Genomic DNA, 144,179 nt, shown 5'->3' with positions numbered 1-144,179 from the left:
AACTGAGAAAAGCCTGCTGTGGTTGCAATGCGTGAAGTCCACCAGACTCTAGGCAGTACTTGTCAGTTATGCAAGCTTTCTTAGATAAGTTTTTGTTGGTGAGGATTTGGGAGACTGCTTCAGAAGAACTGTACAAAATAGATCCGTAATCCTAACTATAAGCGAGCAGCCTTCTTTAGGAGAGCATGGGCTGAGGCACACTGGCTAGTATGTTTCATTACTTGGTCTATACATGATATAGAAGATTTTATGTGGTACAACTTGTGTGGATTAGTTGGAGTTTGATACTACAAAGGGTTGAGATATGGGCTTTTATTATACCCAGCTGGCTAGAAGGTATGTAGCAGGTCTGATGTAATGAAGGATGCTGTTAATGTGCCCAAGATTTCAAGATGATGAAGAAAAGGTAAGCAGGCCCTGCTGTCTCCAAACCAGAGCGGATGATGTAGCCAGAGTCGTAGCTCTGCAGATGAGATAGGACGCTCATAGACTACTAGGGATGAGTGAACAGTAGCTGTAATGGTTTGAAATCTGGGTTCAGCAGCAGCTATAAGAAATCCAGAGCTTAAGAAGTGAGGTTTGTTGATTGCCTCTAGCATAGACTGAGTCAGCAGGGGGGGGAACAAGGAGCTGTGCTCGTTAAACGTGAATTGAGTCAGCCTCTCGCTCCACATGCAGAAAACAAGTGAGAGGGAACAATACCTGACATCAGTCTAATGCTCTGCCAACCCCCCAAAGTAAGGCCATGCCATGCGTGGTCTTACATGCTAGCCTTATCTTGACCTATGCTTCCCAGTGGCAGCCGCACAGATGGTACGTAACCTCACTGACTGATTTCAGGGCCTTGCCATGTTTAGATACAACAGGCCAAGTTAAAGACACTGGAAACCTTCATTATGAATTACCTTTTGTTTTGTACTGTATATGACTGTCAGACCATTTGTCTCACTGGGACTTAATATTTGCGTGTGTTGATATCTAAAGTACTTCAGCAGTAAAGAACAAATCACCCTCTCCAGGAAATTATGCATACTACAACTTCACCATCCTTAGTGAGTCTGACATTAGTCAATTTGAGGCTAGCCTAGTAATATGATAGCCATGCATTATGTAATTATGGGAACTCTGGTTTCTGGAACAGACTGAGGTTCCCAAGCTCAGCCCCAGCAATACTAGGGTGGGTCATCCCTGTAATGAACTCAGGGTAGAGAACAGCCTGTGAGGCTGCAGTATCTACCACTCTTTCTGGGAGCCTTCACAGATGCAATATTGCACTGAGGTAAGTTTGAAAATGACTTCTCTTTAAGCACCACACACACAAAAATGCCATAAGGAATAGAGAAATGGTAAAACGTACAGAACTACAGCTATGCCAGGCACTCTGATGGAAACAAACTGACTCAACATGATTCCAGGTCACAGTGCATTTTACTACCAGTCTTGCAGGTGGCTATTACCTATTGTTGATTTAACCAGAGAGAATGTATTTGTATGATTCAAATGCACTTTCTATACCATCGTACAAAGAAACCAAAACTCTTTGCATAGGATAGAGGGAGAATGTCTTACAGAACTGAATATAGCTGAGGGGACAAAATTATTTCAGTGTTCAGAAGAAGAATGACTGAGGTATCATGGGATAGAATGTGAAAGAGGTTAGCCCTAGCGTAAGGCACTATGAAGGAATGGTGCCCACAGACACCCAGGCACAACTTAGTCCATGATGTAGAAAGTGTTGAGATAACATCATCAAAATCTCAACCTCAATGTGTCTTTCAAGACTGAAGGCATAGGTGCTGAAACGAGTAGCGTGGGTACCCCCTGGCTTGAAGTGCCTTCCATTATATACTTTACACGGTTTACAGTTTGGTTCAATGGCTCTCAGCACCCCCACTATAAAAATTATTCCAGCGTGCCTGACTGAAGGAGGAGGTTAAAGGACCCGCTCTGAGGTTTTATACCTGTTACTAAAGGCTCAGTCATGCAGTCTTTACTCAAGCAAAACTTCCATTCATTCCAATGGGAGTTTTGCCTGAATAAAGCACTGTGGGATTTAGCACCAAGCATCACATTAAATCAACCAAGAATCCCCATGTCAGGACACAGTCCTGTTTCCACTGAAGTCAATGGCAAACTCCAAATGCTTGCAATTACAGCTAAATCAGGGCATCTCCATAGGGTGTGAAATCCTTCCCCACATGAAGCCAATGGCAAAATCCTATTGACTCCAGTGGAGCCAGGATTTCACCTGCAATTCTTTTGAAAATAACGAATGCCCTCCATACTAATTTAACAATCTACAGATCTGTCATTCTGTCTTTTTACAATGACCTGGTTTCAACTTCATTTCCTCAGTAATTTACAGGGACAAATAGAGCAATACAAAGCTCACCGAAGTCATAAGAATAGTGTGAAATTAAAATGATCCAAATATGGCAAATTCTAGCCTGCCTTAAGTACCTTTGCCACCTATTTGCTTCAGTACAGTGGCTGAGGATATAGGCTTGGGAAGAATATTCCCCTAAACCTTCATTTCAAGAAGGCTTCTCCATAAAGCAGCCATTTTGAAGTAGACTGAATGGTTTGGAATCTAAGCCATGCAGTATTTTGTTTTGTTTTCCTGAATTCCAAAAGACAGCTATATTTTTCCATACAAGTAATCCAAAAGTTAGACAAGTGCTCTGATACACTGCAAAGCCTCATTTCCTAACATTTAGTTTGCCATTAAAGAATATATACATTTAAAATCACCTGGCTTTCCCAGCTTAGCTTACACTACCTTTTGCCTTTTACATTGCAGCAATATATGGCTTTAATTTAATGTTCATTTCCATAAGTAAATGAGAGATATTTCACATAAGAGATGTACAACTGTATCCAAAATTGTTGTATCAGACACTGTTGTATCAAATCTTTCAGAACCAACCCTCTTGCAATTGGAAGATCTCTTACAAACTTTGTTTTTATGGTGTATGAAGCAGCAATAGGATCCACTTGTTAGTTAATCATCTGATTAAACCAGGGACACCCAGAGTTGCCCAACTGAAGTCTATATTGGGGAATTAACAAAATCTTGATGGCCAGGGATCACATGTGCATACAAGAGACCAGATGTAGCCAGTCTCATCAGGAACACAAATGTATAGCCTACGGAGACATGAGTGGCTGTTTTGCAGTGATCTGTTTTGAACTGAGGGGAGGCTGCCTGACCCAGTTAGAGCGATGCATGATGAAATCCATGGTCTCTGGATCTCTATATTAAAATTGAGAATGGCCATGGACCATGTTGTGGAACTTGGCTTGCCATGCTTGGCCACACCTCTTATAAACATTCCAAGGGATACAACTTAGACCTGGTTTGTTTTTGAAAGTTAGGAGCCTGTGTCTGTGTGACCCCCAGCTCCACAGATGAACAGCAGTGCTTTAAAAGCTGGCCCTACCCCCAGAGCCCTAGTGGGCAGGGGGAAGCGCAAACTGGAGAAGCTGGCCTCCCCATCCCCACAGAGCTTGAGAGGTTGGTTAGAGAGCTGGCAGGAAATCCTGCCCTTACTCCCAGCTGTGAGCTCTCCTACACCTCAGATTACAATTGCACAGGCTGCTGAGGGAGACACCATGTGTAATGGGCAGCTGAAGCTGCAGGACTCAACAGATTGAGAGGCTGAGAGCTCTGGGCGAGGAGACAGGCTCAGGGCACAGTCTGAGCATGTAGCGCTTGTGTTGTGCTTCATGTTAGGATCAGCCAGAGGGATCCAGAGGGATGTTAGGATCACCCAAAGGGAAGAAACTCCTGCTTGGTGCCTGAGAGGCTGATGCTGGAGGGGTGGGCACGAGGGCAACTTGTTGCTGATAAGCTGAGCGTTTCTTACCGATAGCGGTGTTGGAGTTGTTTCTGGGTGAATTCCTGCCTCCTGTGCAAAGGGAGCAGGGGAGATCTCCCTGTGAGACAAGGGGTGGGAGTAGGGAACTAATGGAGCGCCCACCCAGCATCCAAATAGCATACTGGGAAATGAACGTCTTCTGCACTTGGGCACTGTATCTCCCATCCAGGGCATATCTTTCTTCTCCAATGTAATACGCTGATAACAATTGCAGAATGTACAGTTACTACAAGGGGAAGAGAGAGCTTCGGAAAATGCAGATTCCTGGGGCTCAGGGGTTTTCTGAGTACATTCAGCAGTGTGGGCTGTTATGCACTAGGAGAGCATTGGCACTCTCTTTACCTGTCAACTCCTACCAAAGTTACTCATACAGGGTTATTAACTGTGCCATATTCAAAAGCAAACCTTGACTGATGTTTCCAGTAAAGCAGCAGTGTTGTGAATGGGAACAGGGTCTTCAGGCATGAAAATCATTTAAAAGATCAGTTAGGTCAGGATTGTTCCCTGTTCTTCTACTTTGTCTTGTCTGGCTTTAAATGCACCAAGCCCAGGGTTTCCACCACTTCCCTCAGGAAGCTATTACAGAGGCTACCTGATGTCACCATTAGGGATAACTTAAACTTGATTCTGTGAAATAATAAAAGTAAACTGTTTAATTCAGGTGGACAGAAAATAGGTGAAGGACCCTAGTCTTATGACTGTACTGTATCTCAAATTTAACCTTTTATTTTTGCATTCAGATCATATGAGGCTAACAATGTCCCACCCCACAGCTGTCTCTTTCAGTAATTATTCCTTGGACATAGTTATAAGTCATCCGGCAGCAGTGAGAAGCATATAAAACCCCCCAAACAATTGCATTTCATTTGGCTAATGCTCAGAATTTGCCGTCACGTGTACTATTTTCTCTGCCTCTAACTCCCTTTAACTGTGCCAAAGTTCTTTGGCTATTAGTAATGGGATGTCCTCGAAACCTACTGAAAAATAATCACTCCAGCATGTTTCTGAGGTGAATAAAAAACACTTAACAGATGTTTACTGATGAGATGTTTACAATTAAATATCTCTTCTGCTTTGTCCAGCTGTTAAGACAACTAACTTTATCTGCCAGAAGCTCTCCAACTACACTGTTAAAAACCCTTAAAATTGCTCATATTTAAAGAGCAAAGTGCATGAGGCAGCTATATAGTTAAGGCTCCCAAGTGTTTCCATTCTAACCCCCCTTCAGACCCTCTCTTCATTCTATCACCATAATTTTCTGAAACTTGAATCTTTTCCAATGAAATTTTCCAGACCTAGTCTTTGTATAAAGGTGTGGGTGTGTGTTGGGGGAGAGAGAGACAAGGAGAGAAATTTGAATGAATATGGGTCGATTATTTTTGAGCCTGGAGAGACAAAGAAATACACTTTCCCTGTTACAGAAATAAAACCACACTTTCAGCTTTTTTTTTTTTAACATCTCTAGAGTCAAAGTATCCAAGATAAATAAATAAGAGTCCCTGTTGAGTGTTCCAGTGAGAACTGATATTGGTTTGGCTGTTATCACTCACTGAAAATTGTTTTGGGCATGTGCAGTAACTTTAATAATACAATGCCAAACTTTTAAGTTCCACAGCTATAGAAGACCACCATGAGTGTCCTTGGGTAACTATCATAGCTGTGAATGGGAGGTGCACACTGAATGAGGCAGCATCCCGGAGAAAGGGTATAGTTGGAACCATGACTATCTTGTAACGTGCATTGTGGGGCCTTACCTCTTTCACTTTGCTCTTTAAATATGAGCAATTTTAAAGGGTTTGGGAGGTTTTGTGGAGTGGAGCAGAGGGGGGGGCGTTGTATGGTGCAAAAGGAACGAGGCAGGAATCCTCTTGCCCATTGGGCATCTGGGGCCACATGCTCACACAAGTGGTCCTATTGACTTCTAACAGGACTACTTGTGACTTGATTACACATGTGTTTGCAGGTTGGGCTATTGATTGTAGTGTGAATAGCTAGATGGCTGGCAGAAGGCAATGTTAGGCTGGCTCTAGGCACTTCCAGCTTCCGTGGCTGCAGGAGGACCCTAGTTCCCAGGGTGCCTTCAGTGGTAGCAGGGATACAATTCCCTGATCTTTTAGCCATAGACGGCCTGGGCCTGCCATTGGGGGTGGGACTGGGTAGAGCAAGGGCAGCCGGCTTCAGCAGTGTTACTGACCATGCTCAGTACAATCCAAGCAGCAAATCTGGGGGCGGGGGGCACGTGACCCTGCATCCTCACCCCCGCACGCATCGCCTCTGCCATTAGCAGTTGAGTCTCTTTATCAGAGTCCACACAGGGCTCTAGGGCCAGGCCAGGTAATATGGCGACAAGAATTGGTCACCAACAGTCTCAGGCCAGTGAGACCCCTGTGGTGGAATTTCTTAAAGGGTTGGACATGAAGAGACAACCAAGCTATTAAACTAAAGGAGGCCCAACAGAAATGTTATCCTTGTGCCCTTCTATTGGACTGCCCTTTGGAGAACACAATTAAGGTGAAATGTGTGTGTTTCTGATCACCTTTTTCTAATTCCCACTATAATATGTGTACCTTTTCTCTTCCACAAGCCTTAGTAAAGCCTGAAGATTCCTCTTCTGTTTATTAGAAAGGAATATGTTTTATGGGAATCTACCAACTATTCAAGAATAGCATCTGAAGCACCTATGATTGCCTTCTCGCTCATGGGTCATCTGGCATGATAAAAAATAAAAGGGTTTGGTGAAGCAAGACACACTGATTGAGAAACAGATTGTGTAAGGTTGGTAGGCATGTGGGAGGGTGATGCTATTATAGGACACTATCTAGATATGGTACTTTTTAATTACATATACTGGTTTATAACTTTCTGTTTGTACAGTCACTATAGTGTTTTGTTTGGATTTTGGTGGTGGAGCAGTTTATAATAAATGCAAACCATGTTCCCAACCTCGTAGTTAAATGCCTGTACCGGACCAAGTTACTGTCATTATAGACAGCACTACGCCAGTTAGATAGCTCCAGTTTTACAGTACATTGTTACATCTATTTCTACCCTGCAGCTATGGTGCATGTGATGCTTTCCAAATTCTCTGTTCTAAGAATAGCAGGCATACCAGTTCAGTAGATGTAGACTTTCTTTACTAGAAATTGTAAGCGATTTTTATTGGACTGTAGCTTTACTAGAAAAAGTTTTTAGCTGAGTTTATTTTGTACTACACTATAATTGAACTATAAAAGAGACAACTGACTTATCAAGACAACCGAGAAAATCAAATGCTATTTTAACACATGCAAAAAGGATCTCAGATTTAACATTTATTATTATCTAGTGAAACAAATTTGCAAAAGCCCACAGCCCATTTGTTTGCTTAGATGCAGCAATACTAATCTAAAACATTTAACTTTTCCCCCACTTACACTGAGCCTCTTCTTAATACTTCTAGCAAGAACCAGAAAAATAACTACCTCTATGCAAACCAGTTACATGAGTAGCTCCCACTGTTCTGTGTTCATCATAACTTCATACATATTTGTATTTTCTTCTCAAATGTCTGCCCTTAGAATTAATCTTGCAGGATATTTTGGTACCAGTTACTGTATATGCAATTCTTTAAAAAATGAGGTAATTGAGATACAAACCAACTATCAAAAAAGAAAAAAATCTCAATCTCACTAATCACTTGCATGCTCTAAAAATATATACCTTTGAACATGAACTCTTAACATTTAAATGGCAAATTTAAGCAGTAAGGTGTCATGTATATGAGGAATCCTATTTATTATTAGATTCACTATTCGTCTAGACCAGTGGTTCCCAAACTTGTTCCGCCACTTGTGCTGGGAAAGCCCCTGACGGGCCACGCCGGTTTGTTTACCTCCACATCTGCAGGTTCGGCCGATCGCGGCTCCCAGTGGCCGCGGTTCACTGCTCCTAGCCAATGGGAGCTGCTGGAAGCGGCGGCCAGTACGTCCCTTGGCCCGTGCCGCTTCCAGCAGCTCCCATTGGCCTGGAGCAGCAAACCGCGGCCACTGGGAGCCGCGATCGGCCGAACCTGCGGACGCAGCAGGTAAACAAACCGGCGTGGCCCATCAGGGGCTTTCCCTGCACTAGTGGCAGAACAAGTTTGGGAACCACTGGTCTAGACCATCAATATCTTTCAAGTAAAGCTTTAGTAGCAGAAAAGCTCAGATTTTAAAAAAGCAGTTTGCAATCATATGTAAATTGGAACACACTTGAAAAAATCCACTCTTCTGTGGTGAATAGGAAACTTTTTCCTAGGAAAGTGAGATTAATTCTGCAGAATCTTAAATTTCATTAAGAAAAAAGCTGCTAGTCCTCATGGCTGCAAAGAAAACCTTCTAAATGTGAACCAAATGCAAACTGATGCAGTGAAGTCTTCCCCAGTCAGCAGACACACAGCTTCAGTGCTTCTGCTGCTGCTCAGAACTTTCCCAAGATAGAGCAGTGAAGATTGGGAGCTTAAATTCACAACTTTGCTAGACACTAAAAATCATGGTCTTAATAAAGACATTGGATTTATGGTTTATTACAACAATCTGTAACAAACTTATTCCCCTTTTTGTCCTACTACTACAGGGGTGTTAATGGGCCACTTCTCCTTGAATGGTCCCTGAGAATATATGCTAACTACTTATGCTAAACTATCTGTTAGATCTTTAATTTAGCTGTGACACTCCTAGTACCTTTCCTAGTCCTGAGGAAAGCCTCTGTGTGGCTGGAAAGCTTGTCTCTCTCACCAACAGAAGTTGGTCCAATAAAAGATATTACCTCCCCCGCCTTATCTCTTTACTGATGTTAGTCAGATTCGTTCAGCTGGTACTTAGGAAAGCTATGAGCAATGGCAGGGGAAGGCATTAGGGAGGAGCACTCAAAAATAGAGGCTGCGTAAAATTAGACAAGTATAGAACGCATTCTCACACCATAGCCAGGAAGCCTTGGTGTACAGGATAGACGGGAGGGAGAGACTATGCCTTCACCTTTCCAGCAGCCAGGGAAATTTGAAGCCCCCTTCAAAACCATCAGACTTCTACTGACTAGAAGCTGATATGAAAGATGGAGTGCCTTGAGTTTAGTTCTGGGACAAAAAGAAAAGGAGTACTTGTGGCACCTTAGAGACTAACCAATTTATTTGAGCATAAGCTTTCGGTTTTCATTTTTTTGTTTAAAACCTGGAAAATTTTGAATGAAACAAATTTTCTAGAGTGCATTGTAGTCTAAAAATAAATTTTGGATGGTATGGTTTCAACCAACCCTACCCATTACCTTTAAATAAAGCAACAGGTGGTAAATATCAAATAGAAACAGAAATGCAAATAAGATGCTGCTGCTACTTGGGGGAAATAGTCAGTTGTCTCAGTCCTGTAGAGTGGTAGAGAAGCTGTTAGTTTATTTGTATCGTTATTGGTGTGGCTTGGCATGCTCTCGCTTGATATCGTCACTCTCCTGGAAGCCCAGCAAAAATAGACTTAGGGAAGATGATCCCTTATGCAAGCAAAAAGGGCTTGAATCGTTTACCTGGGATTAAAACCAAGATGATGAAGTGGACCCAGAAAAGGAAGCCCCCATCCATCCTGACATAGGTGTCCCTCCTCCTCCTGTCAAGGGATGGTAGTGAACTCTAAGTTGCCAGACTTGATTTTCTACCTTTGTTGCAACTCCTTCCTCTTTAATAAGTTTTGATAAATTGGCTCTGTCCAACACAGATTGGACAGATCGGAACAAGGGCTCCAGCTGAAACTTTATACCTATTCTCCCCTTCAAAAAAGTTGTTCCGACCTTTCTTCGACTAGTGCTGGCCTGCTTATCTCTGACACACCCCTCTCACAAAAGTGAGGAGGGGAAAACTTCTTATTTCTCCAAGCATCTTTTAATGGCCTAAACAACAGTAGCACCACTTAACACTCGGCTGATTGCAGTAGTACTTCCACAGAGGGATACGGGAAGCTTTTTTTTTTTTTTTCTTTTAATGGGAAGGCATAAACAATGGTTTTTCCCTCCAGGATAGAAACACTCCTTTTTAGGGGAAGAGTCTATAATCCATCTGCTGAAAAACACCATGCAATCTAGCATAATCCTGGATTGGCATAGCAGGGATGTTTTGGTCAGTCTTTAGGTGCAGTAGCAGAGCTGCATGGCATATTATGCTTACTGCCTTGCTCACTAGAAACAGCATACGCAATCAGCTTAGTTGCAAAGGAAAGGGAAAGGTTTTCATCCAAGTAGGGCACATGGTTATTTTGTCTTGGACAGTTGGAGACAACCTTTCTGACTGGCTAGGAATCTGTAAACCACAAAATGCTCATGTTAAAAGAATCTGGTCCAAGTTTCTTCTTTTATGACTGTTTGATTTTCTTGCTTCCCTTTTTCAAACTTTATTGTAATCAACATTAATCAAGATAAATATTTACTTCAGTTCAAACATATCAGCTTTAATTGCTAACAGGGCTATAAACAATATTTATTATGGTACACAAGAAAACCTAAACAGGTGTTAACATTTAAGTACAGAATCCATAATTAGATGTTAGTCTTGTAACATCATTGAAAAGTCATCAAAACCCATTGAGAAAAATAACAGGTACATGTACAGCTAATGCACCCTTATTCTTTCTTAAGTTCTTTAAGTATTAAAATTAAGCAGTTACTATTTGGTTGGGGATTTTAAATATTCAGATCAGACTGCTTAATCAGCTGTGGGTGGTTGTTTCCTAACTGATACGTGTTATAACGGAGCACGGGGGTATCATAAATTTAGTTGTAAAAAACTAAATAAGCCCACAATTAATGAAAGAGCAGTTTCAAAGTAAATAAAATGAACAACTATATTAATTCAGTTCAAAATTAGGGCCTGATCCTGTGGCCTTTAGTCATGCAATGAGCCCTTTACCTAGCAGTAATCCCAGGTTTATATTGTGCAGAATTGGATCTTTATGGAGGAAGAGGTTGCCAAATACTTGCTAGCGAGGCAAGGGCCTTTTGTGCCAATTCTAGAAATCAATAAGTTAGTACAGTCTGCCCTACATATTCAGAGATTGAGCATCTTATATAACTAGTTACAAAATGATCCCATTTTTAGTTCTGATCCTTTCATATGGAATTGCAATCATTTACAATAAGGTGGAATAATTATGCTGATAATTATTCAAAAACTACAATGACCAGAAAAGTGGGCACTTTTCTTTTTTAGGCAGAAACCATGCAGCACTGAAGCAAGCATTCACTTTTCTTGCACTTAAGGTCACAAACTTATGTAAGTCAAAAATGTTGGGCCTGCCAAAAACATCATGCTGCACTCTCCCAAATAAAAGGACACTGTTATTCTTACAAGGAAAGGTTTGACAGGACAGGAAGTAGGCAGGGTCAGAGAAGTTTACTTAATACTGAAACTTATTTAACCATCTTGAAGCCAAAATACAATGGCAGTTTAAAACAAACAAACAATCTATCAAAAAAAGACAGATACAGAGTACCTGTAAACTATTGCAGGAGTTCCAGCCAATACAAAACCCGGAGAACCTTCCTAAAAACTCCCATAATTCTGCCATGTTACTGTATCTCATCTGCACTTTACTAAGTGAAGTATTTTTAAAATTTATGTTCAGAACTTACAGCAAAAGGCAGCCAAATTAGACAGCCCAATACAAAGGCTCAAAACTAGCTTCATTATAATGCAATCATTAAGTAAATTGCATTCCACTGGAAGTAGGGGGTTGGGGAAGGGAGAAGAGAGAGAATATGAAAGATAGGGAAAATGTTGCTGTAACAATTTTTCCATTTTTGTTTTGTTTTGTTGAAACACAGCAGGAGAGCAAAGCCACAGACTTCTCTACTGTTCTTGTATGCCAGGAGGGATTATGCAAACGCTGCAACCACCCAAATCTTATTTAAATTATAGTCATTGTTCCCTTTTTAAATGGTTATACTTTTGCCTGCTTTCACTCAAATATTGCTGCATCTTGCTTTCTGCCAAAACAGTCCCATTGGGAGTCATCCACTCTTAATTGTAGATGAACAACTTGAAAAATATCTCTTGCAAAAAAAGATGCAGGATGGAAAAGCAAACTTTAAGTGCCACCTAGTGGCTAATTTATTGAAAACATTTGAAAGGGCCAAAAATAATTCTGAGACATGAAGAGGAGGTCTGTGTAAGCTCTAAAGCTTGTCTCTCTCACGAACAGAAGTTGGTCCAATAAGAGATATTCTCTTCCCCACCTTGCCTCTCTAATATGCTGGATCCAACAAGACTACATTTTGCATACAAAAATAATTCTGATCATACCCCAGGGCAATGCATTTGTTATATCTATGCATGGGCTGTGGAAGCTGTGTTCAAATTCACAGCCAGGTTACAGGATTCAGTATGGTATGGAATAATCTGGAAGGCTTTGATTCAATGGTATCAATGATATTTAAGGAGTCCTTCTAAGATTTTTGGCCCCAAATGGAGATATTGAATGGTAGAACTCTCATAGCAATAACCTGTTCCTTCAGGAGTTTCACATCTTGTAAAAATGTTTATTGTTTCAAGCTGTCAGCTGCATTTCAATACAAACTAGAAAACAGTCTCCTGGGAGTAAAATCATAGGCATGGATTTGGAGCCAAGCATCTGAATTCGAAAGCCACCCTTCCCGTGCAGATTGATTAGGGTTTAGAATTGAGGTTCAGACTTCATCCAACTCTAGTTATAACAAGGCTATTTCTTAAACAGGACACCAGATCTTTGTGTCGTAATTTTCTTTCCTTTCTCTGAAGGATTCATTCACTGACCACGAGAAATCCGATCAATCTTTACTTTTCTCTCCATGAAGGCACCAGATCCCACTTATTCATGCTGAAGAGCCTTGGTGAAGGAGCCATCCCATCTTTGCCTGCTTTGTATTCATCCCTAGGTATCCACACCAAAGTCCTCTCTCTCCCCTCTGGGGATACAACACTACCTCTAAAGCAGTCTCAGTGGTTGATGTTTTAAATTAAATCAAGTTCAGACTAAACTTGCTGAAGGAAGATGAGGAAAATTTTTCATCCTGCATAAACATTTTGATTTAAGTGATTTTATTGTGAATTAAGCAAGCGAGCCTCCGATTTCTTCGTACCTTTCACCTTTGCTCCTCCCTCACCCCCACCTAGCAGGCCTTGCCTACTTAACAACTTGAACTTGGGCACTGAAAGCACTTAAAATTGAAGTAATGTATTTTCCTCATAGATCAGCCATCCTATAGCAGGTATGGCAGATTGCAAACAACCTGTCAACTACCCTAATCTGGAAAAACTACTAGCTAAGTGCAATTCACAGCTAATCAGAACAGACTTTAGCTTCTCCTGAACTGTGGTGGCCAAACACATGGAACTACACAAACTAGTTTCATAAACATGTACAGCTAGCTTATGTCACTACAGACCGAAAAACAGATTTCACCTGATGTAACAGCAACACAACAAGCAAGCACCACTGTGCTGTCCAGCCTCTTGTTCTTTTTTAAAAGCTAATTTGTACTTAATTTGAATGGTTTCAAAGGAAACATGTTGATGGCAGCATTTCTATAGACTGTTGTGATGCAAAAGCCATCCCCCATTAGTTTTGTTCAATCAGGGCAGTAAATGTATATATTATTAAAATGGGATTAAATTAAATCTGTACACTAACATTCTTAAAACACTTGCTCCCACACATCCCAGATTTTTAAACTGGCTTGTAAGAACCCTTTTCCTATGGCCTAGTTTCCATGTCCCTGCTCTGGTGGGAATAATACTTGCATAAATACAAACCGAATCTGGTTGGCAAGGGGAGGGAAATGAATCCAGCTGAACGTTGCATGGCCAGACTGGAAAGACTTGGAACAGCTACTACAAAAAGGCATTTTCCCTGATACTTGCAGGATTTCAATCAGAAATTCCAGTGGGAGCTAATGTTTCACCACTGACTAACTCTTGTCTGTATATTGTGTGCGTGTGTAGTTTTGGAGGCTCAGCTGGATGGCAAGTTACAATATGGCTCCATAGCAAGTCAGAAAGAGGAAACATGTAGATTACAATAAAAGGGCAGAACCTCTGCTTCAGTGTTTCTTAAATCTATGGGCCTCACTGTGCAGTTGTGGGAGAGGGGATGTGATAGTGCCAGCAAACCGTTCTCCCACATGGGAAGAGATTTACTTCAAAAGTAGTGACTATTTTTATTAACTTTTCCCATTCCATGAAGGGAGCCTGTAGGCCTTAATCTACAGTTAGTGAGCTTTCTACAGTAAATGTTAAGCCTAACGGCAAAATAATGAATGATAAAGAGTTTACTCCATGGTTCTTTGGATTACAGAAGTTAGGTGCTTATAAAAAGTAACCAGCTTCTTCACAAGAGAATAAAGATTTGCCATTCAAAACTATATTGAACCAGATACACAGCTCCAAAGCCATGAGGACGGGGAGAGAGGGGACTCTCAGTAAGTGACTCTAGTTGAAGAGTTCTCCTCAGCACTGTGGTTCGATTCACACAGGGAGTTCAGTTTGTCATGAACTAAAAGGTAGTGTAGTTTCCCTGTGAAGTGGGTGGACTTTTTCCCAGATCATTATTGGCATGAGTCCTGCAGCTTCACTTCAGCTACATACTGACTTTTCTGACTAGGTAGTGAAAAATGGACTATGGAATGAAACATTTCAAGTTTTTCTGATCCTCTGCCAAGGATTCGCAATGGTCCACATACGTAGGGAGTTGTTTTACAGTACATGCGTAACTAACCACTTCTATAAAATATCATAGTTATTGCATACACCCTTTCTTGTGAGATTACACTCTAAAGCTGTCTTTCTCCTGAGAGTGGGCTCACTAAACTCCTCCCTGCCCTTTAACATTTGTAATATTTTAGGTATTCCTTCATAAACAGGAAATGCTGTATGTATTGCGATCACTTATCTAAAAGTACAATAGCAATCATTTATATGTGTAAGTTCTATCCTAAAACAGAACCTAACTTCACAATCTTTGACAAGTGCAGCTGCTTTGGCAGGTCACAAAGGGCAAGATAACTGAGCTGTCTTGGACCTGACTTTCTAACCGTTGTAAAGAGCAGGACTAGCACTTAAAGATGGATTCAAAAGTTGGTCACTGACACATGCCCTCATCAAACTGTCTCAGACAGGAAATGGGCTGTTTCATGGTGAGCCAACTTCTGTAAGGCCTTCATGATCAAATACCTTAAGCATGTTTCAGAAAGAAAAAGCAGTCACTACAGCTAGATGTACATGAGCGGAAAAGTTCTCTATCCTGGCCAACCAAAGAAATCTGGTCACTTGGTATTTAGGTTCCAAATTCCAACAGACACTAGGACAACTACAAGATGCAAGAGACGAGTGGCATTAAAATACTGAGAAACTGGCATGGATAACAATGCCATATACGATATTGAGTAAGAGTCTGGATCTTCAGCATTATATGATTTAGGCCTAGAAGAGGGGAAAGGACTAAAAGCACTCAGGCCACAAAGCTTGAGACAGGAAGTCTGCATTAGTGCTTACTTGGATATAACTTAAGTTGCTTGGGGGGTGTGGAAAAAGCCATGGCCCTGAGGGATGTAAGTTACACTGATGTAAGCATAGGTATGACCTGCACTATGTCAGCAGGAGATGCTCCCCTGATGACATAGCTACCATTGCTCTGGGATGTGGAGTAATTCTGCAGAGCTCTCCTCCATCGACAGCGTGTGCATTAGCAGCGCTACAGCGGCACTGCTGTAATAATTCTAGTGTAGACCTGCCCTGTGGAGTGTGCATACACTCCTCCTAATCCTGTAGGCCTATATATCCCTTACCTTTGTCAGCAATGGGAAGTTGTAAAGTACAGACATCCTGAAATGAAAGTTTCCACAGATTTGCAACATTCACAAACTTTTTTCTTATTATTGATGTGCCATACAATACAGGCGACTGTAGGAAAATTAATCAATTCTTCCCCTGGGTAAGGGGGTGGTGGTTTTTTTTTGTTTGTTTGTTTTTAAATAAAGACTTCCCCACAACTCTTCTAGCCATTTTACAGAAAAGACTACTTCACATTCCTTCCTCCTTACCCCTTTTATAGTGCATGTTCCTTCACCTGTATGTTGACAGATCAGTTAAGTTATAGATTTCCTGCACTTTAAGAAATCAGGTTTGGGATATACTCCCAAACATTCTGCTAATTGGTGTAATGACCGTTACATAAAAGATTACTCTGGATGGACCATTCCAGTAATTATTCAGAGTCCCCTTTCTGTGAAGTATTTATTCACACATCACCCTGTATGAACTATTTTTGCTGACATGGCATGTCTGTTCTTTGCATGTACCAAAGCCACCTATAGGTGAAGGATTGTATTTACAGGTCATCTTTACAACATTTGAGGATCATATTTCTCCAACATAACTATCTTTTGAACATTATACTGAAGTCTCTCAGGCTTATTTACATGAAAGACTTGTGTTGAGACATTGAAAAGACGCTTAATTGTAGTTTGAGGTGGTCACATTTTTACCAGAAAGACAGAATGACATGACTGCAGAAGTACTGATTCATTGACAAGTTTTGTATTAAGCAATCTTTACACCATGCAGTATCAGGGCATAAGCTAAATTGTTAGTTTCTAAAAAGTGAGTTATGTTTTTCCTAATCTGCTGCAAGATAGCTTCACACACTTATCTGAAGATGTCAGAAAATCTAGCTGGCACAAAGGAGGTGTAATTAGTACCGTTAAACTTCCATATCAATTGAAACACTGGTTCAGAATCCTAGGAGTTAACAAAAAATACTTTGTCAAATCTCTTGTGCAGATTTCTCTGTACTGCAAGCCAGCATGCTGTTCAACATCACTTGCTATCAGTTTGGAAGTGGACAAGAGGGCAGAGATTTGTAGACGCTTGTACAATGCTTGAGTTATGAGTCCCTTACTTTCACAGATCCCAAAATCCCAACTCCCCTTTTGAAACTATTCTTTAAAGACTGTTTACAAAAAGAACCTTTTAATCAATAAAATCCAAATACAGTAAGAATTTATTACATCTAACATCTTTCTTCATTTCTGGCCAGTGGAACCGAAGCCACCTGTACCACGTTCAGTGTCATCCAGAACCTGAAAAGAGATGAATAAGGTTAGCTTTTTAAAGACTTATGCTTGTGTATATATACTCATTTGTTTCTTGCATGTTCTTCATCTTCCCCACAGAAAAATCAGTATATTTTCTTTTATGGAGAAGATCTTTACTGCACAAGCATAAATAAGCTTCAAGTTTTTAAACTAAAATTAAGTTCAGGAGTCAACAGAACACATGTTAAAATATATTTTTACAATATCTTACATGTTCAAAATATATGTCAGTCTGCCCCGTTTTCAATAGTTTAAAACTGTAAATTGCTCATCTCCAGGAAAACTGCATCCATCTTTTCTTCAGTTTTTCTTTAAATTGGTTGTTTCAGAGTGGGATTATCACCCCATTCCTTCTCTTGCATTGACATGGGTAAATTGCATGGGTTGTCATAAATTATAGAACTCTAAGCAGACATGCCTACAAATTGAAATTATTCCAGATTTCTAGTAAACACCAAAGTTTGTTTGTAATTCTTATATTTAAGAATCCCTGATTTTTCAACTCTTCACATCCCCTGCGTCCCCAACAGGCTTGTAAAGACTTACAATTAAAGTGTTAAACTGCAGACATTTTCCTTTTTAATTCAAACAGTAATAATTTACATGTTCTTACAGGCAGCAACAGAAGGAAATAACTTTTTGAAAAGCTCAATTGTTCTCTGAATTTTGACAGATTAAATACAGCTCTTCCTGTACACTCAGACGAATGCAAGTGTTTCATTCCAGTAACTTACTTGAACTTCCTCCAGCTCAGGATAGAAGATGCGTTCACAGATCAGCTGGGCAATTCTGTCCCCTTTTTTAACTTAAGAGAAGTTAATAGGTTATTTTTTAAAAAAGTAACAAGCCCAATACAACTTCAATCTCCATATTTAAGACTCCATAAAACATTATGGCATTCGCATTAAATTTTGAAATTTAAATTATGTAGGCATCTGTAGCAATTTGAGTTCAGGTTATACCTAGAAATTTGCACTTAAGCAAGACTAAAACTCACTCAACTTCCCACTAATTGCTAAATTTAGTTTAATAACTTCAGATAAGTTTTCCAGAAAAATATTTATTAACTTTTTGCACACGATGATTTAAGTGCTCCCTTTTTGAAATGCAACCCTGGTTTCCTCCCTTTTCTTTGAATATCTCTAGCTAGATAACAACAGTCCCCAGACTCAAAATATATTCTGATGAGCACAGGGAAAGTAGAATAGTAAAGCATTGGAGGGGTGGGCATCTTTGTGTTTGTGGGGAGGGAGAGGAGAAGGTAGCATAGCTGATGGTAAGCCATCCCTTTCCCCACACACTAATTCCCGCAGGCTCCAGGGGAGGTCTTCATCATTCCCAACTATTGGCCCAGTTGGATCCATCAGATTGGGACTCCTCTTCTGGTGAACCACGGGAAATTTTCCAGATGAAAAAATTGCCACTGGGCAGAGCTGGTCGCTCAGTCCTGGAGCTACAAGTCTTTCCATGCCACCTGTTATACTGGGAACATAAGACTTCATGGTTGCCTGTTGCAAGGCACGGATGAGGACTTAGTTGATTTTCCATGTGTTTACTGGTTGAAGAGGGAGGCATATGTTCTTAAACTTGGGTGAAGTATTCCTTAGGGAATACGCAAATATCAAGTTTAGGTTGCTGACTGCAATCTCAAATACAGATTTCTCTCCAATCTAATGCTTACCTTCAAAATCTTCCTTGCCGAAATTAAAAAGTACAACACCAACATTTCCTCTGTAATCTTCATCAATGACCCCAGCTGTAATAAAGGGAGTAATTAAAAACTGTATCTACAATTGCTGGAGAGATGTTAATATCAAGGAAGAAAGATATTCATGAAATAGTAAGTTAGATTTGTAGATACATTTAGCACATTAAGTGTATCCATCCATCCCCTTAAGAGATTAGATATTAAAATACTGGAATATCCAAATGCAAGTCTAATTTGCAATGATTATGAACTAAAAAGACCCCATTGCATTTTTCTAGAACGTTATTTCTAAAATTTAACATGCATATTTCAACAAGCATTTAATACCACTGTTAAGTGATATGATGGTTTCTTTTGTCTATCCCATATAAAAGATTGAACAAATTTAGCTGAGAAAGAGACTGCATCAAATTGGTTGTCTAGAACAATAGATTTCTTCTGGATTTAAAATGGACACTGTTGATGAGAAATATAGCCTGACTGCCATATATGAAGTTAAAAATATGATTGGCTATCTTATATTCTTAGCCTTACTGAAGTTCTTCTTTAAATACAGCTTCAGCTAATGCGGAGCATTTTCTGAATGGAAGCAATGTGGTAGGAGGGCTGAGAGAGAACATACAGTGCACACAAATAAGCTTTTAAATACTTACTAAAAATCATTAAGGCCCAGATATTTAAAGGTATTTAGGTGTTGCTGCACTCAACATAGCAGTACATAACTGATTTAAGAGCCTAAATCCCACCAACTGCCAATGGGATTTACGCTCCTAAATTAGTTAGGCACTGCCACACTGAGCCAGAGACTACTAAATTTTTAAGACATTTATTGTCAAAGTGTTTCTATTCAGCTAGAGGTACATTTTTTTTTCTGTCCCAGCATGTGAACTAGATATTGCTACTTATTACAAAGACTGAGAATGAAGCTTGCTAATTTAACATAATCAGAGTTAGTTTTACTTCCAAAAGTAATACACAAAATACTCTTTAGTGGTTCGACTTTGCGTACTGATGGATTACTACAGTCCTAGTATTTTTAAAAGCTCAGTCATCCTCTAAAGTTTTAAGTACAATGGACATTTAGACAGCCTGCTTAGATATATACGTACAAAAATCTAAATTTAGTGCCGCTCTTTGGTTAAAGTTTGTGTCGGAGATCCGTAGAAGAGAAGAATTCTGGCAATTTCAGATATTCTAATTAAAGCATTAACTCCCACACACTTAAATAAATTCCCTTCCCATGTAATGCCAGAGCCATGCTTGCAATTCTGGTTTAGGTCTAGAGCAGACTACTTGCTGCTAGTTTACCTTCTTAATCTGTCAGCAACAGACAATTCATACAGCTCTGCATACATGATCCTCATGCCTATTCTAGTAATAAAAAGTGGTACTCTTCTGTATTGTGCATACTGGAGACTAATTAACTCTGTGGTGAAGTTCATGTTATTTTAAGAGTCTAGTTATATAGACAAAACCACTGAGGTTTTTTTTTAAAAAAAGTCTTAATTGTGAATCTGTTTATTCTAAAATAAATACCACCAGCCTTTAACAGAAATTGGGTCAAAGTGGAAAAAAAAAGTGAAAATAAGATTAATAAACTAAAAATAAAATTACATTTAGTGACATTCACTTTTTGCTTTACAAAGAGAAGTTCAGAGGGTCATCAATATGTCTTAGTGCTCATAAACATAAACTAATTAAACTCAGGAATAATGAGTAGGGAGGAAATCAGTGCCACTGCATTAAATAAGATGGCTGGGACCATCAACTAGACCTCTTTCCCCATAGCCTCCTAACAGGGATAGTGGAACAAAGCCACAATAGTTAAGGGGCAGGTCCCCAGCTAATGTAAACTGACATAGCCCCATTGAGTTAAGATGCCCCTTTAACTGTTTGTAAAGTGAAATGCCAGAGTCGTCATTTTACTTTTTACAGTTACTTTACTGCAGGTTAAGTTTTAAATTTAGAGTTATTATAAATTCTTGTTGTTTTATTTAGTGCCAGACTCCAATTTTTGTTGAGGGGAACAGTGGAGTTATGCTGATTTACGTTAGTTGAGGAGGATCTGGCCTGAAGTCTTTCCTTTACCTTTTACTGACTGGGCCTTTGAAAGTAGGAAAGCTTCATAATGCTGCTTCAGTAACTCAGTCTCAGACTAGTACTGTAGCTTAGTCACTACAGCAAACTCTTTCAGCATGTCATAAAGTTGCCATCCAAATATTTTCCTTAAAGAACAGGCTCCTGCTTTTTGTGATCACCCCCTCAAATGTTGCCATGGAGATTTGGCATTGATGTGCCATCTCCATTTCACCACTTCCCTGAAACAAACAGCACACGTAACAGACAAAATAGCGTCCAAGTGCTGTTTCTTGCTGAGTTAACATTTAACAAACACAACACCTGGCTCCCTAGTACCCAAATTTAAAAACAGGTATCTTGTTCCCAGGCATCTTAGGGCCAAGTTCTATACTCCAATGTGCATGTGCAACTCCAGCTGAAGTTCATGGGAGTTAAATGCATATATTTTAAGGACTAAATACCGCCTTGAAGAGATGTTCCAAAAACACCAAATACCTCACCTTCTGTGTAGGTAAACTAGTAGAAACCCTTCCTGAAGATGACTAGACTTGCCTTTCGTCAAAAGGTGTTATGCACCATTTGACACAGTCATAATTCACCCCATTTACTGATTCATTAAGCCTTAACAGCAAGACCCAGATTATTATATCCACCTATATAGCCAGAATTCCCGGGTTACACAGAAGTGCTGCCTATCGGCATCATTTGCTCCCCTCTCTCAGACAACCAGAAACTTCTCCGCAGGATTGTTAGATAAGGGTGAAGCATTGAACCAGCCACTCTCCATGGCACAGTCTGTGTATTCTTATGTGATTTCTACACAGAAGTAGACTGCTTGCAACGGAATTAACTGCCACTAGGTCCCTTCAAGCAGCACCAGGGGACTCAGCCAGTGTCAGTATATGGAATCATGCTGACAGAGGAAACGGGTAGAAGATCCACCCTCTCTGGGGACACCATCACACCAATCCCCCGGGTCCTGTGAGTTTGGAGGTTTTACTCCCTGAACAGTCAGAGCTCTCTTCAAACTCCTACTAGAGAGGGATTTCCTGATTTTTTTTTTTTTTAAATAAATAGATCAGTTAACTTCGCTATTCAGTCCCTCTCTTGCCTTCTGCAGGTGGGGAAGAGAAAAATATCCTCCCCCTGAGTTAAAAGCTACATCTGATAAAAGCCAAGTTAAGAGAGGGAGTTCAGCCACAGAAATCTGTCAAAACCAGCCCTAGTAGTAAAAGAATAAGCAACTGAAATCATCATTACACTAGATAGAACTAGTTTAATGATTTAACAGCACCTCTTAGGGTTAAATTATGAACTAGACAGAGGTTATAATGATTCTGTAGCCTGATAGGATCTCTTTTTTAATAGCCTGAGTTTGATTCCTGGCTCTATGCAGTGTGTGTGAAAAGTTCTCCTTTTCAGGATGGAATAGAGAAAGATGACTTCTGCCCTGAAAGCATACATGCTATAGGCTGGATCTGCCCTGGGAACCTAAAGCTAAGATGTGATAAACAAAATGATTTTGGAATATGCTGCAGCCACTGCCACTAACCTAGTGCTGTGCAGAATGAAGTGGCAGAAATGCTGCCAAAGCCATGCTAATTTCAAGCTCCATTAGAAACAGAGTAGGGTAAGAGTTTGCCAAATAGAAAAAGGGTTGGTAAGGAAAGAATTTAAAGAGTATTCCAATAGAGAGGTTTGTTTTTTTAAAAAGTGCACCAGAGACTGACCTCCATTTGGTGTTCAAACTACATTGTCTGTATCACAAAATGTAAAGGTACTTGGGGCAGGAGTCTAAAACATCCTCTGTCTCTATAGGAAGAGGCACTCAATTTAAGTAATTGCTATGGATTAACAGGAGGTAGCAGGGCAGAAGCTTGGTCTGCTTAAGGTTCACGTAACAGACCTTTTGGGATTCTATTATTCAAAAACATCTAGCTAAAACAGTTATACACTCTCTTGAACACTAGGAGACTTTTCTGCATGATCTACTTTGGGTGGAAAGCATCTAAGTCATTACTGGAAAAATCATGCATTGGAACTGGCAGAGTGAAATACTGACTTCACGCAAAAGCCCTTACTCTGTCGAGACTCTGGCATGTCACTTGTTGGAAAACCATCCACGCCTACCAGATGTGTATTCTGAACAGAATCCTGCATGCTCAGTTTTTTCCCCGGCCCCTTATTTACAGCCTGGGACCTCTGACAATACATTTGTATTGAAATAAAACATTTCTCTGCTATATCAAGTGTGCTTATACAAGACACTGAGTTCCAAGAAAACATCAATGCCTGATTTTTCATAAGAGGCACCCTACCAACTGTAATGATTATTTTCATTTATGATGTCACTTTTTTCGAAATGCTGAACACAAAAGTTAAACATAAAAGATTACACAGTTAAGTACTCAATTCAGAAAATACCAAAGTTACTCTACCCCCACTTTTACCCGGTGTATATGCACTGATAGTTTGATTACATGATCACAATTATTTTCAGAACCTTAGATGCAAATATATATTATTCTACAATACACTAATACAGGAAAATATTTGGGTCACATCTTGTCCCTGTTTCTTTTGTTCCATCAGACAGGCATAAAGAGAAGAGAGCTGTCCTGGGGTCCATAGAGGATTCCCCAGAAGGAAAATCCCCTATGACAATAGGCTGGCATAGTGAATATATCAGGGGTAGAGCCAGACCTTAATATGTTCCAGTGATCCTCAGCTGGTTTACGGGGCCCATAAGCTGTTCTAAGTTATACTGGGAGTGGTTTCAGCTTTGGCTCCAGTATCAGGGGAGGGAAACAAATGGCTTAGATCCATCTTTCCCCACCTCCATGGGTCCTGTGCTGGCTGCAGCTCAGCTGCACTAAGGACCTGGATCTTCATATATCCAGGTCCTTGTGAGTGTGATGAAGAGCATGGTTGATGGGAAGGTGGTATAGCTGGAGCTTCCCTATAACCTACTTATTTTAGGTATCCTACCTACTACTATAAGGGAGCTTGTCTGCCAGGAATCTGTAACTACAACTGAGATATATTCAGAGGAAAGTATCACATATCCTCACTATTATTCAAAACCAGTCTGATTTCACTAGATCTATACAAAGGTTGAATAATGAGTGGAGTCTAAAATTTAAGTTACCGTTCTTTTTCCAAACCATTTTTTCCTAGAACAACAAAGTATAAAGTTAACCTTATCTTTCAAATTTGCCTCTGGGATTCCTTATCTCATTATTTCCCACCTAGTTTTGATTAATAAGATGTAAAACCATAGTATCTTTTACTATGTCAAAGCTAAGTCTTCATCTTAATTAGCCATTTTCTGACTGTGAAGAACTAGATATGGAAATAAAAATAAAATTTTCCTTTGCTTATACTGTTGATACTCAAATAATGATTTCTTATATCCATTTAAACTTATATGCCAACAACCTTTAAATATTAAACTTTTTGTAAGGGTGAAAATGGGCAAGGAAAAAGATGAATAGTCAAATGGAGGAAACTGGCTGTAAAAATGAGTTACTCTTGAGTTACGATAACATTTTGGTTGTTATAATTATTACTAAATAGCAGCTAAATAACATGTTTAAGACTATTTCCAAGGCATAATAAGAGGACATAGCAGTAAAAGGATGACTAACAGAAGCAAGAACATTCACAATTAAGTCTGAAATTCTGGGATGATGTTTATAGCTTTGTGTTAGAGTTCAGGGCAGAAAAATAAATAGGTAGGAAAGAATGAAACAATTGTTTTTGTCGTCTTGGATTAAAACTAATAAGGAATTCAAATCTAACAGAAAAACAAGTCGGTAGTTAGCGGAGTGCGCAAAGCAGCAAGCCCTTTTAGAAAATTTGAATCTTACTGAACAGGACAGAAAAATACAAGAGCAAGGGAAAAAAAATCATCCCTAGTACTTACCTACAGTTTACAGTAAACCCCAGAACCGCAAGAGATTATGAAAAGGTCTAAATTCAACCCTAATGTAAATGAGTTCATGCCAGAGCTGAATTTGGTCCCAATGCTTTATTTAAACTTCAGAGATACAGAGGAACATATGTTGTACTTAGTTCGATTATCATCATCATTTGGTTGATGAATGTTTGTTAGACAGGCATTTGGCCCATTAAGCACTGGCTACATCAAGCATTACTTCAGAGAGAATATCATTTGGTTACTATTTTCTGTATCTGAAAAAAAAATCAATATGCAGATTAGAAAAGAATTACGGCTTTACTGGAGCCCAAAAATGTGACCTAAACTTTCTTCTTACCAGTCCAAATCAATCTGAAAGAACGATAAGAAAATGAAAACCTTAAGCAAGACTCAGTCTAAAATAGTTTGGGAACTTAGAGCCTGGGATGAGTATATGATTGAAAATCTTAAATCACAGTTTCCATTTATTTTACTGAAGTCCTTAAAAGTAATGAAGCTGTCGTTGTCACTTTATAGTTTTAGTATCTAAATTTCACTTTGAGACATAGAATAAAGATTTATAGAGACTGTGAAAAGAACATAAACATCTTACCACCAACATCTATGAAGTGTTTTGCAGCTAATCCAGAACGTGGGGCTAGAAAATGAAAAACATTTTTCGAAGTTTAAGAAACCTTCTGAAAATGAATTTTAGTATGAAGTCTATGTACGATAAGTTGCTCAAAATCAGTAAGTCCCACCACCAAAAACACTGACCTAGCTCCTTCCAAAACCTACATGTAATCCTACAAAATGTACAGCAAGCGTCATTACATGACCGCAGTAAGTGACAATATCAACAGTTGCAGGCTATAATAAGATTGCAGATTAAGTGAATTGGGTGTATGATTAGAGTAGCTGAAAATGCATTGTTTTACCTTGAAACACCACTAAAAGAAAGGTTGTTCAGACTATGGCCATTTATATTACGCTTTGGCCCTTCTTCACATTATCGTTGAAACACCTGTTCCAGAGTAATCACCACAAAGAAGTCAGGTATAGTGGAATACACTCTAGTTACACAAAACAATACACCTAACTCACTTAAAACTGCAATTCTGGCATAGCCTGCAACCTATTAACAGATTTTAAATGACAGTTGCTAATGCAAGGTAATTGTTGCTAAGACTTTACTTCAAGCTGCTTTACTTTGGGGATTAAATGTTACCTTACCAGCTTTACCTATTTCCAAAAATTTTAAATTGGCTGAAGATGAGAGAAATGTACAATCTCCCTTTTTGGAGGATTTAGCAGTAAACAGTGTTGGAAACACTGTCATTTTCTTAATTTGGGATTCGTTGCTGATCCTCTTTCATTTCATTGAAAATTTGAACACACTACATTTAGAACCCAGGACAGGCTTCCCCCTTTACCACTTGTAAATCTAAGTGCACATAATAATTATAAAGAATGAGTAGTAGTAGCACAAGCCTAAGGAAGTACCTCAATTCTTACCTGGAGGAACCACCACTAAAGAACATAGCTGAGACTACAGCCATTTTATCCTTGACCTTTCTTGAGATTACCAAGAAGAGGACACTAGTGCCAATTGTAGAAGTTGTTTTTGTGATAAGACAATCATTACTGAAGTACTCATAACCCTCATCAATGTAGTATCAAAGCACCTCAAGTATTTAAAAACAGATACATCTTTTTCAGCCCAGCCTGTGAAAGAAATGGCTTGATTAGTTTATGAGTTTTCTATGTCTAGAACTTGGTGGGGAATCCAAATCAGGGAGCTTTGCATTTAGTTCTGAAAGTGACCATGTTTCAGTAGGAACTTGACTAAAACACCAATTAAGTTTTCATAAGCCGGCCAACAGCAATCTGAGTTATTTCCACTAGGGCAGGGGTCTCAAACTCAATTTACCTTGGGGCCAGTGCCAGTCCTCAAATCCTCCTATCGGGCCAATAATGTCACTGAAGATGGTGTTCAGAAAAGAAAATAATTATACTGTATTTTTTATTTTGAATTTCTTAGAAATAATAAGTGTCATACAACTTTATACAGTTTGTCGCCTGCCAGAGTCTTTAGTGTTTGCCGGACACCTGGCAACGTTTCAGTTCTGTCAGTTTATTGATGTTTGGCCTCAGTGACTGAGCAGTTGAAACCTTCAGGATTGCAGCCAGGTGTGCATCAGATAGTTCTGTTTGGTATTTTGACTTGTTTATATTCATTGTGGGGGGAAAAATTGCTACCTCCACGGCTGACTCTGCCCAGCAACTAATGATGCTGCCTCCACGGCTGACTCTGCCCAGCAACTAATGATGCTATCTCTGTCCCTCTCCCTCAGCCAATGGGAGCTGCGGGGGGTGGCACCAGCAGCATGTCTGCATGCATCTCTCCTCCACAGCCTGCAGTGGGGAGGTTCTCAGGCTGCAGATGGCCAGCGGGCCGGGACTTTGAGACCCCTGCACTAGGATGTGCTAATTAAGTTGTACTGTACTTTGATAAGTTTTTTCCCCCCCCAATATTCTTAAGAGAACTTAAAATATTATTTTAACCAGATCAGCTGCTTTGACCTACAGCTACTACACATCACTATACACTTAAAAAAAATCCAAAAAATTTCATATATGTAGGTTCTATAATACTTCAAACAAGTTATCCACATTTTTATTAGCAAAGTGTTTTACATAGTTTATTATGAGTCATCCATCAAATCTTCAAATATTTTCACCAAAAGATGTGGTAATAGCATGTTACCTAGAGTACCAGGTTCAAGATAATTTAAATTTCATCACAATCAATGGGCTGAAGTTAAAAAGGAGTCCAGTAAGGTGCAGTCTATAAAGAGGAATTACACCACTGAACCACATTCACTTCTCCAAAGATTTTACTTTAATGGGTACAACCCTCCTGTGCAGCCACTCACACTGGCTTAAGAGCATCCTTGCAAAGGAATGGCAACCATTTAACTAAATCAATATAGAAACAGACTGGGTTAAATAGTGCAATTTTTGCATGTTGACCAAGCTTCAAGGCAAGCCACTGGGGCAAGTGAACCTGTTTCAATGAAGCTTTTCTACAGTCTAACTTACCTACTCTGCCATAACATCCAGAAGGGAGGGAGATCTGAATGTCAGTTTTCACTATGCCCTTTTCCATAGCAGGAATCACATAGTTATAGGCACTAAATAAAGCAAGCAAATATATGTCAACACTTACTTAATGTTTTGGGTACTTTCTTGTTGGTAACCGAATGATTAAATACACGAACCTATAATTACACATAGTAAAGACAGGGCTTGAGAGGTAAGAACTATCCCAGTGTCTGTGTAAGAGCCACCTACAAATCTGCAAAATTCTATGCAGATATTCAGACTTGGGGGGGGGGGACCCTAATAAATTGTTTGTGCTGATCCAATTGCATGACTAGCAAAAGGCTGATAACAGTAATTACAGAGACCTCATCTGCTGGTACAGGCTAGAACCTGTAGGTCTTGAGAAAGAATTGATGTTCAAGGCCTTGGAGGAGGAAAGGGAAGGCTCTATATGCATTAGGAAGTCCTTTCCAAATGCAGTAAGCAATGTGGAAAAAGGTACAAAAGCTAGTATGTTGGAGACAAAGGAATGGCGAGATGAGCAAAGGGATAGGGCGCAAGGAAGCCCCTAGGAAGCCAATGAAAGGATTCAAAATGCAGTGTGACCTGGCCAAAGAGGCAGATGCTAGCTGCTGCACGCTGCGTGCACTGGAGGAGAGTGGAAAGGGGAAATGAGAGGGGGCAAAGTGGAGGGGGATGCAGAAGTGATTAGAGTAAGGCCACTCTAACGTGCAAAACCCTGCAGAGACAATTATTGTGGTGTGAGGGGCTCGTTTCCCTGTCGCTGCAGCTAGCGGGTCTACACAGAGAGCAGCGCGGGGTTCGCTCACCCGGCTGCTGTCGCGCGCCACGCTCCGAGGCCAACGAGCCCTACAACGGAGAGGGCCGCAGACCCCAGCGCCACTGAGCAGGGGCTCTGCGGGCCAGCCACAGGGGAAGCGGGAGATGGTGGCGGGCTCCGCAGGGCGCATGGCAGCCACTCACCCTCTACCCAGGAGAAGCTGCTCCGCCCACCGGGCGCGCCCTCGGGGCTGCTGAGCCCTAGCCCGGGGGGCTAAGAGGGCTGATCTCCCCCCGGCTGCACTGGCCGAGAGCGGCGGGCTCTCGGGCAGTGCACGGAGCGGGCCGCCCCTCACCTGTATAGGTCGTAGCCAGCTGCGCGGGCCGAGCCCCGGGACGGGGTGGACGCGTTCTCGGAGAGCTTGGCGAAGCGGAGCCGCAGACCAGGCTCCGAGGCCTTGAGCCTCTTGCTGGGGGACACGGCGGGGTCTGCTCCGGAGCACGGCATGGGGAGAGCGGGCGAGAGAGAGAGAGCAGGGGACAGAGCTGAGCGAAGGGGCGGAGCTGGCGTTTCCCGCCCGCACCATCCGAACCGTTACCACGCCCCGGCCGGCCCATGAGGCGGAGTCGGGCCCTCCCCCCCAAAGGACAGAATGGGCTCTCCCGACCCCAGCTCCTGAGCCCTGCCCCTACCCAGGAGGCGAGCACTCTGGGGCCGAGCTAGCCGCCGGCTCTCGGTATTGCTGCTGGGCTCCCGGTCAGGTACCCCGTCACTTCGCTCCTGGGCTCTGGCCAGGCCGGAAGCCCCTCAGGGACATCCCGCGTCCTGCAGCACCGGAGCTCTGCTATCCTCCCGCCCCCCTACAACCGCGGAGCGGTGCAACTTGCCATCTCCTCCCCCGCACCCCAAAACAAACAAACCCACCACCACCAGGCCCTGCAGCACCGGAGCCCTGCCATTTTCCCGCCACCCTGCAGCCCCGAAGCTGTGCAACCTACCAGCCCCTCCGTCCCTGCAGTACGGGAGTCCTGCCACACACACACACACACACACACACACACCCCCGCCGTGCAAAACCTCTACCCCGCCCCTCAGAGCCTACAGCACTGGAACCATGCAACTCCCCGGGCCTGGCAGCATCGGAGCCCTGCATACCCCCGCTGCAACTCGCTTCCGCACCCCATCCCGTACTGCCCCTCCCCGGATTGCTGCGGCGCCAGGGCCACGTTGCACAGGGTTACTATCGCCGCAGCCCCTCGCTCCCCTCCCCTTACTGTGTCTGCGGAGGAGCTGCCCGAGGAGGCGCTTGGCCAGCATGGCGCCTGCTGCAGCTCGCGGGAGGGGGGAACTAGCTGCTCAACAGCAGCGAAAGCCGGGCTGTAGGCCTCGCTTGGCGCACGCAGCCGCCCCTGGTAATCCCCGGCCAGTGCAGTGAGTGCAGGCGCTGCCTGCAAAGGGACCCTGTGTCCATCGAGGGCCAGACCCGCGCCGCGCCTTCCGCACTGCCCGCTTTATACCTGTCCCTCAGGCATCACCTCGGCTGTGGTCTCCGCTCATGAGCTGGAGGGAGGTGGGAGCCGCCCAGGAAAACTCAGGGTGCTGCAGGTAGCGGGGCCGGCTTCTTCGGTAGGCAGCTCCCGCCCCTGCACAGGGCATCTGTGAGGTACAGGGTCTCAGCTGAGATGTAGAACTAATGTCAGGGATCAGCAAAGATCCCGTGGTACTTCCCACGGGGATCAAAACAATATCTCTAGTGTCCTGGCTGAAACTCACCGAGAATAATTCATTGTATGGGCCTCTGGTACTTCACTGTGTGGTAGGCAGGTGTCTCCATTTCAGAGACGGGGAGCTGAGATAGAGACATTAAGTGAGGAGATATCTGTGGTACAGTCAGGAATTACACCGTTCTGGCATGAAACCTAGTGCAGCACCTTAACCACAAGATCATCTCCTCAATTCATTATACAGTAGTAAACCAGAATCTGGCTAGAAGTCCTTCCTGATAACGCTGTCACTTCTAGTTTACATAATTCTGGGAACATTTGAAAGGTAAAACAAAACACTCTGTCAGATGAAGGCAAAAAACCCTTGCACCCATAAGAACCTCCAAATCCAGTCTGCAAGGAAAAAATATGATTAGTGAAAAACTCCTTGATTTTCATGAGGAGGATCATGTACTTCCACTACCCCTTTAACCTAGGTCATTTAGTTTCTGCTTAAATATAATATTGTTTGATTGTACCACCACATTTGGATGTTCATTGCAGTTTTTTCACCATGCTCTGTAAAATAATACCTCCTTATATTCATACATAATATTCCCCTAGATCAAATTTACTCAGACAAAACTGCACACCCACTTTTACACATTCATTCTGTTGTGCAGAGTCAGAGCTTTGATCTAAAAATTGAGTCTTCTAAATGTTTGTCTAACAAAGTTTTCATTTATGGATTTGATTAAAGATATTTCAGTAAAGATCAAAGGATATAAATGGGACTGAGTGTTGCATTTTTTAAAATGCAGCCATGGGTAGCAGAACCATTGCTATTCGCTTTAACCCAGTCATGGAAAATAGATTTCTGTATATTGCTTGATTTGAGGTTTGTTTGTTACTGGTATTAGATACTTTCTGTTTCACAATTGGTGCACTGTTTTTGCATGAGGAGGAGTGGTGGATATTATAGCCCACTACACAGAAAATGTTAAAGTACACTACTTTAGATTTATATTAATTTTTTTACAAAGGTATGTTTACTGGGGAAAAAAGCAAATTAAATCTATATAAAGATAAGCAGTCTGGGGTTTTCTGTAGCTAACCCCAATTGTTTGCTTTCATCGACAGACTTGTATAATACCTTCTAATTAACACAGCAATGGACTATTTTATAAATAATCTGTCCCCCATTTTGAATTCTTCTTCACCAAGGAGTCACCAAAAAGAGATAAAAAGATAGCAGGATTCAGAGTAACAGCCGTGTTAGTCTGTATGCACAAAAAGAAAAGGAGTACTTGTGGCACCTTAGAGACTAACCAATTTATTTGAGCATAAGCTTTCGTGAGCTACAGCTCACTTCATCGGATGCATATGCAATGCATATGCAATGCATTGGTTAGTCTCTAAATTGGTTAGTCTTTAAGGTGCCACAAGTACTCCTTTTCTTTTTGCGAAGATAGCAGGAAAAACTTCCTAACTGTAAGAACAGTAGGACAATGGAACAGGCTACCTAGGAAGGTTGTGGAGGTTTTCAAAAGAAGGCTGGCATCTGTCTTGAATGATTTAGACACAACAAATCCTGCATCTCGGCAGGGAGTTAGACAGGATGACCTTGCAGTCCTTTCAAATCCTATGATTCATGTGAAATCTTAAAATCATGTGAAAGTGAAAAGAATGTAAGAAAAGAGGTAAATACAGAAAGTAGAGCGAATGAATGTTTTAGTTGTGTGCATACTCTTTCCAGCTTATGGACTCTCAAATTATCAAATAAATAGAAAGAAACTAAACTAAATCTTTGTCTAACTAGGCATTTTCTAGAATGGGAATATATCAGTCCTCCCTTTCATACCATGAGGGAAAAGAGGAAATGCTACTCCTGGGGGAATTCTGTGCCACTGCACACGTGCAGAATTCATGTCCCCCACCGATTTTTTTTTTTTTCTGTAGAAAATACATTCTGGCAGAGAGGTGCTGCAGTTATGCCGTTTGCCCACCATGGGCCGCTGTGGTGCAAGAACAGAAGGCAGCCAGTCCTGGAGAAGCTGTGTTCCTCATAGTGCCCTGCCTCCAGGACCAGGTGAGGAGGCATGGGATATGGGGGCGGGGCAGGCCGAAGGGGCTGCTCAAGGGTCACATAGATGGGTTCATAAGGGCTAGTCAGGGGGGACAGAGTGTGGTAGGGGCTGAATGGGAGTGGGGATGCAGGGACACAGGAACAAGAGGAGGGGTGGCTGAGTGGGAGTGCAGGGATACATGGGGATGGGGGAGGAGGGGTGGCTGAATGAGGATACACTCCCACTCACACCCATGTTCCTTCCCAGCAATTACTTCCCTCTCCCTCAGCTCCTCCATTAGCCCTGACTCCCCCAAGCTTTTGCAGTGCTTCTGCGGGTTGCAGGAAATACGTTTCTGTGTTGTAGTTTAAATGAATTATTACTCAAAGTTCTGTATTAATATGCCTAGTATGGAACCTATTTGTCCAAAAACATTTCCTGAATCTTTTTTTGTTGTCTGTATTGCTACAGACATACCTGCTGACAGGTATTTTGAAATAAATTACCAAAATAATTGAAACTGGTATGATTATATTGTATTATTTTGACAAATAAAATGTGCAGAATTTTGCAAATTTTTAAAATATTGTGCTCAGAATTTTTACTTTTTGGTGCATAATTCCCCATTGAGTAAAATGCTTGCATACTTGCATGTGATCTTTTCAATTGTCATTTGTAATTAAAGTTACTATAGAGACAAGATGGGTGAGGTAATAGCTTTCATTGGACCAACTTCTGTTCATGAGAGAGGCATGCTTTTGAGTTTACACAGATCTCTTTTCCCTGCCCCTTGTGTGTTCTGTAATCTGGGGGACCTGGCGCCTCCTGGGGTGTCTGAGCCTCTCTCCATGTGGGATCTGGGGGAGGGCCGAAGGTAATGCAGATTTAAACATCTGCAGTCCAGAAAATGAATAGTTAAAGTACAAACACTCCAGGGAGTGAGGGGGCAGGACTGGCCAGAATGTCGGGGAGGAAGGGTCTGGTTTAAAAGGGGTGAACTGGGTGAGACTGGGGCATGGGTGAGGAAGCCTGGCTGAAGCAGGGGCAGGAGTTGCAGCTGTGGGTGAGTAGTGGGAGTGAGGGGTCCAGCTCAGGGTGCCACTCAGGCTACATAATCAAGGTAATGTGTGTGTAGCCCTCCAGCAAGCTGCTTGCTGTGATGTGTACACAGCAGCAGAAGGTAGGAAACAGCAAGGAGCAACATTTTAGATGTTAATGGCTACTACAGTGCCCACTAATGGCTTAATGGGAAGGGGAGGGCGAGTTGAAAATGTTGGCTGGGGGGGTGCTACATTTGCAGGGAATGGTGGGGTAGCAGGTAAAGAAGGAGAGAGATATATCAGCCTTCTCACATGCTTAATGTTACTATAACCAATATGTTATGAAGCTGAGACATAGACCATGGATGAAATTTCTCTCTCCGGCCCTGTTAACAGATGCACATTGCAAACATTTCAAAGTATGACCATTATCCCCAGTCCACTGTAACAAAATGTACAGTAGCAGGGAGGAACACTTAGGAATCACATAGCAACCATGTGGCCAAGAGCAAAGACCACTGGCCTGGAACTATTCCTAGCTCTGCCACTGGGCTGCTGAGTGACCTTGGGCAACGTGCTATGCCTCAGTTTCCCATCTATAACGTTCTTTGAGATCTACTGATGAAAAGCACTATATGAAAGCTAGGCCTTTTGATTATTACCTAACCACAGTAGCATATCAGCTGCAAACTCAGGCGAAAATTACAAATGCATAAATGAGCGCTAACTCCTACCAACAAACATTTCCCTTTCTGTTAAAAAAACAAGGAAATTAAATGGCAATACCTTCATTAATGCAGAGTTAAGGTTGCCCAGCAGTAGCTTGTGCCCTTTCAGAATGTCAAGTTCAGAAAATTCAGATTTTAGAAAATGAGGAACTACAGAGCTAAAGTGTATGTCCATGTAACCTTAACTCTACCCTCTTTGAGTGATGCCTCAGTATGCCCATACTCGTGCGCTGCTTTAAAGTGGGAAGTGATTGTTAAATTTCACCTGTGTGGTATTCTGTCAGTAGAGTAGGCTAAGTGTTTGAGTGTAGGGCAGCTGCAGGTAGCACTTTTTCTTTACAGTGAAAAGACACAGTGCAAGGATGTATGAAAAGGGGTTTGGGATAATTTGTTTAATTATACCTTTTAGTAATTTGTAGTTTAAATATTAATTATACATATATTCTCTAATGGAAATAAAATAGCCTATTTTAATGATAATGCATGAGATAATATAGTACTGTAATATTCCAGAATATACTACAGAAAAAACATTGCACACAGATAGTTTAGTGGACTTCAATTATTTATTTCAAGTTAAAATGTTTAACAGATGTTCTTTAGAAAGCCCAGCAATTAAAGGAATAATCTATTTTGACCAGGAAAATTAAGACATTCAACTAAAGAGTATATGTTATGTTTATTTTATTATAAGTTGTTTTGCAATTTACCAAATCAGTATAAAATGTGATCCTCTAAATCATATGAGATTGTACATTTGGGAAAACCACAATGTTCGTAACAAATCTTAACAGAATGTTATTTTAGTATTTCATTAGCTTCACTTTGAAATCTATTTCATAACCATATGTGATTATTGCAATTATACATTTAATTAGTTCCGTACAATAGTTTGAAAATTCATGATCAGCTATTATCATTTAGAAAGTAATTTTCCATAAATCTAACTTTTCTGTTTGTCAGCTAGTTGGTTTGAAACTGTTTGCAAATAATGCCTTATGAGTAACTGGCAAATATATTTGGTAGGTGTCTAAGATAGATGCATATATTCAAGGAGACAGCATATGTGTTTGGACATAGTACATTTTTATATAGTCAGTAATTTGAGAAATGATATAATTGGGAAACACAACTTAAACAGGCTATTTTAAGGTATATATCTATATTACATTAAATTATCGTTTTTAGTCAAATGCAGTGAAATGTGAGAGAGATTGTCAATATGGGTCGATTTTATTGTCATTCTCCTTCATGTATAGCTATCAGCAGTGATGTCAGCACAGTTCTGAAAGTAGTGTTTGTTTAAATAATTTCTGCCCCTTCTGTTAATTGGCTGTTAAATGGCTCTTCAGTAGCAAATCCCAAAGTATTTTAGATTCTATATAAATTGTAGCTTTTTAAATTTTGGGTGGCACATAGTTGTTTTTTTAAAACAGGATATTTATGATTTGGAGGACATTCTCCATCAGTAGGTAAAATTCTAGGTCTAAACTACACAATAGTGTCTCTTTAGTATGGCTTTGTCTTTAAAAATACCTGTGTTGAAATCAAACATACTGTATTCTAGGTATTTATATTTTACTAGGAGTAAAAAGTTAGTACATTTTTGTGGTTGCCCCTGACCAGTAAGATTGGAGGCAGGTTCTTTGAGAGAATTTCTAACCAAGCCATATACAGGTGATCAGACACTACTCCTTTTTTTGCCACTGGCAAGCTCCTGTTGAAGTAAAAAGAGGAATAACATTAATGTTATAAATATAGGGTAAACCTGATAATATGCTTTTCAATAAATACTATCTTGAGTAGAAAACTATAAACAATCTACTTAAAACAATCACACAGCCTAAGCATGAACATTCAAAAAGTTAGTCTTATAATATATGGGGTTTCTCTTAGGCCCTGATCGTGCATCACTTACATATGTATTTAGATTTATTAATGTGAGTAATCTCAATGAAATCAATGGGGCTGCTCATGATAGTAAATTTAAGCATATAAAGTTAAGTGTTTGCAGAATTGGGGTCATAGAAATCACAAATTAGTTATATGTCTAGCTTGATGAGAATCAGAGGAGAGAAAATATAAAGCTGATAAGTCATACATTCCATCTGCTTTGTATCAATCACGGTCTGCTCTAAATTTTTTTAGGATAGTTTATTCCTGAGAGATCTGGGTTGTACAGTATAGAGTAATTTTCCATATATACTGCAAATGCAGTTTCTGCCTCCAGAGGATTGTGTTAGTAGCAGAGACTGAGAGGCTTATCAAAACACAACAGTAACTGAAGTTTATTCAAGCACTTAAAGTGTGGTTCTGCTCTAAAAAATGGTTCTCTTAAAAATAGTTTCATCGTTCCACGTGTATTGGTTATTCTATTTGTCAAGTTCACAAGTAAGCATTTTTTCTAATTGCCATTCCTGCACAGACATCAACCTGGACCCTAAAAGTACATATTTCTGATTCTTAGATCCTCACCTAAAGACTCTTCAATCCAAATTATACCCTGAGTAAAACCTGTGCAATTCCTATTCTGGGGGAATTCTGCACCACTGCGCATGCTCAGAATTTATGTCCCCTGCAGATTTCTTTGCTTCCCCGCAGACAAGTGACCTTCTGACGGTGAAGCAAGGGGAAGCCACAAGAGCAGCAGAAAGGTAAATCACTGTGGTGCAGCAAGTGGGACTGGGGAAGACCTGGCTCCCTACCCTGCATTGGGCTCAGCTGCTAGTCCTGGCTGGGCAGGGGAGGATGGGACTTCCTCTTCCCCTGCACAGCATCCAGGGCTGGGTCAGGCCCACCCCCAGATTTCTCCCCCAGCTGCAGGAAGCTCTGCAAACTCTTCTCCCACTCCTGCTTCCTGCACCCATCACTCCTCAGCTGCAGGGGGAAGGATCCCTGTACAGGGAGCTGCTTCCCCATCCACCCAAGCCCCGTGCATCCAGAATCCCTCATATCCAGACCCTCCCGCTGATCCTCACCCCCCCGCAATCAGAACCTCCCACGATGAGCCCCACTGCACCTGGACCACCCAGACGAGCCACCCGCACCCAGATCCCCACCCTACTGAGCCCCAGTCAGCAACACCTGGATCCCCACCCCACTGAGACCCACTCCCCCAGCATCTGGACCCCCCCCATGCCCTCCACACCCAGACCCGCCCCGCCAAGTTCTATCCCCCTCTCACATCCAGACCACCCCCCTGAGCCCCAACCACCTTCACCTGGACCTCCCTGCAGAGTCCCATTACCATTGCACCCAGAAGCTCCCAAGAAGCCCCATGTACACCCAGATCCCCCAGTGAGCCGCCCGCACCCATATTGCCCCACACAAATCCTCTCAACCCACACCTGGATCCCTCCACACTTGGATCCTGCCTTGCTGAGCCTGCCTGCCCACACCTTGTGCACCTGGCACGGAGGAGGGGTGTTTCTGGGGCAGGCCCAGTCCTTGCTCTGTGTCAGGGTTGGGTGCAGCCTCACCACAAAGTCTGTGTCTGGGGTGGGGGCAGCTGCACAGTGATCTCCCACCTCTGTGCAGCCAGTGGCCTGTGCTCCCCAGTACCATACTGGCACCTACATATTTATTTGGCAAATAAATTTTGCAGAATTTTACAGAATTTTAAAATATTGTGTGCAGAATTTTTAATTTTTTTGGTGCAGAATGCCCTCAGGAGTAAATTCTGTTGTCCTCACTGGGCTTTCCCTGAGAAAAACAGATTGGTCCTGCAATTTGAACCTAACTAACAATTCTGGTTATGATACATAAACCAAAAGAAGAATTCTCTCTCTTTCTGATATCAGTTGACTTTGCAATGTTAACAATAGTAAGAAGAACTATTTTTGCCATGATAGTAAGCAGATACAACTCTGAATATGCAGAGAGTAAATTTGTTGGGCAGGAAGGTGCCATTTTCCTATAATTCTTTTTCAGAGTAAAACCTAATTTTAAGATACAAAGAACTGTTACCTAAGGGTGAGCTTCAGCTTCGTCTGGAGAACCAGCATGAGGCTTGTGCGCTGCTTAAGTCCCACAAAAGGCCTCAAAATAGGCTTAAGAGGGACTTAAATGATACATAGCCTTTGTGCTGGACCTCTGGACTGAAGCGAATTTCACTCTGAGTGAATTAACATACATCTTTCTGTTGTTCATATCCAAAAAAATACCTGTATGCAGGTTAACTTATTCATTTTCTGAGTTAAAATTGTGCAACTTACAGGACAATGAGATTAGCAGCCCTAGAGTATGCCTGTAAGAGTTCATTCAAACGGACCTGACGGTAACTCTGGTGGGAAAAATTAGATTCCATTAGACAATACAGTTTCCTGGATGTGGAAATTACCCTATGTGGTTGAGACAGAATGTACCCCTGTATTCACACCCTACACACTATTGTAATAATCTTTGTACAAAGTATGCCTTGTAAGGTATCTTTCAAAAACTCATCATTTGCTGATCAGTATCATCCTGATAAAATACGTGTGGCAACATTGCATGTGAAATTATAAGATTCCACTGTATGGTGTTATTAACACATGTTCCAAACTGAAGTTGGCAAACAGGTCTATCTTAAACAAAGGAATGTGTGCTCTCCTTAATTTGCATTTAAGCAGTAAACAGAGTCATCAAGCAGGAAGGGAAACAGGAAGCTCAATCAGGTGAGGAAAAAGCAGGGAACATCCTTCCACATAGAATTTTTGTCTGCTATTACCCAGCTGGAAATGTTTTTCAAGAAGGGGACTGAAACGATAAAAAGGAGGGACAAATGCCCCAAGGGATACCTCTCTCACTCCCTGCCCATAACATTCACTGCACCTGAAGCAACAGAGGAAGCCTTTGTTGGACGCTGGGAGAAGGGATCCTGGCCTAAGACATTTGGTCAGTACAATTGCTGAAAGCATGTGGTGAGAAAATTTTGCTTTGAATTTAACATAGTTGTTTTAAGTTAGGCACCAGTGGTGTGTTATCTTTATTTTTCTTGTAACCATTTCTGACTTTTATGCCTCATTACTTGTATTCACTTAAAATGTATTTCTTTGTAGGTAATAAACTTGTTTTATTGTTTTACCTAATCCATTGTGTTTAAATTGAAGTGTCTGGGGAACTCCATTGGGGTGGCAAGTTGTGTGCATATTATTTCTATTAAAGAAATAACAGATTTAATATAACTTGTATTCTCCAGGAAGCGGCTGGGCAATACAGAACATACATTTCTGGGGGGAAATCTAAGACTGAGGGTGTGTTGGAGTCACCCTGCAGTATAACCAAGGCTGGTGAGAGCCAGAGTGTAACCCAAGTGTGGATGACAGGCTGCAGTTGCACACAGACACTCAGGGTGTGGCTTGCATGCTGGCAGGCTGTTTGTGAGCAGCCCAGGTGGGAACTCCTTCAGCAAGGCATCCAGGGTAGCAGGGCAGGGGTAACACAGGTGCTCATTAGTCTGCATTGTACCCTTGTACGTCACAGTGGTGATATACCAGAGCTTGAGAAGCCATGGGGTTTTTTTGGTCAAATATTTGACTATGGATTATGGCTGTCATATATTTCTTTGACTGTGGATTATGGTAGTAGATTACTTATTATGGCTGTTTGGGGAAACTGCTGTCTGTAGTTGGCAGTTTAATATGTTACTACATTTAATTTGTCAGGTGCCAAGGTGCCATCTCAAAGGGTATAAAAATAAGAACATACAAGAACGACCATACTGGGTCAGACCAAAGGTCCATCTAGCCCAGTATCCTGTCTTCTGACAGTAGTCAACGCCAAGCGCCCCAGAGGGAATGAACAGAACAGATCCATTCCTTGTCGCCTGTTCCCAGCTTCTTGCAAACAGAGGCTAGGGACACCATCACTGCCCATCCTGGCAAACAGACATTGATGGACCTATCCTCGATGAACTTATCTAGTTCTTTTTTGAATGCTGTTATAGTCTTGGCCTTCACAAGATCCTCTGGCAAGGCGTTCCACAGGTTGACTGTGCATTGTGTGAAAAATTATTATGTAAATAAATAAGCCAGCTTGCAACCTAGCAGAGGTTATTCATTTTACTAAAATTTTCTAGAGGACTGATTGTAATATACGTGGAGTAAAGAGATTATAGTTGTTTCATGTATTTTATGTACTATAACCACTTGCATTCATGAATGCTATATTGAGGTTCAACCAGGATTATTACCAAGTCAGACTGAGTTTCCAGAGGCTTCCAAAACACAACACACATAATAGAGAAGAAAAGAACAGGGAAGACTAATGTCAATTGGTGCCTAACGCCTGATAGGTTTTAAGTTGGGACATCCATACAGGTGTGAATTTCACCTTCAAGGAGTATGGCATATCCTCCTCATCCTAATCCACCTGTCCAATACTCTAGAGAAAGGAAAAATAAGTAAACTATGGTTCATATCAATCTGCTCTTAAGGAATATTCCATCTCAATTTGAAATCTTGCCCTCAGTTTAATCCTGTGTGTAATGAGTAAGAATCACCATAATTTAGTTAAGCATTTAATCCCATGTATGATACCTTAAAGTACCACTGGTATCCGAATAACTACTAATATTTTCCTCTCTAATTTTAATCCTGGTTCTAATTTTGGTCAGAGAATTCCAACTTTTGATTAACCTTTGAGGATGAGGGGAGAAAAAACCTCCATGCAGTAAACCTAAACTTTGTTGTTGCTGTTCTTATTTCTGTGAGTGGCCCTGCGGTTTCATGTTGTTTATTGGTTCAAATAGGTTTTTATTCAATCATTTGGGTCTTATGTTAATAACGAAGAGCCCAAGCCACAAAGTCTGGATTTGGATAATAACATTTCCCAAGTTTAGGGTGTTTAGATCTGAAGTTCCAGTTTAGGTCCTTCTCTAAATACTTTTTCCTCTCCTCTAAATGTATAGGCCTCCTCTCTTCAGCTTGCCCTCCTAGCTAAAACCCTCCATTCTTTTGCTTCATGTAGCAGTCCTGCTCTTGGCCTTCCCTGAATGTCTGTATAGCTGCAGAGGTAAACGTTTAAAGCCACACTGAGTACTCTAGATAGGCTCTCTCCAGATCTTTGTACAAAGGAAAAATAACTTTTCTTATGATATTTACAATACAAACCCAATTCTTAAAAAAATCAAATGCTTACACATAGTTAACATGTATATCAAATTCTTAGCTGATATTTCAGATTTGTTCACTAGTTTCTTTAGCTAGCTAGTCAGCAATATATAATAAAGGTAGGCAAAGATTTACCTTCTCCTTGAATGCTTCCAGCTCTGCATCTGTAATTTTCCATGGAGTCTCTCTTTTCAATTTCTCAGCAGTTGTTAAATCTTTGCAGCTTTCATGGAGGCGGTGTGGTTCAATCATCTCTTCAAAGAATTTCCAGCTGAAACAAGAATTATGAAAGAGGCCTCCCAGCAGGGTACTAACTCATTATTTCACAGATGATTTAGGTAAGGCAGGTCCCCCACTGACTGCAGAATGCAGCTGAATGACATGCAACATCTTTAAACATTTGGGGCCTAATTGTGCCCTCAAATACATCTATGCAACCCCACTAAAATGAGTTTATATGGATATAACTAAGAGCTATATTTGGCCCACTATCTCTACAGTGAATTTACAGCAAGCATTGGTGTCCTTGTAACACAGCCTATTTAAGATGCTGAAATGTTTTCATTGTAAGCCCAAAGTGGAAAGTATTAGTTACTAAGGCTGCATGTATGCTAGAAGCACTATAGCAACACAGCTGGTCCGATGCAGCTGCACTGCCGTAGCGCTTCTGGAGAAGATGCTCTAAGCTGACGGGAGAGAGCTCTGTCTTCAGCTTAATTATGCCACCTTCCACGAGAGCCCGTAGCTATGTCAACAGGAGAAGCTCTCCTGCCAACATAGCCCTGTCTACACCAGCACTTAGGTCGGTATAACTTACATTGCTCAGGGGTGTGGATTATTCACAGCCCTGAGTGATGTAAATTATACCAAAGTAAGTTCTAGAGTAGACAAGGTCTACGTTTAATAAAGAATGCAGGACTTTACACCACCACTGAACACGTATAATCATTTAAAAGAGTGTTGTAGTGTTAGAAGTCACCTGAATGATCAGTATACAGCTTTAATGAAATTAATAGCTAGTCTGTGTACGTTTACCCTAATGACAGGTGGAAAGAAGTTTTATGGCTAAGGCTCTGGAGTGGGACTGAGGGATCTGGGTTCAACTTCCAACTCTGCTATAGATTTCCTGTGTGACTTTGAACATACCTCAATTTCTCTGTGCCTCAGTTCCCATATGTAAAATAGGGTTAATACTACCTCCCATCTTGCAGGGGAGTTGGAAAAATAAATTCATAAACAACTGTGAGGTATTTTTGATACTACTGTATTGGCAGGCCGATCTATCTAGATAATTTTATCATTTTCAGCAGCAATTTCAGAGCCTAATCCTGCCTGTAATCCATGTGCACATCTCTTAATAAAATCAAGGGGATATGCACACAGGTTCAGGGAGAAATATGGCACTATTGCAGGTGTCCAGTCATGTTATACATTTATTATATGTTATAAATAATGCTGAGCTTTCAAATGCATTTGCTCATGTGAATGCCAAATGTATTTCTGTTTGATTCCTTTGCAAATGTACTTTGGAAGATCGTTATTCAGTTAACATGGGAAAAAGGAAAAGAATAATGCTTTTCACCATTCTGGGTATAATTAAAAAAAAATACTGACTGTAGAATCAGAAAGGGGATGAATAATTTAAATCGCTTTGCTGATTTTTCAGAAATATAGTTATCAAATAGTAAATACTTCACATGTTCATAAGAGTATAATACTCAGCATTCCTATAGTGTCTCCCATCCAGTGATTGTATAAGCACTAATGAAACAAGATAAGTATTGTTATCACCATTTTACACATAGAGAAATGGAGGCACAGTGAGATTAAGTGATTTGCCCATGGTTATACCAGAAGTCCAAGATGATAGGTGTGTGTGGAAGAAAAAGAAAGAAGTATGGTATCAGAGGAGCATGGAGGTTAGGCTGGAGAGCAGAAGGAGGTACAAGTAAACTGTTAAATTTCACAGAGGACCTTGAAGAACAAGGGAGATATTTTGTACTGGATTCTGATGGGGCAGTGGGTATATCCTTCTCTGAGTTGGTGAGGAGATATTCTATTTAGGAGAGACTTACTTTGGGAGATTTGGGACTTATCTTTACTTTGAAGGAGGACTTACAGGGTCTACTCACTTTGGGGAAGGTTCAACAGAAATCCAGAGGTGGTGGTTTGTTTTGGAAGAGCGGAGGCAAGTTTACCTGCTGAATGGGGATTAGCTACAACAGGTTCTGAAATACAGAATTTCTAGTACCCTGCAGGCAACAGAGGGGTGATCATCTAAGGCAGCAAAATAGAAGGCTAGAAAATGTGAAGTGGCTGTGAGGGCCGGTAGTTTTCTAGTTTGCCAGGGACAGCAAAATGTTTAATGCTGGCATAGCTCTCAGAATATCTCTAGCCAAGGCACTCAGAGATGGAATTTTTTGAATATTACCTATTCTTCAGTCCTCACTTGACTTATCTAGAGAATAAATATACCTAGCTTTTAAAAAATATGTGTTGTGCCTTCATTATATTTGAGTGATAGGAGAAAGCGGTAATGTCCTTCTCTAGGGAAAGGAGCAGTGTGTGTGTTCGGCCGTAAAGATGGTAAGCTACTGAATGCCTGGGTGAGGTAAAACCCAGGGGACTCTGAAAGTCTGAGTCAGAGGGGAAGATGAGTCTTCAAAAGAGCTGCAGTGAAATCTGATGAATAGCATGATTTAGTCATGGCCATGGAAACAAAACCAGATATGGAAAGCAATTATAAAATGATCCCTGTTAAATTCAGTAGCTCATAACTGTGAGTTTTTAATTAGTCTTTGTATCAAAATAAAGTCCTATCATTACAACATAAAGTGGAGGGCCGTTTGTAGTACCACCCTTTGTATTAAGTATCAGGGGGTAGCCATGTTAGTCTGTATCCACAAAAACTACAAGGAGTCCGGTGGCACCTTAAAGACTAACAGATTTATTTGGGCATAAGCTTTCGTGGGCTAGAACCAACTTCATCGGATGCATGGAGTGAAAATTACAGATGCAGGCATTATTATACTGACACAATAATGCCTGCATCTGTAATTTTTACTCCATGCATCCAATGAAGTGGGTTCTAGCCCACGAAAGCTTATGCCCAAATAAATCTGTTAGTCTTTAACCTTTGTATTGTGATTTTTAAAAGACTTTTTTTTTGTGCAGTTGCTTTCATCCTTTGATCATTTTTTTATAATCAGTATAAAAGAAACAACTCCCAGATAAAGAACTGCAGTGAAATAATGGGTTTTGGAAATGTTTCTTACCTCTCTTTGTTGGGTTTCATGTTGATGTTGCCAATGATCTTAATATCAGCATATTTTATTCTGAATTTGCTTAGAAGTGAAGTCATCCTGAAAACAAAGGGGAGAACACTTCATCACTGCATTTTTAAGTACCTCAGATCAAAGAGTGCTCGTAAATGAGTTAAGTCATCAAAAGCGATCGTCTAGTATTTTAACTTTAACTATATGACAAGTGAATTTATCTGAAATGCTTTAGTTAGTGTTTCTGTTTTCAATTACAGAATTTTATAGATAAACTATAAACTAGGGGTCTGGCAATACTAGAAATGCTACAGTGCTGCTGTAGCACTGAAGGGTAGACGCTTACTACAGTGATGGAAGGGATTCTTCTGTCACTGTAGTAAATCAACCTCTTCGAGAGGCAGTAGTTAGGTTGACGGAAGAGTTCTGGGGTTAGGCTGGCTTTACTACTAATTATTTCACATGTAATTTTTCACAGCCCTGAGCGATGTAGTTAAGCTGACCTAACTTTGTAGAGTGGACCAGCCCTAAATTACTAGTGGGAGATCAGTGGGAATTGCATAAAGATACAGAAAGCAAGAGCAACAGACAGAGGGAGGTATGTTTACATTTTAGGGGAAACATTGGTTCTTTGATCAAATATTTTAAAAGATCCGTCATATACAAAGAAATATAGGAGAGAATTCTCTCTTCCAGTTGACAGTACAGACCTCTATCATCCGAGTTATCAACGGAGCTTATGTGCATTGAATAAATAAAGCACAACTGTACCGATTGGAGAGGAGAATTTGGTCACAGGCTTGATAAGTAGTATTTGGAATTTTATCAATCTGTGCACTCGTGTGGTCCCGCTACTATAGTATGAGAGCACTTCCCCAAAAAATTAAAAATAGAAAAACAATGTATCTATCTATCTCTATTTCTTCCTTTCCAGCCTGTAGGAGAAATAGCTTGATTATTTTACAGTTTTTATTTGTGTGCACTGTGTTTGAGGGTTAGCCAATTCAGATATTGGTTTTGCATTTAGTTCCAAAGTTGGCTACTTCTACAGTAGTAGTCAGGGAGTGTTTGCAGTGATTCACTTTCTAGATTCCTTGCTTTCTTTTCTATAACTAATTTTTGGAGTTTGGCAGGATCCAAGAGTTTCCTAGGGCAGATCATTGTGGTGATTTCTTCTTGCCTATGAGGAGAGTTTTTATTTCCACTTGGAGGAGGAAGTTATCTGAACAGGATTGAGCAGGAGCATTTCTTGCAGTTTATGTCTACATCTAGTCCAGGATATGGCTGGCTGTTGGAAGTGGGTGCAGAGATTAACTGTGAGAATGCTAAAGTGGAGAGTTTGGTTTGTGGTATAGTATCAAAAGTGTTGTCTGTGTTGATGTTGAAGTCTCCTCAGATGATAAATCTTTTAAACTTTATCACCATGTCAGGCAATGTCTCTTTCAGCTCCTTTGGAAAGCTTTTAGTGTTTGACAGATGAGTAGGATGTTGAAGTTAGTTGCATCTCTGGATTCACAGATTAAATGGGCATACACCAAGGATTTTGTTTCAAATGATGATGTCCCTCTATTTAAGGTCAAAAGGAATAGAATGATCAATTTGCCTCCAAGTTTGTCTTTCCTGGGTATGGGTATAGAGAGTGAGGTAAACTCATGTTGAGTCTGCAGTGTCAGTCATCCACACAGACTTAGTTGGGGGACTTGTTGATGATAAGATGGTAGTCAGTGAAGACCTATTGACCACAGAGATTGCACTGATCAGCCTGAGCACTGGGTCCTGGCATTTGCAGAAACAGTGGTGGCAATAAAAATACTTGTATCTGCCCATTGGTTAGTAAGGCTACTAAGTTCTGACGTACCCATAATAATGCCAAAACATCTTGCTTCAGCTCTAAATGAAATTGATTGTTGTCTGTGCCAGGTCAAAATCCGGAAGCCAATTGCCAGTCTGAGTAGCTAGGCCAGCCATTGCATGGTGGCCATGGGGGGAAGGAATCCTTTCTTTCAAGCAGCAGAGAAACTACAGAGCCATTTTGCATAGTTTATACCAACTCAATGACTGGAATACCCTCCACAGATACTTATGTAGCCTTTTTTACACAAGTGTGGGAAGCTTGGCCGGATCTACATAGCTCAGTGCCACACTGGGGAGAGCGGTTGCACAGTCCCAGTCCATGGAACTTCATCCATGCCCTTGTGGAATGTCAGCTATTCAAGTCCTCATAAGAGAATGCAACCAAACCACGGAGCAGCCTTGTCTCGACTAATTTCCAACTCATGCAGTTATATCCTTCCTACTTAAATTCCCCCTGTAGTGATAATTGGATAGTTATTCTTCACTTCCTGTCCTAACCAGTTGCCTAGTGATGCTCTGTTGTGTTAAACAGTTACTGAATTCCAATCCAAATTGGCTGCTTTGGAAAGAATGGTGTTATATAAATGATGATTATAAAGAGCTCACATTAGCAACTTTGTTTTGCACATGGATGGAAAGCAGACTATAGCTCAGAGGTCTAGAAAGTTTTAAAACTAAATGACTTGGTTTTCAGCTCTTAAAAGTTTGTACTTGCTAATCACATTTTTGTGGGCTGTCTATAGCAGTGGTTTTCAAACTTTGGGTTGTGACCCAGTACTGCCTTGCTCAGCACTCAGGGACCCTGGCAGCTGGCCAGTAAAAACTAGTAGTCCCTACCTGTTCTGACACCATGCTGCATCCCGGAAGTGGCCGGCAGCAGGTCCAGCTCCTAGGCAGGGGGGCCATGGGGCTCCACGCGCTGCCCCCGCCCCGAGCACTGGCTCTGCACTCCCACTGGCCAGGAACTGGCCAGTGGGAGCTGGGGGAGGGGGCGGTGCCTGTGCGTGAGAGCTGCGCGGAGCCACTTGTGCACCCCTGCCTAGGAGATGGACCTGCTGCTGGCCGCTTCTAGGGCACAGCATGGTCCATGGTTCCAGGACAGGTGGGAAGCCTGCCTCTGACCCCAGCTGCGTCACTGACTAGGAGCCGCCAGAGGTAAGCCCATGCCCCAACCCCGTGCTCCAATCCCCTGCCCCAGCCCTGACCCCCCCAACCTGGAGCCCCTTCCTGCACCCTAAACCCCTCATCCCTGGCCCCACCACAGAGCCTGCACCCCCAGCCCCCTACCCCAGACCAGAGCCCTCCTCCACACCCTGAACCCCTCATTCCCGGCCCCACCCCGCAGCCCTAACCCCTATATCCCAACAGTCTGCTCCAGCCCTGAGCCTCCTCCCACACCACAAACTCCTCATCCTCAGCTCCACTGGGTCTCGGGCATCAACAATTTCCTTCAACTGGGTCACCAGAAAAAAAGTTTGAAAACAACTGGTCTATAGCATGTGCATCTGGGAGGCTTCATATGCAGTTTCACTTGTTAACTAGTCAGAATCATATAAAACACAAAGATTTTCACATTACAGACTAAAGAGTGTCATTCTCTAAGGAGGGAACATGACCTATTAGGCAGAGAATATGTGGGGTGTGATCTTCCTATGCTAGTCATCATTTATATTTAAGATTAATGACCCCTAAGGCCCTTGTCAAGTGTTAGACATCTCTATATGAAATATACTTTTATTACTGTTCAAAATAAAGCAAGCTGGACCTGCTCAAAATGTTAAGGTTACTACTAGAGGAGACTATATACAACTAATATTCATAAGCAATCAAAACATTTTAAACAGTAGTGGGGAAAATAGTTAAATTTACGCTAGTTTTTCATCTTCGATCCGGTTGATCTTTCCTCCAGTGAAGATCCTTAATTTACAATCCTTCCACTTTTTCCTCATAGTCAGAATATAGGGAATTAGGAGTGTTAAACCTGGATAAACATATTAAACCACAGGGAGATCAAATGAGTATCTTGTGTGGTAAAAATCATAGGCGCCGACTCCGTGAGTGCTCAGGCGCTGGAGCACCCATGGGGAAAAAATAGCTGTTCGGTGTGGGCAGGAGGCAGTGGGTTGAGGGGGTGGAGCGGGGGGGCAGGAAGAGGCGGAACAAGGGTGGGGCCTTCGGGGAAGGGGCAAAATGGGGGCGGGGACTCAGGGGAGAGCGGGGTTGGAGCACCCACCCAGAAAAATGAAAGTCTTTGCTTGTGGTAAAAATAAAGCCTTCTCCTTTACTTCGTAGTGACATACACAAATTTATCGTAAAATATTTAAGCCATGTAAAAAATAACCTACATAATGTAAGTGTTATCATTTTATATAAATCCCCAAGTATGCATTCATATTTGGCAACATAAAAATCTTTCTCCCTATGGTGTCCTTTTGAATCTCTTACCTCCATCATCAAACAGCCACCAAACATCAATTGTTCCTTTCCCTTGTTTCTTTTTAAACTGATTGCTGGCTTCTAGCAGCCTCTGATTGAATTCACCCACATGCATAGACTGGATTGTGTTAATGCTGCTGTCTGAAATGAGAAAGAAAACTGTGTATCTTCTTTTCTTTTGAGAACTGAAGCAAAGCAACTTTCTGATAAATCTGCTTTCAGGAAACAAGGAGGAAAAAAACCTCATCATCTGTGTGAAATTTTTCTTCTTCCTGTTTCTTTTTGGGAATTGGAACCCTTTGGACAAAATAATGCAATGTCTCATAGGGAATCAAAAATGAGTAGTGAAATTTTGTCTAATCTCAAAATAGTTTATATTATCTTTTACATTAAACAAAGAATATATGCTTGTTTTTAAATGTGGGATTATAAAGTAATGAATTGATTTCAGATCACGGCATAAGGTGGTATTTTATTCACCATTAATTATTATGTAGATAATGTATTGAAATGATTCAGGCCCCAAACCTACAAACATTTATGCAGGTGCTTAAATGTATTCACATAAGTAAAACCAAAAAACCTCACAAAACATTAGGAGACATCTTCATTGACATAGTGAAAGTGTTCAGTTCGGTATCTCACAAAGGCATGGTATGGTGCTTTCTGTCAGTGAGGGGTATCACATGTGATATGACTCCTGTTTGATTGTCACCATGTGAGCTTGGTTTGACTTGCATACTTAAAGTCAGCATGTGCGTAAATGCTTACAGGATGTGTGCTTTAGTGTCCTTTTGGGGCATGCTTTCGGTTATAGCTGTTGGAGGTACATGGACTATCTTGGTAACATGATTCTTAGGCCTCAATCCTGAAAACCCTTACTGCACAAATAGATCATCTTCTGAACCTTAATGTGTCAGCGCACACAACTTCCATAGGTACCAATTGGAACTGCAGTCCATAAGCAAATTTGCTCTTGTGTTAGTTTTTATGATATCAGGACCTTACTGCATCAAATTATAAGAGCTGTAAAAGGGAGCAGGTTTCTGTGGATGAGATAACCTATTCTAAAATGGGTATCATTGAAACATATAGGAAGATAGGAACTGTTTTGAAAAATGTAAGGAATAACAATTTTTTTTACCTTTTATATTACAGACATATTAATGTTTTGCAAAATATTGAATCTTCCATAAAATACGTTATAGGGCTTGCTAAAGGGAGACATGAACAACTAACTAGATACAGAGAAGGTTGAGGTGGGGCAAAGACCTAAAGACCTTCTGGGCAATTTGTCCATGTAGACAAGCCCTAAGGGTGGGAGGAAAATTTAAGCAATGGACATATATAACGCCCTAGAAGGTCTTTGTGTTAATTTAAAAATAGGATTTGCTTCTTATTGCAATGCTGGTTCTGTCTAAAAATGTCTATATACTAACAATATTTTTCCCATTCCATTATTCTTTGAAGCCAGTGACTTTATTACAGTTACCTTCCAACGATTTCAAAGAGACAGTGTCAGAGCAATATATAAAGTGGAGCAGACAGGCTTCTTTATAGGTTTTGCTCTGATGTATTAGGTTCAGAAGATGCTTTGTGCAGTCTTCGAGTGTTCCCAGAGTTTTGACAAGATAATTCTAAAACAATTATCAGCTTTCCTGTGTGGTATGGCATCTATGTTGGGAGTTCTAACAACTCCAGGGAGAATATATTTATAAACAAAATGGGAAGACAGGAATATTTACTAATATAATGTATTTTCATATTTCTGTTTGAAAAGTGTTCAGAGCAAAAGTGTGCAATATGTATTTCCTATTAGAGCTGATGAGAAAATAGAAATCCCTTTCTTAAAAGGGCAGTTTCTGTCAAAATTATTTTCCAGTGCAAAATTCCCAACCAGCTCTATTTTCTTTCTGAACTGACCAGAAAAGAGAGGCTGTAGCATTTGTTATGAGAGGAAATTCTGTACTAACATGCAAAATTAACTGAGCACTGCCAAGTAAAGAATTGATCACATTTTCTGCTATTAGTCTGTGATAACTTCTTGCTATCACTGGGAGTTGAGTGTAAAGATAGACCATAGTTTCTGTAGTAGAAAATTCAAAAAAATATTTTTATGAATGCAAAAATGGTTTTGGATGGGTCATTATCATACCCTAACAATTGTGAAATGAGAATTTTAATTCAGTGAACCTTTACCTGTAGATTTACTATATTTCTCATTTGGGTTTGTTTACATCCCATATAAATTTTAATAGTCTAGATCCTACCACACTATACTACTTACAGTCCATTTTATTTGTTTCATAACATGTTATACATTTGCCTTCAGTGCTTATGTATACATTGGTTCACTCCTTTAGTATGATAGTGTACCCACAACATAGAACTATGGCCATTTTTATAACATATTTTTTCATCCACACATTGTGGGTTTTGTGTACAATAGATAATTTGAGTTTGATTGTTCCCTGAATTCTGTGCACAGTTCAACATTTTTATAAAATTTCAGAAAAATGACCCCAATATACGAAAATAACTTGTTGATCTGTGTTTGTTCAAACATTTAGTAGCCATACCCAATTTTATCAATTAGATAAAAAGTAAAAAACCAAAGCCATGCATTTCATCTGAAAAATGACAAAAGAAATTAATTCTGTCATATCAGGTAACATCTTGTACCAGCAGAGATCACTATATACCTATTACATAGTTATCTCAACTAATATATTGTGACAGGGTCAGGCCAGATGGCTACAGGAGAGTGATAGAAGGCAGATATATTAGCCCCAGATTAAGTAGGTCCCTTTCCCCTGGGTAAGGTAACAGGGAAGGTTCCAGAACAATCAGGAACCTTCTGGAGACAATTAAGACAGGCTGATTAGAACATCTGCAGCCAATCAAGAAGCTGCTAGAATCAATTAAGGCAGGCTAATCAGAGCACCTGGGTTTTAAAAAGGAGCTCTCTTCAGTTTGTGGTGTGCGTGTGAGGAGCTGGGAGCAAGAGGCACTAGGAGCTGAGAGTGTTGGAGGACTGAGGTGTACAAGCATTATCAGACACCAGGAGGAAGGTCCTATGGTGAGGATAAAGAACGTGTTGGGAGGAGGCCATGGGGAAGTAGTCCAGGGAGTTGTAGCTGTCACACAGCTGTTCCAGGAAGCACTCTAGACAGCTGCATTCCACAGGGCCCTGGGCTGGAACCCGGAGTAGAGGGCAGGCCCGGGTTCCCCCCAAAATCCTCCCAACTCCTGGTCAGACACAGGAGGAGTTGACCTGGACTGTGAATTCAGAAAAACGGCCAAGCTGAGGGCTGCTGTGGAGATCAAAGGCGAGCAAATCCACCAATAAGCGCAAGACCCACCAAGGTAGCGCAGGAACTTTGTCACAATATTTATGTTCGGGGGGGGGGAAATGTAGTACCAGAACCCAAGTCCACAGCATTCTGCTACTCCATTAGCACATTTCCCTAATGTGTTGTCTGGATTAAATGGCAGCTCCACTAGCTAAAGTCAAAGGACGTCATTGTACCTTAGGAGCTTTTCTCTAGAATGAAGGTATAGCTGTGTATCAGTGAAAGTGTTATAAAACGTCCTTTTATGTCATTTACAAGCTTACCTTTTTTGGTTACATGCTTGGTAATATTGAGCTTTCTGGCTTTGCCAAACAATCCACAGATACCACGACTTTCTTCTTCAAATTCATTGTCTTTAATGGTAGCTTCTAGTGCCAGCCTCTCCTGCTCTAACTTCTCTAATTCCTCTGTTAATTGAAAGCAACACTGGAAACTAGTAACATAATAATTTACAGTTTAAATTAAACTGTTGATGGTAATAACATTGAGAGTTATAATTATCTGTTATGATTCTTAGTATACACTGTAAAAATATTGGGATATGGACAATTTTTGTGAAATGATTTTCCTAGTAGGTGTCAGGAAACTCAATTAATAGGTGAAAGCTCTAGTTCAGGGTGGACCATACTCATCCATAGAGATTGCATTGTTATCAAGTGTTACTCTGTTGCTCTCTGTCTTTAGTTTGCTAGTCCACCAGATCAGAAATAGCAGTATCACTGTACTTTATAGGAAGATAATACTTTGGTTTGTTTTTTCTTTCAAGGATATCAAAGCACTTTATAAAAGCTGATTTTGTCCAAATTGGGAAACCAAGGCACAGAAGTAGTAAGTGATTTGCCCCATGTGTCACACTGAGTTATAGAGTTTAAGGCCAGAAGGGACGACCAAATCATCTAGTCTTACCTCCTGTATATCACACACCACCACCCAGCACCTGCACACTAAACCCAACAACCGAAATTAGACCAAAGTATTACAGCCCACAGGAAACTAGACTTTTATGTGCCAGAGGCAGAGAATACGAGGGGCTGAGTGAGGTCACTAACTAAGGTCCCAGTGCACAGTCCTCTGAAGTGAATGGAGTCTTCTCATTCACTTCAGTAGGCTGTGGATCAGACTCTAAATTGTGAACATGATCCAGTTGCCTAATTCTCAGTCCCCTTCAGTAATCACAAGAGCAGACTGCCTCCTATTTTGAGATGCTCATAAATATTTGAGTACTTACACTGAATATGTGACCACCGTATATATTGAAAATATTACAGTACTTTATCTTGTGTTGATGCATTTTGAAATGCTTGCTGCAGAGACAGAAGAGTCCGCTAAACTATTCTGTATATGTAATATAAAAAATCCCTTCTGTCTTGGAGAAAATGAGCTTTTCTCCAAGGAAAAGTGGCATCCACTGCTATTGAATTTATTATGGTGAGGTAGTAGTTAATATGATGTAAGCACTAGTTCGTAGTAAGCTTTTTTAAAAAGGAATGATGTTTTCTTTGGAGTGAGATATGGTACAAAAGTATTCTTCCTTGGCTGATAAATTACCTGTGTATATATATAAAGTCATCTGCGGCCATTAGAGTTTATTAGCTCTGTTGGTGCTCTGAATTGCTAAAAAAAATTTTAAATTAGACTCCAGTATAATAGCATAGTGCCTGTGTTTATTAGGACATGATGATAACCACTGACATACACTTACTCAAAACTAAAGATTCAGTTATTCTTTTAAACATAATGCTGTAGTGAATCTAATAGAACACAGTGTTTCTTTTCCCACTTCCTAGCCTAATATGTTTGTATGTTAAGTATCATCCGCTTCAAAAGAGTTCTCATTGTTGACTTTTTTAGGGTCAATTGTAATTTCTAGTTGTATTTCTATTTCTTTGACAATTTGCACCTTGATAAACTAAAGTAAATGTTCAGAATTGATATTTATCACTATTACATTGGAGTCTTATAGAATGTGTTTTCCCAGAGAGGTTTAAAATAGGAGTCAATGCTTGACTGTTTCCCAGTCAAATAATCAAAGTGTTAGGGATATCAACAGGGAAGTCCGCAGAGGCTGATTTGGAATTTAACAGTGTGTTTGAAAGTGGAGTGCTCATCTGCTCTAGTTTTTTAAAAGGAAGTTCTGGAACTTTTTATGCTTAAAGATCTTAAAGGTGACTTGCTGTTGGGTTTAACAAAATTAGCTTGCCCACTAAGGAATGGGCTTTAGTTTTGTGATTACTTGCATAGAAGATTCTGCTATTCCACATCTCCCTTGGGTATAAATGACTGCATTTTGGTATGTGTACCAACAGGATACTGCAAGGAGAAATGAGAAAGGCAAACTTCCAGCAGGTGGCAGCAAAGAGTCATCATTCTGTTTTATGATTAACTCGTATATCTATTTTCGTATTAGATTTAGTCCACTTCATGTACAGTAGAAAAAGAAAAATACTTCATTTTGTGTACAGTGGCTTAATTGCCATAGCTCAGTTGCATGTTTCTCCTGCAGTGGACTAACTCTCAGTGGGACAATAATTCTGTTGCAATCCTGAGGGTTCTTCTGGTGGGGTTTCATTTGGTATTCTCCTTTCTAAGTGTCCTTGGGAGGCAGTGAGATGCCTACAAACCCTACACATCCCAAGGATGAAAAGAGAAAGTGATGGCAACTGTGTGGATCCAGGAAACCCCCATACTAGAAGAACCCCGCCACTCCATGTCCACTAGAACTATGCACTGTCCCCTTTGGAAAGGGGAATTGCAGCTGCAATGGGGACTTGGTGCTCCATATAGATGCACTAACTTTGTGTGGATTTTGCAGGTGAAATCTACTGTGACACAGAGTAGCACAGACAGGGTTTAGAGAGTGGTAGCTCCCACAAGTCCCAGCAATGTCAGTCTTGGGGAGCTGCCCTATAGAGTCTCCAAGAGCAGGGAGGGAACATACGTTGGAGCCACCAGTCAGCCTAGTTGTGCCTGATTTTACTACTTCAATCCATGCCAAGGAGGGGGTGTCTTGGGACCCCAGTTCTGTGAAGCAGTGTGCAGGACCTCTGACCAGTTCTAAGGCCCACCCTTGAAGGCCTTTCTCAGGACAATAAGTGCATTTACTTCTGTGGGAGCTCTGCTACAGTACGGATATTGGCCAGGACTACACGCTTACAAGTAAGAGGCTGTAAGAGGTAGCTGTGTTGCCCCAGGAGAAGGACAGGAACCAGACTGTGATTCTGAGAGTCACAGCCTCATCCCTTGGACCAGGGGGATTCGAGAAGTAATCTGTGCCAGAGTTTTGCTGACACAACCTCCTTCTCCCTTTGGGCAGGTGTCTGAAACTATTTTTAGCTCTTTATTTTGGAATGACTAGATTTCAAGCTGACAGTGGACCTTTAATTTTTTTCACTAACATGGAGAAAATGGTGTGATGCTCCAGCAGTTACACATATTTTATTGGTTCTCAGCTTCTGGATATCTTACATTATTAAGCTGTAGGTTAACAAGTCATTGAGCAGGATTATAGTGGATTGATATGTTTGGAAACAAATGGGAAAATGATAGTTTAAAAAACAAGCATACCTTAATAATAGAAGTTAAGTGCAATTCCATTATTCCATCACTACATACCTTGAACCTGGAGGACTTGAGATATATCAAATCCTTGGCTAATTCTGACAATAACCACGCCAAGCTCAAAATCAAATGCATCACTGAAAACAAAAATAAAATGATTATGGGCACTTTCTCACCAGTGGTATTGTAGTTAAAAAAAAAAAAAGTGGATAAGCTAACCCAAACTAAACTCCATATTCCTCAAATGACAAGTGGGTAAACTCCATTTACCGCATTTACCCTTATCTACACTACTGCCTTACCCTGTACATGTCACTTAGAGCTGCCTAACTTAATGACATTCAGAGAAATGTTAATGCTTGGTATGAAGCATTGTGGGCCACACGCTGCCCTGCAATGGCTAAGTCCACCAGAAGTGAAATGTGGCCAAAACTAAGCAAATGTGAATTTGCAGGGTTCCAGTGACTCTTCCTCTCAAGACAGAGGAGTTGGTGCTTGTGAGAAACGGAGAGGTTGTCCCTGAGGTGGACCTTCCTCTCACAATTGCCTCTAAGCTCCCCCTTGTCAGCTTCTTTAGGAGTTGTGCCACCCTTGAGCGGCTCCTCCATGGTAGTGCCCCATTCCATCCCTTCTGACCATCAGGAGACATTGAGTGGGTTTTACTGCTGGCTGAGGTTTTACTGTTTGGCAGTGTGCTGGGAGGGAGGGGGAGGAGGTGGGGAAGAGGCAAGGCCAGGATTTGGGGGAGAGGGCGGAGTTGGGGCAGGGACTTTGGGGAAAGGGTGGGAAGAGGTGGGGCGGGGCCACATGGAAGGGGTGGAGTGGGGGTGGGGCCTGGGGCAGAGGTGGGGTCGAGCAGCCAGGGGGAAGTGGGGAAGTTGGTGCCTATGTTCCATAGTGCTTTGGGCCTACAGGGAGAATGCCATTGTTCTCTCTTATCCACCAAGCATTCATTTGGGGTTAATTTTTCCCCATCCCAGTCCACAGAAAAGAAGAAAATGTAGTCCTACAAAACTGAGAACTGTGCAGCTTTCTTATGCAGCTTTGTCAAAGCACTTCTACTGTGTCAGTGATGGGCCAGGTGTTGCCTGATGTGCCACAGTGGGGATGATTTTGTCTTCTGAACATACATCCTTTAGGAACTAGGTTGAGCATATTTTCATTCATGAGCCTAGAGGGAGATGGAACTCAGATCTCCAGAGGTGAAAGGCTAGAGCACCAGCTGAGCTAGCTTTTTATACTTTCAGTTTTACTTACTAGAAATATTTTACATTATTTTTTCTTTTTAGAAATGCAAAATACTTTGAGTCCACAGAAAATATGATGATGAAACTGAACCATAACTTACTGTATAACACCCATGTAGTTTTCAATTTGCACAGCAGATGCATCCCGCCAGTCTGTTTTAAATCCCAGCACCAAGGTATTTGGTCTCATCCTACCCAAACCTGAAGCCTAGTGATATTAAAATACTGCATGAAAAGGTGCAAACACACCGGCTGTTGCTGTAAATGAGAAGTAATGGCAAAAGATAACTGAAGTAATGTTCTGGAGATTCTTAAGATTTGATTGCATTTTGTGAATGTCCTTCATGCCTGTACCCAAGCAGAAAGTAGAAAGATTAGGTCTACATTATTCCGGTCATAAATGGTTTTTAGATGAAAGAAATGTAGTTTTGCTAATTTAACATTCATTTGCATTTCTTCTGACATGCTCTCATGAAAATGGTTCAGTAACTTAAAACCAAGAGCCAGTTCATGCTGCTGTTTGTGTGCTCATTCAACCTAACAGCATTATGTTACAAGCCAGACAGAAGCTTAAAGTAAATAAACTAGGTCTTGAAGTCCCTTTAAGGATTTGAAGCACTCAGAGGGAGGAGTAGTGGCAGTCCTTTGTTAAAAACAAATTCTTTACTTTAGGAGTTCTAGCCATCCCCCTGAGGAGATGATCCAAAAGTAGCTGAGTACACCTTATATGTAAATAATAATTTGGAAATATGCAGGAAGAATAGGCAATTTGGCAAGATGTAACATCAGACCAGGCTTCTTCCAATGTTCAAAGCAGGTTTTAGGTAGAGATGGGTCTGAGTGCTAAAAGTTGGATCCAAATTTAAGAGGGGACCAGCTCTAGATTCAAGCTTCCCCCTGGTTCCAGTTAATCTAATTTGATTAAGTATGAGTGCAGACTAAAAAATGCAATATGTTAGGAACATTTTCTTAGAATACACAAATATATTAGCTCTTGAGGTATTGCATTTGCATATTTTTATTGCTAACAAAAGGGAAATGGATAGAGCTATGGGAAAATTGTTTTTGTGAGTTGTACTGACACATTCATATTGTACACATTTAAATGAATAGCTTGTCTGCAAAACAATTTCATACCGATTTCTCCAGGATACTCTATTGGTGGTATGGCCGCCTTCCCAGACTGCTGAAAGGGAAGTGTTTATTTGCACTCATGTACTTGATTTTGATCATGGCATTTTAAAAGAGATGGAAGAAGAAAAGATCATCAGGAATAATAGTTCTTAGAAACAACAAAAAGAACTGCTGCTTGGCAAGCTGTTTTGTACACAAACTCAAGATACTCCTCATTGAGCTTTAATACAACAGAAAGATGTACTGTATTAACATATTGCTATATTAATACATCATCTCACTCACCTCTGCTGTCCATTCAGCAAACATGATAAAACCCATAATATGCTACCAGTGGGTAGCTGTTACCAGAGAACTGACAAAAAGTCTTTTGCGTGTCCATGCTCCTGTGGTGAGGTTCACAGGATGTTTTGCACATGAGAATGGTGGGATTCTTTCCCTGTACCTCCAGACATACATGTTTATACATGTGCATGTGAAAGAGAGGGAAATGGGGAATCTAAAAGTGGTACCAGTTTAGACTCTGACAATGCTATCTTCAGTGAAGTTAGGTTAATTTTAACGGTCTGTTTATAAGAAAGCTGGAATATGTTTGAAGTGATAGGAAAATGTTTCAGGCAGTGAGTTTTTATTATTTGAGATGGGCTTCACTGTGTTTGCAAAATTAATATATATAAAATGATAAATATTTCCTGTGATATGAAATACAAAAACATTCTCAAATGTCTAATATACTGCATACCAGCAACAAGAACTCATTTGCAGTGCACTAAGTGCAGGCACAGCCGTTTGTATGGTGCCTTAAAGGCACTTCTATTTTCATAATAGGGCCTCATTCATTTAGGATAGAATCATCCAGCTTTGTTTCTCAGTTCCATAGCCTGGAACCAAATCTGTTCATGAAGTAGACTATACTACAAAGAGAGGTATCCTCAGGACACCCTCTACATTTTTAACATATTATCCCTTATATACAAGGCCTTTTAACAAGTAAACAGTAATGCTTGACGTACAGGGAAGCGTTGATGTAATACTCTTGTACGCATTTTGTAAATAAAAAGCTTACTTGAAGGAGACTTTTGACTCCATCTCTAAAGCTGTCAGCTGCCACCGCAGCGTAAAATGCTTTTCTTTTGTTCTTTGTAAGCCAGGCCTGCTTTTTTGCCATGCCACTGTTCATCTCTTTAACACACAGCTTGCGCGGTCCCTGTAGGATACAATAAAATATTAGTAAGAAGACTTTGTTTTATACATCGCACTGTGATTTTGAAGGAGTTACCTAGTCTGCTGTACGGGGGAATGGACAGAGTCAGAAAAATACATTTCCAAAAAGAGTCCATGGAGATTCAATGCTTGTAAAAGAACCGTGCTGGTAACATAATTCACATTCTGTTCAAGAGGACCGAGGCAGTTAATGCTACTTAAATATAGTGATTCTGACAGAAAGAAAGACTACTCTGAATTGTAACATCTTAGAACAATATTGTGATGAAGTATCTCTGAGCGAATAAACTCCCTACCTGACTTGACTGCATAAGCAACCCTACAGAAGGCTCAACAGATCTTAAGCAGTCATTAAATGCCTATCTTCTGACAGTAAGGGCAAACTAGACCTTAACAAACTGGACACACAAACTCCTTTGTTACTGTGTCTTTCCAGTGATCATCTGATAGCTTAATTGGGAAAAATCCAACAGTTACAATATTTGTAGGCATTATGGGATTCCCACTGACAGCACATAGCAGTTTTTATCACCAGGTTATTTCTACAGTTATACAAATCACAGAGGTTCATTGTGTCACACTTTTATTACCCACTAAACTAAATTTAGCTGAAATTGTTAGAGAAGAAAAAACAACAAAAATGCTTGCGCTAGCACAACCAACTTGTGTTGTTTTAAAGGCAGAAATGAAATCACCTAACACTACATGAAAACCAGTAATAATACAGGAAGATGTCTAATAAGAAACCTTGCTGAAGCCATGTTGAAGCAAAGTTGTCTAGTCTGCACCCACGGACATTAATGGGAAGCTCCCATTAACTTCAGTGATGCAGTATCAGGGCCACATACTCATATAGGACTTGTCTACATAGTGTGCTAGTCCTCACTAGAGAGGTGTAAATTCTCATGCTCACTACATGTTGCATACTAACTGCCCCATGTGGCACCTGCTGCCGTGAACTATAAGTTCCCTGGTGTAATACTGCTTGAAATGGGACCACGTTAACATGCACCGGGGAACTTCCGGGGTGCAGTGGCAGGGTCCACATGGGCCAATTGTTGCACAACACACTAGTGTGCACTAGAATTTACACCCCTCTAGTGCAGACTAAGGCACCATGCAGAGAAGCCCAAAGACTTGTTTGGGTTGGAAGGGAGCTTATCTAGGTCTTCTAGTCCACCTTTCTGCGTTTTGGTAGCATTGATTTAATAATTACTTCAGTAACACGAGGAAAAGGATGCATTAACTGGACTTGACTAGCTCTAACAAGGGTAATTCCATAATCCCTTTTGTAGCTTGTTCCACGATTCAGTTTTTATTACAGTTAAAAAAGTTTGTCCTACATTTAAACTATACTTTTCACTGCTGCAATATAAGCTCATTATTAAATGATCCCTATCATCTTTACTGCATCTTTTCCGTGCACATAGTTGTAGCTACTCATATAATAACAAAAAGGTGTACTTAGGTAGCTCCTTTCTTCATAAGATTTTGGAGCAGAATCCCTTTCTCCCAAAAGCTTGATGAGTATTGCTATTATAATATGTATGGGGAAACTGAGGCACTGAGCGACAAAGGTCAACATAGCAAATCAGTGGCAGAGCTGAGACCTTGGGTATTTTGACTCCTGTGCTCTGTTCCCGAAATCATTGTGCCTCCTTGTCCCCGCACTTTCTCTAGCCTCAGTGTATCCAATTTTTTAAATCTTTCCTTGTAACTCTAATTTTTCCAAACCTTCTCTCATTTTTGGTTGGTCTACTATGAACTCTGAGACACATCTCAATGAGGCATTAGCGAGCAGGCTCCAAATCAGTTGACAGCCTTCTTGTCAAGGCGCATGGCAAAATTCATTGACATGTTCTACTCCTCAGCATCAGTGGGAGCATTGTGTGCCAAATGAGTTGAGAATGGAGCTCTGCAGTGCACACCGGAGAATTTTGCTCTTAATTTTTAGGTTCACATACATAGACCCTACCGTATATACTTGGCAGCAGATGCAGAGACCGTTGTTCTTTGTGAATGAATGTGTGATGTCTAACAGAGCAGGTCTTGTCATGGGTCCTCCTGTTAATACTATGCACTGAGGTCTGGAGGAGGAAAAAAAAGGGTTACATTTAACTGGGAATCTATCTATCTAACTCTAAACTGAGCCATTCACTATTTCTCTGCAAACCTTACCTGAAGTTTTTCACATGATCTTCTACAGCAGTTAATTCCAGTGCACTGTCTAGTGCATTAACATAGTAAAGAGCCTGTGCAGATGAGCCCCAATTTACCTCTGTGTATGACAAAGAAAAACATTGCATATTAAACCATGTTTTTTTCTAAGTGGTATAACAGATGTCAGCATCGTCTTCTCAATGAGCCATAGCACACTGTATTCTATCATGCTCTCCGCCACATAAATGTTTGGGGGAGAGGGGGCATGATGCAAATACAAACATACAAATAAATCCTGCCTCATTCTTTGTTTGAAAAGCGTAGGGAATGTTCTTCCTCTGCTTAAGAGATGTTTTGCTCTCTGTTCCATTAACTCTCTTCCCTTCTCCCACGTATCAAATGGACACCCCTGAATAAAGAAGTTGCATTTGATGTGATATTTCAGCAGAGGCAATGAAGCTGTTAGGAAGGCACATTACTAGCTCCAATGAGTTAAAAACCACATGCTTTCAAAGAAGAAAATTGAAGGTACGGTGCCTCACTTACTGAGACATGCCAGTCAACCACAAGCTTGTTTGCCTTGCTATTGAACGCATACTGTTGCAACCTCTTTATAGTGCATGGTGTCTGAGAGACAAAGAATACTGCCATGGTAAAGGAACCCTTGTATAACAATATAACATGCCATTGTCCTTTCTCCCTACTCCTAACAGCCAACCCTTTGGATCCCCTCACCCTTCATGGGTGTGCACTGGGCATGACAATAATCCCGCTCTATTCTGGGACTAGGCTTCAGTAAGGATCCAAGTGGCAGCTCTGCATGCAAAACTCCTGGGGCTTCTTGGCACAGCTGCTGAACTCCTAATTCATATAGGGTCTTGAGGGATGCAAGAGGACAAGAAGTACCTGTTCACCCCTAGACCAGTGGAAGAAAAGAAAGGAAACAGTAGTGCCCCAAGATCCTAAACATAGGATCCAAGATTTGGAGAGAGCAGAAGCTGTGTATATTGTGCCTCCTGGCAAGGTAGCCCATCAATGTTACCTAAGACTGATTCTAAGAGCAGAAAGTAGAAGCAAGTACTAGGAGTGCATCAAAATTTCTGAAATAAGATGGGGGTCAGTCCTGGGCTTGTGGCGGGGGAGAGGGCATGGAATGTTACCTTCCAAGTCAAACCTAAGGGTTGGTTCATTGTAACCCCTGCAAACTGAATGCCCTGGGCTCAGTTCATGAACCAAACTCTGCAGGGATTACACAGTCCTGCAAGTGGTCTAAGTCAGGTATCCTAGTTATGGGTATGCTATAAAAATCTAGCTCTATTTCCCAGCTGTTTTCTAAGATACTCAAGACTGTTGGTCTAGCAGAATGTGATCATTCAGCTGTATGTAATTACTTTCCAAAAGCCACATCTTTTTGCTGCTGATATCCTTGTTTCTCACTTTTACTGATGTTTGGCTGAAGGAATCAGACTGGAAATAAATTATTTCTAAATTCTTTTGTCATGCCTGTGTAAATGGGAAGTAACACCAGTTACGCCAGTGTAGAACCAGCATTATATGCAACTTTTAAAATTCTGAATATGGCCTTTTTGATTTTTTTTCCCCCCCAAGGTAGGAAAGAATGTCTCACCTTTCTGAGTATCACTCAGCTGCCAGTAAAGAATGTAACATCTCATATGGGTAGTTAGTAGAAGTGCTCCTCTCCTGGTGGGAGGGAGAGAGAGTTTCTGTGCAAATGTATTAGCTGGGAAGTTTGTTGCTTTTTCAGTCTGAGAGAGTGTCTTCACTGCAGAGTTAGCCCCAGTGATTGGAATCCAGGTCTGAGCACCTGGTTGGTCTTGCCTGCGTGTGAACAGCCACAGAGCAAAGCCCTGCCTGAGTTACTCTGTTCTCTTTGGTTCTGCCTTTTCCTGTGCATGTCACTAGGACTTCTGGGGGGCATAGTCTGTGGTTCTTTTTATTGCAGTAAGCTGAGCTGGTCTAGGATTCTTTCCTGGTATTTGTTCATCCTTGTAGGCATTGGAGGACTATCAGCACTCCAGTGATATAGCCTACATCCTCATTGGAAAGTGGGTGGGTAACCAACCTGAGTGAAAGAGGAACCTAGACTGTAACCCATGCCCAGGTTGAAAGCACCACAAACTCTGGTGAGAGGGTCTTGTGTGTGACAGCAAGGTGGTGGTGGTGGTGGATAGGGCAACACTAAGGTAATTAGCCTAGTTAACTCTGCTGTGAAGAAATACCCTGAAATTAGTGACCATTCTGATTTAAGACTCCAAATAGGGGTGTAGCAGATGAGCCACTTCTGGATTAAAAAGCTGAAAGAACAGCCCTGTTCCTTTACACAGGTGAGTCTGCTAAGACCAGCTGAGCTAGACTGCTTGTTGCAAAAGCCTGATAAGGAGGTGTGTGTTTGGGGGTAGAAAGGAGCTGTTTCCTAAAAATCTCCCTCAGAAGTTTCTCCCCAGAGGTGGTTCTAGCGTAAGAAGGGGCTGGTGAGAGGACTAGATGAAAGCTGTAGCCTGAAAGGAAGGATTAGACTTTTGATCTAGGAATGGGTAACAGAGTTTATACCTCCTAAGAGCTGGAGTTTGTGATTAGAGTATCTCCTTTCTGCTTCCAAGAAGGCTGGATTAAATGTGCCATAGGGAAAGGACCTTTATTAGGGCCCCATGTTTTGGAAATTTTAAAGTAGTATTCTTGTGATTTCTTAGTTATACATTTTTATACCCACGTGTCCCAAATTCTCTATTACTTTTGGGCCTTTTCTGCACACACAAGTTACATTGGTTTAACTTGAATCAGAAGTTACATTGGTTTAATGAAACTCATGCAAACCTCTGTGTGAATACTCTAATACCTGTTTATGCTAAGTTTATATCAATTCAGATTACACCTGTATATAAGCCAGATTCAAATTGATTTCAGAGCATCTACACACGAATGTACATCTGCTTAACTGAATTGGTTTTAAATCATATCTTAAATTAAACTGGTACAACTTTGTGTATAAACTAGGCCTTGGGTTATCCTTGGGCTGCTTGTAATACCCACAATACAATGAGGTTTTGCCTTAAGAAATCTGTAGAATGGGATTTCTCTGTTTATTCATTGTGTGCTGTCCATAGTGCCTGGGGCCTCCAGTCCTCCTTATGGCAGAAGTTATGTTGAAAAAGGAATGACCATAGGGCCTAGGCAGTAGCCTTAGGAATGACTACAACGACCTCAATTAACTGCATATCATGAACAAAAAATAATAAACAACTTTTCCAGTCTCACCTGGCTTCTTGTATGTCACATAAATATAGAGGAAGAGCTCAATGGCATAAGTGATGAGAGCTGCCCACCAGTTGATGACAAACATGACACCACAGCACAGCATGGCTCCAAAAAGTGACACCCACATGTTGTAATACTTGAATGCAGGTCTCCAGCCTATTTAAATGAGAATCAGAAAAATCAGAGATGGAGAAGGTGGAAGGTATATTCACACTGCCTGCAGATAGAAATGATTGTGCTGTAAAAGGGTTCTCGTAAGTATTTGATATAGTTTTGTATGCAAAAGGATGAAGACTGTGTTGAGACCTCTTGGATATTCAGACCACTGGGGTCTCTGAAGTCTCTACCCCTGGCTATTGCAGGATTGTTCCCTACAGTACCTCTTCAATGGCTTTGTCCAGTTGGTTTTAAACAGTCAGTGCATTTACATGCTTTTGCCAAATTATAGATTACAGATTCAGAACTGAAAATGAATTTTTCCATAACTGCAGGTAATAGGTTATTGTCTCCTTTTTGATGCATTTATATAACTCTCATTAATGTTAATGGGAATTATGCTCCAAGAGGAGAATATATCCCAATATTGTAAGTGCTCCTGCCTTTTAAACTTAGAAATCATTTGGGATCACTGAAAAAAAAATTGCAATTGACTTTAAAAAGGTATTATTCCTACTGCTCTTGAGCTGTGATATTGAATACTTCCCCTGCTAGCAATTAAAATGATGAGTCAAAGAGTGAACATCCACGGTTTGTGGGTCTCTACCAGGTGTTCTTCAGAACAGATTCTTTGGCGAGGGAAAAACACTGAAGGTATAAGGAGGTCCCCAGTACCCTAACATGGATCACAATAATAATGATGGAATGAGAAGGCACCACTGTGAAGAAATTTACTGTCCTGCAGTCTTGCAATTAGGAACATCTATCACTGTGAATTGACAGGAGCCAAAGAAATTAGCCAAAGGAAACAAGGAAAATAAGGAGAAAAAATTGCTATGGTTTTATATGAAATGTTAAGTAGTTACAGAATCATGACTGATGCACACATGAAGAGCACAGAGGTAATTTGTACTGAGCTCTATGGTAGCACAGAGCAGATCTGCATTTGTTCAGCTCTGTAGATAATTAGCAGAAGTGCTTATTTTTTCTGCCCTCTGAACAACTGGCAGCATGCAGACATGTGGGAAGGGACTTGATATATATGTTTATGCCGCCACTGTGGCTTCTTTCACACTGGAAATAGAGTGTATGTCTCTACTGTTTGAAATTAATAATTGATTTGCAGCAGCGGAAAATTGCCTTTACTGTTGGTCAAAAGGGGCATCGTTCAGATTATTCTCCTTATTTTTGGCTGTCAACCTTTCATTCATGAAAATAAAGAGGATTACTCTGCCCGTGGTGCTACAAATACACCTGGATGCTCCCCTGTTGCATAGAACTGGAGAGAGGCCCTTCATCCTCTTCTCTCTCCTCCCCTGTCCAGGACTTGCAGTGGTATAGACTAGTCAGGGGTCAGAGCTTAGACCAAAACATTAAGCAGAGGCCTCATGGATCCCAGTCATCCATTTGGAGGGACTCTCTGCAATTTCTCTACAACACTGCTAATAGCTATGGCAGGCCCACTAGTCATGTTGCCACTGTTTTGTTGGTTCATTGCTGCTCTATGTAACCCACTATAGGGGCTGCCATTTCCAATCATAGTCTTACTATTATTAATAACTTACTACAAAATGCACTGCAGAGCTTCTGCATTTATTGGGGAGAAGATCATGCTACTTGATGTGGCTTTTTCCCTCCCCACATTTCTGGCTTACCCACTTTCTCCCAGTGGCTGATGGACCATATGGAGTTTTGCAAAGGGGTCAGTGGAAGTGACTATGTAGCTGGGAAAGCATCTCGTGGCAGCTTTTACCATTGTTCTGCTCCCTTCCATACTGTGCAGTTGCAGGGAGCATAAAGCTATATATTTCCAGAGCCAAATTACAGTTTGAGAGAGAGCCATTAGTCTTAACTTGTAGAGATAAGTCACAGTCTTCAGTGGGAGCATGGTCAGGCTGCACATTGTATATCTTATTTGTTTGCAGTGTTGTTGTAACCACGTTGGTCCCAGGATATGAGAGAGACAAAGTGGGTGAGCTAATATCTTCTGTCAGACATTTTATTTTATCTTGTATTTATTATTTCTCTTCAGGTCTGGGAAAGAAGAGCTCTGTGGAGCTCGAACGCTTCTCTCTTTCTGCAACAGACGTTGGTGCAATAAAAGATATGACCTCGCGCCCCCACCCCCCGTCTCTATCATATAACTTACTCATTTTATAGATGCTGGAACTTTTGCTGGACAGCAGCTAAATGTTAAGTTGCCCTTTTTTATGCTATTTTGATATCACAAACTGTGATGCCTACAATCAGTTCATAGTGGGCCCTAAAACTAACCTGGAGATTTTGCATATGATGCATGAAAACAGGAGAAGTTAATAAGCGCGTATGAAGCCAGGAAGAAGTTGGAGATGATGGGAGCAATGGTGTTCAGTTCAGCTGCAAGAAAGAAGCATAAGTATGTACATATATATATCTTCTTACTATATGTTCCATTCTATGCATCCGAAGAAGTGGGCTGTAGCCCACAAAAGCTTATGCTCAAATAAATGTGTTAGTCTCTAAGGTGCCACAAGTACTCCTGTTCTTTTTTGGATACAGACTAACATGGCTGCTACTTTGAAACCTTAGATTTCATGTGCATGTCTTTCTGATAGCTTTGGGGTTAGACAGCTGTTTCCTCAAAATGCACTAATGCTTGGATATTGGAGAAGTTCAAGTTACACCTGCAAAACCTGGGTAACTTTCCAGAGGGGGCTAATTTAGGGCCAGATTGTGAAACCCTTACTCAGATTGGGTACTACCTGATTCTACAAATGATATAATTGACTTTAATGATGCTACTTGTGCTGTAAGGGACTATTCAATGGAAAGGCATCACAATCTGGCCTTTAATTTTGGTTTAAGTTTTTTTTTAAATGTAATTGAGCGGATGATGCACTTCTTAAAAGCAAAAGGGTGATGGTGAATTTATTTTCTTTGCTTTTAAGAGGCATTCTGAAACAACACGTCACACACTTGAATTTGAAGTCTTATGAAAAATTAACTTCAAAAATTCCAGACATCCCAAACTGCTGCTAATAATGATCAAATAAGTACTGGAAAGCAATAGCAGGAATCTCCAAGGACCAGTGCTGTGAGCTTGTGTTGAAGTCAGTGGGAATTTTCTGTGTGGAAGGTTTGCAAATCAGTTTGGTTTGTATAATACTTAAAAGAGATTTGAAATGAATGCCAAATGGAAAGTGTATGAAGAAGTGTCTAAGTGTCCGTGCTGGATTTCCTACGGTGATGAGCATGTACCTCTCCTATTGAAATCAATTGGAGCTGTGGGTGCTTAGCACCTTTGAAAATAACAACATAATGGCAGTAATAACCAACTGTCATAGTTCACTTATGTTTCCTGTTCACATTATGGGCCTGATCCTACTTCATCTGAGGACAAACGAATTTTTGCCATTGCTTTCAGTGGGAGTATAATCAAGCCCCATACATTTTCTGATTTCTACAATTTCAGTATTACTTCTGCTTCTCACTATAACTTAATACGGGCATCTCTGGGATGGATGTTAATGTCTCACCTATTCCTTGTACAGCAAACATTTCATCAATGGATTCAGTTAAGATTCTTTTGCCCTGAGTGTTTTTTTTTGAGGATTTGATAGAAGGTGGTCAATGGCCAAAATAATAAATGTTCTGGCCTTGAACCACAGTTAGGTGGGTCAAGAGTAATGTGTGGCCAGAACTAGCTCAACCATTGGTTGGTGAGCACACCAATTAGCATCTATGCTGAGTGTTTGATTAATGATTTAAGAACAGGATGCATTAATAACCTGTAGCAATCTAAAATGCATTCTGCACTCATTGCACTTTTTACTTTCTTGCAAAATGAAATGAATTAAAAACACATTAAATTAAATGCCAAGATGGAGTGGGATTTAATAGTAGATATTTTTATGAAAATGAATTTAAATTCTCAGTTATTTGTTTCTAAATTATAGCAGGCAATTGGAACATATATACAAACCAATCAGAATGAATGCCATAGCAATAATGAAAGTAAGAACATATCCTCGGAGTGGTTCATTGTTCTTCCCATATCCTTTAGCGAAAAAGTGGAGTGCTTTGTAGATGTTATCCTTGCAAAGAGCCTGGGAGATAAATCAGAATTAATAGCACTTTTTGCATTAGAAAAAGTTATTTCATTCTAGGGAAAGCTGACCCAAAATGACACATGCTCTAGTAAGAAATAATTGTATCTATCTCAGGTATTTCAAAGATGTTTATCATCATGGTATCTAAGCAGTGAAATAAGGTGATAATCAACCCCCTAGAGTACAGTAGCTAAATAAAATCAGTGATGCTTAACACTCGCTCTTTCTGATACAAACACTTACCAGATAAGTCTCACAAGACCCATGAGAGGTAGCTAAATGGGGGAAACTGAGGCACAAATTAGTGACTTGTCTAAATCACACAGCAAGTCTGTAGCAGAGCTGGGATTTAAATGCAAGAACCCCACAGCTCTTGCCTCTGAATCCCATGCTCAGATTAGTAGGCCATGCCTCTTTCTATAGTAAAATAATAAGACCTTTCTAAAATATTTTATATCACTGCTGGTAAGAAGATACAGTTCAGCTAATTACTTATCTTGGGAGCAAAGTAGGGTAGAAGGAAATTGATGCTCTTTATTGTACCTGGAAAACCTTGGGTGCACTGACAAGTGAGGCTAGAGCTGACGAGAGGGTCGCAGAAAAGATTCCTGCAGTGATTAGAGGACCAAAGCCAGAAACCATGCTCATAACCTTTAGAAGCAACAAAAGTAAAGAACTGTCAGGCTCGTGAATAGGATACACTGATCCATCATAGCTATTTATATGGTCCCAGTTACCAGAGTACCTTAGCACCTCATCTGTATTTATTGGCAAAATCCCCTGTGAGGTAAGGAAATAACATTCTCAGTTTACAGTTTGGAAACTGAGGCACAGAAAGACTAAGAGCCAAATCTTAAAAGGTATTTAGATGCCTAACTCCCATTACAATCAGCATAAAACCTTAACCATGACCTCAGCAACTTTAAGGCAACATAACTTCTCAAATGTATGGAAAGTGTGGCAGTCAGGTGTGCTGATTTCTTGATATAAGAGCAGCTAAGGTCACTTAAGGCTTTTTGCTAGAGTGTCAGTTTCATGATACAGGGGCATGGACTGCTTTTTAGTATCTTTTGGAGTGTTGGAAAGAGCTCTTGAGTGTTGTAGGCAATGTGAAAGAGGCAAGAAATGCAGGAGACTTATCTCTTTGTAGCTTATTTCTATGGTTTTCAGATTTTGAGTTAGGGGCGTGTGTCTTGATGCAGCCTTAACTGTCAGTAAACAAAGTTTGTGGGTTTATATATGTGTGTGTATCGTGGTGTGTGTGCGCTTGTATCATTTATGATTTTGCATATTATATAAATAAAACACTTTAAAACCTGGAAATTGTTCATCAGCCCATAACGACATTCCTGGGCTTTACAGCTGGAAAAGTCATAGCCAAGGGTACAGGCAGAGGATCCATTACAGTTCATTCCAGATACAACTGTGTCATTGGTGTTCCCAGTAGCATCACGTACAACACACGCAGCTGGGGAAACAACAGCATGTGATTATTTCCCTTTCTTTTGACAACAGAAGAATGTGCCCCCTATACTTTGGAGCTTAGCTGCATGGACTGTGTACAAATGGCTGCTTCTATCCTACAGAGTATTGCTTTTCAGTAGGGTAAGTTCACTTCTCTGGATTGTGAACTTGGGCCAGTGGAGGAGAGGGGGACTGCCTTACTCATGGGAGTGGAACACTAGGTACTTTGGAGATCAGCAGAAAATTATCTGAATTAACTCGGAATTGATGTAGTGAAGGAAATGCTCCATCTATGGCCCCTTCTAAAACTTCCAGTATTCAAAGACAATCATGTTGCCAAACAGTTTAGGGTCTGAGCATACATTTCTTGTCTAACCAAGATTCCCACTGGCTTCATAGGTCCAGATCCTCAGCTGCTGTAAAACGTTGTAGCTCCATTGAAGTCAATAGAGTTGTACTGATTTACCTGGGCTGAGAATTTGGTCCAAAGTCTCTTTGGTACTAATGATATTTATGTTTTGTTTGTAACCCCAGAAGAAGGAAGAAACACATTCGGGCTTGGCTACACTTGCGAGTTACAGCGCAATAAAGGAGCCCGGGCGCACTAGCTCACTACCCATACACACTGGCAAGGCACGTAGAGCGCTCTGACTCCGCGCTACAGCACTGCTGGTACTCCACCCCGGCGAGTGGAATAACATTTGCTGCGCCCTTGCTGGAGCACCACAGTGCCACTGTGAACTAGGTGTTGCTTTGCTACGCTCTGATCAGCCTGTAGAAACATCCCATAATCCCCTTAAGTCAAGTGGCCACTCTTGTCATTGTTTGGAATCGGCTGCAGAAATGCGGAAATGCCCTTTGAAAGCTCCGTTTCTGTCAGCCAGCTGCTTATCTGCTCCGAGACAAAGCAACCATTAGTGTGGAATGCTGTGTGTGAGAGAGAGAGAGGCGGGGGGGAGGCCGAGGAGGGTCTGCTGCTGTCTGAACTTACAAGACAGCATCCTGACATGCTCTCAGCACCCCAAAAACCCACTCTCTCTCCCCACACATATACACAACACACTTCTAGTCACACTCCACCCCACCCCACCCCCATTTGAAAAGCACGTTGCAGCCACTTGCATGCTGGGATAGCTGCCCATAATGCACCGCTCCCAATGCCGCTGCAAGTGCTGCAAATGTGGCCACGCCAGTGCGCTTGAAGCTGTCAGTGTGGACAGACTGCAGCGCTTTCCCTACTGCGCTCTATGAAGGCTGGTTTAACTCAAAGCGCTCTACATCTGCAAGTGTAGCCATGCCCGAAGTGAACTTATGGAGCTCTGATCTCAACAGCTTTAGCTGCTAATGTGTAAGTTTATACAGTTTTTTCAAACATATCCAAACAAAAATGGTTTAAGGATCGCAAAATGCCATTACATATGTAGCAAACCGATCTACAGACTGAACAGAAATGACCACATCCACCACTGAAATGTAGCCCCCTCTGGTGTTGAAGTGCAGCAACTGCTTAACAGAACAGAGCCACATTACACAGGTTTAAAGCAGACTTCACTTTCTGAATTCTGAAACTGAAATTGCAGGGGGAATGCAGGTATACAGAATGTAGTTACCAGAGTTTGAATATGGCTAGGGCAACAGCACATCTACTTTTGCATAAAATACCAACACCCAGAAAGTTGGAAGACTTTACTTTTCTCTCTCCTTTGAAAGGAAGTTTCCCACAGAGCCCTAGTACATGCTAGGGCACATATTCAGAGGGGAAGAGTGCCACTTACTAATTGTTTCTTGCAGCATTGTTAAAGTGGAAAGAAACCTTTATTTCTTGATCAAAGATTTATTGCACCCTTTGTAATGAGAATTTAATTGAATGTTTGTCTTACACAGATGATGCCTGCAGTGCAAGCCTGTATTCTATCCTGTGTTTGTTTTGTTGAACTGTCATTTCCAAACTCCAGTGCCATGGGGCACCTTGTGACCTAACATTTCTTCTTTAGGGAATTAATTGATTTATCCTGTCTTGAAATGTGAAGACTCAGAGTTTGCATGTAACTCTGACACTTGTGTGTGCAGTAATGTCAGAAAGAGAGCAGCTGGAGGCCACTTGGAGAACTTTCATGTGAAAGAGGAGCAAAATCATGAGCAGTTTGATTTGTGGTAATTCTCCTACCCTTTACTACCAAACTAGTTTGTTCTTAAGTACTGTACATGGATGGTCTTTGTTGCTAAATCATTTGGCATTGTGGAGTTTCTTTATAATGTGTAAAGAATCTCTCTACCCATATGTAAGCACACATATGCTCAAATTCCACCCAGATGCCACACAGAGATTTTTGTTTTTGCTGAATGGTTTGTTTTGTTTTTTAAATACTATAAAGCCAAAAGAGCTGTCTTACTACATAGCAAATCCTCCAGATCAAAAGTAATGTTGAGGTTGAGGATGCGTATAGAGCTCTAAAACTACTTAACTATATTAATTGTGACACAAAACAGATGTTCACTACTTACCTACACATATTGCAACTCCTAGATAGGCAACAGATGTAATCAGAATGGCCAACATTGTTCCTTTGGGTATAGCAGCTTGTGGATCCTTAAAAATTGTAATTGCAAAAATTGATGTGAGTCCTTTATGTATTTGTAAATTAAGAGTGTGTACTGTGATTATTTATAAGTTAGCAAGTTTTGGTGCTGCCACTTTGTGATATGAAAATATTTTAGGGAGGGAGAAATTGTTACCCATTAGATCTGTACAAGGAACTCACTCTCCAGTATGGGGATGGAGTCAGATACTTCTGTGGCACCATCCCCCTCCCCTGAATGCTGCAAAGGAGGCACTGCAGAACTCCATTTAGGGCAGTGCCACACTGTGAGACTCCCTAGCTGTACATTAGGGGAACTGTAAGTCCCCTTTGCACTAACACAACAGTGGCCCTTAGTCTCCTGCTTTCAGCACTCACCCAAACCATTGTACAGTTCAATTAGCCAGTAAGATTAGGGGAAATAGTCATTTTGAAAGAAAGGACACTACTATTACTGTTGGAAACTCATAATCCCCAGTTATGTCCAAAGTGAGCTCCTACCTTTCAGGTTGCTTTTACTTTTACATTAGATTATTCAGGAAAAGTCAGCTGTGTGTTATTGCTGGGAGAGGCAAGTGTGTTGGGTCAGCATTTCTTCTATAAATTGTAACTGAAAACTATATCAGCACTGTTCATGCTTCTGTGGATAAAGGGCTCTAAGACATTCCATTATTAATTATGATTTTTAGGAGATTTTAATACCATAAAAATTCTTGCAGGCAATAACTTGGTGTATACTTGTTCAGCCTAGAAAGCTATTTTTTGTTAATTTTCTTTCTAATTTGGTTTAGTGACAATTTTATTTTATTTTTTTACTTAAAGGCGCTCGAAAGGTATATTTTTACATTTTTCAGACATTTTTTGGATCTTTATTAAACAGATTTGTTTTTCTCAATGAAATTTAGCAAATCATTGTGTGTAATGTGGATGAATGACTTAATTATGTTAACTCTTAACATTATCAAACAAGTATTAATGTAGTAAAGCTTCACTGGGCTAAAAATCCCCAAACAAATCACTTCAGTTGCATATGAATCTTTAACCTTCAGTCATTATGGCTTTTAACATATGCCATCCCAGTGTTCATGTGTCAAGTAGCGATTGTATAGGTGGGATCTTATGCTGCAATCTTAAAACACTAACTAGAAGGACATTTACTCAATATGTCATCACCCGTTCAGGGTCTGAGCAAAAGGCCTTGAAGTCTGGAAGAGACAGGCTCCACCTAACGAAGAGAGGGAAGAGCATCTTCGCAAGCAGGCTGGCTAACCTAGTGAGGAGGGCTTTAAATTAGGTTCACCGGTGGAAGGATACCAAAGCCCTGGGGGAAGTGGGATACTGGGAGGAAGCATGAGCAGGAAAGCGCGAAAGGGGAGGGCTCCTGCCTCATACTGAGAAAGAGGGACGATCAGCAAGTTATCTCAAGTGCCTATACACAAATGCAAGAAGCCTGGGAAACAAGTAGGGAGAACTGGAAGTCCTGACACAGTCAAGGAATTATGATGTGACTGGAATAACAGAGACTTGGTGGGATAACTCACATGACTGGAGTACTGTCATGGATGGATATAAACTGTTCAGGAAGGACAGGCAGGGCTGAAAAGGTGGGGGAGTTGCATTGTATGTAAAAGAGCAGTATGACTGCTCAGAGCTCTGGTATGAAACTGCAGAAAAACCTGAGAGTCTCTGGATTAAGTTTAGAAGTGTGAGCAACAAGGGTGATGTCGTGGTGGGAGTCTGCTATAGACCACCGGACCAGGGGGATGAGGTGGATGAGGCTTTCTTCCGGCAACTCACAGAAGTTACTAGATCGCAGGCCCTGGTTCTCATGGGAGACTTCAATCACCCTGATATCTGCTGGAAGAGCAATACAGCGGTGCACAGACAATCCAGGAAGTTTTTGGAAAGTGTAGGGGACAATTTCCTGGTGCAAGTGCTGGAGGAACCAACTAGGGCAGAGCTCTTCTTGACCTGCTTCTCACAAACCGGAAAGAATTAGTAGGGGAAGCAAAAGTGGATGGGAACCTGGGAGGCAGTGACCATGAGATGGTCGAGTTCAGGATCCTGACACAAGGAAGAAAGGAGAGCAGCAGAATACGGACCCTGTACTTCAGAAAAGCAGACTTTGACTCCCTCAGGGAACTGATGGGTAGGATCCCCTGGGAGAATAACATGAGAGGGAAAGAAGTCCAGGAGAGCTGGCTATATTTTAAGGAATCCTTATTGAGGTTACAGGGACAAACCATCCCGATGTGTAGAAAGAATAGTAAATATGGCAGGCGACCAGCTTGGCTTAACAGTGAAATCCTTGCTGATCTTAAACACAAAAAAGAAGCTTACAAGAAGTGGAAGATTGGACAAATGACCAGGGAAGAGTATAAAAATATTGCTCAGGCATGCAGGAGTGAAATCAGGAAGGCCAAATCACACTTGGGGTTGCAGCTAGCAAGAGATGTTAAGAGTAACAAGAAGGGTTTCTTCAGGTATGTTAGCAACAAGAAGAAAGTCAAGGAAAGGGTGGGCCCCTTACTGAATGAGGGAGGCAAGCTAGTGACAGAGGATGTGGAAAAAGCTAATGTACTCGATGCTTTTTTTGCCTCTGTCTTCACAAACAAGGTCAGCTCCCAGACTACTGCACTAGGCAGCACAGCATTATTTAGAAAAGCTGGACGAGCACAAGTCCATGGGGCCGGATGCGCTGCATCCGAGAGTGCTAAAGGAGTTGGCGGATGTGATTGCAGAACCATTGGCCATTATCTTTGAAAACTCATAGCGATCGGGGGAGGTCCCGGACGACTGGAAAAAGGCTAATGTAGTGCCCATCTTCAAAAAAGGGAACAAGGAGGATCTGGGGAACTACAGGCCAGTCAGCCTCATCCTCAGTCCCTGGAAAAATCATGGAGCAGGTCCTCAAGGAATCAATTCTGAAGCACTTAGAGGAGAGGAAAGTGATCAGGAACAGTCAGCATGGATTCACCAAGGGCAAGTCATGCCTGACTAATCTAATTGCCTTCTATGATGAGATAACTGGCTCTGTGGATGAGGGGAAAGTAGTGGACGTGTTATTCCTTGACTTTAGCAAAGCTTTTGACGTGGTCTCCCACAGTATTCTTGCCAGCAAGTTAAAGAGGAATGGGCTGGATGAATGGACTATAAGGTGGATAGAAAGCTGGCTAGATTGTCTGGCTCAACAGGTAGTGATCAATGGCTCCATGTCTAGTTGGCAGCCGGTATCAAGCGGAGTGCCCCAAGGGTCGGTCCTGGGGCCGGTTTTGTTCAATATCTTCATTAATGATCTGGAGGATGGCGTGGATTGCACCCTCAGCAAGTTTGCAGATGACACTAAACTGGGAGGAGAGGTAGATACGCTGGAGGGTAGGGATCGGATACAGAGGGACCTAGACAAATTGGAGGATTGGGCCAAAAGAAATCTGATGAGGTTCAACAAGGACAAGTGCAGAGTCCTGCACTTAGGACGGAAGAATCCCATGCACCGCTACAGACTAGGGACTGAGTGGCTAGGCAGCAGTTCTGCAGAAAAGGACCTAGGGGTTACAGTGGACAAGAAGCTGGATATGAGTCAACAGTGTGCCCTTGTTGCCAAGAAGGCCAATGGCAATTTGGGCTGTAGAAGTAGGGGCATTGCCAGCAGATCGAGGGACGTGATCGTTCCCCTCTATTCGACATTGGTGAGGCCTCATCTGGAGTACTGTGTCCAGTTTTGGGCCCCACACTACAAGAAGGATGTGGAAAAATTGGAAAGTATCCAGCGGAGGGCAACAAAAATGATTAGGGGACTGGAACACATGAGTTATGAGGAGAGGCTGAGGGAACTGGGATTGTTTAGTCTGCGGAAGAGAAGAATGAGGGGGGATTTGATAGCTGCTTTCAGCTACCTGAAAGGGGGTTCCAAAGAGGATGGATCTAGACTGTTCTCAGTGGTCGCAGATGACAGAACGAGGAGTAATGGTCTCAAGTCGCAGTGGGGGAGATTTAGGTTGAATATTAGGAAAAACTTTTTCACTAGGAGAGTGGTGAAGCACTGGAATGCGTTACCTAAGGAGGTGGTGGAATCTCCTTCCTTTGAGGTTTTTAAGATCAGGCTTGACAAAGCCCTGGCTGGGATGATTCAGTTGGGGATTGGTCCTGCTTTGAGCAGGGGGTTGGACTAGACGACCTCCTGAGGTCCCTTCCAACCCTGATATTCTATGATTCTAAGTCAAAGCAAAGACTCTCATGGATGTCAGTGAATTTTGGATCAGGCCCTTCATGAATGAATGAATGACTGCCTGTTTCAGAGACACGACCTTATAATGGTTTGCTACAAACTTTAGAGGCAGTTTAGTTTGTCTACTTCTAAATTTTAAGCTACAGCTTATGTTGTTTCAGAGTAGCAGCCGTGTTAGTCTGTATTCGCAAAAAGAAAAGGAGTACTTGTGGCACCTTAGAGACTAACCAATTTATTTGATCATGAGCTTTCGTGAGCTACAGCTCACCTTATGTTGTGTTTCAGGTTTCTCTTTAGGCTGATTAATTTCATTAGATCACTCTTGATGCATCTGGGCATGGGCAGTGGGGGATTCCCAGTGTGGATGGGGGCTATGGAAACATCCGTGCAGTCAGGGTAATACAGCTCTGTAGGGCTGATGTGGAGTGGGAATGTTATGTGTCCCACCAATCCACTCACTTCCCACCCTGTCCTAGTTCCTGAATGGTTCCCGAGATCTGTGGAGAGAACTCCACATTGTCTGGGAAGAAAGAGATGCTGCTGTGGAAGCTCTACTGAGTTATGTGTAATTCCTTTCACATCAGTGGCCTGCCAGGCAAAGGCCTAAATCAAAGCAGCTGCTTTCCTTGTAGACACTAGGTTTGATGAAATAATGGGGATTCTCTCAGATGGAATGAGAAGGGGCTGGTTCAGACTCAACAGAATGCTTCTAGTCTAAAAATCATGTAAAAAAAAAAAAATCCATCACAAGTGCTATTGACTGGATGCTATCATGCTTACTCCTATTGAGTAGCACCTGGCTTCAAAAGCAGCCCCAGTAAAACAAAGGCAACCCAAGCTTTTGGAACAGAGACCCTGGGGGAAGAGGGGAGGTTCGCCTTCCTCTGAAGCATGGGGCACAGGTCATTTATTGGTTTAAACTCGAGTAAATAGCTCAAGATTTGAGGACATCAGTAATTCAGTCAGAGGGTATGGGACTATTGGAGGAGTGGGCAGGTGAGCTTCTGTGGCCTTCAGTGTGCCAGAGGACAGACAAGATGATCTTGATGATCTGTTCAGGCCTTAAAGACGATGAGTCTATGACGCTGCTCAGTGTGGGTAAGGGTGACACAACTGGCCCTTAATTCGAACTGGAGCAGTTTGTGGATGTTTTGCAAATACTTGAGTATCAAATCAATTTGACTGGAGTTAAGCACTTTAACAGTCATACAGCCACAAAACCAGACTGCATGATAAGGCTCAAGAACTTTATTTAATATTTAATTTATGGGTGTCCCACCCACTGGAATATTTGAGACACCATTTTTATAACTCAAATTCTAAATCCAAACAACCGATGCTTCATAAATACTCCACAGACAGCCATTGGTTTGTTTGTGATATTCTTTGAATATTACTAAGTACTGAATAGCTTCACAAGTATTGTGACTGTTTCATCAGGTGCTTCACAAAGCCAGAAAAGCCCCGATTTTTTGTATTTCGCAAGTACGATTCAATCAGCTATAATATTAGGTATCAGTAAATAGCTAATATAAAGCCATAAAAACTAGATGGCACTCATAGTTAAAGCTAAAACCAAATCCTTAATTTACCAGTTTGCTTAAATATTGGAAAAATCACTGAAAGATTAGTGACCTAAAATAATTTATATTGGTTGCAAGGGTAAAGGGGAAACACTCAAGGGTCTGGTCTCCTATTGATTCTACCAAAAAGTTCTTTTTTTTTTTTTCACATGAGCTTTCCATTTCCTTGTTTTTCTGGGTGTAAACTTGAGTTTTATGGTATACTTTTCAGTATGATATAAGGGGAATTAGCAAACCAATTGTAATGGAATTATACAGCTAATTTCCAAAATGGATCTGTTAATGTTATGTTATTTTGGGTTATTGAAACACCTAATTTAAATGAAGTAATTTTGTATACATAGCTGTATTAGATTAGAAGGAAAACGGGAACTGATGTGCTTAGATAATAAAACATATTTAAAAATGAAAATTTTGTCTCATGGAATTATTTGTGTGTTGAAACTGAATATAGTGTTGATTAATAATTTTGTATCTTGTTCATCCTTGCCCTTCTATAGCCTAACCAGTATAATGAAGTAAATAAAATCCATACCTCCAGATCTCCTGAGATATTGGCCCCTGCAAGAATGCCAGTAGCTGCTGGGAAAAAAATGGCAAAGACCGAGAAAAATCCTTCACCTCTGAAAACTGGTCCAAAATTTTCTGCAAATATTGAGGCTGCAAATACAAATGAAAACGAAACATATCACCAAGACTTGATTCTGAAGTTACATGATGAAGTAGGTAAATGAACTAGCCTTTCACCTCTAGAAGACTGGGTTCCAATCCATTTTAGCTCATAAGTGAGGTGAATTTGATCATCTCACTTTAGTTCCCCACAGTGCACGTTTCTCCAGATCACAGAACTACAGCTCAGTATTGAAATAACAGGCGTGTTCCAGGTTCAGATTAAAATAGACAAAACTGTGTCGCACACACATAAATGGCTCAAACCGCTACTGCCAGTGTGTCAGCTTCAGAGGCATTCACAGGTTCAAAAGTAAAAATGGACTAAACCCAGTCACCCAGAAATATATTTTAAAAAAAAAGTGGGTTCCCTTAGTTTACACGCTCATTTATATTTGGATAAAAGAGCCTGATCTTGTAGCATTTATCAATGAGAATTTTGCAGAACTAAAGGCTGCAGGACTGGGCCAAAAATATTAATTTATTTTATATTATTTGGTCATAGCAACACTTGCCTTGGTAATTAAAAAAGCCTTTGGCCTTCTTTTCGTTGCTGGTCGGAATGACTGTCCCAATGAAGAAATTTGCAATGGCAATAAGAAGAATGACTAGAAGAATTACTTGAGTCTGTTAACAGAGACAAAAGCATTTTACTAGTGGACTCTTTTTTTTGTTTTGAATATGGTGGTAATTACGTATGTAGTGGTATTTATGTATTACTTATGATGTATTTCAAATTTCTGCAATATTAGAACACACTCAGACACTGCTTGGGCAGATGATTCAGTAATCAAGATGACTAAATAGAAAAACTGCCTTAAGCTCTATGACCATAACAAATATTTTGTAACAAGGAATGGACATGAAATATAGAAAGTTATGACTACAGCTTTATATTGTAGTTTGCTTCCTTTACAAGAAAAGGAAAAATGAAACAGCTGATGGATAAATATTTAGATTAAGATATTTTACATTGTTTGTTTAGTTTCAGGACGTTGTTACATAATGGGTTATAATATCTAATTGACCACTCTTACAGGTAGCTCTAAATTCCCCTCACAGCAGAACATAAAGATAAGGTTGCTATTCTGGATCTGATTTTGACAGGTACATTCCAGTCTCTTAGCTGTAACATTTCCTTTATTTTATGGGTGTTTTCCCATTAATAGATGTGACTGAGATTTTTAACATTTGAACAGTAGACAGGAAGGCATGAATCATTAGAGGGTAATGAATGGATAGCAGTATAACAACTCACTTTGGGGCCAGTATTCTACACAGAGTAGCATGGCTAGACTGTGTATTATTTTTATTATTGTTATTTCTATAGAGCTATAAAAAAAATAAAAGGGGCATCTACCCAAGGCTGTAGATGATCCTGCCATAAATTACAAAAACAAATAAAATTAAACCGCCGGCAGAACACCAAATTCCTCTTCCCCCACAAATTTCGGTGTGAGGAAAAGAGGGAGCCTGCGGCCTAACTCTGTTTCCACTGACATCAATAGCTAACTCCCATTGACTTCAAAGGGAGCTGGGAAGCTAATGTTGAGTGCTTTTAAAATTCCCACCTGTCATATGTAGATCTCTACCCCCAAACCCTTGTTTTATGCTTATTAACACATTTTGCAGTGTAATAATACTTATTTATACGTAACTTTTAAAGCTTACCTTTGCTTCCCATTCCATCCCAGCCACAGAAATGCCTAAAAGAACAACTACAGTAATGGAGCCTATTATTCTGATGTCATTGGATTCATCCACCATCAATGCACCATTGCTCTGGAAAGGGTAAGAACACAGTTTATATGGTCAGATGGAGAGATCAGACAACCAGGTAAGGCAGAATGGAATGAGTAAATTAACTTAAACAGTTTCACGGGTTAATGATTTCCTGCGCTAGCTGGGCCTTAGTAGTTGAGATTACTGGTTGACTAATTAGGAGCCTATTCCCTTTAGTAATTTTGAAGCTCTTGTAGCACTGTATAAAACACTTCTGATATAAGTTAGAAGTGATGGAAAATCTTATTAAGTAGGATTCGTGGTCCATTTAGAGAGATCTAAATAAGAACCAAAGACTGAAGCTCTTAGAAAAATTGACAGAATTCCCTGGTTTAACCACATGCAACAAATATACTTTCATATTTACCTGAAGAAGCTCTACAACAGTTTCAGCAAATCCAACTACATACATGGCTACTGCTACAGCATTGGCAAAGGCAAAGATAAGTCCGATTGATCCTCCAAATTCAGGTCCTAAACTTCTTGAGATAAGATAGTAAGCACCACCTGCCAACAGAAGAGACTGTTGCTTTAACATAATTCAGCTAGTGCCAAATCTTGCTCAGCTTGCTTATGTGAGCAATACCACTGGGAGTTTTGTTTTTTGCTTGAGGATTTGCCCTATTAATGGAAGGAGCAAATTTGTGTGTGGATGGGCCCAGGAAACTGTTTGCAAAAATTCAGCTTTCAGAATTTACTGTAGAATTAAATATTAAGTATTGAAAATGACTAGCTATTGGAATCATTAATATCTTTTTAGCATGTATTATTTGGTATGCAAACCAGCCTCTAAAGGTATATAATTAAAACAAGGATGCTATAAAGAAAAGATCACCGCTGAAAGGATTTTTCCTTACCTGGGTCCTCCCATTGTCAGTGTAAAAATTCATTCGCCAAGATACAAACATGCACAATACAGTCCTTAAATAGTCCACAGAGTTAAGCCATAAAGTCTTTAAAGTTTTTGCATTTCTACATAGGTGGAACCTCACTCAATCAATTAAATAGTTCCTACTATCATAATGAACCATAGTGTTTAATGTCAGAATGTTTTAAAATCAGCTCTGCTGAAGAGACATGTTGTTGTTTGGAGTTAACTCAGTAAAAGAGATCACCCAAAACTTTTATATTTTGTTTTTTCTTTGCTTTACCATGTTGGGCTAACACCATTACAATCTCTCCATTTTATTCTAAATCAGCTCTGCAGATTTCCATATTTTCCATATAGTAATATTTACGTACCTCCTCTTACTACTCCATTAGTACAAATGGCAGACATTGAGATACCTGTTAATGTTGTTACTACCACACTCAGCAAAATAACCACGATTCCAAGACCTGAAAAATCCCAAAAAGAGTATATTTAACCTAAATACCTGCTCAGCACTTGAATCCTGTAGTTAGAAATCACCATCATCCACTGTGGGGAAAACACCTGGTGTACCTTCAAGACCCTGAAATGCACTAAACTTTTAGATACAAGTTTCATGAAGTACCTGAAATGTACTAAACTTTAGTATTGCACCAAGAGTAATCACTTATGTTCCAAGAAGCACCTGAAATGTAAAAGGATTTTATAAGGAAATGTACAGGAAGTGATAAAAGTTAACGTATCCATCAATCTGCATCAGTCTTTAAGCTAAAGGAACGAGGTTCATAATATTCATTCTCTCCAAGGAAATGGAACCTGAAATGCTCTGAATAAGAATGATCTATTAAAAGAATAAGAACAAAAGAACTCCAGGACAAAGTGGAATCCATTCCTCCTCCAGTCTCATACAGGAACATCTGAAACGTACTTTACAAACTGAAGTGAAACTGGGATTTATTAAAATGACAACTCAAACATTCCAAAATTGTGGATAGTGTTGGCTAGATGTATTACCTGCTGGTTCTTCTGGGGTCTAGGTGTCCAGTTTGGTTTATCCTTAGTGGTGGTGTTATTTTTAGGGAATATGACCTCTGGTTTCTCTCATAAGAATATAATTAAACCTTTTTTGAGTCTTGAGAACATAAGAAACCCTAAAGATTTTACCTCCACGGACAAACCCATTAGTTGCTATTGCAGAAGTTGACAACCCAGTAATTGAGGTTACTGTGGTGGCAAGAAGAATTATGACAACTCCAAGACCTGTCAGTAATGAAAAGATAAAATATTTTATTTGTGATCCATATTCCATATTGTCTTTAAATTAAACTTTCAAACTAGAATCAGAGCTCTGAACTGAAATGATAGTTTGTAGACCACTCCTGGTCTATGGAGCAATTCCAGCTGGTCCATGTAGCTACTTCTATCACAATAGCAAAGCATCCACCAGTCTTCAAGCAGTGATGTTTTCTGACAGAAGTAGCCCAGTCACGGACTCTTCTATGATTTCCAGAGACTTTCTTGAAACTAATAAAAATAATAATAAAAAAGCAACTTTCTGCCTCGGTGCCTCATGTCTTTCTTTGATCCACCCCCTTAATACTACAAAAATTAAGCAACCAAGCAATGTTATAATGTCTTTTTTTCTTGTGTAGATGGTTGGAATAAACATGTTATAAGCATTTTAGAGAACCATATTTCAGTCATGGGGTTAAAACATGGATCTTGAACAAGTTCTTATATAGGGAAAAACAAAAAAAAAAGTTTAATTTGGTTTCCGTTTTATTCTGCTTTGGTTCTCATATTGCGCCCATCACCATGGTATCTGACCAGCTGATTGGCCACAATAATAGTACAGAAATATGCACTTTTGTCAGGTGTCTGCTATACATTTAGCCTTGATCAGCAGTTCTCAAACTGTGGGTCAGGATCCTAAAGTGGGTCATGACCAATGTTCCCTCTAATTTTTGACAGGCCGTGTGCGCAAAAAATTTCTTCTGTGCAAATTTTTGTGCGCGCGGTGTTTCGCCGTGTGCGCGGGGTTTAGGATCTGTGTGCATGCGCACAGCTTAGAGGGAACAGTGGTTGGGACTCTGTTTTTAATGGTGTCGCCAAGGCTGGCTTAGACTTGCTGGGGCCCGGGCTGGGGCCCGAGGCCAAAGCCTGAGGACTTCAGCCCTGGGCAGCAGGGCTCAGGTTACAGGCCCCGTCTCTGGGGCTGACGCCCTTGGAAAGGGTGGGTTGGAATTAGGAGGGGATGTGGCTCTGAGAGAATCTTCATTTTAACGAGAGGACCAGAAAAGGTAAACTTTGAGAGCCATTTGTTTAACTAAAATTAAACATACTGTGGAATTACATGTAACTAATCAAAATACCTGGAGTTTTATTTTAGTAAAAGGTGAACCTCAAAAGGTTCTGAGGTTCTTTACAGTTCAGATAGGTTTGCGTGTTTTTCTGGACCTTGTCCATACAGTGCAGGTTCTCTTCATTCTGCAAAATTGGACTAGAAAGCCCATGAGAATAGGGCTTCTTCTGAGGTTTTCCTTCCAAACTACTTTCCTACTTCTAGTCAGGCAAGAAATATTATAACAGCTTTTATCTTATTTTCTTGCTTGTATTTCCTGTGGCATATTGGAAACTGATTAAAAATGACAAACTTTCACGTTAAGTGTGAGGAATTCCTTGCTCCTGCTTGCAGGCTTGGGGGCTCTGAAGGAAGTCATATGATCTGGATTATCTGAGTCAGTAGGGCACAGCCAGGCTGGAAGGAACCATCTTAAAGCTGTGCCTTGCTGCCTTCGGGAGCAGCCTATATTCTCTCTGCCTTGGGTTCTTGTGTGTTATCATTCTGAATTTTAACGAATAAGGTAGTATTAAGTTGCAACCTTCCAGCAAGGGTATTTCTGTTTTCATCTAATTTCTCTGTGTGAAATCTTAACTGTATCTGAACTACTTCAAGCGTCCCTACTTCAGCATTTCCTGCCTCAGTAATTCTATTGCTCCCATTAGGTATGTGCATTTTCACTTTAAAATGGAAGGCTAAACTTAGCCTATAGCCATAAATATTGGCCACGGCTTGTCAGAACCGAAACATGGACACCGTAACTAGCAAACCATTAGAGGTACTACAAAGTATGGTCTTATCTGCCCCAGTTCTACTTGCTGGCTTCATTTCAGATTAGATGGCTGACTTCATTTCATATTGGATTATTATAGATATCGAATACCCAAACAAATGTTCTTTGTTTCTAAAATGATAGCCATGTTATCACAGCACTTTAAGGCAGAGCAACATCGTGCAGGAGAGATAAGTGATATATAGCATGAGGTTAGATATTTTAAATGATAAATCACACTTATAGTATTGACTTGCGAGCTTTAATTTTAACCAAGGATGCACCTATTTGGTATACGCTTCTGTATACAAAGTCAGTTCCTGGGGCCACATCCTATCATAGTCTGCGCACACAAATCCCACTGAATCCAATGGGTGTTTTTCACCCTGGTGAATGGCAGGCCACGATCTGACTTTTAAATAAACTGTTAACTCATTAAATTGAATAATTCAGACACATCACTCTCAAAATAGATTGAATGTTTTCCCTGTAATTTGTATAAAGTACCTTCCAGAGCTTTTCAATTACATTTTGATAACATACTTTATCAAAACAAATGTGCTAAATAGGGCTATATATTCTGCTCATTAGACAAGTGATGTGTCTGTTTGGACAGAATTTGTTACCAGTCCAGAAAAAAGGAAACATTCAACAGGCACAGTGCAAGGGATAAATGAGCTAGGCAAAACAAAACACTACGAATATTATTTATTTCATTATTATATGGTAACATTTGGGGCAAAATTTTCTAATGGCCTAAACTTGGCCCCTTTTCTCACCTCTGCCTAACTATCAGGTTTGGGGGAGCTGCAAAATGACAGGTGCAAATTAACAGGATGGTTTTGGAAATGTAACCCTCTCAGTAGAAGATTTAACTACTCTTTTCATAGTTGATAAGTTCTTATGATTAGAGAACCTTGTCTCAACCTGTTTTTTCCTCTTTAACAGCTTGTACCCAAGACAACTTAGCAAGAAAAGGGTTTGCTCTCTCCTTCCTTGTAATGATTGGGATATAAATGGGGCCCAGATGGTAGCTTCACTGACTCATTTAACTTCCATGTTAGCAGCAGTGCCCAGTGAAATCCCCAAGCCATGTTAGTGATGAGCTACATCTCTACTTTCCTTAATAGCTTTTCTTGCAACATAATGCCCATTGCTTATAGGATATTCAGAAAATGCATTGGGAGATTATTCAAACAGAATTCAGAGTCTCATTTTAAAAGTGAAACTGACCTGCTTTATGTACAAGACATGTAATTTAAATAAAACAACAACAAAGCAATAAACAGTAAGAAGGGAGGGTTTGATTATTAGTGAATTAGAATTGTAAAATTAAATGTGAAACTATGGCCATTGTAACTGCTGTTGTGCAAAGTAATGATAAGATCTGATTAAAGTTTATATTGAAACCCAGACATATGGATGTTAAGTAAATTGCATTAAAATGAATTACTCTTGCCTATGGCTATTCTCACACCTCAAAACAAAGTAATGCTTCTTGATGATCTCAATAAGTTACTAAACTGCCCTTAAAAAACTAATTTTGCATGAAACCCTGGAGCAAGTCTTGGCAATGTTAAGATGCAGAGTTTTCGTGGCAAAGCATACACTTATGTGTGCCCCGTGGCTGCAAACCCTCATTTGGTATGCATCATAAAATCAGCAAGCACCCGTTTGTCAGAGCCAGGCACAGTACTGGAGCCAAATGTGAAACACTGTAAAAATATGCAGAGTTCTTCCATTTTCTTTCAGGAACTTTCTTGCCTTTTCAACCTTACGTCTAAGTAAGTTTATGTTCTTTTTTCTTTTTTCAGAAGACCTGTTACACACAGGTTTCCTAATTGCAAATTCAGGGCTCCATCTAGCAATCCTCACGCAAGCAAAGCTTCTGTGATGCCAATGGAAGTTTTGCCTATGATGAGATTTCAGCCCTTGAAAAGTCTTGAGGGGGTGCTTGAAGCTGAGGTTTTGTTTCAGCCCAGAGATCCATCCACTTTGGATTCTGAATCACCCCAGAGATCAGGCATGGTCAGACCCCAGATCCAAAGTTTTGGTTCAAGTTCCTCTCTAATACCAATTTATATTGAGATAAAACTGGTAAAACAACAACTGAAAATACCTGCTATTGATGTTTTGGAGACTGTGGATTATTGCTGTCATTATTTATATTCTATTAGTGCCCATGGGCCTCGATCAAGGCCCCATTGTTCTAAGCACTGTGCAAACACAGAACAAAAAGAGAGACTTGTCCTGAAGATCTTACTTATATAAAGTAAATCTGTGCATGGTCTGCACCAGAAACTGAATGTGACAGAGCAGGAGAGAGACTTGGTTGTGTGGGTTCATCACAGGATGACTATGAGCCACCAGTGTGATGTGGCTATGAAAAAGGCAAATGCAATCCTAGGATGTATTAGGAGAAGCATTTCCAATAGAGCTAGAGAAGTATTAATGCCATTGTACAAGGCACTGGTAATATTCCACATCAGGTCTTATGTACAGTTCTGGTCCCCCATGTTCAGGAAAGATGCATTTAAACTGGAACAGGAACAGAGAAGAGCTACTAGGACTATCAGGGGAATGGAGGGCCTGTCTTTTGAGAGGAGACTGGAAGTGCTTGGCTTGTTTAGCTTCGCAAAGAGTAGGCTGAGAGGAGATTACGATTGTTCTCTATAAATACATTAGGAAGTAAATACCAGGGAGGGTGAAAAGTTATTTAAGCTAAAAAGGCACAAGAACATATGGAATAAATTGGCCATGAGCCAGCGCAGGCTGAAAATTAGAAGAAGCGGGTGGTGTTCTGGTACAGCCTCCCAACAGAAGCTCTGGGGGGCAAACAACTTGAGTACAGTTGTATGACAGGGCTGCTTATGATGATGGGGGGCAGGGCTCAACAGCCCTGGGGCTCATTTCTGGTTTATGTCTTATGTTCCAAAAGGTCTTTCTTCAGGGTGTCAGCTGGCCCCCGGCAGGGGCCAGGAAGGGATTTCTTCTCCCACCTCAATATATTCTGGGAGGGCTTTTTTTAACTACTTCCTCTGAAGCATCAGGGATGGCCATGGCTGGAGATGAGACATAGGATGGTGTGGGCCTGGTCTCTGAGGTGGCATCAAGCCTTCTCTCTCTCAGGCGCTTGGCTTTCTGGTTCTTGTTCACATGCTCAGGGTCTAACTGATCGCCATATGTGGAGTCGGGAAGGAATTGGCCTTCCTCTGCAGCGTGTGGGTGTAGGTCACTTGCCAGGATTATATGGGTATATCTCAATCATTTCCCTGGCATTGCAGGGGCCTCAGGCACTGCTGCACCTGGGTCCCCTCCTATTCTCTTGCCTGTGTACATAATAGTCTAGTCTCCCATGGGCTGCAATACTTTGGTCTCATTTTGGTTGTTCAGTTGTTGAATTTAGTGTCCTGTTGCTAGGTGGTGTTAGTGGCCTGCGATGTACAGGAGATCAGACTAAATGATCTGATGATCCCTTCCGGCCTTAAACTCTGTGATGCTATGATTTTACATTCCTGAATAAAAGCCTGATACTGCAAGATGCTGAAGACCCTGTGAGGTGGTGAGCACAATCATCTCCCATTGACTTCAGTGGGAGTTAGGGAACTCAGTGCCATGCAGGACTGAGCCCTCAGGGTCCAACTCCTACTGAAGTTGGTGAGTCATTACATTAAATTCAGTGGGAGTTGGACAGGATGCAGACACAATGAAAATAAAAGGTCCTCCTGCACCAGAAAATATACTTTGTTAATGTATCTGAAAAGCTTAGTCAAGTTTTAATAAGATATTTCCTGGTGCCACTAGTATCTGTTTCTGTATTGTAGTTAAAAATAGTGTGTGAGTGACAGTTTGGGTTCGTGGATTAGCAAAGTATGAAGTAGGAAGGTCAACTGTGCACGAGTATACATATTATGCATATTATAAATTGGTTTCAGTCATGAAGTTGAGAGCCGTTACTGGTTCTAAATACAAATTTCACCAAAGATGGGGGTTGTAATATGTTTGTGTGTATAGTTGACACATACATCCCTCTAAGCTGTAATTTGGCTGGGGGTCTGGAAAATTCCAGTAGCTCTTATACCCTAGCAAACACTTGGAAGACCAAAGTTAGTGCAACATGCAAACTCACATTTCAGATTAAATATTAATTGTGATCATATGTAGTTTCTACCCTTATTCTTTATGCTGTTGAAAATTACGTTGAAAAAATACATACCAATTCCAGCTTGACCTACAATCCAGGACAGTCGAATGAAAAGCATCACACCCCAGATATTCAACATGCATCTCACCTAAGTTTTAAACAAACGATCTTGCATCACTATAAAATTACAAACAGTATTATGAAACTTGATAAGGTGAATTGCAGAAAGTGAGTAGGCTTTTTAAAAGCAGCAGACAACCCCCTGTTTTTTAAGGGATTTTATCATTGCTGATATATTAATTTTTGTAATATACAGATAATTTTCTGGTAGGAAGGTTTAGGTTTCTCTCACCAGCACACCTTTCACCCATCCAAACTTCACAAATCCCCCTTTGCTTTCTTCTTCCTTGTTGGCTGTTGCTTCATCTCCTGGAGTGCCATCTCCATTAGTAACTCTCTCGATTGAACCGGGGTTCACTGCTATGTTCTAAAAGATCACAATATATATATATATATTCTGTACAGTTGATTAAACAATATACCAAGCAGATGACAACTGGCTGCATAAGGAACACATGAAAAATTGGGATCCAAAATAAAAGTGTATTTTGCTTTTTTTTTTTTTTTTTTTTTTTTTTTGGAAGAGAATGTTATCCTCTTACACTTACTCATTTTGATTATATCTTGAGTAGTTCAGCTACTATTTAGTGTATCATAATCTGGACTTAAATCCTGTCTATGTGTGTATGGGTAAGTGTTAACAGTAGACATCATATATGTCATACTTATATGTTTGTATACCACATAGCACACTGAGATCCTGACCTGGTTGGCCTCTAAATGCTACTGCAATGTAAATTATTGTTGTTAATAATAATAATAATTAATAAAATATATTTATATAACAAGAAGTATTGCTGACTACAGAAACTAGAATTTGCTGAATACTACTTGGCAAATGTTATCGTATGTATTTCACCATTTTTCATCAGATAATACAGTCACCAAATATATCTTTGCAGAATTTGACCAACTCTGTAGCTTAAGTACTTTTTAGTGAGAATGTTATTTGATTAACAGTAGCAAAAATGCATCAGATAATATACTAAATGAAAAATCTGTTCTACTGTTTAACTAGCTCTAATAGAAGTATAAGCATACAGGGTCAAGTACTGGCATGCTGGTGCCATAACCACATGCCAAATGCAGAGTTCATGTGTGCTCACATCCTGGCTTTGAAAAACCTTCTCCCTACACACAGAGGAATGGCTGAACCAACATCCCAAAGTTTTGGGAAAGTTCAGATCTGGATGCAGACTTAGATCTGTCCCTCTAATGGGACAACCAAAAACCCCAGTGTCCCTCCCCTTAGCTTTTGAGAAAGTTCAGCTCCAGATCTGCAGCTTGCAGTTTAGATAGGAATAAGTTGTGTTAGAGGATTGCACCTTGCAGCCATTGGTGGGTCAGGGAGTACCTGTGGACTAACACAGAGACCATGTCCCTGACCTCTATATTATGCCTCATTAGTCGGCATCATATGAAGTTTCTGGGAGAATCCGCATAAGGGCAGACAACATACAGTTGCAGGTTAGGCCCTGTGTGAAGAAAGATACATAGCCCACTGGGGTGAGTGAGAGGGTCAGAGAGATGGAGGAAGCTGGTAGTTCAGGGAACTCAGTGCTTTTCAGGACTTGGTGGGGTGTGAGGACATTTCCAGAGAGAGTAACTATGCAAAGGGGGAGGGGTAACATACTAGGGCATAGACATAGCTGTGTTCCCAATTAATGTGTCAAGTTGTGTGCATGTAGGAGGTAGGGAATCTCCATTTATTTCTTCCTCATCCTTCTATGTCCTAATAAGGAGGAGAGGATGGAAGATGATAAAATACAGGTAGGATATGATAAGAAACAGTCAAAAGAAAAAAAGTCCCATTCAATTACATCATGTAATGGCAAACAGCTAAAAAGTAACAAGTTTTTAAAGTGTTTGTATACCAGTGCTAGAAGTCTAAATAATAAGATGGGTGAACTAGAGTGTCTTGTATTAAATGAGGCTATTGATATAATAGGCATCACAGAAACTTGGTAGAATGAGGATAATCAATGGGACACAGTAATACCAGGGTACAAAATATATCAGGACAGAACAGGTCGTGCTGGTGGGGGAGTAGCACTATATGTGAAAGAAAGCGTAGAATCAAATGAAGTAAAAATCTTAAATGAACGAAACTGTACCATTGAATCTCTATGGATAGTAATTCCATGCTTGAATAATAAGAATATAGCAGTAGGGAATATATTACAGACCACCTGACGAGGATGATGATAGTGACTGTGAATGCTCAGGGAGATTAGAGAGGCTATTAAAATAAAAAACTCAATAATAATGGGGGATTATTTCAACTATTTCCATATTGACTGGGTACATATCACCTCAGAAAGGGATGCAGAGATAAAGTTTCTTGACACTTTAAATGACTGCTTCTTGGAGCAGATAGTCCTGAAGTCCACAAGAGGAGAGGCAATTCTTGATTTAGTCCTAAGTGGAGCACAGGATCAGGTCCAAGAGGTGAATATAGCTGGACCACTTGGTAATAGTGACCATAATATAATTAAATTTAACATCCCTGTGGTGGGGGAAACACCACAGCGGCCCAACACTGTAGCATTTAATTTCGGAAAGGGGAACTACCCAAAAATTAGGTTAGTTAAACAGAAATTAAAAGGTACAGCACCAAAGTAAAATCCCTGCAAACTGCATGAAAACTTTTTAAAAACACCATAATCGAGGCTCATCTTAAATGTATACCCCAAATTAAAAAACATAGTAAGAGAAACAAAAAAGAGCCACTGTGGCTAAACAACAAAGTAAAAGAAGCAGTGAGATGCAAAAAGGCATCCTTTAAAAAGTGGAAGTTAAATCCTAATGAGGAAAATAGAAAGGAGCATAAACTCTGGAAAATGAAATGTAAAAATATAATTAGGAATGCCAAAAAAGAATTTGAAGAACAGCTAGCCAAAGACACAAAAAGTAATAGCAGGTTTTTGTTTTTTTTAAAGTACGTCAGAAGCAGGAAGCCTGCTAAACAACCAGTGAGGCCACTGGACGATCAAGATGCTAAAGGAGCACTCAAGGATGATAAGGCATCTGGCATTGGCCACTGTTGGAAGACAGGATACTGGGTTAGATGGACCTTTGGTCTGATCCAGTATGGCCATTCTTATGTTCTTAAGAAGGCCATCGGGGTGAAGAAATCATGGTCCCTTGCTAGGAAGGAGAAAAGCAGGGGAAGGTGTCAGAAAATGGGGCTTTGTGCCGCCACTCTATTGGCAGATGTCTAGTGTTCCCACCAACACTCGCCTAAGTATTTTGCTTATTGTCAGCTGGCATGTGCATGCCCAACCAGAATTTGACCCGTAGCATACACATATATGTATTAATGTAGAAATATATAATGTATAAGATTTTACTGTATGTGTAATTAAAACTGTGAAGTACCTGCTTTAATGTGATAACACTATAGAAACATACTTCATTACAATAGTAACAGCAACAATCATTATCACACATCTTACAAAATCAGGAACAACTACTTTCAATGACCCTCATACAACATTAAGAGTACCATAAAGCAGAAGCATCTCTTCTTATGAAAGGCAATATATTCCAGGGGATAAGGCTACCTGTCTGGGACATAGGAGAACTAGATTCTATTTCTGGATCTGCCATTCACTCAGTGTGTGATACTGAGCAAAGCCAACATTTTCAAAAGTGGACTCTAATTTTGGCCACTTCAGTTTTTAAGAATCCAGCTTGAGAGATATGGTCCCTTATTTTCAAAGGTGCTGAGCACCCATAACACCAAGTCAATCGGAATTAAGTATGCTTGTTGTGTCGAAAATATGGGCTTAGTTCTGACCTCAGATACACAAACAGTTGATAGCTTTGCTGCATACATACCTGCATATCAGACCTGATGTTTTATATTCTCCTTCTGGTACTACCTACCACCTTATCTGATGAAGAAGACCAATGCTGAACTTCTTTGGAGAGAATTTATCTCCTTAAGAGCATCTCTGGGTGGGCTTTTCAAAACTACCCATGTGATTTAGGAGCACAAATCCCATTGTGCTCCTAAGTCACTTAGGTGCTTTTGAAAATCCCACCCAAGATGATAGCGGCTACATTCACTAAAATACAGTCAATTGTTAAGTAAAGGCCAGGAGGATTAGCAGCCATAATACTGTCACATGAATTTTTGTTTATTGCACATTCATAGGATCAAGTCCTCAAAGACAAAAAAGAAAAGGTTCAGTCATTGCCACTTGAAACTAGTTGTTTCTTACATACTTCAAATTAATTTGTGCTTTCACATTCCATTACCGTAAATTATGGTCCTAAACTTTCCATGGTGCATTTTAAATTGGAGTGCTTTAGGGAATGATTATTTATTTACCAAATGGCTTTACCTGGGCAATTCATGCATTAAGGGTAAGGAGTAAAGGTGACAGAACATTTCAAGAAGTCACCCAAATCAAAAGTTATTGCTGTTTTAAACATTTTCCCGTCTTCATTTCAGAACATTTCAGCTTTAGTATCTTGTGTGGCTAGTAACGATGAGCTCATCCAATCTACATAATAAGTGTGGAGAACAGCCAAGGAGATGAAGGAAGGTTAAATTTATTTTTTATGGTGGGGTAACTGTTAGACCCAAGCAATTCTCGCCCACTACCAGCTGTGAAATAGTTCTTACAAAATATATCTTTAACTATAATTGGCATTTTGGAGCTTAATACAAGCTAAAAATGACACATCTTGTTAAAAGATTACACACATTTGACTCCAGTAGTGAAGGAGCTGGATCTCAGACGTTCCTTTTAGCCTGCTTAAATTCTGGCATCAGAAAAATTATACATTTAAAAAAATGTATTAAACATGAATGTTTTATCTTCTGATGTTAAACCAGCATCAAAGCACAATGGAAAGGCTTATGTGGGACTCAGACAGTTGGAGTCACAAATTATGTCGCTTCGTGCCTCCAGCAATGGGCTCAGACAGGCCAGTTATGTTTGACAACTTTGTTTGGTTTGTTGTTTGAATCTAGTTTTCTCTTACTGAGATGTGCTTACCTCCATGTGAACTGCACTGAGAAAAAGGGGGTATAGTATTTAATGTACCAGCCAGGTATGACATATACTGCATCAAACACTAGCAATGGTGCAGGTTTACAGGGCTTTATATGGTACATTGTGTGGGGTTTGCATAAATGGTCGTACGAATCACGAGCCCAGGCTTAATGTATTTAGTAAGGCCACCATCCTTCCTCAAACCGTCAAATGCACGGCTAGGACTTCAAGTGGAACTCACACCACTCAGTGTGACACTGTTTCCCTCTAGTGTAGGCTGGGCCACATATGGAGGTTGATGAGCCTACTACGGCTGTGTCTAGCAGGAGTAACACCAGGCTGTGCATAATGCAGAATTCTTCCTCCCACTTGTGGATGATCAGCCATGGAAGCTAGTTTGCCATGGGTGCTACTTCATCCTTCAAAACCCCCATTAGGTGTTTTTAAGCAATAGGTTGACTCACGTAATAAGTTCCTGCTACACTGTGGTTTGCAGGGAACTACCACAAGGCGGTCTCCACTGCTTGAGAGGATGGATGGGCATACCTTGGGCAAGCTCTTTAAGTCCTACCTCCCTCTTGCACAGTATAATAGCAACATGTTTTTGGGGCGGAGGGCAGAACCAAAGTCAATAGCAAAACTCCCATTGATTTAACTGGGAGTTAGAGCAGGCCCATTGGGTAATTTAGAGTCATTATAATGCTAACTGAAAAAGTCCCATTGAAATAAAGTCCTTGCTTGTTTTCACAAACTGCATGGGGAATGGTTGAGTTATTTCCACCATAGAAGCAGTTGGTGCATATGCTAACACAAAGCACTAACTAATGTACTCCAGGGAACAACCCAGCCCTGGCAGGGGGCGAAGCTTGATATTCTGATAGGTCTTCTCCATCACTAATTTCTAATTTTCAAAAGTGACTAGTGATTTTGGATTGCCCCAGTTTTGGGGGGCCCAAGTTGAGACACCATGAAGTAGGCTGCTATTCAGAAAGTGCTCTGAAAATACCACCCTCTGAAAATCACACACCTTTAAGAGGTCTCAAATAGACACTGCAAAACTTAGACTCTCCTGCCCCCAATCGCTAGTAATTTTTGCAATTCTTGGCCTAAGTTCATCTGCACAGGAACTACTTTTCATAATCATTCTGCTAGTGCAAATTGTAGTCTAAAGCATTAATGGGCAACCTGCGGCCCATCAGGCTAATCCGCTGGCAGGCCACAAGACAGTATTTACATTGACTGTCCACAGGCACGGCCTCCCGCAGCTCCCAGTGGCTGCGGTTCACCGTTCCCGGTCAATGGAAGTGGTGGCCAGCACGTCCCTGCAGCCTGCACTGCTTCCCACAGCTCCCATTGGCCAGGAACGGCGAACTGTGGCCACTGGAAGCTGCAGGCAGCCGTGCCTGCGGACGGTCAATGTGAACATTGTCTTGTGGCCCGCCAGTGGATTACCCTGATGGGATGCGTGTGGGCTGCAGGTTGTCCACCACTGGTCTAAAGCTTACATGGAGTTGTTCCACATAAAGGGAATGAAATGTGATTATTTCACTAATAATCAATTATTATAACAATTCCATAATACCCCATGTGCACTAAAAACACTGTGACAATTAAAATTACTGCGCTTGCATAGTGCTTACTATCCTAACCTATCGTGCAATTACATCTAATTTATTTATATTTCTAAATACCAGAATTGCGTTCTCGATGTTCTTATCCTGTGTTCTTCAGTGTTTCAGGTTAAGATCTCAGAACACTTTACAAACATTGATAACTTAGACCTCACAGCACTTGCTTCAAGTCCAGTTAAATATTAATATCCCCATTTTACAGATGGGGTAATTAAGACCAAGGGAACTTGTGACTTGCTTATGTCATACAGTGAATAGTGGAAGAGCCAGGATTACAGCCCAGAAATCCCAACTGCTAGTGCTGTGTGTCAACAACTAGAATATGCCTCCTTCTCCCCTGGTAGTCATGACCTGCAAAACCTTATGTTAAATAAGTAATGTTATGAAGCTTCTGAAATGAGCTAGACAGTTCTTGCTTTGACCACTAAAAAACCCTCAAAGGACAAGAAACTAAACAGCTAAAGTTCAGCTACATTCTGTAAACAAAAACAGATACCCAAACTGAAAAGCTGTCCAGCAGCAAACCCCAGACTGAATTAGGTTATAATGGTCAAGACTTAAGCCCCGGACACCAGGGTTTCATTGTGCTACTTCACATGCACCAGTGTCATTCATTTATATAATACAAGAAACTTATCTGAACATGGAGGGCCAGATTCCTCACTGCCTTGTCCTTTGAGTTTTCACTTGTACATCTGCAAAGTGAGTAGCTACCAAATTGGAATTCTCCAGTCATTTACACCAGGTGGTTTATACCCACTTGGCATTCATGTTGCGTAGCTGTAAGTGACCACACAAAGGACCTGATTCTCATTTATGTTAAGGCCACTTTGCACAGCTCAGGCAGAGGCCTTATTGTAAATGGGAGTCCCAATGTGGGAGATGGGGGGGATAATCAGGCCCTGATTTTCAAACGGTTAACTTTAGGCTTGATTTCAGTACTTCTGATTGATCCTTCCTAGGATGGGTGAACCTCAAGAGGTTTGGAGGTTGAACTGCATTTGAACCAGCATCCAAAAGTCTAATGCTTATCCAAATTATTCAGACCTCACAAATATGCAAAACTGAGTTGGAAATGTAATGAGAGCAGGCTTTCTCTGGAGACTTCTGCTTCCACATTTGGCCAGAAATAGAAAAGAAACCATTTTTTTCTCACTGTATTTTGGCACTTCTAGTCCCAGCTGGAAGCTAGACATGAATCCCCTTCTCCCGCCTCTTCCCTAAGACACATCTGAACAGTTTAGAATTTCAGGGGGAAAATGGTTTGACTTCAACTCTAAAAAAGGGGTGAAGGTTACATCTCAGCAATGCTTTTTATAGCGAACTTGTCACCATGGTTTTGGAGGTAAGAGGGATTCTCATTTTATTCAAATTAGTTGAACCATCCCTAATAATTTCTTCCAGTAGGTTTTCAGTTACTTTGTTTAACTGTTGCAAAGAAGAACTATATAGAGGGCTTGATCTAGTAGTCTTTGTCCACCCAAAACTCTCAGTGAAGTTGTGTTTTATACCTACTCTTCGCTCACTTTATACATGTGTCACTACAGAGCAAGGCAGTGCAGAATCAGGCCCCCAGCAGTCCATTAAGGTTTTTTTTATAGAAATGAATTACGTTAGTGCACATGAAGTAGCACAGACGTTAGTGAAACCCTGCTATTCAGAGGGTTGATTTTGACCATTACAATCTGAGACTTGCTGTTATAAACTTTTCAAATACATTTAAGGAGAGTTTTGAGTGTGCAGGGAATGGAGGATCAGACCTAGACAATGCATTTCTGGTTAATCATTTTGGGAAAAGTAGGGGTGGAGGGCAACAGAAATGAGGATTATGATGACAAAGGGCCTGTTTCTTGTTAATTAATATCAATTTACCAGAAGTGGCTGTACAGATAAAGTGGAACATGCATGGAGTGACTGCTGGAGGGGAAGTTCTGTTCATTAGACCTATCAGTCTTGTGGGTCAGTGGTAAACTCTCCCATTCAATCAGTTAATCAAAACTAGGGCCACAATCCCCTTAGAAAGGAGTGGGGAAATAACCCCAACTCTAGAAAATCATTAAAAGCAGTTTAGGTATCTCATTTGTCGAGACCAGCTGTACTCTGTGGTTCTAACTAGTTTTCTGTAAGTCTATCTTGCCTCTATACTTCCATGGTCCCATCACCATAGTATATGAGTGAATTCTAAACAACTCTTTTGCATTGGGCAGTAAAAAGGGATTTCACCAAATGACTTCTGAATAAATGGTTGATAGACGATCACTGAAGTGGTGCCTCTCAGAACCTCCCAAAAATCATTGTTACAATAAACAATGAGGGCCAAAGTCATCACTAGCGTGAATCCATTGATGTCAGTGGGGTAACCAGTACCCTAAGGATGAATTTGTCCCCGAGAATTGTCTGTTAACATATACCTCTTTAAAGCAAATACTTTCAGAACCAACACACATTCTTTTGTGTTTGAAGCTCATCTTAATTTGCATCTTGTCACCTTGTCTTACAATTTGGTAGCTTTTGTTCATAGCACAAATGGGTAAAGCTTTGTATTTCTGACTAGTTGATAATGGTATTTATTCTACATTATAAAACTTTAATACCACAGTTATTAACAGATTATTGCATGAACACAACAAACTAATCAATAGAACTCTGGTTATGATCAGGTGTTAGGCTAGAATAGACACTTTCATATTTGATTTAGGTTAAATTATGTCTTAAATTGCTACTTCTACACATTTAACTGTAAGTCAAACATAAAATAAATCCTGTGGCTTTATAGCTGTAGACAAGAAGTAGGCATATGTTCCTACTGATTGAGTACATTCATTATTTTCAACCAGATACAAACCTGTTTAAGAAAGATCTTTGCTCCTAGCAGAATACACAACAGAAAACATCCTGCAGGTACAAGTCTAAATAAGGGAAGCATTTAGTTATACTTCTTCTCTTGCACAGGGTTCACAAGATAAGGGGCTGGATATGTTAATAAACAAAATTAGCCTGCAAATGTAATGGAAAATGTATCATTCCTTGCAACTTACCTTTGCCAGTTGTTCATGAATTTCCAACAAGCTTGGTCTGTTCATTTTGGCCCCACTGATGCTGCCAGTGTTTCGATAATAATCAATGTTAGGAACTGCATCCACTGTGTTATGGCCAAAGGTTTTTAGATAATATGTGTTACTATGAGTATCATAGGGATGTAAATTTCCATCCGATTTAACGGTATCCCCATTTTGAATAAAATTTTCATATAATGCTCTATTTCCAGGCCTGTGACTGATCCTGTGTCTGCTATGTGCTTCTTCAGTAAATGATGTTTCTTCATAATGTGGAGGATCGGCATCCTCTTGGGGTGTTGCATTATTGTCATGGCTTTCGTTAATTACATTAACTTGAAACCTATTTGGACTTGGGTCCAAGAATACATTTGGAGAATTATTCATTGACATCTTCAGGGATGTTATGTGCTTAGGTCACCAATCTTTCTATTCTTCTGTAGTTGGAGGTAGTGTTGCTTTATCTGCAATAAGACAGTAATGCTGTTGCATTTGAAAGATCTTGGTTCTTAATCTAGCAAAGTTCAATGGAGACTTTCTTGAAGTGTTCACTCCTAAGTATTCTTCTTAAGGTTGTCCTGCATGACTCTGTCATCAAAAGCACAAGTAAAACTTTTATATATTTAATTAACTTACACAGTAATGTAAATCGTCCATGATTTCTTAAAAAACCCAGTGCGATAGCAGCCTTATAACTTTTTACAAACAGGGCCTGATCCAAAGTCTGAGTCAATGTGATATCAATGGGAGTCTTGCTATTTATCTCAGTGGGCTTCGATCAGGCCCTAAATAGGCTAACACTATACATAAAAGTAACTTTCCTGAGTATATTATCTTTTCAGGGACTAAACATAGTACTTCTCTGAATAATGTACAGCTCAATGGTTCATATTGTGTCCAAATAACTAAAGCAAAATGACAGTTATTTATTACTGAAATATATATTAGCAATAGTTTTAGACAATACAAGATTCAAAGAATAATTTTACAGATCTGATCTTGCATTCCTTGTGTCCCCAAATACCCATTTAAGACCATTTAAAATAAATAGTGGCAGATGGTTAGAACTAAATGTGTGAGGGATTCAGAACTGCCCCCCCAAAAGGAAAACAAGGGTATATATATAAAGCCCAATCCTGCAAATGGTTAAATTTTCAGGATTGGGTCCAAGGAGAACAAGCTGTCAAGTTAGATGACTCTGAAATGGCATGTATTACTAATTATTTGTGATCTACTAAATCCTGAGCCAGACCAATATGAGGCTTGAAATAATGCATATATTGATAACTACTTTCAGAAACTAAAGAAATGTAATTTTACAACCCTGTGTATCATAGAATCATAGACTTTAAGGTCAGAAGGGACCATTATGATTATCTAGTCTGACCTCCTGCACAATGCAGGCCACAGAATCTCACCCACCCACTCCTGTAACAAACCCCTAACCTATGTCTGAACTACTGAAGTCCTCAAATCGTGGTTTAAAGACTTCAAGGTGCAGATAATCCTTCAGCAAGTGACCCGTGCCCCACGCTTCAGAGGAAGGCGAAAAACCCTTAGGGCCTCTGCAAATCTTCCCTGGAGGAAAATTCCTTCCCGACCCCAAATATGGCGATCAGCTAAACCCTGAGCATGTGGGCAAGACTCACCAGGCAGACACCCAGGAAAGAATTCTCTGTAGTAACTCAGTTCCCCCCCATCTAACATCCCATCACAGGTCATTGGGCATAGCTACCGCTAATAGTTGAAGATCAATTAATTGCCAAAATTAGGCTATCCCATCCTGTAGAACAATCCAGTAAAAGTCTAATCCTGTCTCTGCTGAGCTCATGCTGGGTCTTGGGCCCTTTTGAAAATATATCTGATAGCAGGAAATTTTGGAGAAAAAACATGCAATATTATAAAAGGATTATACCAACTGAACATCAGGTAAATAAATAAACCCATTAGAAGAATGAACTGGGAATTGAAAGACAAATTAACCATATATATTGATAGATCTACATATACCTACCTATATAAAATATCTAGTAATCACACAGGGGAATTATAACTTGAAGAGCCCCTTAACCAAATATACAAAGCTCATTCTGAGACTTAGCTATAGCACTTGAATGCAAATCAGATCCCGATTCTGTGACTCCCATCTACCCTCTCTCTCTCTCTCTCTCTCTCTCTGTATATAGAATATTCTGCTGTAAACTCTCGTCACAACAAAATTTCTTTATAACCCTCCAAAGATATTGTTTTTTCAAAGCAAGCTGTTCTTTCCGGCTTAATGTTTTGTGAACTCCACCAGAAACAAGAAGCTCCTTCTTTCAGCTTCTTTGTTTGGTACTATTTTTTCTTGGTCACCTCTGATCCATATTACATTTGTTATGTTATTGTTTGGTAATCTCTGACTATAGACTGTATGCTTTTCCCATTAGCATAAAAATCTTTAATATAAAAAGAGTGCACGGAAATGAAATATTTTCTTACATAAGGGCCAGATCCTGATCCTACTAAAGTCAATAGCAGTGTTGCTGCTGACTTCAGTAAAAACCAGATTTGGTCCTAATTCTGTGCTTGTAGACTCTGGGTGAAATCCTGGCCCTTTGAAGTCAATGGGAATTTTGCCATTAGCTTCAGTGGGCCCATAATTTCACCTTCCAAGTTTACTTTTACGGTAAGTGTTTCTGCCACCAGGAAAATAAAAGTCTCTTACCTTTCTGCTGCCTTTGCAAATAATGATTTGTTTTTTGCAGTAGATTTCCAGAGGTCTGTTAGATGCTGTTATTCGCCATTAAATTTAGTATTATTAGTATTCTTGCACTCTGCATAAATTAACAAGCTTACACTGTTCAGGATAGTTTAACTTACCTCTCAGTCCCGTGCTCTAGTGAAGGGCAATCAGCCTCTTATGTACTTCTGTATATAGACCATCCTTCTCACTTATGCAGCATGGGTTTTACCTCATTGGCTAATTCTTTCTTCTGTGCAAAATATCAAGTGACTCACCCAACCCCTGTCTTTGACACATGCTCTAAAATGCTCCTAAGTGACTGATTTAGAGGGACATTCTAGCTTGTTAAATATCAACTATAAATGAACCTGTTAATTCTTAGAAGGAAGGAATAAAACTGTGCCTGCATGTCATAGGAGAAAAATATATTGGTTTGTTTTTCTTTAGAATTTATACAATATAGCTACAGGCTTCTAGGCTGCTGTATCAGTTACTGTCCCACAATTATGGATCTGCTTATGTGCACTTGCGTGTCAGTATGTCCTTCCTGTTTATTTCCTTTAAGATCATTTCATTTTAGACTTGTTTTCTTTGATACTTTCGGGGTTGGGGAAGGATGTACAATAAAAGGTGGCTGAATTTACATTGAAATTTCTAAAACTCCACGACTGGAAATCCGATTTTAGCAGATTGTATTTGGAATTTGAACAGTGAGTCAAGCAAATAGTCCCATTAAAGTCAATGGAAAAGACTCATGGAATAAGGTACTACTCATTGTAACTGTGGTTATTTATTTTTTCTATTATGGTAGTTCCTAGGGGGCCCACTCACAGTTTAAATGTGTTCAGCTTTAAGCACATAGGTGACACTGTTGGTTTGACGGGACTGCTCGTGTGCATAAGGTTAAATATCGGTGACGCCTTTGCAGGACTGGGGTCTATACAGACACAGAGTGAGAGAAAGGCAGTATTATGATCTCTGTTTTAAAGATGGGGAATAGAAGCACACAGAGAATAAGTGACTTGCCCAGGGTCTCACTGGTAATGTGGCACAGCTGGGAATTGAATCTGGATCTCCTGAATCCCCATCCAGTGCCTTAGCCACAAGTTGTCCATCTCAACAGTGCCTTTAGCAGAATTGGGCCAAGTAGTTGTTGCATTTGAAATGAGCATGTTTATTTGTTCACAGACTACTCTGACTTTGCAATGATGTGTTTGTAGGATCTGCCAGCTACATAATTATCAGTAAACTCCCCTCTTGAGATTGAAACTCATGCCTACTGGGCGTAGTCCTTGAGTTTGAGCCTCCAGACGGGGTAAACTTCAGCCTGTGTGAGTGATGTGCCTATCACCACATCTGAGACTTGGACAGTGGCACTATCCAGGGAGTTAATATAAATCTTCATGCTGAAGAAGGCATAGCCTAATGGTCCGAGTATAGGTTTGGGTGCCAGGTACTCTGGCGCTCTAAGCCTAGCTTTGGACAGGTCTTTGAAAAGAGTTTGGGAATTGTGTTTAAAAAAACAAAGTTTCTTGGGGTCACACTTTGCTGGCACTATGTTTAAAATCATGGCCTGCTCAGCTCCTTGGTTCAGCTATAACACATTTTAGAACACCGGTTAGCCCCGTCAACATCCCCTAGCAACACTGTTAGAAACTGGTTTAGCTGGAAGCATGTTTATGCATAATCCTGAATTAATTTAGATCCCCAGCATGGATGAGACCACTGACTCTCCTTATGACCTTGATGAGGTCATTTAACCTTCCTGTCTCCGTGCCTTGATTTCCCCATCAGTAAATTGGGGATAAGAATACATGAGAGGAGAATCAGGCTGTGTGTGAACTTTTTTGAGTCTCTCTCTGTTGAAAACCTTGCCCTGTATTTTTGAGGAAAGCCTTTTGAAAAGTTCCAGCCTTGTGCACTCCTTCTTGTAGGCTTGAGTCTTTCCTTTTGATGGAGAAACAACTAATGTTGCTTTGTAATCAAAATGGAATTTGGTATACGGCTATAACAAAATATTGTCAAGTCAAAGAACTAAGTACAGTTCATGAACCAGAGCAAAAATGAAATAGTATATTATTTCTTGTTACCAAGATGAAAAGGATAGTTATGAGCATGTGTACAGTGTGCTAAGGCTCTGCACTGGATAATTTTGCATGGTAGGTACTTGATTTATGTTTGAATTAAAACAAAAATAAATAGAGTATATTGGAGCTATGTGGCCTCAAAGGTTTCTCACACTGGAACCCAAGCCATTTAAATGTTACATGTTCCAGGACACAGCTTTTTACATTGTACACTTTGGATGGAGAAGACCACCAACAAGAGTCAGTACCACCAGTACTGTTCTCTTTCTTGCTATGAGCCTCAGGCATGATGTTCATGGCTTTTCCCATATAATCCAGTGTCTTCCCCTGTGAATGGCATTTTGCTTAGCCAAGTTCCCTTCACTGCCACTTGTCTAGCAAATATGGCATGTGGCACAATATGGATTTTGCTGAATTACTGTAAAACAATCACTACAACTCATCTTCTTGTCTCTGCATCTCTTAGCACGCATAGCTGTTTAGTGGGAGTGACAATGCCTAAACAAAAGTCTGATTCCAAGTTTCTCAAAAGTGGAATCAAATTACTGTCAAGTTCTGACACTCTCACACAGCAGCTATTTGCGCTAAGAGGTGACCTTGAGGTATTACTACTCAGCTTCTGTTTTTTCTCTCTTTCTTCTGTCTTACTAGAACCCTCTGCCACAGAATTCCTCAGAGTGACAATCCAAATAAAATCCAATGGTAGGGCCAGATCCTGGCCCCTGATTTGCCCCGTTGCACCACTCTGGTAGTGCCAAGAGACTGAAAAGCTGTCCTGCCCTGCCTGTCGAGGCTTTTCTAGCATGGGGGGAATTACTGGATGATGCACAGCTGGCATAACCAGGTCTAGGTTCTATCCTTTTTTGATCCACTGGTATAGAGGGACTTGCAGATTGCCTCTGTACTCTGGCAATCCCCAGCTGGTATTATGGCCACTGGGGGCTATTACCATCCAACACAAGTTAGAGCAGCAAAGGCTGTTCCAACTTCTGAATCAGTCCCCAGAGAAGCACAAAGGTGCTGCGAAAATAGCTATACACCCCGTTAGGTCCTGCTCTAAGCACAGCTCAATTAGACTGGAGGACTGGGTCCTTAACTAATACTTGCTTTTTTTTCTTCCCCTCCCCTCATCTCTGTGAATCTCTCAGAATGACTTTGCTTTCTGATGCAAGCCACTAACCAATTTTCAGCTGTATGAGGATGTGGGGATGGAATTAGAGGCTCTGGTTGGATTTTTGAGATGGGCACGTGTCTTGCAATGCTGAGTGTACCATATATCTTATGTATAGCAACCAAACCATCTTTAATGACATTTACCCCCCACGCCCACCCTAATAACTCTTGCTTGGTCATCTAAGAATTTGATTAGAGCAGGAAAAGGGAAGTTTTGTTTCGGCAAGTGTAAACAGTTTTCTCAGACTGGGAGCAAGAAAGAGCCCTACACATTGTTCTGAAAAGACTGTGGAAACACCGGATATAGTAGCAGCAGCAGCAGCATGCTCCTCTCACATGGATTTAGCCAATGTGACAGCACCTCCAGGTGTTTGAGGGTGGGACTTTCATTAGTGACTGCAATAACCCTTAGCTCCTATGGTGGTTTTTCTGTTCTCTTAGTAACTGAAAATAAGAGTTTCCACATGCAGACACATGAGTACCTGCAGGCATCTCCCCTTGTGCTGTTTAGTCTTGCAAGCTAAACTCGTCCAGTACATTGGGCTGATTCAATTTTTGCATATGAGGTCTCCAAGGTCAGTTTCTGGACTTAAAGAAATCATGTTTGGATGAGTTAGGAGTTACTATTATGTTTACCATCCAAAAATATTTCCCACCCATCCCTCTTTGTCACTGATGTGATGTTGTGGCATGAATTCTGCCTGTGAAGAGACAGGTGACGGGTCTGATTCTCAAGAGATTTCTCTGCCACTCCTCCTCACTGAATGTTTAGTGAATCGTCTCCCTAAAGTCTTTCTTTGCTATTAGCTGTTTCTTACCCCAGCTCCACAAAAGGCGAATTCCCAAAATAAAAGCAGCATGAGATGCTTTTATAAGTCTACAACAAATATTTATTTAATAAAATGGATGCCACCATCATATCTTCAAAACATAGGTATATAGTACAAATGTATCAGTACTAGGTTTTCAAAATGAAATCAACATCAAAAGTAAGGCAGGATACTCTTGAGTTTTCATGCAAGAGCATATTCAAACGTTCCTTTATCAAGACCCTCGACTTCATCTTCCCAAGTGGAAGAAGGCATGCTACTATAGGGGTCCAGTAAGATTTTGAAGCATCTAATAATAAGTAGTCCCAAGAAAACACACAGAATCCCTACGAAGGCAAAGCCAGTTTTTTGCTCTAAAGTCAGTGAGAAGGTGGACACTTCGTTGACACTCATGCTGGCTGAAGCGTTGCTGCAGTAGCTACTGCTCATCATTGGGTGTCACATACTGGTGAGTTTTCAGGATTTTCACTCGGATTCCTTCTTTGCCTGTACACAAAAGAGGAGTCAGTTTGGTTATGGACAAATGTAACATAGACCTTAGAGCATAAAAAAAATTTGAAAACAAAAACTGCATGGACATTAATAGTGAAAGTACATTTTTGTACCCCCAAATCAGCCTGGCAACACTGTCATTAGAAATTGGTAGTCCCTGAACGAAAGCTAGTTGGAGTTGCTAATCCTGACAATGACAATGAAAAACTGATAATTTACTTGCTTGTCCCTCCCACCCAAAATAGAAAACTACTGGCCAGGGGCATGTGAAATTTTGCAAGGCAGCACTAGATGGCATTTTATCAGACTGGGCAAAATCCTGGTCAGAGCTTGCAAGGCCTCCATGTGCAGAGCTAAATGGGAAATTTATGCTGGAGAGCTTGCACTATCAGTATCTGAGTCCTTAATCTGGTAAAACACCCATTGTCTTCAATGGGCATTTTACCTGAGTCAGACTGATGGATTGGGCCCATGTATTTTAGCCTAGAACTCTAACGGCAATAAACCAAACGTACAGAATGAAAATGTCATTTTTATATAATATTGTTGGGCATCTTATTGTTTGGGCTCCATTTTTCAGACAAATGCGTGCCTAAAAATGCTTGTAAAAATGACCAGCTGAATGTTTAACTTCTCACTAATCATGTGTATGTGTAAGTAGTGTTAAATGAAAGATAAAGTGCTTGTGCAGTTGCGTACTTGCTTTTCTGAATTCCTGTCCTATGCGATTGTCACTCAGTAGAGCATAAACATTATTAGAGTCTGGCTGGGGCCACAGACTGTCGAAAGCTACATTCAGATTGGCAGGCTGAGCCATGTGCCACCTCCCAAGGGTGCACAGTGTATATGTCCCCACCAAACTGAAATTAGAAATCCCTACACCAGTTAGTGGATGCGGAAAGGTTAATGGGAGAAGCGAGAATCTTTTTCTTTCCCTCATTATGCTGTTCTCATCACCATTATTTTCCCTTTTAAAATGTTGCTGTTCCCCAAGACACTGATTTAGGAGCCTTAAAACAGCTTCCTCATTCAAAGCATCATTAATAAGCAGTACACAAAGGGCCCAATACCGCATTCGTGGCACTTTAAAAACATCCACTAACTTCACTGGCAGTTTGGGCGGGAGAGTGCAAGAAATGTAGAAAGGCCGAAAATACACAGGGCCAAATTATGGTTTGCCCTTGCATGAGTGCACTAGCCTGGGAAGGGCGTGCAGGGAACCCTTCCTCCTTTCTAGTGCACTCACGCTGGAGGTAACCCATGCTGGGATTTGTGCTCCCTTAGTGTTGGTGGGGGGGAGTGAGGCAGGGCTCGCTAGCCCATGTAGTGGCAGTAAAAGCTGCAAAGATGATGTGGCCAAGTGGGCTAGGGAACATGGCCAGGGCCCCACCCATACACACCAGCTAATGCCTTGAGACTGGTGCTGACTGAGCACACATTCCACCATATTTAGAAGTGTACAAGTGACATTTCTGAACATGCTTTCTCCTGTGCTCTTGGGAGCAATACACCTGCCTTAGCCTTACATGGGCATTATGTTCCAGCCACTTCCACTCAGGTGTCACACCTGCCTCATCACCACTGCCACAACTCAGCAGACCTCAAGGTGTCATAGCATTATAGGTGATCTGCAAAGGGGAAAGAAATTGGACTCCCCCACCCCTTTTTATTGGCTTCTTTATAATGATAAAGAAGGCAAAAGAGGTTTTTCTTCTCTTCATAATTTTTGTCTGCTTGGTTTCCTGTTAGAAACTGATATCCTGCCTTCCCTGACAACTCTATGGACAACTAGAGAACTGGTAGGATTATAACATAGCAAGTACCACCAGGTGGGGGGGGGGGGAGGAAATAATTTTTAGGCTGATTGTTTTTTTGTTTTTGTTGGCTGTTAACACCTATTTAACTAAAACACTTGGGGAAAACATTCCTTTTGTTCAACACCCTTTCTCCAAGGAAGCTCCCATTATAAATTTCCAAGTCATCCCAGAAAAAACAAACAGTAACCAGTAAAAGATCCTTGTTTGGATCTTCTCTTTCCCTCCTGATAACCTCCATATTTCTTTATATAGATCATAAAGAACCAAAATTAAAAAACAGGGAAGGAGAAAAGAAAAGGACAGAAAGCAAACCTATTTTTTTCTTTTGCAGCTTCCGTTTAATTTAGTCCATAATAAGGAGTAAGGATAAAATAGAAGGAAGGATATGGTTAAAAACTGGGGGCCAGATCTTTAGCTGATGTGAGTCAGTGTAGAGCTATTGACTTCACTAGAGCTACACTGATTTATACCCATTGGATTTGGCCCTACAACCTGCACCTGTTTTAAGGTTTGGAAAATGTTGGTTTAAGCACCTCACCACCACCATCTCTTTCCTCTCCCTGACTCCCAGTCCAAACCTCTGCATTGTTCATTAGCAAAATTAATTCCTCATACTTAGAGGCTTGTCCATCAGAGCCATGAGATCTTTACTCCTGTTGAGTAATGTCTTGTTCTGTGAGTTGTGCCATTGCACCAAATGGTACAATTTACAGCGTATGGAGCTACTCGGTGAGAGACCAGGTGCCACTATATGGCCCGTAGTAACCAAAATTAACGTCAACAGCAATTGAATAACAATAATTGATATCTATATGAAGAAAACAAATGTAATAGATGAAACCACCTGATTCACACGTTTTCATGTAAGGCACGTTTCCAGTTTTTTCCAGAAAGTTTAACAGCTGCAGAGATTGGAGAGTAAAATCACAGAATTCTCAGATTGTTGCCCAAATCCGTTATATGTAACAGGATCCAGCCAAGAATAAAGTTCTCCTTGCAGGAGTCCAAGGACTCTGAGAAATTAAAAAAATGAAAGGCTTATACTGGGAAATGATTTGTACACTAAAGCAAGAAGACACAGTGCCAGAAAAAAAAGTACACCCATAAAAGATACAGAAGTCTCTGAGACAAACTATAGCCCTGGCTCTGCAATTGGTTCTGCAGGAGGGGGACACTTGTGCCTATGAGAAGTCCATAGAAATCAGAGGGGCTCTGCCCCCAACTCCCAGAGGAACATAAACTCCCAATCTTGCAGTCTTACTTTGGCAAAAATCCTCTCCCATTGGAGTCAATGGGAGTTTTGCCTGAGAAACGAGCGCAGAAGCAGGTTCCAAGATAAGATACAGTTTACAAGCCAAACCAAACCTGCAAGTAACACCATTTATTTTAATGAGCTAGGATGATCACATAATTCAGGAATGAAGAAGAGACACATAAAACCCTGTATTAAATCACCAACAGGAGTATTATGCACTGGACCCTATGGCTTAATTAATAGGATTAGAGCAATATTTGGGCTGATTTCTCACACAGACTAGGAAACAAGCATTGCTATTGGTCCTTGCATGCTTGCTCTACTAAACGTTTGCTATTAGCCCACACTGATATTATTTTATTTATTTATTTTTCAGTTCATCATACTGGCAATTATGGGTCAAATCTTCAGCATGCAAAGCCTGAGTAAATTGACAGGGAGTACAAGGAAATGCATACAGGGCTGAGGAACAGAATTCTTGGCCGCAACCTGCAGTAGTGGGGTGGAACAGCTCTGTGGGTGCCATTGGCTATATGGAGTAATAGTGTATATTTCTTGTGCAGGGGCCGTGGGCCTGTCAATCCATATTGTGTGTCTCTGTTGAGTCCTGAGCAGCAGAGATGTAGTATTTCCACTGCATTTCAGGCCTTGCATGCTCACAGATTGGAGTGGAGAATTTGGTACTACATGTGTACCATATAAAAGTAAGATTTTACTTGTTTGGGGGAATGGGATATGTTTACATTATAAATCTGTTTGCAGATTGGCGACTGAAGGCTGCAGCCAGCAGTTATGCATACATAATGTCATCTGCGCTAGAGTAAAATCATGAGGAAAAAAGACCATGAATGTTAGAGGGTCCTAATCCAACAAAGTATGTAGGTAACCACTAGGTCAGAGATCAGGGGCATGCATTATAGGAACTAGAACTTGTAGGGTTCATTTGTCAGGAGTTTTCACCAAACCAATCCCTATTGGTCCAGGTTCTACAGTTTGCTTCCATGTAGTTTCACTCAACTGCGCCTCAAAATCCCTCTGGATTGGGAGAAGCAAGGATCCCTGAATAGCCTGTTGTGGTGGAAAAGGCCATCTGATGCCCCTTCAAGACCAGAAAGGGGGCTACCAGGAAGCAGGAGTGGAACAAATGCTTCACCCCCATGGATGACAATGGTAAGCAGAGGGTCGGGAGCAACTGGACATTGCTGGATGAATGGTGCTAAGGAGGTCAAAAGATGTTAGTGAGCACAGTATAGAAGCCTAGATAAATAGGTAGATAAGTTGGAGTGCCTAAGATTATTGTAACAGCATCGACCCATATCCACCAAATGTTTGTGGACCTGGGCTGATGTTTAAAGTTCTGTTAGAATCCAACCCTGATTATGGGTGGTTTGAGGGTTTAGACATGAACTTTTTGTGCAACCCTAGTTACCCACCCTCACATTTCCAAACTTTGGAAAAAGAAAGTGTCAACAGTAATTCCACATGTTCTTGGGAAAGGGTCTGAGAAGTCTGACCACAGCCTCCAAAGGTTGCTGATTATAAGACTTCCTCAAGAGTCTTCCTCACATGTTGGATATTAGCCTTACCCTCAAAATCAAACAGGTTTTGTTGTAAAGATCATTGTGTAAGGGCCCAATCTTGTGAGGTGCTGAGTACACTTAAGTCCCACTGAAGTCACCAGGAGTTGAGGGGACTCAGATCCTTGCATGATCAAGCCTGGGTTGACTGAGAATTCACATCCCTTTTTAAAAGCCAGGTTAAAAAACTAATTGTGCTTAATGAGTTCAGGTGGCTCCTGTAATCACATAATAATAATAAAAAGTCATTCCATGGTACTCAGATAGTTATCATTCAGGAAGTACTGGAGGTTGCATGGCTGAAGCAGTGGTGCAGTGACCCTGTCATTCTGATGATGCTTCAAATGGCCTGGATTCCAGATTAATGCTTCTAAGAATTTTTAAAGGTATTTAGGTGCCTAAAGATGCTGACAGGCACATACTGGGATTTTCAAAAGCACTTAGGTGCCTGTATGCATCTTTATATATCTAAATATCTTTAAAAAGCTGTCTCTGGAGGAGTGGCCCTTCAGGGTGGTACAGCTGCTGTAGCAGGAATTTGAAGGAGGTAATGAAGGGAGAGGATTAATGATGGGTACACCTCAAAAAGTTCTCTCCAGTTTCCATGAATTTGGAAGTTTATCCAAACCATCTGGACCATCTGAGATGACAACACTGGTCTGGAAATGTCACAAGAACATCTCTGTGACTGCAGAGCCAGCCTCACTTCAGTTAATACACATACTGCATCCCTAAATCATTGCAGGAAAGTCAGCCTCTTCTTCCCACCCTATACATCCAGCAGGTCATGATCCCAAACCTGGCATTCAAGAGAATGTTATGCAGGGAGCCCAGTGCCATGCTGCCCAGCACTGTTTGGTATCAGAAGGGTGTAATTAGCCATTCTGAGAGTGTAGTAGGGCCAGGTGTGGCCTGCAGTATGTAATCACAGGACATACTGCACCTTTTTGGAGCAGCAGTAAATTCAATTCCACTGTGCATTCCCCTGCAAATCTGAGCCAGCAAGGGATTGCCACCCCCTTTATATACAATATAAAAAGACAGGATTTTACTCCTAGTAAATGCACAATACCTAGAGCATCCATTTGGTGGTAGATCCTGTGCTCCGTAATGCACTTTTTATTCTTATGAGCTAGGGATGTCTGGATAAGTGAGACACAGAATAGAAAAACAAAAGATTCAGTGTCATCATCCTTCTTCGACTTGTGAACATAAAATAATGCAGTACACTGGCCATGAGCATGTACTATATTTGTACCATAAGATATGAAGTATCTGCAAGGCAACTGTTGATATACAGTTATATCTATAGCTTTCACTTCTCTTTGGCATCCTTTTGCACCAGGACACTTCTGTATTTACAAAAACATAGAATTCAGTCTATAATCATTTACAGCCAATTTCAAGAAGCGGTATTGAAAAAAACATTTAATTTCTGCTACAAACTGCCTGTTTTGTCTTACCCTAAGAGAAGCTTTCTCTGAGAATATCCCTTACCTGGCCATAATACAGTCATTAAATGCATTATTAAAAGCAGATCTACAGCAAAGCTAGGAAATCATAACAAAACAGCATAGCAAGCTCAAGATATCCTGCAAAATTTAAACAGACAAAACCAGGGCAATTCTCCAGCCAAGATGTGCACAGCCCCCCCACCCCCGCCCTTCTTGTTTTGTAACTAGATAGAGAAGCATCCTTATCGAATGAAAACCTAGCAATACAAACCCCATTCTTCCTTGTCCCCTCTCCCCATGCTGATGAACTGCAGAAGTTGCAGTGGCTCACTGTGTAGGTTCTCAAGCTGTTGAAAGCTCAGGATTGAGCCTATGTCTGCTGGGATCCTCCCTTGTGGCCACAAACCCAGTGAGGCTCCCCACGCGACACATCCCTACAACCCCCACCAGAGGCTCCAGGGGTCGTCCGTGGCCGTTTCTTCAGACAGATGGACGCATCGCTTGGGGACTCCTCTCCAAACACTTGGGTCAAGATGCGGTTGGAAATTCTCGAACTGGGTTAAAGAAAGAAAGTAAGAAAGACCCTTTAGGATGATTCAGCCCCGCTTCCCTCCAACCCCCGGCCCCCTTCTACCGATTCACCTGAAGAAGTATGGAAACTTCCTGCGAAATACTACGTGAGAGGCATCAGCAAATCTTTGCTGCACTCCGATCCAGATGCTGCAGCAGCCGCAAGAGCGGCTGCCCAGCGATTTCTCTCTTGGATCACCGGAGCCTGCAGCTACCTTCCCTCCTGAAACACAAGGTTCTGGGACGTGGCACCTGGAGGCACAGCAGCACCTCCATTGAAGTGTCAGAGGGGTCCTTACCATGCAAGCAACAATGTCACACAGACTGCAAGGCTGGCTTTTCTCACAGGCTGGCTTTCAAGCAGAACAAGTAAAAGCGGGGAGGCGGGATTTGAAATTGACTAAGGTGTTCTGTGACTATCTGCATTCAGTTGCACATTTCCAGAACAATGCAGGGGCTCTAGCCTTTCATTCGGTGGGGGATATCTGAATTATTTATGTCGGTTAATTTAGCCCTCGGGTGCTGTTTGGTTAAATAGGCAGCGCGGGTATATAATCAGTGCACTGCTAAAATCCTAGCCGCATCAGCCCTGGATCCCCCGGGGGAGCGGCATCGCCCCATGGGAGCACATTGTCACGGCTTTCGACCTCACGCTTTCTACCATCTAGTGATCAGTGAGACCGGAAGAGCCATGTTAAATACTCCGGGCCCAAATCCTGCTCTGCTGCAAGCAACTGGTGTGTGTAAACGATGAAGGTGTAGCCCATAACATTCAACTGGTTTCTGTGAGGTACTGGGGTGAGCTGAAGGATGGTCTCTTCTTATTTTATGTCTGCCTCTGGCATTGCTAGCACCCCTTCTACCAGCAGCTTAATAATCCACCATTATTATTAATAATCATGTCCAGGGGCTGTCATTAGTGCTGAAGCTTCTTTGCCGAGTTTGTGCCTAAGTTACATATGTCTTGTAGATCTCCGTTTGTAAAGATAAATTTAAAAAATTAGGATTCCACTTGCCATATTAGATGGTGGTATTAACGTGTATGTGGCTACCGGATGGAGAATTGTTTTAAGTTGTCTTAAATTTAATAAATTAAGTTTTAATATATTAAATTAAAAAAACCCACTCAGGCACATTTTAACTGATCATTCCATTTCTGTGCATTCCAGTAGTTAAGCACTCCATTGGAAATTCATACTGATCTCAGTGGCACAGGACTGGTATCCAAGTAAGTATCAAGGATGACAAGGTTTGCGGTTACACTGGCTAGCTGTATACCTCACATATGTGCTGAAACACAAGGTTAAAGGCTAAAGACAGGGGAAGTCCTGTTATAAATGCATATCTCAAAAGGTTTTTTTATTGCTTTAATTAAAATAGAGTTTTAACTATTGTTAAATAAATATGATAAATATTTGTGAAGTTATTTTTTCTGAGGAAATGGGGGGAGGATTTTTTCCTGCTGTGTGTTGCTATATTTATATATGAATCTCTTTTTTCCCCCAGTGTTTGTACAGCACCTAGCACAATGGGGTCCTAAGACTTTGGGCACTCTTATAATAGAAATGTTTACTACTACTACTAAAAATCTGTGTGATTGTTATCCTGTATTGGCCCTTCATGATCACAGAATAAACAATGTGTATTACTGAAAATGTTACATATATAAAATTAATTTTTAAAGGGATTATTATATGTAAAGACACTTGGTCCCTTTAAAAACAGATCCTTTCAAAGGATATGATGGGCCACATTTTGCCTCCAAAATATACTTGTAAATATACTTCTATGTGTGGTTCTCCCCTGCTGCCTCCGCAGCACCACCACCCTTTTTCTGGGACTCTGCAAAAGGCTCTCCATGGGTTAAGATTTGCATAGAGGAGAAATGGGAAGTGGACAGGTTTAGGCTAGACATTGGGAGGGTCCTCATTATCTCCTTACCAGTTCATCACCATTTACTAGGGAGAGGTAAAACAGCTCCAGGCTCTTCTGCTAAGCTCTGTTACCTCTTCTGTTGAACCTCTTGACACAGCGGAATCTTCCTTTAAGGGGGCCTTCAGATAGCTGGGGCCAGAGAAGGGGCTGATGGTACGGCTGTGAATCAGAGGAGGGGCAGGCCTGAGCCATTGTGGAGGTAGCCAGCCTGTATGTGGATAGCTCTTGCCTTCTGCAGATTCTTCAAGATCCATAGTGTTATAGGTGTGGAAGTGCTGTTCATTCACCCCTATCTCCTCTTGGAATGATTTGGGGAAATCCTCATGCTGTTTTCCTCCCCTCAGGTGCCCTCCTGTAAGAATGGATGCTGAGGCCAATCATTTAAAAATTGGAACTATTCTCTTCACATTTATACTATTACAGGCTTGAGTAGCCTGATCTCCTGTAACTGGTTCTTGAAACTGGCACTTGCAGTTGTATTTAAACATTTCCCCTCACTGCATTTTTATCTGTTTGACTTCCATTTTTCATGGAAACCAAACTAGAGAAGCAGCTGGTAGCCAGCAGCTGAGAATGAGAGAGCTGCTGGTTGTCAGTCATAGTGCTGTTTTTTAAAATTCCCTGTACAGTCCAAGGTGTTGTACTTTAGAATGGAAAAACAATGAAAGATGAAAATAAATGAAGCCACCACTTCCCCCCTTGAGTTGGAGTAGTGAATTCTTGGATGGCAAACTGGTTAACTGTGTTTGGTATGCTAGATACCTGAACAGATGGAACCTTCATCACCCGCTTATTTTCCATCAAGCTGAATTTCTACTGATTTCAGCAATACAACTCCCACTGGCTTCATTTAGAGTTTGAACTGATTTGACCCTAGATTGCTTTCCTAAAGAGGATTAAGGGTACATTGGAAATGGATCCCTTGAATAGGAATTGAAATTTTATAGTCATCTAGTAATTTAGTATTTTGATCTTTGCAGATTTTATCAGGCAAAATTAAGGTTGGTTGGGTGGTGCAAAGCAAGTGGGGTGGGAGTGAGTGGCGGTGGGAAGCTAGCTATATCTTGTCATATATATAAATCCATGGTATGCCCACATCTTGAATACTGCTTGCCGATCTGGTTGCCCCATCTCAAAAAAGATATATTGGACTTGGAAAAGGTTCAGAAAAGGGCAACAAAAATGATTAGGGGTATGTGTGATGCTCTGTACCTTGGGGGAACACTTTGCACCCCCATGTTCATCCTTATAATATGATAGTGTGGTATCCAATGCAATGTTTGTCATGTCAGGTGTCTTCGGAAGGCTCATGATGCACTGAGCATTGTTGTTATAGTAATGTTATAGATTGTAATTTCATGTATATAGTTATGAGTCTGAAAATGTGTCCTCATGGCTTAAAACAAGTCCAGGCAAAAACTCTCCAGGAGCAGAGGCCTAGGCAAAACTCTCCAAGAGCAGAGGGGCAGTTCACACCTCATCAGGACATGTATGGGACAAACCCAGCCCAGCCTCACAGGAACAAAGGACACTGGCCTAGACATCAACAAAGGATCTGTTGGACTCTCCAGTTAGTCACCCCCCTTCCCTTGGTCAGTTTGGGACTACAGTGAGGTAATACTCACCTGACTCTGAAGGGAGGGGAGGGGGAAAGCCAAGAGGGAAGAAAGGACATGATAAAAGGGAGAGATGTTTGCCATGCTCTCTCTCTCTTCCACTTCTATCTACAGACACCACCACCAAGTGACTGAAGTGCTGATTAAAGGGGAGAGTATGGAACGTCTGCCGTATGAGGAGAGATTAAGAAGACTGGGACTTTTCAGCTTCGAAAAGAGACAACTAAAGGGCGATATGATAGAGGTCTATAAAATCATGACTGGTGTGGAGAAAGTAAATAAGGAAGTGTTATTTACTCCTCATAACACAAGAACTAGGGGCCACCAAATTAAATTAATAGGCAGCAGGTTTAAAACAAACAAAAGGAAGTATTTTTTCACACAATGCACAGTCAACCTGTGGAACTCCTTGCCAGAGGATCTTGTGAACGCCAAGACTATAACAGGGTTCAAAAAAGAATTAGATAAATTAATGGAGGATAGGTCCATCAATGGCTATTAGCCAGGGTGGGCAGGGATGGTATCCCTAACCTCTGTTTGTCAGAAGCTGGGAATGGGCGACAGGGAATGAATCACTTGATGATTACCTGTTCTGTTAATTCTCTCTGGGGCACCTGGCATTGGCCTCTGTCGGAAGACAGGATACTGGGCTAGATGGACCTTCGGTCTGACCCAGTATGGCCATTCTTATGTTATGTTTTTATGTCACTGTTTATTTTCAGACTTTTTAATGTTTAGTTGTAGAACTGTAAAGAAAATGTAACTTCTTTTGAAAGGTAACCAGGCTCCATTACTACATACTTGCAAACTTAATATTTTTAACACCTTTTTAAAAATCCCATTTTTTAACGATTGCCAGAAACTTAAGTTGAGTTGATGCATAAGGTCAATGGAGGGAGCCCTGTTCTGAAAGATCTGACATTGATCAATCAGGGTTCCTGTCCTACAGCTTTCAGCAAGTCTATAGGAGGGTTGAGTAGGGTGATACATGAGGGGTAGTGGACAACGGAAAGGAATGAACATGTTGATGGAGAAAGGCTTTTATCCACATAGCAAACCTGAAATGCTAAATTATTTATATCTAGAAATTGTTAATGTTTAAAGTTTTAACAATGAAATACCACTCCATCTCACCCTGTTCCTCTCTATGCCTCCACCAGCCCCCTTCACTCCTCCTCCATGCCCCCTCAGGACACTGTACTCCAAGATCTCAGATGATCCATTTCTGAGTAAGAAATATAAGGCAGCAAAGTTTTAGACATAGGAAAACTAATCTGGAAGTAGAGAGGAATAAAGAAAAGATTTCCTAGACTTTAAGACCCCTATCCAGCAAGGGTCTTAGGCACGTATGTAATTATACACATGAGTAGTCAAACTGATCTCTGGGACTCTTCGTGTTCTAAAAGTAATGCACACGCTTCAGTGTTTTCCTGGATTGGGGCCTAAGTGCATAAATAATCTTTAAAACGCCAAACAGGGAGACCTTCTCCACCAAACAACCACGCACATTCCACCCAAAAAAAGCCTGAGGCCTGGTCTATGTTAAGAATTTGCTTTGGAATAGCCGCGTCTCTTGGGGTGTGAAAAATTCACTCCTCTGAGAGACGTAGCTATACTGTCCTAACCATGTCATAGACAGCACTAGGTCGATGGAAGAATTCTTCTGTCAACCTAGCTACTGCCTCTTGGGGAGGTGGATTACCTATACCAACAGGAGAACCTCTTCCATCTGCATAGGTAGTATCTACACTGAAGCACTACAGTGGTGCAGCGTTTTTCAGCATAGAGACACCCTGAGTAAAAGTTTAGTAAACCCAGGCTCTGTTGGACTGATCAGAGACCATCTACTGAGAAAGCCCTGCCTCCTAGCCCAGGCCCTAACTCAGTGGTTGCCAAATTTTTTACCTCACATCCCCTCTTACCGCTGTCCACCCCTCCCCCCCCCCAAGCCGTGGTTGGAAGGTGGGGCTGGGAGCAGGGCCACGGTCAGGGCCATGGCTGGGGGCAGAGCCACAGTTGGGGACAGAACCAGATACAAGAGTGGAGTCACGACTGGGACCTGGGGGTGGAGCTGGAGCAGAGGTAGGGGCAGCAGAGTGGGGCTGGGTGACACTCCGTCCCCAACCCCTGTGGGGGCTGGCCTGGGTCCCGCCGCACACCTCTGAACATTCCTGTGCACCCCCTATGGGGGTGCGCCCCACAGTTTGGGGACCACTGCCCTAACTGATATACTTGGGAACTGTCAATTTAAGCTGTCGCTGCTGTGTTAAAACACGAAGAGAGAGTCCATATCCAATTTGGTAGGGTTGAAACCATTAAAGCTTAATGGATCAAAACCTAGACCTTGACTTATACCTGGGACTGAACTAAAAGGCAGAGCAGACCCTGGGACATATAGTCATGTACAAGAACCAGCACTATTGTTGAAAACTCAGAAGGAGGCTAGAGAGAGAAAAACAACGAATCCTGATGAAGTCTTTTATTCTTTAAAACAAAAAGACAAAAGACAAACTGGAAAAATGCTAAAATGGCAAGGAGGACAGCTGGAAGCAATCAGCAGCACATATAAAGGTATAAAGCTCAGTGATATCAGTAGGTTTCAGTTCTGTATTTGTTATACTGCTGCTGTGTTGCTTGTGAGAGATTTCTGCTAACAAACAACCCTCTGCAGTTTGTCCCTTCCAAGTGTTTGGCATTTTGGCTCTCACAAATATAAAGATCCCAATTTTTGCAGGTTTGGGGGAGAAACCTTTGTTTAAGTGGCAGTGGGGTTGGGGGAGGATCATATTTCGTCTTACCTCAGACTCACATAAGTTGGGTATACCAAAGTTTATAGTGTAGAAATGGCATTATTCCTGTACAGGAAGAGGAATTAGCTATACTGGTGCATCAGCCTTGTGGGTTGTACTGGTATAACTATATCAGTAGAAAATCACACCTCTAACAAAAATAGTTATACCAGTGCAAAATCTGTATATAGACCAGGCCAAAGACACATACTGCCATAAATGATGGCATGGTGGGGGCAAGACAGTAGAGCCAGTAAAGCTCTCTCAACACGCGTACACAGGTCTAAAGTTTAGACTCTAAACCTCCGTGTAGGAAGTACGCAAGAATCTTAGCTGTTACTAGAGCATATGGGCCATGAAGTGGCAGAGGAGTCATCCCTTAGCCACTTTGCACCAATGCACTGTGTTTGGGGTATAAGACTCCCTTTTCCTCAACATTTTTAGATCCCTTGTGCAAAACCCATTATGCAGAGGTTTCTGTACTTGGTCCAATAATATAAAGGTGTGAATTACTCCCTTTCATCTCAGTGGCATGATAGCTCTAAAACATATTGACAACAATTTACGGACAATGTTAACTAGTTCATTACTGATCATTATAGCAGAAACATCCATCTATTATGCAGCTGTAGGTAAAGCTTGAATAGAATGTTATCATTCCTTCCATTTAACCCCTGGGCAGGATGCACTTAGCTGTACCTGCCTAATCCTAGGCTTTTGATGTGCCTAGTGTATACTTAAAATTTAGGTCAATTTAGCTACTGCGCTCAGGGGCATAAAAATCCACAACCTGAGTACCATAGTTATGCCGACCTAACCCCTGGGGTAGAAGCAGCTAGACTGATGGCAGAATGCTTCTGTTGAGCTAGCTACCATTACTCAAGGAGGTCATGTTCCCACAGCAATGGAAAAACTCCTTCTGTCGCTGTAGCCTGTCTACACCATGGGGTTATGCTGGCATAGCTACAGCTCCATAGCTACGCTGCTGTAGTCCCTATAGTGTAGACCTAGGGGTTCTCAAACTGGGGGTTGGGACCTCTCAGGGGGTCGCGAGGCTATTACATGGGGGGTTGCAAGCTGTCAGCCTCCACCCCAAACCCCGCTTTGCCTCCAGCATTTATAATAGTGTTAAATATATTTAAAAGTATTTTTCATTTATAAGGGGGGGTCGCACTCAGAGGCTTGGTATGTGAAAGGGGTTACCAGTACAAAAGTCTGAGAACCACTGGTGTAGACATAGCCTGAGTCTAGCCTTTTAGGAGATTTCTTAAAATCTCAGGATTTTCTCCAAAATCTCCAGAGTATTCTCAAGGCTGGTGGTGTCATAACATGAAAATATAGGGCAAAAGAGAGTCCCACAAAGAAGATAGATCCTGAGCTCTAGAATGGTCTAGATTCACCATATGGCATATAATATTCTTCCTCATTTAAAAGATGCTGAGATACCAGACTGGTGGCTGCTTTATAAATTTCTAAGTTAAATCCAAAATAATTTAACGTTAATATTTTTTCAAGTGATCCCGAGAAAACTGGATGAAATGGATGGGCAGAGGGAGTCAACCTATGCTGAAAGGAATATCTCAGGCTTTTCTGTTTCCATTTGCAGGCTGGTATGTACCCATTGCCAATGTGAGACAGGATCAGGTCCTTTGGTTATAGATCTTTGGGGTATTGACCGTATCTTCTTATATATCTGTAAAGTGCTGTGCAGACTTTTATTATCATTTGGATTTAATAATAAAATTAATGCCCATGCAGAAGCTCTGAATATCCTAACAATAATTAAACTTACAATAACAATAAGAACCACCCAGCAGCATTAAATACTAACAAACAAATACATTATCGGCAGCATTGAATAATCAAATAATAATGCTTCATGGTACTGCATTAATATTGAGATATTGGGGATGGAAAGCGACTCAGACATCTCAGAATTGCAGATCAAGATAAATAACACCATGTCACAACATTGGCAGGGGCAGCGGGATACAAGAGAGGATACACAGAAATGTCTTGAAGCTGTGGAGTGAGATAAACAGCACTGTGTAGCAAGTGATAATGCAAACCATAGAAAAATATAGAGAAGAGCCTGAAGAAAAATACACTTTCTGTTTTTTATGAGTTTTCTGTTTTCTGGGTGGCAGTGTCACAACCGGACATGCTGAAATTCATTCCTGCACTGAGGCCACTGTAAGCCCTTCTGGGGAATACACCTGAAACGAGGGGGCACAACAACAACACAGTATAGCTGGTTCTTTGCTATCCTCATCAGCAGTCTTCACCTCAAGAAGTGTGCCAGGAGAGTGGCCAGGGTGTTCCTATGCCAGGGCTATTCCTAACTGTTAGAATTGCTCATAGGGAAATAGTTGCTGCTGGGGCAAAAAGTAGGGCAGCCCTTGGGGATGCTGTGACCTGTGTCGGGGTGCACAGAGGTGTGTGGAGTGGGTCAAAAGCAGGCCCTAGCAGCCCTGTGATCGGAGAGGCATGATGCCCCTGCGCTGTGCTCTGCACCGGTGCAGGGATGAATTTGGTCCACTTGGGAAGCCAAAAGTTTGCACAGATATGTGGGACCTCCCTAAGGCTGGAGGTAAGTTAGTGGCAAAAAGAACAACATCACTGGGGGAAAGATTGGTGTGATGATCTGGATTTCAAAGAAATAATGGCCATGCATATGAAAAGTACAGGACAAAACTTGTTTTTAAGAGGCTATGCCCTGGCCTGCAGCATGTTATTTGTGGTATAAAATCACTCATTTGTATCAAGATCATGGACTTTTTTTGTTCAAAGATTGGTGGGTTATTTTTGAGGGAGAGACCTCTGGGACTGAGAGGGTGGCTGTTGAACAGTTAATGCTGCATGCAGACATTTTTGGTGTAATCCTAGGTGTGTTTATGGAACAATTAGTGGTGAACATGGATTATGTTGGGGGTGAGTGGTGGGGTGGGGTGTGATTGAAAATGTAGCAATGGGAGTTTTGGGGGTATGCTGGGAGGCGGTTATTGAATATTCAGAGGTGGGAGTGTTTATTTGGGGGGTAAGTGAGGCTGGGGGTGTTGCTGAACATTCGGAAGTGGGAGTATGTACTTTTTGTGGGGGGAAGGGGTCTCAGGGCAGTAGAATTGGCAGGCTCTCTGAGGAGGGTGGATGCACAGAGAGAGCTGGGTAATATCTGTGGCGGGGGCGGGTTTACACTTCGAGCTGGAAGTGGCTAATTAAGGGGAGCCCTTCGCCCTGCGTCTGTAAGATATCCCCGCTTAGGAAAGGGGAGGATGGAGACGAGAGGCCTCTCCAGTACAATGGTGTCACTATGGTAACCCAGGAGCCCTCTTCGCTCACCTCCCCTTCCGGATTCGTTCTCGCGAGAGCTGGCCGGGCCGGCGCGGAAAGGCCAGAGCGCTCAGGGGCCTTTTCAAACCCAGCGGCAGCGGCGGCACAGGAGCTCGGCAAGGAAATGGCGGAGAACGATAAACCGGAGGCCGCGGCGGCGGCGCCGCCACCGGGGGGAGCGGAGGAGGCCTTAGCCGCCCCAGATAACCAGCCTCAGCAGCAGGATGAGGAGGAGGCGGCGGCAACGGCGACCGAGAGCGGTGGCAGCGCCAATGGCGTCAAAATGTGTGTGCGGGGCTGGGCCTGGGCTCCGAGCCGGGAGACAAGCGGGAGGGGGCCAGGCAACGGGGCTACCTGAGCGCGGGGATTCAGCCGGCCGCCTAGGCCGTGGTAGAGAGGCAGCCCGTCCTCTCCTTCTCCCCCCCCCCCCACCTCGGGCAAGGCTCCTCCTACTCCGGGGGAGCCCCCATCACCTGGGAGGGGAAGTAGAAGCCCCCCCGTTAGTGTTAGTCGCTGTGGTGTAGCCTGGGGGCGGTGTGTGGAGAAGGGGATAACGAGCAGGTCAGAGGAGGGGGCTAAGAGCAGGGGGAGGGGAGGCTCACGAAGGCTGCCCTGCGGTGAGGTGCTGCTCTATGGGAGGGTTGCTTCCCCCATCCCATTAGCCTCTCCTTGGGAACACGGAGAGCGTGGCCCTGCGGCAAGGCAGGAGGCAAGGCAATTGCATTATATTAACGATGGCGAGGTTTCTCGGTGTGATCACTGGGAGCAGTGCGCTTCCTTGCATGGTCGTGTGTCTGCTCGCTGAATCCAAGCCTGTACGTGTAACACAGACAGTAAGTATGTGATTCTGTGAGGATTATGTGGGTGGGAGTTGATCATCACTCCACAGATCGCTTTTGAGTAGTGAAATCTTTATGCCTTCAAATACCATAATCTGTTCTGTTTACACCACGTTTTTCTGGAGATGTATTGTAACTTTACCATTGCTGCCTCTTTTTTTTGTTTTTGTTTGGTTTTTTTTGTATCCCTCCATCTGTAAAGCCAGGTTGGCTTAGAAACAGGAATGCTCTTGTGCAGGTGGATAGAGACAAATCTGTACTTGTAACACATTTTGAAAAGGTTTTAAAAATTAACAGCTTTCCTGTAACTTACAGTGCTATTTTAAGATCCAGTAAGCCAGGAGGGACAGATGTGGAATGTTATTAAGAAGCTTGGAATTTCAGCTTTCCAATGTAATAAAGCAAAAGGACTTTCTAGAACTGATGGTTCTTGCCTGGTAAAAGTTTGAAGGTCTGATGTCAGTGGTTGAACATAGGAAGTCTTTGATCTCAAATCAGTACAACTTTCAGCTCCTCATTTTACCCAGTTCACACCTCGGAGGAAAGTATATTTTGTTACAGACTTCTTTTAATACATGGTGGCTGTTTGAAAGCTGCATTGACATTTGAAATGTTAAAAGTATGGATTGTGGTAAATAAACACACTTGAGGTCAGATTCAAAATAAAAACATTTATAAAAGGGGTGACAAATGAAGGCATTTATTCCATGGTATTCTTGTATTTGTGTAGATTATATTTTACATACCTTGGGGTAACCTAGGTCAGATTTTCCTTTGTTGTGCACCTGGCTCTAAATGCTCACACTCCTGTTTTTTGTGGTTTGTATTATTCTTGGTTTAAGGCCATATGTAGAGTCTTGCATTTTCAAATTGCTGTGCAAACATCAAAATGCAACATGGTGTTAATCACAGTTTTTCATTTTCTTCTGGGAATGTAATAATTATGGCAGTGACTTAACAAAAAACCTATTACCCTATATTTTTGTTGGTAGACTTGGGGAGTTGTTTATTTAGAAAGAAATGCAAGATATGCTCCTGGGTATCAGGGTTTCATGTACACATAATCCCCCCTCTGTTCCCCTTGGAATCATGTACAGAAAGCATTACGTTAATTTTATTGTGTATCAAAAGACAAATTTCAGTCTGTTTAAATTCTCCTGTAACCAGATAGTGCTTATGTGAAAGTGGACAATGTATTACTCCAATCCTGCAATTACTTATGTACCTACTTAACCTTACTATGTTGAGTAATAGTACTACTCAAGGTAGTAAAGATAAAAATTTGCATCTGTGTTTGCAGAATTAGGGACTTAGTTGTGGAACTTCCTGCACTGCCACTTTATACCCATCTACTTATGAACAGAATCAATAGAAGTTCCTAGAATAACTTTTTCAGCACAATATATTGAATAAATAGAATTCTGAGCTGTAAGTAATTTGTTAACTTATGTATCGTGAAAAATCACGTGCATATTACAAATTATTTGAAATCATCTTTTTCTGTGGGCTCTTTATACATAAGCTTGGAAGATTTATCTTTTTTTTATTTTGTTTTGAAGATTTATTTTCTGCACAATTTTGGTTTTAAATGTTTGCCTCAGTTTGTTTCCTACAGATGCAATCTTTGAGTTAAAATTTAATTACTAGTAATATCTGGAATCAGAAAATAAAATTCAGTTTAATTATTGTATTTCTTCTTATTTACACATTATGCAGTAAATGCTAATAATAAATGCTGATGATTGTAATCAAAGTTTTTAGAATCATGTTATTGTTCCTACTCAACTTTGGCCCCAGCACAGGTTGATGCATACTACAGTACATTGGGTCAATCTAGCTATCCGGTGATTGACCAGAGAATGAACAAACAAACAAAAAATCCCTTTATGTAAAATTTGATTAATAATGATAATTCTTGCTGTTTTGGGGATCTGGGTCAAGAAGTCAAATATAAACACTTATACAACAATAGAAAAGTGCTAGCTGCTCTACAGAGAAGCATGAAGACAAAATCCCTGGCCTTAATTAACTTATAACTGATGTCGCTGTATTGCTTAATTTCATTACTTCTGTGGGAATTCTGTACTGATTGATTTTTTTTTTATTTTTTTTTCTGACTGAATGGACTCCCCACTAAAGTGAGATAGGGAAGTTTGTAGCTCTTAAAGTTGTCATTTCAGTTGGTCTCCAGACCACAAAAGTAATGCTGCTTCAATTCCCGTTTCAAAGGTTTTCTTTGTAATCAGGGAAGAAACTACACCTCTACTCTGATATAACGCTGTCCTTGGGAGCCAAAAAAATCTTACCGCATTATAGGTGAAACTGCGTTATATCGAACTTGCTTTGATCCACCGAAGCACGCAGCCCTGCCCACCCTGGAGTGCTGCTTTACCGCGTTAGATCCGAATTCGTGTTATATCGGGTCGCGTTATATCGGGGTAGAGGTGTATGTAAAGTGATAGCTCATATTTTACAGAAAACGTTGCCTCTCCTTCTAGGATGCACAGAAGTTCTGCATCCATGGATTTCTATCTTCCTTATGAATACTCAGGTGATCAGATTGTTTTGCTATATGTAAAAAATGAAAATACCAACATATGCTTGTTTTCTGGATATAATCTCTTTGGATATAATTTTTAGTTATAAACTTTGCAATAATCTCTCAACTAACTTGATTATTACATATTTTGGCTACAAAGCCCATTTCACACCAGTGCTTTCTAATTCTAGGAAAAGTAATTGCTTCACATTCATGCTCTGAATTCCTAAAATGGAGTTTGGCATTGTGGATGGATAATAAATGGGATCCCACTGTAGAACTTTTCATTTACTTAGCGTGACAGTAATAAATTGACTTTAATGCACACTCAGGATATGCAGGTTGATTACATTTGAAGGTGTGGTTACTTTTTAATGAAGAGAATCTTGGTTCTTAATTTCATAATTCTTCAATAAACACAAACCAAACAGTCCAGCGATGTACTGTATTTATAGAACTGAAATGTGTATTTTAGGTCATTTGAGCTACATGCTGAAAGTGTCAAAACTTGGTATAAAATTTTAGGTCCTGGATCCCTGTTGAAACAAATACAGCTTGTGAGGCACTGTGAAGATACTGTTTTGCTCATGTAATAAGTTAAGCAAGAGGTTCCAAATCCCCCTTTTCTGCAATCTTGTAACCCTTAGATATGAGAGGAATATTGTGTAATTGCAACTGGTGTCTCATGCAAAGATCTTTCAGTACACTGTTTAAAACACCTAAGTCTCAAGGCTTGTAATAACTAGGCTAGTACATCTCAGTTACACAAGTTTTTAATAATCTGTTTCTTTATAACACCACCTTGCTGGAACTTGACCGGCATATTAGTACAGAAGTACAACTTAACTAGACTTCCTTACTGTGATTATAATGGAACAGTGTGGCCTTTCTTTGCAAACTTTAACTTCTTATTTTGTTGCCAAGTAAAACATCGTGTTCATGAAATGAGACTGTTTAAAATGAAATCTTAAAATATCTTGAACTAGGGAGTTCTGAATGGTAGTTGCAAAGTTGATAGCGTGCAAAATGTGGCATTTGCCCTATTAATATAGAATTGTACCATTATCTTAAAGCAAAACTAATCTGTCTGTCTCTTGAAAATATAGGGATAATGATGAGGCAGCAAAGGAAGAAAAAGCACCTGTGAAGGAAAAGTATGTTCCAAAACCGAAGGCAATTCCATCTCTTGGAAACAAGAATAGATTCCATCCCTATTCAAAGGACAAGAATTCAGGCACTGGAGAAAAGAAGACTATTAACCGTAACAGAGTTTTCATTAGCAACATCCCGTACGATATGAAATGGCAAGCTATTAAAGATCTTATGAGAGAAAAAGGTAACTCACTCCTGATAACCCACTTCATATAGGAAGGGGAGGAACTTAAAATATCTTTGTCCTTTGAGCCACACAGATTTGACTTGCATTTTTTTTATTTTTTGTTTGGCCTTTACTTGATACATCTATCTTTTCCCCCACTCTTTCATTTGAGACAACTGCATTGCAGGGTAGTATGGGAAAATGAAGTGTTTACAAACTTGCCATTCTAGTGTGACAGTAGAGAGCCAAAAGCATATGCATGCCCTCATGACTTTTTAAAGAGATTGTGTTTTGTCTAGTTGTAGTCTTTGTAGATTTTTAAAGGGCTATTGTATTTAAGCAATACACTTAGTGTGTATTTCAAAAGATGTTTTGTATTTCCTTGGTGGAATCTGGCTGTGGAATTAACTTTGTCTGCATTACTGCCATGACTGACTGACTGTCTGGAGATCTATATTAAAAGTGTGTTACTGCTGTTCCAGTTTTGATAGAGTAATCTGAACAACCCAAACGTTTTACTCTGGACAGTTTGGGGGAAAATAACTCTAATAAGAATTCTGTAAAAAGTTAGATCTGTTATTTTTCTTGAAAATATTGATTCTTTAAAAGTAATGCAAAGCACACTTGGCTTCTAGGCTGTTAAATAATGCCAAAAACTTTTTGTAACTGTGCTTGGTGTATCTGTTGTAAGGTGACATGACTATTTGATTGGTTTTATTCACCGAAACTTTAGAAAGTGTGTGGCTTGCTGTGAAATATTTGACGTGTAAATTTGGTTATTATATTGAAGGCAAACTCTTATGATTGAAGACATTCAGGTAGAAAGTCACCTTAAAACAGCTGTTGTGAGTAGGATGACAAATGTCACTGAAAAGTGCTAATGTTGATGTTCTAATCTGATAGGTTAAGGGACCAAGTGTGTATCTGAATTTGTTCACCAACTATATCATACTGGCCAAAATATGATCTGTAGTATGAATTAGGTTAAATATAGTTGTTTGTATAGCTCTTGAGAATGTGGCTGCTGCATATTTCTGAAAATTAGCTAAATTATATAGCCATTGACAGGAGGTATGTTGGTCTGGTTTTGATTGTTGGTGAATAATAGGTGCTTCTCTGTAGAGTTGTGCACAGGGGCACAGTAAAGCAAGATATTGGTGTTTAAATGCATTGTCTCTTGGTATTTTCCCTTTGTATGTCTTATGTAGTTGGTGAGGTTACATACGTGGAGCTGTTTAAGGATGCTGAAGGAAAATCAAGGGTAAGTGCCGTGGGCAACAATCTGCTAGAGGTTTAAAAGTTCCTCAGCAGTTTTATTTTTGTATAATACCTGTACCAGTTTTTGGAAAGTAAGTTTCATTTTTATTTTATTATGATAGACTTGAGGCTTCTGTATTAGAATCAGTCTGACACTTTCATGTAAATCAAACTAGCTGGCTGTAAGGGACAAACTATTTTATAAAAGTCAACAAATGGCATTTACTTAATTCTCTTAAGGTAATACTTTTCAGCCAACACTTTACTTGAGGATTTTTGTTGTGTTCTAGATCTGTTTTATGTAAAGGACTTTAAAAAAAAACTACTGAATTGACAAATTTTGCAAGTGTAATTTTTTTGAGGCCAATAAGTATAAAAATGTTAAGACTATACTGTTTGAAGAATCTAATTTGAGAGTTTACAGGACTAGTGCTCTGAACACTTTGGATTATTGAATTTGCCTGTTTTTTAAACTGAATGGAAGGAGGTGGTTGGCAGCCAAGAGAATGCCAGCAATGAGGCACTTAGAGTGAAGAATGTTAAAAGCTCCTTTGTCTTTTTTCAGTCAAAAGTTTGAGCTATAATAGATCTGAACCTGCTTTATGAACTGAGAAATGCAGGTTTGATTCTAACTAAGCAGGAATAATTGTTGTAAATGAGTTCCCTAACATTTGTAAAACAAAATGGTGTGTTTTCAGTTTAGTCTATATTACTGCTCACTTAAAGCAGTCCTAAGCTAGTTGCTTTATTAAATGGGTTTTGGTGCAGTCGGTAATTTACTTTCATGAAAAGTAACTTAACTTTTAAACGTAATTCAGAAAGGTACACAAAATCCTTGTATATTATATGTATGTGGAATTAAATTTTGTACTCAAAGGTCAGCATCCAGTGACACACTGAGTGTGCTGATCATATTCTTTTAACTGTCCTATATTGATCTGTGTGGCATTTTTCTATAGTCCAATTCTGGTTTGGCTCAAAGAGAATAAAATAGAGTTTACAATATTGTCTTTTGCTTTTTAATTGTAATATCCACTGTAGTGCATTTGTTCAAAAGACCCTAGGTGAAATTAAATTTTGGCTATCAGTAAAAAGCATGTGTTTATAAATTCTGGAGTTGAAATTTAACTAACAGTTATTTAACAGTAATATGGAATCTTAAAATATTTTATTAGCTACGTTTACTGACTCCTTTTTTTTTTTTTCTCCTTATGTGTTCACAAATCTTCATCATGGATGTAGGGTTGTGGGTAAGTTTCTTTGTGTGTGTGTGTGTGTGGAAAGACACTACTGTACAAATATTCTGCTAGGTTTTTAAAATTAACTTTATTTTAATACTCTACATATTTTGTTCCTTCTTAAGTGTGGTTGAATTCAAAGATGAAGAATTCGTAAAGAAAGCATTAGAAACTATGAACAAATATGACCTTAGTGGAAGACCCCTGAACATTAAAGAGGTATGAATGTTACCTTGTTTTAGCTTGAATTGATGAAATCTTTTCTAGGAACACTTGAAGTGGCTTTACACTAACATGAGGTGGTCTATTAGCTATACATATCTTCCTCTTTCTATAGTGGAGAGGCCTCTTTATGTTTCCTTAGCTAGCCAGGGGCCTGTGGCTCACAGAAGGCACAATGCCAGGGGATCTAATGTGACAAAATCATGATGAGTCCTAAAGACTGTAGTATGCCAAAATAGACACATGCCTTTTTTTTAGATGGTAGATATCTCCTAACTTCCTACCACTTCCCTCTGTCATCCCTGGCTATTACTTTCAGTTTTTGTACTTTTATCAAAATGACTCTTAACTCTAGTCTGCCAGTCAGATTGTTCTGACTATTTTGTAGTGGGACAGGGGGATGGAAATAGAATGATTGTGCAAATTGAGATCTCAAATAAGTGTCAAAATTCTCAATGTAATATACAGTGTTGGGTCCTATAATAGTTCTTTGGAATGTTCTGTTACATTTTTAATCATGGAATTAACAAATAATCAAAGTTCATTGAATTAACTCAGTGCTTGGAAGAAGGTACTAGACTGACAGCCCACTAGATTGAAATCTTTTCTACTTGTCCATAGGCTAGGTACAGCATGTGAAGTGGCAGTGCACGCTTCCTCCACAAGTGCTTTGCCAATATGCCTCAACCCTCATCTGAAAGGACCCACCTCTAGAGGTGAGGGAATTAGGTCTCCATGCTACTTAAGTGCTTGATCCCTCTGCTGATGCTGACAAGGATATTAGTTGATGATTTTGATGGATTTTTGTGGAATTTTAAAATAGTACTTTTTTTGTTCAACTGTCAATCCTGCTGTTGATGAATGTGTTAGCTATACTTTTAAATGTGTTCTAGGATCCTGATGGTGAACATGCTCGTAGGGCATTGCAGCGTGTGGGAGGACCATTCACAGGAGGACATGGACCTGATATGGCACCTGGATTGATGAATTTACCGCCTTCAATTCTCAATAATCCAAACATTCCTCCTGAGATTATCAGTAATTTGCAGGCTGGCAGGCTCGGGTCCACTATTTTTGTTGCTAATGTAAGTTTAAGCACATATTTAAAAATTTTAATGTCTAGTCTTTCTTAAAAAATCCTTATGTTCAGTAGTACCAGTCTCTATGAATTACACAAGAATATCCACTCACTCTCCCTTTTAAAAGGACATGCATATGAATTAATTTTAAGGTCTGGTATTTCTTTCCTGAAACTGAAGAGAGAACGCATGTATGTGTCCAAAATACGTGAAATGGATTTTCAGCAGCAGACTACTACTAGCAGGTCTTTTTGATGGTCTTCACTGTGCTGTAGTCCTTTGTTGCAATTTTTTAAAATAGTATTTACAGATAACTTTGGCTTTTCTTTACAACTGAGTGTACTTGTTAGTTGGCAAGCGTATTTGTATGTATCCACCTTGTGCAGAAAATCTTGCCAGTTACTCTGCATTAACACAAACTCTATTTTACATTATTGTTTTAATGCGATCATTTATTCTGATTCTCTTACTAGCTCAGAATTTGCACAAATTTAAGAAATACCTGAACTAGTCCTGTTTCTCTTTAGATGCAAACTGGCACTTAAGAGAATGCAGGTGCTGCAAAAAATATCCCTTCCTAATCAGCATGTTAAAAGTCGAGGAGGGAAGCATACAGAAGTAACGTGAATTCATCACTTTTAAAGAGATTTGACTTGTTAGACTCACTGTGGTGGACATGTGCTATAAAAATATATTGGTTTTTAAGAGTTTTTAAAAAGTTACTGTGCTGTACAATGTCTTCTAAATTATTTTAATGAGAAGAGATAAATGTATTGGAATTGTGTAATTTTGTATATTCAGCTTGACTTTAAAGTTGGATGGAAGAAACTAAAGGAGGTGTTCAGCATTGCTGGAACTGTAAAACGTGCAGATATCAAAGAAGACAAGGATGGCAAGAGTCGAGGAATGGGAACAGTCACTTTTGAACAAGCAATTGAAGCAGTTCAGGCAATATGTATCCTTATTTTTGAGAATTAGTTATCTGGTCAAAGGAGCAATTTGTTAAATGTGGATTCAGTTTGCTTTGAATGGTACATGAGTGTATGTGATTGATTTTAAAGCTACACTATATCCATTTGCATTGTAGCTGCTTTATGTGCATGCTAAATTTCAGTTTCTGTGTACATGAAGACCTTGAGTGCACTTCACAAAACAGCTTAGGCGCCTAAACTCCAAAATTAGGCACGTAAGTCCCCATGCGTGGTGTCACCGAAGTCCACACAACTTCTTCTAGGCTGCCACCTAACTCTGTTGGCACCTAAATAAACTAACTTGGCACTTAACATTCCGTTGTAAAAGTTCCCTGGGAACCTAAGTTTTTAGAGCTTGGGGTATGTCCAATTCTACTCTAGGCATCTAAGTCCCAGAGCAATTCATGAACCAGAGGAAGATAGAAATTTGTTGGTTTGTGTGGCTTGAGGCACATGCACCAGTTCGGGTCCCATTCAAAATCCAGGTGGTGTTGGTGGTGCCTACCTTATAACTGTTAGTTCAGTGGTTAGAGCACTCTGCTGGGATGTGGGAGACCCGGGTACAATTCTCATCTCTCTCACCATCCTGAGCTGCTCTAACCCCTGAGCTATGGGATATTCTGATGTGGGGCTTCCTCAGCTTCTCTTGTTGAAGCCATTCCATAGTGGATAAATGAGGAGAGTGGAGCAGGGGGACTGTACCAGGTTCTTCCACTTCCCAGGTGGGTGCTCTAACCACTGGAATACAGAAACGTTCTCTCTCGGCCAGTGACTGTTCAAATGTGGATAAACACTTAAATAATCATAGGGCCGGAGAGAGAGGGTGACTCTGCAGTCCAGTAGTTAAGGCTGAAAAAGGAGCTGATTTGTTCAGTGATTGTCTGTAACTGTCATTCTAACTAGCTAATCTCCTTGATTGGAGAAGTGGGGAGGGAACCACTAAGAAGGGTGAGCTAAATTATAAAAATGAGTCTTTAAAACTAGTTAGGCTGCCTTCAGTCGTCAGATCAAACTTCTTTGACTTGGTCTTCAGCTATGTTCAATGGACAGTTCCTGTTTGATAGACCCATGCATGTAAAAATGGTGAGTTGTCTGCCCTTTTCCCCCTTTAGCTAAGCTAAAATGTAGTGAAATCCCTCCTAATAATACTCATTTCACAACAGGATGACAAATCAATTCCTCATGAAGACTTCCGTGTGGAGAACAAGACGCCACAGTTACCTCGTGAGTATGGGCTATAATCTTCCTTACTCCTTGAGCTTCATATATTATAACGTGCAGTCTGGAACTGTATGATGTCAGCACCAGAAGGCATGAATGACATTTGTAGGGTCTCATTGTGGCAACAGAAATCCTGACTCGTGATGGTGATACTTACTCTGGTTTTCAAAGGTGGCCTTGGAGGTATTGGGATGGGACTTGGACCAGGAGGACAACCCATCAGCGCAACCCAGTTGAGCATGGGAGGTGGAATGGGGAATATGGGTCCAGGAGGTGAGTATACTTTTATTTCTTTTCTCTATAACTTTAATGGTTCTTGGTCTTGCCTCAGGAAAAGTTGTCTTCTCTAACAAAGTAAACCTTGAATAGTGTGAATTTGATTAATTGACTTACATAAATTACTCCTAGGGGAATTCTGCGCAATACAGTATTTGCGCAAAATTAATGTTCTGTGCAGAATTTCCTTTTAACCCCACAGAAATGGGCTGCAGAGGTGCTGATGGACACTTGGGGCCACTGGACCCAGCAGAGCCCAGCTTGCAAACAGAAGCCACTCTGAGGGGGAGGGAGTTGAAGGGTTCCTGGCAGCTGCAGTTCCCAGCATGCCCTGGAGGAAGGAGGTGGCATGCCCTGGAGGAAAGAGGCGGCATGCAGGAAACGCCGTACAAGCCCAGGACCCAGCGTCAGGCTGTTTCTCCCTCTGGATCCCTGGGCTCTGGGAGGATAGGAGGCAAGAGTGTCTGAGCTGGAGCTGGAGGGAGTGTAGGGGTGTCCTCAGGTGGGGCTTGGGAAGGGGTAGAGAAACAGCAACTGGGTTGTTGTAGGGGCTTCTTTAACTCTCTACTCCTGGGGGAATTTTTTTTGTCTGTATTGCTACAGACATACTGGCTGACAGTATTTTGAAATTGAATACCCAATAATTGAAATTGGTGTAATTATATAGTGTTGTTTTGACAAAATATGCAGAATTTTAAAATATTGTGCACAGAATTTTATAGAATATAGAAATATAGAGAGAGCTTTTTCTGTATTCTAAACAATATGTATAACTTTTGGTTGAAGGTATGGGAATGGATGGCCCAGGTTTCGGAGGAATGAACAGAATGGGAGGAGGTATATGTGTTTTTTATTTATTTTCTGTTAACTTCTTTAAAATATAGTATAGAAAACATTTTTCCTTATTGCATAGGTATCGGTGGATTTGGTGGAATGGAAGGAATGACTAACATGGGAGGATTTGGTGGAGTCAGCAGAATGGGAGGTGGGTGAACTTTCTCTCTCCCTCTCCCCCTCTACTTTTAATCCATTATCGTTATTAAAACTTTTTTCTTTACATAGGGATGGGGAGTGTAGATGACTTCAGAGGAAATATGGGCAGTGGAATGAGTGGGGGCATAGGAACCGGCATGGGAGGCATGGCAACTGGCATGGGAGGTAAGTTAGCAAACTTAAATGTGAGCTCTTCAGATTTGTGCTTTAAACTACTTTCCCTTTGAATGAGCAGTCATGAAATATGTAATTTATGTATATCTTATGTTGAAAATATAACAGAAAATCTATTGCAACTCCTGCTTCTTTGTTGGTATATTCTCAGCAGAAATGTTTCGTGGTGGAATGGGAGGAAGTATGGACAGAGATTTTGGTCGCAGTGACATGGCAATGAACCGGGGCTTTGGAGATTCGTTTGGAAGAATGGGTATGGTAACTCTGTCAAACTTGAGTTCCTCCTGAGCAATCACAATGTGTTGCAAGTACTTTATTTCTTTTGACAAGAAATCTAACTTGTAAATTTATCTGCCTGCTCCTCACCATCAACTTCAGTCTCCAGAGAGTATTTTGGTAGGTGCTGCAATGAGGATAAAATTTAGATCTTTACATAGATGGAAGTACAGTGGCCCTGTCTAAAAAATAAAAATAAAAAAAATTTTTTTTTTTTAAACGGGGGAGTGATTTAAAGAGAATATTTTAAGTTAACACAGCTAGTAACTTCGAGTAATTGAAATTCTAGGACACCTTTCTGGAAACCGCATACCAGCTGTTCACATATTTGTCTTGCAATTTCTGTGGCCCTGTTTCATTAGTGCACACTAGACAGGTTGTCCTTCCCGTTTATGCCCAATCTGCTTCTTTTTTTGATGCAAGTCATAGTCCTGGGGGAATTCTGTGCCAAAAAATTAAAAATTCTGAGCACAATATTTTAAAATTCTGAAAATTTTATTTGTCAAAATAACACTACATAATCACAGCAGTTTCAGTTATTTTGGTAATTTATTTCAAAATATCTGTCAGCAAGCATGTCTGTAACCTCACACTCCCTTCCTTCCTTCCTTCGTAGAAAGTTAAAGAAACCACTATGACAACCCAGTTCCTGTTTCTCTGCCCCTTTTCCCCCTCCCTCAGAGCCCAGCTGGGGGGGCCAGACACGCACAACCCCTCTCCCTCTCCCCCCAGAGCCAGCCACTGTGCTCCCGCAGCCAATATACCCAACCCACCCCCCCTTGCCAAGATCCCATGCCCACTTCTCCCCCCCTGCCCGAGCCCAGCCATGTTCCCTCCTTCCCTCAGCACCTGCGCCTCTGCCCCCCAGAGCCCAGGGATCCAGAGGAGAAACCACCTGATGCTTGGCCCCAGGCTTGCATGGAGTTTCCTGCATGCTGCCATCTCCTTCCCCAGGGTATGCTGGGAACTATAGCTGCCAGAAATCCTGTAGATCTCTCCTCCTCCCCCGGCAGCGTCTTCTATGTGTGAGCTGGGCTCTGCTGGGTCCAGCGGCCTCTAGTCGTGGCCAACAGCACTGCAGCCCATTTCTGTTGGGGAAAGGAAATTCTACATGCACAACGTTAATTTCTGAAAAATTCTGCATTGCACAGTGGCGCAGAATTCCTCCAGGAGTAAAGTCAGCTGAGGAGGTTGTGCTGATATTTTCTCCACTTTTAGGTCAGCATGTCCTGTGCAAGGATGTTGCACTTTTTTGACTGAGCAGGTTTCACTACTCTCTTGTTTTAACTTGGTCATTTGGGACAAAAAATATTCTGCAGAAGTAGAGCCTAGGTTGACCAAAAGTGCAAGGATGAGCCTGGATCCTGCCTAAATGTAGCTATTTACTGCCTTTCTTTTATGGTGGACATGCTAAAGATATGGACTTTCCTTTCTGTTAACTCCACCCTGCAAAGGTGAAGAATAGCATGAGGTTGACTCCTAAAATCCTTCATGATATATGGATGCCTCATTGGAAGAGGCAGAGGGGACTAATTTAGGTTGCCACCGTAAAGGCTGCTTGTAAAACAGTTTTTCCCTGAAGGAGATTCAGGCATGATTACCAATTTTAATTAGAAAATCCCCATTTAGACAGGTGTGTAAATCAAATTAGAGAACCATTCTTTACAGAAGTCAGTCTGGAAGCTCTGCTTCTTCCGGCCTGCGAATGGCTCCTGCTCTTCATACATTCTCTGTTTGGGGTGGGGCATCTTCAAGGATTAGGTCCACATCACAAAAGACCGGTGGGTCCTCTTGACTATCTTGAATTTCTGAGTTGCCTCCGTGTCTCACAAGATGATTCAGTCTTTTCTTTAGGGGCAGAAAAGAAAATTGTGCAAAGATGATAAAACTGTTTGCTAAGAATCTGGTTAATTTGCCCCTTTCCAGAAGACATCAGATTTTCTGGTATCTGTTTTAGGCTTTTTCCCATCTTTTAAGGTGACAGGAAGTCTTTGCCCCATCTTGGATTTAAAGTGGCTGAACAGTTTCTTGGAAGTGAAGACATTCAAAATAGAATATATTTAGGTTGATAGTGGCTGCTATGTATTTGCAGGCAAAATTTCTCAGTTGAAAACACACACTTAGCTCTGACTGCAGATGTTCTACACTAATATCAGATTTTTTTTTCCTGTATATTGATAATGCATATTGGTCTTGCAGAGGCTGGTATTAAGTCTGTGCATTTTAATACTGTTGTGAGGAATTGGATGTGGGAGTTCTGCATGCAATAGATGGGAGCAGGCTTTAGCCAAGTAGAGTGCAAAACAGCAGGGCTCTGCCATATACATGTATTCTCTGGTGCTGCTGTAATGGGACAAGACAGTACATACTTAAAGGTGAAAGTATCCTGGACTGATTTGTATCTACAAAGTCTGTATCTCTGCTTCCTGTGATAAGTACTGTTTAGGGATCACTGAGCAGGATAGCAGTGGCAGAGAATGGAAGTAATTGGAATATACAAAATATCTGCTTCTCTTGATTGTATTTTGGCATTGCATTTTTACTTAGTGAGAACTTGATATAATCCCAGAGGACCTATAACTTTTTTTCCTTTTGCTAGCTAAACTATTATGACTTTACATCATAACTGTTGGTTTATGCTGTGCTTAGCTGCATAAGACCCTACTCTCCTCCTATCCCAATATCTAGGCTGATGTCTTCTTACTTAAGGAAAATGGGCCACTGGTGCATCGAAGGGGGTCTTCACAGCTTTAATGCACCCAAGAGACTGTATTGGCCATTTTCATAGAATCTCAGGGTCGGAAGGGACCTCAAGAGGTCATCTAGTCCAACCCCCTGCTCAAAGCAGGACCAATCCCCAATTTTTGCCCCAGATCCCAAATGGCCCCCTCAAGGATTGAACTCACAACCCTGGGTTTAGCAGGCCAATGCTCAAACCACTGAGCTATCCCTCCCATTCTTTGAAGTAAAAGGCTCTCCCCTCTTCCTTGCCTACAATATCAAGAAAATTAATGAATCTAGCACAAGATCTATGTAATCACCTACCTAGATGATTAGCTTATTTAGAAGTTTGTGTATTAAGGGCTGTGACCAGAGCAGAGATGTTCTTGAGTCTTGGACTCTTCAGTAATGAGAGGCCCTTGGCAGAAGTTTTCTTGCTCCTAACAAATGCTTGGAGACTAGTATTGCCTTCAGGAAATCACATTGAGGATAAAATCTGATTGTCCAATTAGCATGGTAGATTTCTCCAGCAATCTGAGCTCTGCTGACATTTTGACCTTACTGTATACTGCTGGGATTTAGTACCCTGGTTTCAAACTCTGCAAACAGTTCCTTATCATGGAGGACACTTTCAATCAAAGCAATGAGTATGAAATAGTCTTTCCCCTACAGGTCACAAAATGTGTTGCATTGTAATGAAAAGGATGCCCCTGCAGGACTCAAACGCAAGCTTTTTGGTTTGGGGATCCTGTTTAAGCATCCATCTGACCCAAGAAAATATTGTATTTCAGAAAGAGCTTTTGATCCCCACCTGCTAGAGTGCTGAAAAGCCCAGCTTGCATTGAACAAGCTCAGTATTCTAGCGAGAATCACAACATTATTCTGAGGTCAGGTAACACTAGTGTGGCATAAGTAAATTGCAAAGGGGGAAACAAACTCTTCCTCTGAGAGACCATCCTTCTATTCAGGTTTGCAGAGGACAATCATCTTTCCGTTTGAACTGCTGAGTCTGTCATCAGGTTCATTATACAGAAAATATATCCACCCTGGGGAACAGTTTCAGAAATTGGGTATTCAGAGTGTGTGCAGTCTGGGCAAGTCAGTCACTGACTTTCTGTGGCAAAAAACACCGGACCAGATAAACACAAAACCCAGAATGTGAAAGGTTCTCCAGCAGATAAAGTAGCATGGGCAACATGAAGTTTGTGTTCTTCCTTTTAGCCCATACCATGTACACTTGTGTTTTCTTTCATGTGAAGGGTAATTAAATCAAGCAAGACAGAGCCAAGATTGTGCTGATAGTTCTGGAGTGACCAAGTCATCAGTTTGTGGACTTACATTGGATGGCATTAGAACTCCACCCATTTGTCTTCTCATATCAAGATCTTTTGTCACAATCTAGCAGATCTAGGTTTATCAGAGAGAGTTCTGTCTATTCTCTTCTCCATAAAAATGGCCATACTGGGTCAGACTAATGGTCCACCTAGCCCAGTTTCCTGTCTTCCTGTCAACAGTGGCTGGTGCAGGGGGCTTCAGAGGGAATTAACGTAACAGGACAGTTTATTGAGTGATCTGTGCCTTGTGGTCCAGTCCCAGTTACTGTCAGTCAGAGGTTTAGGAACACTCAGAGCATGGGGTTGCATCCTTGATCATCTTGGCTAATAGCCATTGAGGGACCTATCCTCCATGAATTTAATTCTGTTTGAACCCATTTATACCTTTGGCCTTTACCGCACCCCCTGGCAACGAGTTCCATGGTTTGACTGTGGGTTGTATGAGGTACTTCCTTAAGTTAGTTTTAAACTTGCTGCCTCTTATTTTCATTTGGTGACCCCAGGTTCATGTGTTATGTGAAGGGGTAAATAACACTTCCTTATTTACTTTCTCCAAACCATTCATGATTTTATAGACCTCTGTCATATTCCCATTAGGTCATCTCTTTTCCAAGCTGACTAGTCCCCCAGTCTTTTTAATCTCTCCTCATATGGAAGCTGTTCCATATCCCTAATCATTTTTGTTGTCCTTCTCTGTGCTTTTTCCAGTTTTAATTTTTTGTTTTGTTTGTTTGAGATGGGTGACCAGAACTGCATGCAGTATTCAAGATGTGGGCATACCATGGATTTATATAGTGGCAATATGATATTTTCTGCCTTATTATCTATCCCTTTCGTAATGGTTCCTAACACTATTAGCTTTTTTGACTGCTGCTTCACATTGAGCAGATGTTTTCAGAGACCTGTTCACAATGATTCCAAGATCTTTCTTGAGTGGTAACAGCTAATTTAGAACCCATCATTTTGTATGTATAGTTGGGATTGTTTTCCAGTGTGCATTACTTTGCATTTATCAACATTGAATTTCATCTGCCATCTTTCAGAGCAGCAGCCGTGTTAGTCTGCATTCACAAAAAGAAAAGGCGTACTTGTGGCACCTTAGCGACTAACAAATTTATTTGAGCATAAGCTTTCGTGAGCTACAGCTCACTTCATGGGATGCATCTGATGAAGTGAGCTGTAGCTCACGAAAGCTTATGCTCAAATAAATTCGTTAGTCTCCATCTGCCATCTTGTTGCTCAATCACCTAGTTTCTGTGAGATTCCTTTGTAGCGCTTCGCAGCTTTGGATTTAACTATCCTGAGTAATTTTGTATCATCTGCAAATTTTGCCACTTCACTATTCTCACTCTTTACCCCCTTTTCCAGATCATTTATGAATATGTTGAACAGAACTGATCCCAGAATGGATCCTTGTGAGACCCCACTATTTACCTCTCTCCATTGTGAAAATTGACTATTTATTCCTACCCTTTGTTTCCTAACTTTTAACCAGTTACTGATCCATGAGAGGACCTTCCCTTTTATCTCATGACTCCTTACTTTGCCTGAGAGCCTTTGGTGAAGGATCATATAAATGGTTTCTGAAAGTCCAGGTGCACTGTTTCCACTGGATCACCCTTGTCCACATGCTTGTTGACATCCTCAAAGAATGCTAATAGATTGGTGAGGTATTATTTCCCTCAACAAAAGTCTCATTGATTCTTCCCCAATATATCGTGCTCATCTGTGTCTGATAATTCTGTTCTTTACTATTATAGTGTAAACCACTTTGCTTGGTACTGAGATTTACTCCAGAAAGAAGGGCAATTTAGCTGCTTACTACAGAATCTGGACAGGGACAGGAGGTGTAGTGCTATGGTAACCTCTACCAAAGCCATCACAAGGGAGTTATAGAATGGTGGGATTAAAGTACTTTCCCCTTGCTGTCTCAGTCTTGCAGCTCTTATGAGTTTAATGAATTTGGTGTGACTTTTCTTCCACATCCCTAGCACTGTTCCCTAAAAGCATGTTTTCTCTCCTCTGACCAACTATAGGCTTCCCAGTGGAATCTTTACTTGAGCATTTAATAAGCAGCTCCTTTGAATTCCTTTGAATCTTTCGGGAGAGAAGCAAAAGCTTCAAGTAATTCTCCTAGTATTGGTTACATCAGTTGGGAGTGGAAATGACAGAAGCCCTTTCCACCCTATATTTTTCACAATAAGGTGGTCCTATTAGCCTTGCTTTGAGGTTCTTGCAGGATCGTTTTCTTTATTCCATCTAGCTTGCCCTAATGGCAATTTGTCCAAACAAAAGAATTTTTTTTCTTAGAAAGAAGCTTTGGAAAGCATCTTAAAACCTGATCTGAGTTACCCAGGAAAGAATTTTCTGTAGTATCTGGCTGATGAATCTTGCCCATATGCTCAGGGTTTAGCTGATCGCCATATTTGGGGTCGGGAAGGAATTTTCCTCCAGGGCAGATTGGAAGAGGCCCTGGAGGTTTTTCGCCTTCCTCTGTAGCATGGGGCACGGGTCACTTGCTGGAGGATTCTCTGCTCCTTGAAGTCTTTAAACTACGATTTGAGGACTTCAATAGCACAGATATAGGTGTGAAGTTTTTTGCAGGAGTGGTGGGTGAAATTCTGTGGCCTGCGTTGTGCAGGAGGTCAGACTAGATGATCATAATGGTCCCTTCTGACCTAAATATCTATGAATTTGTAAAAAGAGCTCAGGGCTAGAGGCCATCAAAGTCACTTATTAGAGGCTTCCCACCCAGCTCGCATAATAAGGTACCAGCCCATCTAATCTATCCAGGTGAAACCAGTCCACAGAGAAGAATCATAAGGTAAGAATGTCTTGTGTAGTTTTAAATGTTAACCAGCGTACTTGCTAATATTACCTGGCTTTGTTAACTTATCGCCATAGTCTTAGCGTATGTCACTAGATTTTTTTTTCTCCTATCTTTGTTTAGGTGGTGCAATGGTTGGTGGTTTTGCAGGAGGAATGGGAGCTTCTAGCATGGGCCCAGTAGGATCTGGAATGAGTAGGTTGATTGGTTTCAATAGAATGTAAATGATCAATGTATAGATGTAGCAGAAGATTTTTGAAAATAATTAACTTGTTCTAGTGCAATACTTTCAGTGGCAGGAAAATATTCATGTAGCAGTCCCAGGTTGTGATTGTAATTCTCATTGTTTTTGGAGGAGCTCTTTTGCTAGAAATGCTTTCCTTCTATATAGGGCCCTACTAAATTCACTGACCGTGAAATCAGGCCCTCCCCCCATGAAATCTAGCTATTGGAGGGGAGTGGCAGGGCTGAGAGCACTCCAGCTGCTGGGATGGGGCTTCATCTTCCCTTGCATGACCACTCTCAGAGGGGAGACTAGATTCACCACCACCCCCCCCCCCCCGCCATGCAGTGGAAGAGGAAGTCCTGTCCCTCCACAGCACAGCCCAGACTAGCAGGTAGGAGCCCCCAGATGGGGCACTCCCAGCAGCATGGGGGAGATCAGACCCACGTCCAGGAACCTCCCCTGGCTGCAGAAAGCTCTATGGCAATCCTGCGACCCCCCCACACATGGTGCGCACACACAACAGCTTTGTTTTACACCCCCCCCATGATGCCCTTTTGGGTTGGGACCGCCACGGATACAGCACAGTGAAATTTCAGATGCAAACATCTGAAAACATGAAATTGGTCAATTGCAAAAACCTTCTGGCCATGAAACTTGCCAAAATGGACCATGAATTTGGTAGAGCCCTATTTATATATTAACACTGAGTTTCTTTCTCGTTCACTACATCCTTTCTAACTCTTAATCTGGTGTTGGAATTTGTCAGACTTTTTAGTATGCTAAGTATTTGTGAAGAAAGGAGCAGCATTCTGGTAAGATTTTTGCCAGAAGAAAGATAGGGTGAGTTATTTGTAAGAATCCTACAAACAACTCTGATTTTTCAATACTGTTATTTTTGCAGTAAGTAAAACATGCTAGAAACCATTTGTAGTCTAGAATTTCAGATATAATTCAGTTAACTTTTGTGTAGAGGTCTAATCCTGAACTTGTTTAAAGGCAACGTTCATAGTCGGTAGGCATGACACCTTCACATTGGGATAGTTGAAAGACAGTAATGCCTTGCCATTGGCTATCTTGGATGGCACATTAGGAAATCTACCTCGATACTCAAGACATATGGATGAAGTTGAAGCTCCTGCCTTACCTGAATTTTAATTGTGGATTCATAAAATTTTCAATAGGATATTTATCTTGAGTGCCAGTAGTTTCACACTATGACACATAGTAATGTGCTTTAAAATAGCATTTAGTGTTGGAAAGTCCAGGTTTCTGATATCAAGTAGTGGCTATCAATGCCAATCCAGTTTAATATCCAAAGAACCCTTCCTTTAGAAGATGATGCCATCAGATAGGTAAAAGTCTGTGTGTGTATTTGCATTCAGGAAAACTGACATTTTTATTTTGCCTTCCTAGATTATAATTCTAAAACTTCTACAGTGTTTTCATTTCATCTTTTTGGTCCACTGTGTGACTTATTAGTGAAATTTGAAAGTCATTGAACTTTCAATTCCTGTGAGGTTTGTGATGTTGTTCATTGGAATGTTTTTTATAGATACAGTACTAGTCTATCAACACTTCTGTATCTGCTACTTGGTATCTTATTGTACAGTACTGATATTTTGATAATTCAGAAATGTTCAAATAAAAACATCAATTTTAGTAATTTGCAAAGAATGTAATAACCGTGATTGGGCTAACATGCTGATATTTGAATCCGCTTGGAGCTTATATGAAATATGACAAACTTCATTATGCTCTATACTAGACCAGTTTTCTTACCTAAAATGACGG

The 144,179-nt window shown here is 40.9% G+C and overlaps 4 protein-coding genes across 10 annotated transcripts in view; 1 reads left to right on the top strand and 3 right to left on the bottom strand.

The window, feature by feature from the left end:
* Window positions 1–16,888: 16,888 nt before the first annotated feature.
* On the bottom strand, window positions 16,889–30,346 carry DUT (deoxyuridine triphosphatase). Of its 2 annotated transcripts, none has more exons than XM_074966372.1 (7): window positions 30,128–30,346; window positions 28,948–29,080; window positions 27,809–27,900; window positions 25,320–25,364; window positions 18,682–18,756; window positions 17,735–17,805; window positions 16,889–16,985 (listed from the first exon to the last, which is right to left on the bottom strand). In XM_074966372.1, exons 1-7 carry the CDS (start codon window positions 30,246–30,248, stop codon window positions 16,929–16,931), a joined length of 594 nt encoding a protein of 197 aa, XP_074822473.1. In that variant the 5' UTR covers window positions 30,249–30,346; the 3' UTR covers window positions 16,889–16,928. The 2 variants fall into 2 exon arrangements, with proteins under 2 accessions (XP_074822473.1, XP_074822474.1); XM_074966373.1 differs by lacking the exon at window positions 30,128–30,346 and adding an exon at window positions 29,867–30,033.
* A 4,359-nt stretch (window positions 30,347–34,705) lies between these two features.
* On the bottom strand, window positions 34,706–102,206 carry SLC12A1 (solute carrier family 12 member 1). Of its 4 annotated transcripts, none has more exons than XM_074966368.1 (27): window positions 102,090–102,206; window positions 99,210–99,815; window positions 89,767–89,901; window positions 89,487–89,562; window positions 83,322–83,417; window positions 81,654–81,793; window positions 81,176–81,286; window positions 80,020–80,131; window positions 79,371–79,495; window positions 72,951–73,035; window positions 70,298–70,449; window positions 69,525–69,632; window positions 68,855–68,978; window positions 67,168–67,269; window positions 64,738–64,893; window positions 61,480–61,579; window positions 61,277–61,388; window positions 59,144–59,284; window positions 57,045–57,151; window positions 55,751–55,833; window positions 52,402–52,545; window positions 48,795–48,926; window positions 48,219–48,330; window positions 44,496–44,582; window positions 41,356–41,491; window positions 38,344–38,411; window positions 34,706–35,846 (listed from the first exon to the last, which is right to left on the bottom strand). In XM_074966368.1, the coding sequence occupies exons 2-27, from the start codon at window positions 99,618–99,620 to the stop codon at window positions 35,711–35,713; spliced, it is 3,291 nt and encodes a 1,096-aa protein (XP_074822469.1). In that variant the 5' UTR covers window positions 99,621–99,815; window positions 102,090–102,206; the 3' UTR covers window positions 34,706–35,710. The 4 variants fall into 4 exon arrangements, with proteins under 4 accessions (XP_074822469.1, XP_074822471.1, XP_074822470.1 ...); XM_074966370.1 differs by lacking the exon at window positions 83,322–83,417 and adding an exon at window positions 82,529–82,624; XM_074966369.1 differs by lacking the exon at window positions 102,090–102,206 and adding an exon at window positions 101,935–102,083.
* A 3,963-nt stretch (window positions 102,207–106,169) lies between these two features.
* CTXN2 (cortexin 2) lies at window positions 106,170–113,662 on the bottom strand. 3 transcript variants are annotated; one of them, XM_074964777.1, is made up of 5 exons: window positions 113,507–113,662; window positions 112,969–113,191; window positions 112,256–112,325; window positions 109,196–109,364; window positions 106,170–106,528 (listed from the first exon to the last, which is right to left on the bottom strand). In XM_074964777.1, the coding sequence occupies exon 5, from the start codon at window positions 106,472–106,474 to the stop codon at window positions 106,226–106,228; it is 249 nt and encodes an 82-aa protein (XP_074820878.1). In that variant the 5' UTR covers window positions 106,475–106,528; window positions 109,196–109,364; window positions 112,256–112,325; window positions 112,969–113,191; window positions 113,507–113,662; the 3' UTR covers window positions 106,170–106,225. The 3 variants fall into 3 exon arrangements, with proteins under 3 accessions (XP_074820878.1, XP_074820876.1, XP_074820877.1); XM_074964775.1 differs by having other exon boundaries at window positions 112,909–113,191; window positions 113,507–113,655; XM_074964776.1 differs by lacking the exon at window positions 113,507–113,662 and adding an exon at window positions 113,280–113,483 and having other exon boundaries at window positions 112,909–113,191.
* A 9,177-nt stretch (window positions 113,663–122,839) lies between these two features.
* Window positions 122,840–144,179, top strand: part of MYEF2 (myelin expression factor 2) — a 25,172-nt gene continuing 3,832 nt past the window's right edge. Inside the window, exons 1-15 of the mRNA XM_074966367.1 lie at window positions 122,840–123,162; window positions 127,362–127,591; window positions 128,782–128,834; window positions 130,073–130,080; window positions 130,194–130,287; window positions 131,184–131,375; window positions 132,171–132,324; window positions 133,374–133,423; window positions 133,504–133,564; window positions 133,733–133,834; window positions 134,624–134,674; window positions 134,751–134,822; window positions 134,900–134,995; window positions 135,159–135,257; window positions 142,286–142,357. Of these exons, the coding sequence (XP_074822468.1) occupies window positions 122,858–123,162; window positions 127,362–127,591; window positions 128,782–128,834; window positions 130,073–130,080; window positions 130,194–130,287; window positions 131,184–131,375; window positions 132,171–132,324; window positions 133,374–133,423; window positions 133,504–133,564; window positions 133,733–133,834; window positions 134,624–134,674; window positions 134,751–134,822; window positions 134,900–134,995; window positions 135,159–135,257; window positions 142,286–142,357 (1,639 nt within the window). The 5' untranslated portion in view covers window positions 122,840–122,857. The remainder of the gene's footprint in view (window positions 123,163–127,361; window positions 127,592–128,781; window positions 128,835–130,072; window positions 130,081–130,193; window positions 130,288–131,183; window positions 131,376–132,170; window positions 132,325–133,373; window positions 133,424–133,503; window positions 133,565–133,732; window positions 133,835–134,623; window positions 134,675–134,750; window positions 134,823–134,899; window positions 134,996–135,158; window positions 135,258–142,285; window positions 142,358–144,179) is intronic.

The sequence above is a fragment of the Natator depressus genome, chromosome 10 (genome assembly GCF_965152275.1).
Source record: "Natator depressus isolate rNatDep1 chromosome 10, rNatDep2.hap1, whole genome shotgun sequence".
Lineage (NCBI taxonomy): Eukaryota > Metazoa > Chordata > Testudines > Cheloniidae > Natator > Natator depressus.
This window is presented reverse-complemented; position numbering and strand designations above follow the sequence as displayed.

What these genes read in the sequence shown, in the direction of transcription:
- DUT (XM_074966372.1), bottom strand. Translation starts at nt 30,248, where the DNA reads ATGCCCTGTGCAGGGGCGGGAGCTGCCTACCGAAGAAGCCGGCCCCGC. An exon ending in GCTGGCTACGACCTATACAG is followed by an intron (nt 27,901 to 28,947) that starts GTGAGGGGCGGC and finishes TGCTTTATTTAG; the next exon opens with TGCCTATAACTATGTGATTC. An exon ending in CGGCAAGGAAGATTTTGAAG is followed by an intron (nt 17,806 to 18,681) that starts GTAAGCATTAGA and finishes ACTTCTCTTAAG; the next exon opens with TTAAAAAAGGGGACAGAATT.
- SLC12A1 (XM_074966368.1), bottom strand. Translation starts at nt 99,620, where the DNA reads ATGTCAATGAATAATTCTCCAAATGTATTCTTGGACCCAAGTCCAAAT. An exon ending in ATCGAAGATGAAAAACTAGC is followed by an intron (nt 44,583 to 48,218) that starts GTAAATTTAACT and finishes CTTTGTTTTCAG; the next exon opens with GATGACTTCACTTCTAAGCA. An exon ending in GCTGCTAATCTCATTGTCCT is followed by an intron (nt 35,847 to 38,343) that starts GTAAGTTGCACA and finishes TTACTTCAACAG; the next exon opens with GAGCTTGCCAGTGGCAAAAA.
- CTXN2 (XM_074964777.1), bottom strand. Translation starts at nt 106,474, where the DNA reads ATGATGAGCAGTAGCTACTGCAGCAACGCTTCAGCCAGCATGAGTGTC.